General features: G+C 37.3%; 1 protein-coding gene across 2 annotated transcripts; it reads right to left on the bottom strand.

Annotated features, from left to right (window-relative positions):
• Positions 1 to 10,729: 10,729 nt before the first annotated feature.
• Positions 10,730 to 73,151, bottom strand: STOX2 (storkhead box 2). 2 transcript variants are annotated; one of them, XM_072406121.1, is made up of 4 exons: positions 47,110 to 47,216; positions 36,001 to 36,153; positions 25,047 to 27,309; positions 10,730 to 17,475 (listed from the first exon to the last, which is right to left on the bottom strand). In XM_072406121.1, exons 2-4 carry the CDS (start codon positions 36,131 to 36,133, stop codon positions 17,277 to 17,279), a joined length of 2,595 nt encoding a protein of 864 aa, XP_072262222.1. In that variant the 5' UTR covers positions 36,134 to 36,153; positions 47,110 to 47,216; the 3' UTR covers positions 10,730 to 17,276. The 2 variants fall into 2 exon arrangements, with proteins under 2 accessions (XP_072262222.1, XP_072262221.1); XM_072406120.1 differs by lacking the exon at positions 47,110 to 47,216 and adding an exon at positions 71,796 to 73,151 and having other exon boundaries at positions 10,731 to 17,475.
• Positions 73,152 to 132,405: the final 59,254 nt, after the last annotated feature.

The raw sequence follows: 132,405 nt of genomic DNA, 5'->3' as shown, positions 1-132,405 counted from the left end.
CCCCATTTTCATCTCAGCAATGAGCTTCTCCTGACGATCTTCAAACTTTATAATGGGTTGACCTTAGTGATCCAACTAAATAACAAATTCAGCTACAAAAAAAATTCAAGTATTTGAATCTGAATCTCAGAAGACTAATTAATCTATATCTCAGTGGGGGGTTTCATTAGCAGCGATTGTAGGCCTTATAGGACATCGCCAACCACAGGAGTAATCAATAAGTCATATAGTATTTTTTTTTTCTTTCGTAGAACAGAAGGAAGTCATTCTCTGATGTATCCTGATTCTCATAAATTATTCTGGCTGCTCTTCACATTTTTCATACTGCTATTTATTTGTTTTGACATCTCTTCCATGCATGGCGTGCTTGGGTTCTACTACGACACCTCGCCTCTATCACTGGCTGCTTGTCAGAATAAGTAGGTCCTTATAAGAATTTACTTCACATTTATTGCAGAGGCTTTTCAGCGTTTCATCAAAGTTTTATCAAAAGAAATTAGATAAAGACGCCTAAATTAAACATAACCGCTACAGTCAGCTGGAAACACTAGCCACACAAAGTAGAAAGAATTCCAGATTGTCTCATCATAAATGATAAATCTTCTGAAGCTTGTAAACTTTCCATGAACTCCTGGAGCCTTATTACCTGACTTCCCAGTCACTAATTGCTCTGATAAACTCACTCAGCAGAACACATCTAGATTTCAACTCTGTTTCACCTCTCTTCCTGTCAGAAAGCTTTGTAACACATCACAGATCCCTCTGGTTGTCAATATATGTGATACCGCCGAAGCAAATCATCTTAGAAATATATCTCCCAGCCTCAACAACACATTTTATTATGTCAGGGAAATAAAAAAAGAACAACCTACGGCTACAATGGCATAACGACAGCAGATAATTGCTGGAGGTGAAGGCGCCATGTATGTCCTCATTACCAGGGCTTCTATTCTTACACTGACATTTTCCTGTATGTTATTTCATTTAAATAGATACCAGATGTACAGAAGCGCTAAAGTATATCTACTCTGTTTATTTTAAAAAAGTTCCCAGGAAACTTTTAATTTGGAACCAAAATGAGGGATTCTGGAATAAAAAAATGTTGCTTTACATTCTGACCTGCAAGGTTAGTAATGCTGGAATAACATACATCTTGGAATATCTGGGTGAGACATACTGTCTATGCAACTTTACATAGGCCTCAGGGGACAGGTGTCCTCCCTTAAGAGGGGCCTTGGGGTCAGACATTGAGGAGCATTGCTCAAACCAAATCCATCCAAAACCAAAATACACTAACATAGTAATAAATTAAAGAGGAGTCACATATTGGTACAAAAATGAGCTGATTGGGGAGGGCAAGGGAAAGTCAACTGTGTAAATAAAAGTCATCTGCATGGCCTTGTTCTCCTTTAGGCCATAGTCCATATTTATGACAAACCATGAGATAATAATATCAGAGACATAATTATGGCAGCAGACCATGGACAGAATAGATAACACTAGACTTGTAGGAAGAAGATGGAGACAAGCAGATGACCATTATTTCCTTCTCCAACCCCTTTCTGATAAACCAGAAGTTTTCTTTGAAAGATACCTGCATTAAAAGTGTCTCCCGAATTACCTTATACCTGTCTCTGATCTGCCAAATCTCAGCTCCACACACCCTCCTATTAGGATCCTTCAGACTACTAACTCTCCAAAGGAAGCCACACAACCAGTAACTCAGAGGAGTACAGACTGGTGAGTGTGAGACTAGGGAGGAATCAAAAGTTTGGCAGGAAACTTACAATACAATATTATTATTATTATTATTATTATTAATAATAATGATAATAATAATAATATTAAAAACTGTATATATAAGGTGCTGACATATTAGGCAGGGTTGTACAAATAACTAGGGGTTGCAAATGACAAACAGATACAAACAACAAACAAACTGGCCAAAAGAGCTTACAATCCAAGAGGCATCATTGAACATAAAGCGTAGTTACAAATTAGGCTATTTGCAAAGATTCTACTATAAAGCAAATCTGTGGAGAATATAACACATACAGAATGGCATACAGAAAGGAGCGTATGTGGCAGTATGTAGTACACCCATAAAATACGGTGTCACAGTACATGACTCCACACCTCTCTATCATTCCTAAAAAAAGTATTTGTTTTTAATGTAGTTCTATTTAAATGCTTTAAATGTTTTGCTTTTTAAATAATAATATATTGTCTTACTGATATTAGATTCATGTTTAGCAGTCTTTTCTTAATCTTTTTTCATCGTTTCTGTCATAATTTGTAATTCCAGAAATTGTAGTGTTTATTGGATGTGAGGAGGTACCATCTAAGCCTGGTAAAAATGAGGGTACCTCATAAACTCACCCATGCCATCAATGGTCCCAAAATATATAATATAATTCTGTCTCTAACCTTCCACATTTACATTTCTAGTCTCATTATTTTACTTTTACTTATACTTAATCACTGAATATTACTTCATTATTTCTCATGATTGCTGGGTTCCAATTTTGGCATGCTACCGAAATAAACCAAGATCAGAATGTATCATTATTTTAGATGGGCTGGTAATCACTGCTCCGGGCAAAGTCAGAAGTAGATAGAAGTACTTTTTCTTCAAATTTATTACCCAGAAAGTGAACTACAAACTTAAAGTCACTTTTTTAATTCACACATCAGAAGAGACTTTTAATATGTATTTATTTCTTCATTTATTGCAGAATACATGAACACCCTGTACTAGAGGAGCTTACACTCACAGACATACCAGGGACAATTACTGGAGCCAATGAAATTATCTCCCAACTTTCTGAGATGGTATTTTCTGAGATCGAACACCTTTTTAGCACAAGGAATTTAGCAAAGGACATCATATCCTGCTCCTAGATACACAGACCACAATGCATTTATATACCAAAATTATTAAATAAACCATCATTTTTTTCTACTCCTTTTTACTGACTTTTTATAATGTATTTTACATGTAATATACAGGTGATATGTATTTTGCTACAGGTGAATGGATGAGCATAGGCTCCATTGCAAACTTCCTTGGGACTCTGGCAAAACAATTAGACTAGGAAAATACTTCAGCACTGTTTGAAAAAGTGCTTTTCATTGTAAAACTTGTAAGAGGCAACCACCAATGGTATTTCAATTACCAAGGAAAGTAACTGCATCCTGGTGTGTGAAGACTATTTAGAGGTTAGATGAAAGGTTTAGTGGAGTATAACACTTTTGATAAGTAAATAGTACATTTTATCTTGGTCTGAACTTGTGACCAAAATCTGGAAATTCTGAAATAGTTACAGCTAACCCTGCAGATAGAACTGTGCAATTGGAGGAGAGCTCAGTAACACCACTTTGGTCACATACCCATGTTGCCTGGTTCCTGTGGAATCCCAAAGCAAGCACAGCACAATGCACATTAAGCAAACCACTGTGTTTCATAAGTGTTTGGTGTGTGCTTCATGGAAGGCCACATTGCCGTTTCATAAATATGGCCTTTAGACTTTCTATCAGGGTTACAATAAAATAAATGTTTTCATTTTGTACAGTACAATGAAGCTGTGTTCAAACTATGAACAATAACATTTTTGCTCAACAACGAGCTTTAAATTTATCTGATACTCATCTCTTTAGGGGCATGTACTGGGATGTAAAACTTTCTCAATAAAAAGTCAAAGATCAAAGATGTAAGGACAGATTTACCTCGGGAGCAGGTGTTCTCATGTGTTCTTGCATGACCTGGAAGCGTGGCGGTAACACAACAATGGCATCTCAGAGATTGTGGTATGAATGGGCCAATAAAGCCAGTTTCAGTCACTCCTGCTGTGTATATATATTAGAGGGGTTGCACGCAGCCATAGTTTTTTTTTGCCATGAAAATAAATAGGACACAACTAAGATTTTGGCCTCTTTTGTGTATAGTGGGTAAATATACAGAGCTTTTTTACCTCTTGTCCAGAATATGTAAATACTTTAGTGAGTATAGCCTGGGCACAGGTTCATTTTATGTCTGAAATGCCATCTTTTTTTTCTAAAACAACCGAGCTAACAAACCTTTGGCCCCACACTTCCTTTCCCTATATTTTTCAGGAGATTCTTCTGCTATTTTGGGAAAAAACAATCTGTATGGTATTGGGTGAAGTACTTCTCAAAACTCTTCCTTCCATTCTATTGGAAAGGCCAGTATCTGTCTATAGCACGGGGAACAAATGCAATTTCTACTATATGCTCCTCCATACAAGACCATTTTAAGGTAAGTTGGAGCCCTCAACAAGCATCAAAGTAGGGAGCCTCTTGGTTGGAAAACTGTGGGCCCTGTATCAAGACCCACTGCATATGGTAAAGGATACTCATCTTCATTTGGTCTTTACGATTTCTAAAGACAGTGGGAGCAATAAATACCCTAGTGTCAGTGGAATTGAAAAATGAGCATGCCAATGGTCAGAATGGTGCCTGTACCCGTAGGGGAGAAAGTTGGCCTTCTATCAGTAAAAGAAATGATGCCCTTTAATGTACCTTCTAGGATCTTGGTGCCCAACATGCAGCTTTTGGGATCTTTGAACACAGTAGTCTATGTTTTCCTTAGCCAGTTACTTGCCAAAGGCAAAATATTCTTTCAACTGCCTTCCAGTATGGCTTATTTCATTTGCACTACACAGTGCCTGACATCTTTCTGTAACGCTACATTTACTGAATATGATGTTTGGCCATTTGGTGATGTCAGGGTCTACACTTGAGGTTTACAATATCAAGAAAGGTGGCCAACATTGTGTTGCCAGTTCCTTTAGGTGATGGTTATTTGAAGACATTTCATGTGAGTGTGTGCTAGGTTCTCTTGTAGTATTTTTCTTCTGTCCATGTTTTTACAAGACGCCAAAATAGGACAAAACGCCAAAAAAATAATATTAGCAGCCTCACAATGTAATGGTTTTTCTATTATACTTCTGTGTTGTTTTTGTGAGTTTTTGGTCATATATTTCATGTTGGATTTTGTTCCACGTACTTTATCTGGGTCCTCGTTGACTTGAAAACCTTCTCTACCATGAGTCTCTCATCAATAAACTTTAAGGTTTATGTTAGTATCACACATACCTGTGAGGCCCCCACCAATACAAGCCTACTGGTTTGCACAGAGACAACTTTTTCTATGCGGTGTCTGGGTGTTTTGATGTACCTTGTGCCCACTGTGGCATTGAAATACAATGATGCTGATTTATGTTCTTTACCTATGTTGTTAATATGTAACAGTGTTACTTTTATGTGTTTGGAGTGCAGTTTAGTTTTCACCCATCTTCCTTAATCAGCGAATGAATATTAAATGTCTTTGAAAATGGAATTCCCCCACCCTTAGTGATCCTTACTTCTGCACTGAACAGTGCACAAATAATGATGGATCCAGTGCAATACCAGGTCATCACAAGGATGCATCCCTTACAGGTAGTGGGTTAAGTGATGCTGCCCATTCAATCTAGAATACTGGTGACATCTAACGATGGAAAGAATTTACTCTGGGGGAAGCTCCAGGGAATATTTCAACCTTTATATCAGCTTTCTGCAATAAACAAAGTGGAACTCAGACTAGGAATATGTGTGCTTTAGGGAGACAGCACTATAAAGTAACCATGGAGGTGCTCAGTTTATCCAGAATGAAAAGGATTCCGAGTATTAATATTAATATTAATAAACAGGATTTATATAGCGCCAACATATTACGCAGCGCTGTACATTAAATAAAGAAGAAATCAATGTGCTAGGTGCTAGGAGGTGGATATTTTGGAAGTTAGTTTTTACCTAAAAATGCCTTTAAAAAAGAATCTTGGTTTATACTCTGGTCACAGCGGTGAGATGGCGTCCTCATGTAAATGGTGTAACAAATTCTTGGTGTCAGAGATGAAACATGAGTTTGTTACACACTTCACATGAACAAACAGTGCCATCTACTAGTGGCTAACAATAATGCAAAAAAGATCATTTAAGGCAAGAGTACGATCATAACCACACCAAAAACTACAAAATGCTTCAACCTGACAGAGGAAAAAAGATTTACAGGCTAAGCCCATGTGATTTTCATTTGTTCCCCTTTAAATAGATTTTTTAAAAATTACACCATGAATTCACTTAGTCATGTTAATTTTATGTGCTGCTCTTAAGATTGATGCTTGGAATATTTTGCATTTTATTTTCTAGGATTTATACTTGAGTGCAAGCATTTCTTATACATTCAGGTTTATATTTGGATTTGAATATATGCAGCAAATTGTATCTGTACAGTACTTTGCCATTAACAGTACAAGTACAACAGATTTAAATATATACTTAGAACTGCTCTTTAATATTCTCTCACATAGAATAGCTTTCTTCATAAGATTTTCATTTTTTATCCATATGCTGGTTTATATTGCATTTGCAAAAAAATTCATTAAGCTTTCTAAATTGGCATTCACGTGAACTGAACTGAACACGACCACATCTAGCAACAATAAATTTATCAAAGTAATAGATTTTTTTTTTGTGCTTTAGAAACTCAGGTGATATAATTTTGGAAAAATTCCATGGCTGTAAACTAGGTCATACTAAAAAACAACCCGTGTCAGATATTCATAGTGAAATGTTTTATCCACAGGGTCATCCAAAGTTGTATATTAAAAAAGGAAAATGAGTGCTATGGTTAAACAGAATAACAGTGTTAGATTACTTTTTAAAATGTATTTGATGCTGTGAAACCCTGAAAATAAAACAGCTGTCCTGTATTTCACACACCTTTCTGAGATATAGAAATGTCTATTTAAAGCAATTTGTTTGCAAAATGTTCGTCTTGACTGTATGTTTGCAATCAGTGAAGGAATGCAATGTATGGTACAGTAAACTGACATTTGGTTGCTGTGCGTTACTGGACTTTAAACAACAATGTACCTGATTGCAAATGCCTATTCTATTTATGTGTGTGACTTTCCAGAGTTACATAAAGAGAAGTGCAATAATAGGTTAGATTGGGTTTAGTTAGTGGAAAGCAGACCAATACACAGCACAAAAAAATTCAAATAAACTATCTTACCTGTCAAAATATGTTAACCCAGGATTATGATCTAGGTTCCTCTGCCAAACTGCATAACCAGATCCTTTAATTTCATTGCAGTACAGATCGGTCAAGAACACACCTTACCGGATGACCCCTTTAACCCCCTAATGTGCTTGCTAAGCAGTCCATGGATGTGGTGGCAGCAATAGTTTTTTTTTTAAGATTAAGATCATTTTCAGTACATACAAATATACAAAACACTTGATGATGTTGCCAGGAATGCAGTGTCCTTGCCACTTCTTTTTATTTTTTTTTGTGTAAACTACTAAACCTCAATATTCCATACAGCCAGACTATATTATTGAAGAATGAACACACTAATAGTTTTACAGGAACCAGGTGTGGATGATGAATCTTTCTTTGGTCACCCATTGGAGTATAAAATTTTAATGCAGTGGACCTATGGTGGCAGTTAGTGAAATTGTATTTGTGTTGGTGACAGAGAAGGCCATTATCTTCATCCAGCATAGCATTAGATGTCTTAGTTTCAAATCCACGTTGCACAGTGTGTGAATCATATATAGACTTTTGATTAATATGGTTAAATAAAACATAGGTCGACTAGATCTGTAGTCATTCTAATGTAAAATTTCAGCCAAACTACATACTATCCAGACCATATAGAGTACTGTGCCAAAGTTTTGGGCAGGTTTGTAAAAATGCTGTAAATTAAGAATGTTTTCATAAACATAAATTCTAATAGTTTATTCTTATCAGTCTACCTAAATTTCAAAGTGAGCTAACAGAAGAAAATCACAAATCAAATCAATATTTGCTGTGACTATTTTGTCTCCAAAACAGAATTAATTATTTTGGGGACACTTGCAGTTTTTGAAGGAACTTGGCAGACAGGTTGTTCCAAACATTCTGAAGAACCACACATTTTCTGTGGATGTAGGCTACCTCAAATCCTTTGTCTCTTCATCTAATCCCAGACACACTTGATGTTGAAATCAGGGCTCTCACTTTAAAGACCCCTTGTTCTTCTTTACATTGAGGATAGATGTATGATTCAAAAATATCTGGTTGAATTTCTTAGCTTTAAAGACACGATTAATTCTGACCAAATCCCCAACTCCATTTGCAGAAATACAGTCCCAACCTTGAAAGGCACCACTACCATGCTTCACTCTTGCCTTTTTTTGTCATAATTCTTCCATGGAGACCTCCTCTGGCCAGCTTTCTGCAGAAAGTAGATGGGTGTACCTGGGTCCCATGCTTGGTTTATGCTAGTTTTGAGATGATACCTTTTTGCTGGACATATTCCATTTTCGAAGGGAAGTAAGCATGGGGTGTCTATCATCGGCCACCAAGTTTTCTTGGCCGACCATTGCATCTGTGGTCCGCAGTGTTTCCCATTATTTTTGTACTTCTTCGAGCTTAAACAGCACATCTTAATCTTCAGTCAACAATCATTGTCTTGAATTGACCTTGCTAACGTAGTATACCTACATTGTGTCTTCTGTGTTCAGTCTTGCCACAGGGTATGACCTGTGACATTAAACAGTTGTCCACAACCTCACCTTGGTAGTAGTTTGGCTGTTCCTCATATAAAAACGTCAATCATTGGCACTTGTTTGGTATTATTTGTAATTCAACTAAATAGACATGACTATAATTCTACAAAATCCCTAACTTGTGCAAGTGTACCTATAAACATTGATGCAGGTTTAGGGTAAACACCAAGCATTAATTTTTTTTTTAACCTGGAAAAAGTAAAAATGTTTGACTGCTATAAATAATAGGACTGAATAATGACAGCAAGAGAGTGAACTGTAACAATAAGGTACAAATGGGTCGAATTATGTGGTAAGCAGCTGATGACGTGTGAGACCAGAAGCTGAATGGAGGAAAGCCAACAGATGGAAAGAGGAGAGATAACAATTCTTCCTCTAGCCCAGTGACTTTAATATTAGCCAACATGTGAAATACAATGTCATTGAGGGGGGTTGTATGGTAATCTCTGATATAGAAGTACTACATCAGTTAAAATAAAAAAATGTAATGTAAATATCACTTCAGAAGAAAGTGGGAAAATAAAATGTTTTTAGTCATTACTGATCTTGTTCACAAGGAAGGTTGCATTGTAGTCTGGGTTCTGCTTACTGGGCGACAATTTAAACTGTTAATGCCAAGGAGTAGTTACAGATGGGCAATTTCTGGGCTAAAGCAAACACCTAAAATATGCTATAGGGGTAGTTTTCTAGTGTTAGGGCATAAGAAAGCAGAAACCGGTCATTTGTTTGCAATTACAAATATTCATAAACACTTCCAATTGCATTTGAAACCTTTTAAAAACAGCTTTTGAAAGCCTTCCCATGGAAGTCTATAGAATTGGATAAACAACTGCCTGTTAAATGTTACAAACAAGATATCATATTATCCCTTTATTCCTTCCAATTTCCATTTTATTAACACCAATTACAGTAATCCCCCTATATACTGCTGTCCTGGTATATCGCAGATTTTTATTTGGAACATAACTTTTTTTGCGGATTTTCCCCGGTACAGGTACTGTACAACAGGGGTCCACAACACCCAGTCTGCGTCTTTGGCCGGTGCACCCCCCAGCGGGGTCAGGTGAAGAACCCCAACGCGCCAGCCAGAGCCGCAGACCATGTCTCCCGTAGGGGTCGCAGGCTCAGGGCGGGTTGTGTCTCTGAATACAACCCACCCACTAGACCTGCGATGAGAGTGGGTGGGTTCTGGCATTATGATGTCACTCTGGGGGAAGTTTCTTCCACTTTGAGTGACACACGGCTCCCCGTGCATGCCCGGTCCTGAGTCTGTAGATTCAGTGGTCCGTGAGCTGCAAAAGGTTGGGGGCTACTGCTGTACCGTACATACAGTACTCACTATAAATGTGATATTTCTACGAATTTACCCAAAATTCACCTCGCTATATATGTTTACAAATGTTTTCTGCATGTGTTTAAAAGCTTGTAGAGTAATTTACCGTTTAAACAATAAACAAAACGCATTTGGGGGTAGAGTCCTCGTATCACGGATTTTCATTTATCACGGTTGGTTTCCGAACGTAACCCCTGTGATTAACAGGGGGACTACTGTACTATATTTGGTTTGCAAGGGATTGCCAAAGATCCACGTTTTGAAAGTCAATAGTAATATTGTATGGGGTGGAATGGAAACCTTGAAAGGGAAAGTTAGTTGTTTAAATGTAAAGACCTATTCCTGTGTGCTAAAGACACTGTACCATGTAGTGTGTCATGGTAAAATTAGGGTGGATCCTTAATTGCATGGTTAACTGTTACATAGGTTTTCACTTTTTCCAGCATGAATTTCCTTTGTGACTGAAATGATGTGTTACCAGGTTGAAATTGGGACAACTAGTAATTACTGACTGTAGGTCCGAAACGGATTCATGTCTGAATGGTGAAGTATATCCAATCAAGATCAACAGCCCAACATTCTTATTATTAACACGCTCCAGCCTAGTCCACCACTAAATACAGTTATATTACCTATCCTAGGTTTCTTTTTGGTGGCTACTAAATGTGAACTGGATAAAAGGGAACTGATAAAATTACAAAGTAATTACAAAGACCCAGGACGGAATGCGTCTCCAACACGGTCTTCTGTGGCACAAAAAGTCTGTTTGCTTAAAACATATATATATACAAAATGTTATTTAATATTTTAGAAATTAACACAATTTAAAAAAAATTAAAATGGATATTTCACAGAACACTACAGAACATGGGACACAATATTGACATAGAAAGGGACCTTTGAATTTAGTCAGTCCTACAAAAAAAAAAAAAAAAAAAAATTCCTGTTAATGTTTTTTCTTTTAAGGTATAATGCTAAGCATGACAGGCAAAACATCCTTTACAATATGATACACGGACACAATAAAAACCAAGGTACAAATGTGCTGTTAGAATTCAGCAACGTCAGGGAAGACAAAGCATGAACTGCATTTTTCTTCATATGAAATTCTGTACAATATAAACAGAGCATCCATATGTGGATGGGCTTTACAGCAACCAGAGACCGAGAATTAGATTTTTTTTATTATTTTTTTCAGTGCAAACACATTTATACAAGGCAGTCTTGGCTGCAAAATTTTCTTTAAACATACAGTAAAGTCCTCCTTGTATGTATTGACTTTATTCCCCTAATGTAATAGTCACATTCAGTCACTGACTTGAAGAAATAATCATGACTTCTTTCACATGAGTTTTATCTATAAACAAGATGGTCATTGCAGAGTCAACTCAGCTGTAGTATTGAAATATCTGGCTTTGTTCGTCATAAGACAGTCAAGCTGGCAAATTTACGATGAAAGTCACCGGCCCCTGAAGACTTGCAATGGCTCGGTGACGTCAGGAAGAAACCTTCGGCTGTAATGCAAAGAGTTGGTGGGCTTTCCAACTGTTATGAAACTAATAAAGGTTTGTCTGCCCTTAATTCACAATATACATTTCTTATAAAAACCCAAAATTTAGTCTTTGTGAAACAAACCACGGTAATGAAAAATTATGGTTGGTTATACAAAAAATGTTGATGTTCTTAAGAGGATTCCATATGATTCAAATGTTTGTTTTGTACAGAATACTTTAACATTGCTGCCGTTTTAAAAGTCGTGGAGGTAGTTGTATGTAAAAACAAAAAAAAAAAAAAAATAAAGCAAATTAAAACACATTAGTAAAATACAACATGTACTGTAGCAACATTTAGACTCAAGTGTGCAAAAAGCCATTAGATTTGTGTTGATGTTTTGAGGCTGCACAAAATGCATTTGCGTAAACCAAACGGCACAAGCTTTGAAATAAAATGAGATACCAGTAGACAGTACTAGGATTTTGTTTTTTGTAACATTATAACCTGATGAATAATTTCTTTACACTGACAGTCATAAAAAAAAGTTCTGTTCTTAAGTCCCCAATACTGCATAACATTATTTTGGAGTTCAGTTGATGGGTGGTCAACTAAACGTGTCAAAAGAAATTATAAAACACTCTTTATTGCCATTTTGTCTATTTTTTTTTCTTAGTACTGGGTACTTTTAAAATAAACTATTCTGAGATGCTTGAAGAGCAACCTAAAATCTTATCTGTCTTAAAACTTGAAAATATTGATAGACCACTAGGAAACTTGGCCAACCTTAAGTGGCAAATTAGCACCAAATTCATTGTTAAAAACATTATAAAAATCATACATACAAAGCAAAATATAAACATGGGTTAAATTAAATATGGAGCAGCTGAAATGTTGTTATATACTCAGATAAAAGTGTACCCTTCACTCAAAGAGTACAATCACTCCAAACTAATAAACTATTGGTGAAGGTCACCAATGTACTGAAAAACTTGCTGACTTCTGGGGAACACCAGTTGTAAAAGTTCCTCTTAAAAGTTTTTAAGCTCCACCCCACTTAAAAAAGACAGCTCCATTACTAGGATGTCATACCCACTCAATTCACAAATTCAGAAGATTGAGTATGACATTCAATTCTGACTTTAAAACGACCAGTGTAACAGAGGCAGGACTTGAATTAAGTAAAGGTTGTCCTGTTCCAATTTAAAAAACAATTGTATTAGTTTCTAAAAACATAAAACAAATGTTTTACAAAAAAAAAATGCCCATTTTCTGAGCTAAACCAATACTCACATGGTCAAAGCATATACCTCTTGTGAAAAGTTTCCAGAAATATGGTCGCCACTCAATCCACTGGTACATTTTACATCCCAATATTACCAGCAAAAGCTGACCCATTCATTGAATGGAAGCTAATCTGAAGAGATGGTAGTTACTGCTGTTTCTTATAGTTAATTAAATATTCATAAATTTCCATTAAAGTATTTTCTGTTGAAAAAGGGTGCATTTTTTTTTAGGAATCATAACATAGAACAAAGGATGCCCTTTTGTAGATGAAGCTGTAGATCAGCAAAAACACGAGCCTGTTCTTATACTCTGAATACTATTAGAAACAAAAGAAATGCCAAGAAGCTTCAGAACTAGTAAGAGATCAATAAAGAAAAGTCTGCTTTCTATCTGAAATGCAGTATTTCTCTTGAGAATTGAAAACATAAATTGATAAAAAGAAGATGCTGAGACTTCCTTTAAAGAAAAGCATACTATAGTTCTAGAACATTACAACTGCCAACTGATATTCCAAGTTTTTCCAGTACCAGGCTCAAAGTTTCCAGCATCTTGTATTTTGCATTAACACATTCTGTAAATCACACTTGACAAAATGGAAAACAGAAATGCACATTCACATTTACCTTGCAGGCTTGACGATCTCAGATCTTGTTTTATCCTAGTGACTACTTGATTTAAAAAAAAAAAAAAATGACGTGAAAAGAAAGCCTAAAAGTTAAACAATATTTCTACACTGTTCAATTGTTCATCATTACAAATTATGTTGTTTTGAGAAGCCTAATTTAGGCATTACAATAATAGCTACATAAAATAAACTTATATCCTTCCTTTTGAAAGAAATCGTATTACTAGGCTAAACTTGCCTTTCTTTTTTCCTTAGAAACAAAGTTTAAAAAAAATGTAAGTAAATAAAGAAAGAAAATTCCCTATTATTCTCCATCAACTAATTTCCAGAGCTGCACATATGCCTCTAAAAAGTAATCACTCTTTAATTATTTCCTATGGTTACCTAGTTTGTATTATTCTCACTTTACAAGAAGACCGTGCTTCCACAGAGTTACTGTTCAGTCAAGGGATAGCTTAAAGATTTAAACATCATTTGCTAATGAAGTAAAATATCTCTAAATATTTTACCCAACCCCTAATGTCCACTCTCAACATCATGTCATCTAAATATTTTCTGTATTTGCCTCTACAGTTTGATGATAGACAATAAGTGTGTTATGCTTTGAGCAGTCTCTACATCATTTTGTTACTGCATATATCAGGGCTACTTAACACACAGATAAATACTGACAACATCTTCACAGCTTTGTGTTTTTCTGTGCATAAAAAACAAGCAAAGGGCAGCACATCAGCAGTGCTGCTGTATGTGTTGCAATGATGAGCTATGCAAAACGTTGTGGTTTTCCATACCTTGGGCCAGACCTACTTGGATGATTTTTGGTAGTTCAACCAAAAAGCAATAGCTAAGAGTAACTTTGAATCACTTTTGATCACAGAAATAGAATGTAGTAGTGATTAATTACACATGATTCCACAATACTTCCATTGCTTGCATTTGAGCACTGCGTAGCTATTTGTTCTATCTATCTGGGGATCAGTGATTGTTCAGTCCTACTAAACACTACCTGTGTAGCTTAGGCTTTATGTTGAAGAGCACCCTATCATTATACTAGAAATTAATTGCAGAAAAGTGGATTTATAATTAATAGCGTATTCAGCCTCTATTTTTTTTTTTGAATGGTATTATTTAGTGTTTCTCCATCAGAAGCAGTCTGGGAGCATGTGACAACAATACACAAGTATGGAGAGTTACTCCATGTCCCATTTGTTAGTTTGTTCTTGTAGTAAAACAAATGGCTGAAACACTGCGATTCTACGAAAAGTAAAGAGAAAATTATAAAAGTAAAATACTGAAGGAACAAATCCCAATTTTAAAATACTTTGCAGAACAAATCTGACGAAGCCGTAAAATACACACATAAAGCCAAACTGCTCTGTACTAATGCCTTTGGCACTATAGTTTCTCAATGACCCTATTGTTCGGTTATGCTGCTAATTTACTGGTACTGTCAAAAGATCTGTGGCATAGAGGAACAATTTTAAACGGGGCATTTTAAAGCAGCAGCGCTAGGTATACAAAAATGAAAAGCAGTACAAACTATGTTATATGCCTATTCATTATGATTAAAAATGAGGATTGGAAAATACTTTAAAAAAAAAAAAAGACTTACTCAATAAGTTAATGCAATAAGCAGTAACCTATTTTGAACATATTTCACTTTTTTACTACACTGAATGGAATTTGTTTTCTATATATTGGTATAGGTTGTTACTGCACTTTGCTCTACACTCTTAAATAAGCCCAGTTCTCATTTTATTTTGCAGACTACTAATAAAAGCAGCAGCAGAGTTGGGGCCTGTGTCAACAGCCTTTTGTTCACTTTAAATTAGGTTTTGCAATACCAACTTAACTCAAAAACAAACAAGGCAAATTCTATTGGCAGGTAATATACAGATGGAAAGTGGTAATTAGAATACTTATTATTTGGGCCAAATTTGCTTACATACTACTCCAGAACTTATTTTTCATCTGGTAAAAGGGTCAGTCATGTGTCAGCCATGTAATACGCCTGTGTCTGTATAGGTGAACAAAAGCTTTTTAATAGCATCTCAAACTAATGACATGAACATGCCCAAAGCTCAACACCACAGCCCCTAGAATCAATTTCTGATAAAGCTATGAACACATTTGATCCCTCATTATTAATCATGCTTTGCACAACATCTCAGGGGCCTCTTAGCATATTGTAGGGTTATTTAGGTGCAAAAAGCTAATTGCAGTAACATGTTACCAGATTTTACTTTTCATCTACCATAACAATATACCATAACTAATAAAATGTTTATTGTATGCTATAGTATCTGCACATTGCTTCACTCCTTATTAAATAGTCCATTATAAGTGGTTCTTATCTCACTGGTATTAGCACCTCCATGGTTAGAAAAGCTTGCATCTTTTTTCTAGGTATTATAGCCATAAGTAAGGCAATAGGCAGCAATGTTGATTGAGAATGCCAAGTAGCTGGTAGGCACCAAAAGCTGGTTGTTGCAAAGTGAAATCTTTGTGTCAAGTCTGATCTCCTAAACATGCTCCAATGCCACAGATAAGTGAACCAAAGGAGGCACGATTAAGAAGATCAGAGGCAATAATTTCTTCAAGCCAACAGCTCTTCTTAATTGTGACTGTTACTAACCATATGCTGCTATTGCCTTTTAGTGCTGACCCCATACCAAACCTTATCAGATCTTCCTTAACAATAGACTCTCCCTGCAAAATAAAATGATTTGAGCATAAACATTAGTAGATGATTAAAAAATAATAACACTTCTGTGTGATTATGAATGGATGAATTGATGATGTGCAGATTTCTCATTGTACACCGAAAGATGTAACAAAACACATTATGGTTTATATAACCCACCTGGGTAACATGCACTCCATTAGTCTAAATGTAAATTATGGCAGTTTTTTTTTATTATTAGAATTCATTATAACCAAAGATTTACTTCTTGAACTTCATTTAAAAACTCCGAGCACCAATATTCCGAAGTCAGGAACTATTAATTATTAGGAGCAAGGAAATTTGTTTTCTATAGGGTATATTTTTCTAGTAACTTGTGATACTGTTATTTTGTTGTTTGTTTGAATTATGAGAATACTGTGTTATTTATGACTTGAGCGTATTGTTATAGCAAGGAGTAACACAACTGTCATTCTGTATACTGCATGCAGATCCCTGAACAACACATTCAGTACATTTTTATATTCATATGTGAAGCACACTGACTTTTAGTAGAAGGTAAAGAAGCACAGATGTAGCAATCATTATTGCAGAGTGATATGGTGTTGTATTTTGGTTCTTCACATTTGCTTAACATCATGGGCACTAAGTAGGAATATATATGCGTTTAAAATTAGGTCATTTAACATTTTTTTTTTACACTGGTAAAAATAAATAGACTTTCTTTCTCTCTGTCTTTATAACTAAGGAGGACACAGAACAGAGTAAAAACTGGTCCACTAATCTACAAAGTTGTTTTTTTTTTTGTTTTTTTACCGAGCACCGCTGCTTTAAAGGAAGTACTGATCATTGTATGCCGCACAGCATCACAAATATAAATTAGAAAAAAAATATTACAGTGTCTAGACTCCTGAATGTGCTCTGTTACAGTTACATGAAGAAGAATGTGCATATTAACCTCTACTGTAATTCACTTCCTAACGAGCTTTACATGATGGAAAGGAATGAGGGCAAGTAAAATAAAATCTAAATTGAAAATAAAAATAAACAAACAGAAAACAACAAGTTGGTATTTTGTTCTTGTTGTTGCCCCCTGGGCTAATTAGCAGCACAGTTTTAAAAAGACACAAAAGCTGTGGATGTGAGGCTTGCTTGTAAAGAGATGTAAACATCGGTCCCAGTGTAGTAAACTTTGCTGTAGAGGATGAGACAGAACAAGATTTGAGGCTGAGCGGCTATCAAACACTAGTTACAGAAGCTTGCAAACAGTTAGCGGGTTTCTGTAATTTATCAGCATCCGTTGTTGTAGTTTCTGCAGCAGATGTTCGGAAGTTAAAAGCTGGGCCAGCACCAGCATGGGCAGGACTCAGAGCTGGATTCTGCCTTCTGTTACTTTCCACAATACTCGAAGTATTGGAAGCCAGGCTCTCCCGTGTCCTGAAAAGTAAACCAAAAAGAATAAAAAGTGTCATTTTTCTTGTGCTTGACTGGCTGCTCCCCAGTTTTTGTAAATAATGACCCAGCTTTTTAAAAACTCTGGGAAAAAATATATAGCCAACACTGGGAATAGAAAAGGAAGCATGAACACAGGTGAACAATATATAGACAAATGGTTGAACACCAGATGGTAAACTACAGTGCATTAACAGTACATATTTTCAAATACTATTTACCAATAGGCCTCTTTTCCACCCTCATATTTGTGGTGGAAAAACGCATGATTTGCTGCTCCCATGTATAGAGAAAGCTGATGCTATGAGCTCAGGGACAGCAAACCACACACCCAATTCAAATCACAACTCACTTAACACATTTGCATGCATTCACCTTGCTGTGCAGTGCAACCTGTAAGTGTGCAAGTGTGCAACAGTGCAGGTGCTGTGCTTGCAACCGCATGGGCAGAAGCGATCCACTGCAACTGCACAAAATGGTTTCTTAGTGCTCCTATTCAGTTTAATGGGAGTAATTGGGAGTATAGTTGAGTCTGTAGAGAATTGCTCTGGTCAACAGCAAGTCTAAAATGGCCCTTAAAGTTGAGCTCTAGGCAAACAGCTTAATGAACAGATGATGTACAGTAAATACATGGGAAAAAAAAGTACGACCTGTTGATGGGTTTTTGTTTATCCAGTGCTGATATTCACACAGCCCAGCCCTGTTTGGCAGGGTGGAAAACCAGATTTTCCACTGCTGCAGTCGAATAAAATTTACAGGTACAAAATTGTGAGGCACTTCTTTTATTTATTTTTTTACTGTTTTACTGGAGTCTTTTTTTATTTGTATATTCTCACGTTAATGGCCATCTGTGCTGTAGGCAATGTATGCAGTAACACTATAGGACAACTGCTAAGACTTCCATTAAAAGCCATTTGGAGAACTTAATGTTTTACAGACAGAATGATCGATCTGTATCATTATGGTAAACAATCACAGATCTGCACCCTAAAGCAGACATAACCTCATTTGTGGGTGGTAAGCATCTACCATAATCAGCATTATGGCACAGGCTTACATTTCTGCAGCCACCCTGCAGCAATGAGAGGTCCAGGACTGCTGCATTGCTTCATCCTTGGAAGGTGGCATCTTCATGTGCAGGAGTTACATCGACTCCAACAGCTGGCTCTGTGTGCCAAGCACTACACTACACAGTTCATGTGCAATACAGTGACACGAGGCATTGCATTTTCACTTTTGTCAATTAGTACTACCTCCAGTCCACCTGTGTCCTTTGTTTTTTTTTTGGCTCGCTTTAACAAATATGGCTGCCTTTATACACAGAAAGAAAGACACATCTTTAATTTACATTATACATGTACTATTAAACACTAATTGTTTTTAGTTGTGGAAGGAAACATCCATTACAATGGATGCTTTATGATAGTTATAAATTTAGGTTTTTAGATGTTTTATATCCATTAAACTGCAGCTTTAAATTCACTTCAATGACATTAATGAGCCAGTGTGTCTGAATAAGCACAAAGCAAAATGTACCTAAAGCATACCTAATCTCAATAATTTCACTTTACATTAAAGGGTAGACAACCCTGATATGTAAAGCAACATGTTATTAATTTTTTTTTAAGTGCAACACTTTTTTTTTTTTACAGCACTGTCCCTTTCAGTCTTGAGACTGATTTAGTCAAGACTGAATGGGAGTGCAGAGCCTCCCGTGATACCTATGTCACAGGTCTGACTCTGGGTGCTCCTTCTGCCCATGTCCGAGATTAGGGGAATTTTTTTGTATTACGGGAAAGAGATGCTGATCTTACACAAGTGGAGTGAGATTGGCTCTTGTTTTCCTCCTTTACAGAGGGCTACGTCACCTGAGCCTGCACCGTGCGAGATTGGGTGACGTGCCAAGAAGACGACAGAAGAGAAGACAGTAGATGGCGGCACCTGGGGCTTCCTTAGCACGGGACGAAAAGGAATTCCAGGACAACACGGGAAAGACCAGCGCCATTGAGGGATCTGCAGGATTGACGGTAAGTGTAATTTTTTTGTTTTCAGTTTAGTTCTGCTTTAAACTTACTCTTGCTTAGTGGTCTACAAAATTTCACAACAGAAGCTGCAGTAAGGTTCAAGTAATGTTAACACTGGCAGTGAGATAGAGTGGACAGCAGCTCCATACTACCTGCTGTAAAATGTGTAAATGCTGGTAGTGATCTAGCGGCATGTTGCCAGCTGTTAGGAGCTATGTGAGCATGGATGTGCTCCGATCTGAATGTAAAAGAAGTAAAATTTTTACTTTTTTAAAAATAATTTTTACTTTTTTTAGTTTGCAAACTTTTTGTTTGCAACTTTTATAGTTTCACATCAACAGCTTTTTTAGTTTCAAATAACTATGTTGTGCCTTCTACTAAATGTAAATTTAGCGGAACAAATTATTGTTTTATAATATTGGGATAGAATAAAATTTGGAATTTATAATGAAACCTTTTCCTAAAACAAACCCCAATTAAAACAGAAAAAAACATTTTTTCTTCATTTTTAATGTATTTTTTGTCAATAGTTTACACTAAAATGTGTTTTTACAAAATAATTGCCAAAAAGAAAGACCAACTTGTCCGTAAAAACAATGTATGTATTTACCTTTTCTCATTTCTTATATTGACAAAGTATCACTGAATAAACAGGCCCATAGTGGAAATGTGAACATTTCTCCAGGCCTAAGGGGTACACAGGTAGCTGGAATGATGAAAACATAAAAACACAAGCCCTAATTTATTAAAGCTCTTCAAGGCTGGAGAGGATACACTTTTATTAGTGAAGTTGGGTGATCTAGACAACCTGGAATGGATTTCCTAAAAGTAATTTGCCATTTGTTAGCAAATGTTTTGAATCATGGACCAGATCCATTCCAGGTTTGCTGGATCACCCAGGTTCACAGATGAAAGTGATAGGAGAGCTTTAATAAATCAGGCCCATGGTAAAAGCTTCAGGGATCTTTTCTTACAATAAAATAATCTTTCAGTATTTGCCACCAGTTTATTGCATCAAATTCTGGGTAATACTATTCCGAATATTACATACGTATTTCTTCTTAAAGATATCTGAAAATTCTTTGAGCAGCAGAAAGAAAATAAAACCTGTTAACACTGAAGATAATACACAATGCTTTACAAGCATCCTGCTGTTGTACAATGTGATAGCAAACTTTTACTCGATTATTAGTAGGTTGCTTGTGCTGGGAAGCATCATTCATGATGACTGTGGTGTTTTTGTTGATGGCAGCTTACAGGAATTTTGTTGGGAGTGAGCGGACAATAACAGAAGTTTGCATGATAGAACATGGTGATACATAAACTGACTAAACTGAGCTGGCACGCATGTGGAGCTCAGGGAGAATCAGCTGGCAGCTGAGTGTACAAGGGCATCACATCAATGCCCTTGTACACTTTTCCTACAAAAATAGCTCTTTCCTTTTAAAGGTTACATCTATCAGTCACGGCATTCCAGGCAGACTACAAGGGGGGTTCAAGGCAAACCAGGAAACAAACTTATGCAATATTAAACTGATATTAGGGTACACCACTGACATTGAATGGTTGCATTATCAGACATTTTTTTTTTTTTACAATTCTCTCCTACTGATAACACAGGTCAACAAAAAAAAAATATTTCCACTTGCAAAAGGATTTTTTAATATATTTAGTGTATTTCAGGTCTGCTGAATCCAGAAATGACAGCAGTTTCATTGAATTGGCTGTAGTTCTTATGATACAGGAATTGGAATGAACGATTTTACCAACAACCAATGTTAACAGCATAATATTATCAATCTTTATTTACACTGATGTTTTTCATTTTATATATTAAATGTAGCATTATTTTCACAAAACTTTCATTTGCCTTCTTTTTATTCATACATTTTCTTTTCTTACAGAAATATGAGTTCTTCAAGAAGAAGTTGTTTAAATGACCCTATTGTATTTTGCTACATTTGTGGTGAATATTGTCAGCAAAAACAGAAAAACATTACAGTTTGTGAAACAAGCATATCTTGCATATTTTGGTATAAAATTGGGGGACCAAGATAAGTATAGGACTCCCCATATGGTAATAGAATAATGGTTCACCAAGAGAGTAATCGGTCTGTATTATCAGGGAATGTAGGGTGCCTAGTCTGAAGTGTGATTAGAAATAATGGTAGAGAGAGGGATAGAAAAGACAGGCTTTTATAGGCAGAACGTGTATTTAAAATATTTTGCTTCATTAAATTTCTATTTTCCTACACTATACAGAGTCCTACTGCGCTCGACCTAGAGTTACTATGCTAGGATTACATCATCAGTTAAAAACAAGTGTCTTCCAACGCGTTGCTGGTACATGGACTATGGAAACAGAAAGGGGTAACCCTTTGTACTCCCCTTATAACATTTTCTTCTGTTTAGATCATCCAAACTACTCAATGTCACCATCAGGAACTTGGCTCTCTGCCATTAGAGTTTGTGTTTATACAGTCCATGTACCAGCACCAAGTAAGTTATTTTTATGTACCATCTGTCAAAAATACCCTATAGGATAGGATAACCTATATTAGTGCAACCTATGTTTTCACTGATAATATAAATACAAATATGGATACCATTTTTGAATTAAACTGATAAATACTTAATGGTTAGCACTGTTGAGTTAAGCCGATGGGAATATGTATTATTATAATTTGAAAGGTCTCCCAAACCCCTGAGGAAGCCCAGATGGGCGAAATGCCTCGGGAATTGAGACATTGCTGACACCACGAGACACTTATTTTTAACCCATGATGTAATCCTATCATAGTGGAACTGTGTAAGATAAGGTCTAGCGCAGTATGACTCTGTATAGTGAAGAAAATTAGAAAAGTAATGAAACAAAATATTTTAAATACACATTCTGCCTATAAAAGCATGTCTTTTCTATCCCTCTCTCTATCATTATGTCTCTATCCATATGGTATGCAAAACTTGTGTAGAGTGTCTACATGAGTGGAAAAATGGAAAACTGAAAAGTTTGAAATTTGGTGTACCAATGGTATGGCGAGAGTCCAAAAATTATCATAATGATTGTAATTTTTGTGCTGTGAATGTAAAAGGTTTCAATCGTTATAAGAAAAACAAGTGGCAGTACCCTGATTTAGAATCAGCAGGACAACCTGTGCAGCATGGTGCTGATGTTCCCATACCAGTGTTCAGTACACTCCCTGATATTCCTGTATCTGACATGGAGGATATACAGGGTTTGGAGTGTAACCCAGGAGATAGAAGTGGAAGTAAATAGGAAGGAAGTGTTTCATCAAACCAGCAGTTCTCCCTAGAAGAGTTGAATGACTTAATACGTGACCCAAGTCTGTCAAAACAAACATCTGAACTTTTAGCATCCAGGCTAAAAGAAAAGAACTCTCTGAGACCAGAATTTAAAATAACGGTTTATAGGACAAGAGAGGTGACACTCCTACCATATTTCAGTAAAGATGGAGACTTTGTGTACTGTTGTAACATCCCTGGACTAATAGCCCATATGGGAGTACCAGAATACGGAGCAGAAGACTGGCGGCTTTTCATTGACAGTTCCACTCGGAGTTTGAAATCTGCTTTACTGCATAATGGCAACTGCTATGCATCAATTCCAATTGGACACTTAACCAAACTTAAAGAAGAATATGAAAATATCAAAATGGTCTTACTTAAAAGCTTTGCTATCATGAACACCAATGGTCCATATGTGTTGATTTAAAAATGGTGAACTTCCTACTCGGACAGCAAAGTGGATACACAAAGTACTCATGTTTCATCTGCTTGTGGCATAGTAGAGCAAAGCAGGATCACTGGAAAAAAGTGACATGGCCTCCAAGGGAAAACATGTGAAAAGGTGCAGTGAACAGCAATAATGAGCCAATGGTTGACAAAGAAAAAAAAAAATTCTTCACCACCACACATAAAGTTGGAATTAATGAAGCAATTTGTTAGAGCCCTGAACAAGGACGGTGATTGCTTCAAATACATTTGTGGATTCTTCTCTGGATTGAGTACTGAAAAATTAAAAGCAGGAATCTTTGATGTACCCCAGATTCGGAAACTGATAAATATTTTGAATTTCACAAGTTTCATGACTGATACTGAAGCTTCTGTCTTGCACAGCTATGTCATGGTTGTCAAGAACTTCTTGGGTAACCATAAAGCACAAAATTATGAAGAACTGGTACAAAACTTGCCCTTAAACTTTAAAAATTTGGGTGCTACTATGAGCATAAAGGTACACTATCTCTATAGCCATTTGCAAACAATTCCAGAAAACCTTGGCGATTTGAGGAACAAGGAAAAAGGTTCCATCAAGATATAAAGGTGATGGAAGAAAGGTATCAGGGCAGATGGGATAGACACATGATGGCAGACTACTGCTGGAGCCTTCAACGTGATTGTCCTGATCATCAGCATAAAAGGAAATCATACAAATGGACTTCTTTGTGATTAGTTCTGTAAATATACTGAGTATAGAATATACTGACATTAAGTATTTCAAAAATGTAATTTTGTATACGTAGGCATATCTAGTTTAATTTTTGAATTGTAATTTTTGCGAATGCCAGTCTCTGAACACAGAGGACTCTTGTTTTAAAACAGGGAATCTGACATTCCCTTGATGTTGAATGTTTGAAGGAATGACTGTTTTTTTATTTTAAAACAGCTCATAGTTGGTCTAAAATCTGGTATTTTTTGCAAGAATAAGGCCCAAAGCTTTAATAGATAGATTTTCTCACTGGGGATCACTTTCAATGTTATGATCATGGAATCTACTTTTCCTGCTGCAGTATGTACAACATATAATAACTAAAAACATACAGAAGAATGATAGTGCTACATTATTACATGGCAAGGTTAATAGAACTGGGAGCTCAAGGTAAATAAGAATTATACCTCTAACATAAATGTAAAAGTATCTGTTTTTAAATAGACTAGCCTTTTCTCTAGTGTATCTAAAACCAAAATTTATTTTTCTGTATAAAATTATGAAGGCTTCAAACGAGTTTTGTGACCGCTGTTATCAAGACGGAAAGTAAGGGAAAAATTAATTGTCACCAGAACAGGATTAGAAGTGCATTTTTCATAAGTTTGAAGAGATTTCCACTCATTACGTGTTGCAAGTCAGGAAGTCCAGATAATGTTCCCCCCCAAAGGACATAGATGGCAAAAAAAACAAAGCTTTGGATACATGTACAGTATAACAAAATGTGAAAGTGGAATAGGGGTAAATACTGAAACTGAACAAATCAAATACATCAATAAATAAAGGTGCCTTACAAAAAAATAAATCAAAAAGAGAATGTTGCAATGTGTTGTACCATGTAACTAATGATACAAGAAGGAAAGCAGCATGTTAGACAACTTAGGTCTCTACATCAGCCACAAAAATGAACATTTTCCAACATAAAACCTTGGTTTGAAAATATACATTTACCACCTTGATTACTGATCCATGTATCAAAAGAAAAATTCAACAATATATCAGAAATCACAGAGGCTACATCTTCTTACCGTGGGGAATTAAATCCACTGTCTACAGTGATGCTACTACTGTCCATGCTGTCCAAACGAGCCGAATGTGTGGCTCGCTGGCTACCGCTGCTGTCAGTTTCCTTTGGATTTAGAAGTGTGAGGTTTTTCTCGAACTTCCTTTGTAAATCCCTCTCTTTCTCCCGCTGTAGCAACCACTGCATTGTCCCAACATCATCTCTGTTTTTTTCTTCCTCTGCTGTTTTTTGTGTACCTTCCTCTGACTCGTCATCTTCCGAGACGTTGTAGTAATCAAAGGAGGCTTCTTGATTTCCTGCTGGCTCCTGTGGCCTTGGTGAGACGGCAAGGTTTGGGGTAACTGAGGTGGTAATAGGTTGCTCAAAGTTCTCAATGCTTGCTGGCAGTGTTTCAGGAGAAGTCTTTTGGTGTGTTTTCAGCAAATTCACACCTGATTTGTGAAAACTGTTCACAGATAGACTATTGTGCAAAGGTTTGAATAGAGTATCTTTACTGAATATTTCTTTCCTTTTATCAAGGCTGCTCGATTCTGCATTGTGATGTGGCACCAATCGCCCATTTGCAATCACCTCTGGGGTCTGACCAGAAGCAGCAACTGATAGACCACTAACAGTACCTTTTGGTGAGTCTTCCTTGTATTCACCTTGCTCTCTGGCTATGTGTTGCTGTGGCTTCTCAGCAGGAGAAAGTCTTTTCAAGCCTTCTGTGAGACTCGATATATCAATGTCCTCTTTATTTTTACCTAATGGGGATGGAGCAGTAAGAATTGTTTCACTAGATGTGTTACACTGAAAATAGTCATCCGCTGTTTTTTTGGAACAAGAATTAAGTTCACTGTAGGAGGATAAAGTCTCTGGAAGTTTGCCTTGTTCCAACAGGCTACATGATTTAGGGGTATCTGCACCACCACTAGCAAGTTCAGGAACGCATGGGTCTTTGTAGGACAGAGTCCTTTGGTGACTCAAACTACTATGAGATGGTCTTAAAGTGCCATCATCTATAAAAGACTGGCTTGGTGTTTTATCGTCAAGACTCAGGCCTTCACCCAGGTCATCTGGCGTACCTAAAGAAGCACCACTTAAAGGTCCCTTTGAGTTGTCCATTGACCTAGACCTTTCCTTGGCTTTATTTGACCTTTCATTTCTTGACCTTCTATCCTGTGTATGGCTGTGGCTTCGATGGACCTTGGAATGGGAACTCCCCCTTGAGGGTTCAGGAAAAGGCATTTCAGTTCTCCTTTTGGCCAGTTCACCAGATACATCCCATTCTGGTGTAACAGGAAAATGAGATTCGATCATGTTTGGATTGCTGAGCACTACAAAATTTTCTCCTCCCTTACGCTCCATTATGAAACAACCTTCCCTTGGTGAACGATTCCGAGGATGATAGAACTCATACTCTCTTTCCCCAGGTAAGTCTAAGTGGGAGCCTTCAGAAGGGTCACCTTTGGAAGCCCTATTCTTGCTATGTGACCGAGATTTTCCATGAGTTTTTCTGTGAGTCCTGCTTCGCCGGCTTCTACCACTATGGTGAGCTGATGAACCAGCTTTGCTCCTCTGAGATTTTTCTTCTTCAAGTTTTTTCATTAGTGCAGTGTGCCGTACGACATTTTCCACTGTCAAATCTGGGTTAATTCGCCTAATGATCTCCATCTCTACTTCACGGGGTATGGTATTTGGGGTGTCATCATCTCGAAGGGGCCATTCCTCAGGAGGGAACTGGGCAGAAAAGTTGGCCAGCTGTTTTGCCTTGTCCTTTTTAAAACTTAGCCTAAATAATTTTAGACCAAATTTTTTAGATGGCTTATCCCCATCTTTAGGTTTTGAGAGGGTTTCAGTTTTATAGGAATAATTTATAGTACTTTTGCTTTTTTCTGTAGGGGGTATCTGGCACAATGAGGGAGGACAGTAGGAGTCTTTGCAGTCTTTTGCAGATTTCCTTTGTAAGGTAGATGCATGGATGCTATGCATATCTTCTCTGCAGCAATGACAAGAGTCGCAGTGGTTTTTGGAGAGAGTTCTGTCCCTGACGCACCCTGAAGGAGATGGCGTAATATTTCCTGGTTGTGGAGAGGTACACTGAGACCGGTCAGGTATCCTTTCATCCAAGTGGTACCATTTACTGTTAGTTCTTATAAGGGATGGGGTTATGAAATAGGTCTGTGGGGTCACTATAAAGTATCCATCTGGGGTTGGGTAGATTTTCCTCTCTCGTACAAGCATATTAAGTGTATGTCGCAGGATTTCTGGGCTTGGCGTTGGTACACCTGTAAAAAAATATAACGAAAAGAAAATTAGTAAATTAGAAAAAACAAAACAAAAAACATTAAATTTACTACACCATGCACGTCTTGTATAAAAGTGTCAATATATCGTTCCATATACCACAATCAAAAACTTCACATTCTTTCAAAAAAGCAACTCCTAGTGCTGACATCCTAATGGATACATTTAAATGTAGTATACAGTAATCTTTTACAATAGTAAAAAAATAAATAAAATTGTGTGCACTGACAAAAGTGAGCTTCACAATGCCACACTACAGACTTCTAGGTGTGCGACCACGTTGGAAAAAAGAGAAACAGCATTGCAAATAGCATGACAACATCATAACTCTGTGGCATGTAATCGCTATAACAGCAGATCATTTTGTTAAAATATAAATATATATATATATACACACACACTACCCACTAGGTGTGTAATAACCGATCTAGGTTGGATGCACAATGCCAACCAGTCCATGACCTACATTTAAGAGAATGAACATTTAAAAAAAACTGAAAAAAACACACCACAAAGCACTCCACCTTAGTTGTAAAAGTATTGGCAACAAATATTCCTGAGTTAGCATAATAATTGTAATAGTAGCTATAAACTCTGGTCCTAACAAAAAAGACAACAAGGATAAAAGTTTAGAAATATTTGACCAAATGCCCACTGTGATTATAATATAAGCCCAGCATCCTGAAAAAGAAAATGTTCATGGAAACGCCAACTATGCACAACTAATCAGAGTGAATGATATCTAGAAACTTGATACAGTAAAGAAACTACTAAAAACAAGCACATTGGTAAGTTATTTTGTAAAAGAGTTGCTTTGCTTGCAAAGGGATATGGTGGATAGCATGTAAACAATTTCATAAAAACCTTTCCAACATTTTTTTTTATGCTGCATTTTTAAGATTTCTAAATTTTAACACTGGTTGTTTGGAATCCCTAATTTTGCAGATTCCATTCTTCAGAATACTGGGATGACAGGAGCATACTGTTAGTTAAGATTATGTAGTCCTTTAATAATTCAAAAGCTGTCTGGACACTGAATCATCTGAGACATGTACGTTTCCTGCATCTCAAGAGAGTCTGTTGTGCCCTTGCACCGAGCTCATAGGCAGAAGATTAGGTTTTGTTTGTTGCTCACAAGGAATGATGACCCAAGATAATCTTGATTACCAGAAGAAGCATTTACCCCAGGAAAAACCTTAAGATATACCAATGAAAGTTTGATTAACACATGCCACACACGCCAAGGTAAATGCCAGGTTTATTATCATGCCTATATAGAAAAGCAACATGGTAAATAGGATGAAACCCACAACATCCAATGATGGAAACGCACAACTGATGGAAAGATCTTACCGCTTGATAAAGGATACACAAGTGAACAAGTAGATTCCTACCATGTCAAAAAAGCCCTTTCACTGAAGGATTACCAGATGTAAACTGCCATTGCTTTGTTGGTTTTTCATCTACTTTTATTACGTTTTAAATCAATACTAAAAAAAATAATCAACTTGAAATCAAAGTAATAACTATAACATTAAAGTCAGGGAAAGGAAATATTGACTTGAATTATCTCTATAAAGTATATATAATTAACAATATCAAGCTGAACTTTGGCAGGTTCTAGGGCCTAGGTCTGCAGACTTGACAACTATGACAATTTTTACATTGAATCAGCAGACTTGGGTAAAACAAACAATACTCGCCTGTCCTGCACGACCAAAAAACACTAAAAAAGAGATTCTAAAAGATCTTCACTTTCATTATACCTACATTTATGTCAGATAGCCGTTCCTCTGCTGTTCTTTACTTTCTTTCCTTCTGCCTATGTCACTGCTGTAACCTGGCATTCAATTAAAAGCTAGCACTTAACACTCCTATTAAACTCAAATGGAAAAAATCTTTCAGAAAGTCGCTCTTAAATTTATCGATTCATCAGCATGGACAGAGGAAAATATATGGTTTTCTAGATTGTCAGATATCCTCTCAAAAAGGGCAGGTAGGAAGACAGCTGTTATCTTACAGTGTAGGTACACACTGCACAATGAGGCATTTTAACAAGTAGGGATATCCTTGTGAGCAATTAATAGAGTTTCTAATGGTCAGAAGTGCTTTAACAGGCAGGTATAATTAGCCAGATCATTGCTCCAAAAATGTCCTTTTATAATCTATGCAAAATCCCTTAGGGCTTCAGCCTAGTGCACACACACATTTATTTTTTAACTTACAAGGAAATGTAGTTTGAACATGTACTGCTGTGCATTTTTAAATGCATGCTCATTTTTTGATGGCATGGGCATATTCCAAGATGACATGCCAGACATCATTAACTCCATGAAGAAATATTGGAATATGCTACATTTTTTTGCCATTTTCTGACTCTGCTATCATCAATAAAAGCTCCTGGCAAAAAAATAATGAAACTATAGATGGAAATAAATGTTATGACATTGCATGAGCTTATCAAACATGCCATGGCATAGGTGTGCAATATTTAAAGCTAATGGCGGTCCAACAAAATGTTAGTGAGTAACCACTCCAGCCAGTGAAATTTCTTGTGAGTTTTTTTTTTTTTAATTGTGCTCATTCTTAAATTCACCTTTGGTAAAATGATGTGAAATTAAAGTAGCTCTTTGGGCAAAAGTGGAAGACATTGGAAGGAAGATGTGTAGTGTTACACAGTTAAACAGTCAACAAATATATCTTTTTTACTAATGAACTACTATATCCATTAGATGTTAACTATTAAGTTCACACAAATCAGTTTATGCCAGCTGAGTTAGGGCAATTTCCTAATGTTAACTTTTTATGTTTTTGCCTTAATTCATATATGCTTTGTATGCAGAGGTCTGAAATTCACTTGCAACACATCAGCATCATATCATACATGCAAAATTTATATTGCAAGAAAAACTATAGATTACAAAAAACTGAAATCTGTTGAGGATTGGTATTTATCAAACACATTACCTTAAAAAAACTGCAGAAATGTACCATTATTTAATACTTTAATGTTTTTCTTGATGTTCTTTAATTTTCAGAACACAGAATGCCACATTATAACAAATATAAGGGTATGGTGGCTCCATCTTCTGGCTAATTTAAGTACTGCTTTACACCTAATCAAACTAGTTGCAATTTGCTCTCCACACACAGAATTTGGAGTTTTGAATTACCGGTAATGCATTTAAACATGATATTCTTGTTAGGATTTGCAGCCCATATAGTCTGACCCCCGTTTCAACCATACTAGTTTGATTTACAAGAGATTAGAAAGGGATCATACAATATTTATAAATAACTATTACTAAATATTAATGATTAAAAAAAGCCCAAAACAACAACTTTATTCCAGGTTGAGAATCTTTGGCTTACTTGGTTAGGGAAAAACGATGCTTGATTGTGTGCATGGTAGATCATTCATCTCATCACCCAGCAGATGCAGGTATTGCACATCAAGTTTTGATTATTGAGTATTGATATGGGTTGTTAGGAGAAAATTAGGAATACTTTTTGGAAGAAAAAAAAATTTCTCTGAGGTTCCAACTTAAGGAGAACTTTTTCATTCTCCTGTAACCCATGTTCTAGGTACTTGGTGTAAAAATCTACAGTTCTCTAATGTTTACGTATATAGCAAGTAGAAAAATTCCTGACCATACTTCTATGGTGGCGATTGCAGTGTTACTGAAGCCACATATACTTTTACCAACACAGCCCTAAAACTAGAAGATACCAGCCTGCAGTCAACCCAAATTTTTTTTAGCACTGACCTGGGTAGGGGAGGTAGAAAAATGGATTTTCTGCTTCTCTGTTGCCCCTCAAATGTCACTTCATGCAAAAGATGTACCTCCTGAGACCCAGTCTAAATGAGCTGTCTGGTTCGCTGACTTGACAAGATCAACAGGTAGTGTCAACTAGATGAGGACAATGTAGTTTATTGTAACTGAGTATTACAGAGAATGTTTTTGTTAAGGTTAAACAACAGTCTTAGATAACTCCTATATAGGGGTGTCTAAGGCTAGTCCAAAGACTCGTACATACATCAAATTTGGGTCACTGGAAGGATGAGGAAAGGATGAGATGGAGGCACCCTGCTGCATCCTCCCCAAAAAGAAATTTTAGCAGACATAATGAATTCTATTCAGTTTTGAGCATTCTACCAGGACAAATAACGTTAAGTCGAGGGACTGATGTATACATACTGGATGTTCACCCAAGATGATCACAAAATCAATTCAGCTTGAACCCTACCTACAATCTACATTGTCCCCATCAAAGGCATTGCCACACTTGTAAAACTTGCATTGTATGTCATGTTACTAACTGTCCCTCAAAGGGGCTCACAATCTAATGTCCCCACCATAGTCATATGTCAATTTTAGGGGGAAGCCAATAAACCTACCTGCATGCTTTTGGGATGTGGGAGGAAACTGGGGAACCCACAAGAAACCCATGCAAACACAGGGAGAACCTACCAACTCCATGCAGATCGTGTCCTGGCCGAGATTCGAACCTGGGACCTCTGAGCCACCGTGCTGTCCTAAACATTTTTGTGTTTTTTGGATACTGCTACACACTTAATGCACACACAAGAGCAAGAAGAAACTTGAATTTAAAAACAAAATTATTATTCTGCCTGGGTTCTAGGGGAAACACATATAGTTGTTCTTTTAGACTATTTTATAAAATAAATACAATAAGAATGCTGTACTAGCTGGCTGTACTACTTACCTTTCTTTTGTATAAAGTACATATCCTTTCCTTTGTTCTTCCCTTGTATAAAGTACATACCCTCGTACTCTTGGGTACAGGGAGCAGGTAACCATGCTGGTATTTCGCGATTAGCTGTTCACAAACCTAGCAGTGTCACGTGGTGAGAGCATCTTCAGCCCTATGTATTCACAGCCAGCAGATAAATGCAGTGGTGTGAGGAAGAAGGAGATTGTGCAGCTAGGGTGGAAGGTGGTTAGGCAAAGTATAAGTTCACTTTAAGGGGATTACAAAATGGTGGTCACTGACCAGACTTCTCTGTATGATCACTTTTTCTTTGACTGTGAACATATTCTGGCTGTAGGCTTCCTTGTCTATTGGTAGTAAAAAGCAGTCACCTGGGAGAGGAAGGAAGCTGAGAAAGGAGTAAAGGAGAGAGTTGAAAAGGTGAGCTAGCTCGTTTGAAGTAACACGCGAATAAAATAAAAGAGAATTTAAGATTAAGATGGATTCCTGAGCAAGGTTTCTTAGTTTTCGTGCCCAGCTGTTCCTGGGTCTGAATTAGGAAGGAGACTGTGATATCTCTTCAAGTACAAAATTAATATTATTCCTTGACTTTTACAAACTAAGAGTGAGTTTTTTTATGTAGCTTGCTGAAAAATTATTTCTGTGAGTGTTTCTTTCACCAGCTTAACTACCCTGCAGACTCTGTAGGAATTTAGGCTGCGATTCAATCCATGCTAATTAAATGTAATACAAGATCGCTGTACAAAGAAAAAAATAAAAAGGAATGTCACTTCTAGGGCAGCAGAGTGAATTTAGATTTTATTGCTGTGCATATTTCAGCTAGCTGCGATTGGAGGAAAATCTGGGCAGCATATTTATTGCTCCTGAATTCCTTCCTTCCTGTGGTTTACTAGCCCCTGACCATGGTTAACCAAGCTCTAAAATATCACATACCCCTTAGGGACAACTTAATGGTTAGGGCTGTAGAAACACCTGCTTCCCTGGACAACACATGAACAATGCTAAACATACCAAGTCTTCGTTGTGTAAGAAACATGACCCAACTGTTTAAAACCTTGCTGGGCTTAAACCAGAGACATACATGAACACGGCGCAGCTTATAAACGAAGAAGTGAATTCTCCTAATTATGCAATCTATTAATGATTATGCCTGCTCTTTGGTTGCAACAGCTTTTATTGTCTATGAAGGTATCTTTTTTTTCTTTTTTTACAGATAATTGTATTGTATTTGTTAATCTATATATTGCTTTCAGTTTGTAAACTATTCAATGGTATGAATGGTCTATGTTATTTAATACATACATTTTTACCCCTTGGTGAAGGCCCACTGGAAACCCTTTGAGTTTATTTGACACAGTTATTGTTTATGAATTATTTTGTTCACATTAAAAAAAAATCTATTAAAAACATCTAAATTATATTCTATTAAATTTAATGTAATTACATGTTAAATTTTCACATTGCATTTCCCTACACAAATGGTATTATGGAGCAGATATATTTAGAAATCAGAACTTTTTTGATGGTCTCAAGTTTTGTTTTTTGTTTTTTTAAACTAAGATCTGTGCCACAGCTTAATCTGCTCCCACCAGCGAAGAAGGAAGTTCACTCGTACTCAGTCAACAAAACATGATAAAAATTGGACTGTCAGATTGGCATTCTCTAAATACTAAACTGCATTACCAACACACTGTGAGAGGAATGAAGCTCAATATACCAAAACCATAACAGCATGCAAGGTCTGATAGAAATTTGCTATACAGCTATGTGTTTCAAAGCAGTGTGCTATCTGCAATGTTGTGCTCCAGCACATGTGAGTTGTGGTTTACTGGCAGTCCAGTCCGTTCAGCGTGTCTGGGCTGCCTCACACAAGCATGGAAATTTATAAAATGCCAGGGTGAGTCTTTGTGGGACCCAAAATAAAAAATGTATGTTAAAAGGAAATTGGGAAATGAAGAACATAAAATGTTTTTGGTGCAATTAAAATGTCCTGTGTATTTGAACAAAAACTGTTAGAATGCTACTGCAAAAAGATCCTTTTTTACCAGTGGACTGGGCAGAATTGGACTTAAAAATAAATATTTTAATCGCTTTTATAAACTTCATTGGAGAAATTTCCTGCAGTAACCAACATTTCCCCCTTAAATTTAGGTTCCCTAGCCAGCCAGGAAGCGTGATTAGGGATTAAGATGAAAGGAAATCAGTGCTGATGGGAATAAGAGGCTGACATTTTTGTACTTCTCTTGTAATAGTTGCCTGGTCTCAATGCTTTCCAATGAAATCAGAACTCTTAATCAGCACATTTTTAAGACAGTGTCTCCGAAAGTATTAAAGCCATCATACCAGCAAAACAGTCAGCCTGCTGACATTTTCACAAAAGAGGGGTTATCGATGGCAACCACCATATTATCTCACTACAGATTTTCTTAAAAGCTTTTCACTTATAACACAATGTGCATATTAGTAACAGAACTGTTTAGTCTGCTTAGGCAGAAAGTTTAGTGGAAGGAGAAGTGCATTAGAAAAATCTGAGTGGGTGTGGATAATGAAGGTACCACTATGAAAATATGATAATTAAATGGAAACAGACAAATAACACAGTTTAAAGTTTATCAAATGAGCATTAGATATATAGTAACTGCTGATATAAAGGGACACTTACCATAAAATGTATATTCGGTAGTACAGCATATTAACACACTGCTCACAACTGACGCTAAAAAGGGATTGAAGTTGGATCATGCATATCAAACTATGCAGCTATTAGATCCTTAAGAATACTTTCAAACAGTAACAGACCATTGGTTGAAAGAGCATGCCTAGTTTTTTAGTTGCTCAACAGTTGGCTGGGTGTTTTTTCCCCTATCTCAGAGCCTGTGTGCACTGAACACTCCATGAAGCACTAGCCCTGGTTCTCAGCACATCTGGTAAAGAGGAAAAGATATGCTGTCAGGAAAAGCTTTCTGTGCAAAACTTCAGATTTTCAAAGTAAGCAGATGTATGTTGGTGTGAACGGCGTCACTGTCAGCAGTGTATCCTAAACAAAAAGGCATTTAAGCTTCAACACTGGTTTAAAATAGATTAGTACAATTTCCCTGGGTGACCTTTACATAAAAATTTAAAGATAAAAAAAGGAAAAAAAAAAATTAACCATATACACCATATAATACACCAAATAAATACAAATTGCATACAACAAAAGTGCCAGAAAAAGATACTGCCAGGTAAAAATGATAAGTAGTGTTTGATTCATCCACCAAAGTCAAATACTGCTTGTGATGGAACAGAACTTCTGTCTCAATGTCTAAATCTATCTGTATTCTGCAGGTTTGGATTTTAATTTAGGTGAAACTTGTGTTAAAGCAATTTTCTGGTTTTGGGTAGTATGTGGAAGGATTAAGACCTCTGTGAGGTTTTTAGTGCTGTCTGAATCCTTAATGAGGAGATTTTTTCAAGGCAAAATAAAAAAAAAAGTTTACTCCAGAACAGCTGTAAAAGAGGAATCTCTTGATGAGGACACCAGTTCATGAGGGGATTTCCTCCAAAAGTCCTTTATATGGGATAAAAAATGAGCTACTTCTCCCTCCTCTTAGATTGTAAGCTCTTCTGAGCAGGGTCCTCTCCTCCTCTTGTGTCATTGTTTGTATCTGTCTGTAATTTGCAACCTCTATTTAATGTACAGGGCTCCATATTATGTTGGGGCTATATAAATACTGTCTAATAAATAATAATAATAGTAATATATCTTCACAACAGGCACAAAGCAGAAACAGCATTACAACAAAGGTTTAAAGCCTCCCTAGGTCATTCAAAACCTAAATTAAAAAAAAAAAAAAACATTTTGCTGGAGCTCCATTTTAATATTAATCTTGTTTTTGTAGTTCACAAGTTAACCTTGGTGTCACAATAAGGTGCCTAAAAGAAGGGTTTGTGTTTACCTGGAAAACAGGTTGTTAGGTGCTCCATTAGTGCTTCTTGCGTAACAGGTTTTCTTGCAGAGTTCATAGCTGAGATGGCCAAGCAAAGGATCTCCCCGAGAGGGATAAACTGTGACTGGCTGATTGGAGACATACTAATGGGGGATACATCACCTGCAAAAAAAAAAAAAAAAAGGATATTTGTCATGCTTAATTTAAATAAAATGTGTGAAGGCTAGAAAATACACATATATGGAACAAATATCTTGCATACAGTCTAACATTGCAGGCAGGTACTGCACCGACACATTCAACACTAAAAGTTGCAAAGCCAGTGCTCCCTGCTGAACATTAATTTGCTTTCCGCTGCAGTATACAGCAACAAGGCTAGACAGGGAAGTGTGTGATGTGGGCTGTTCTTGGAGGATTATAATCATTTACAGGCACTAGGGGTGGAGAATAAGGAATTCATTTAATGTGCTTTGTAATTATGATCCTAATATTCTGCTGCTTGTAAAGTATCAGTGTAGAGGGTTGGGATAATTTCAAGTTGAGATAGTAAGCACTCTAAAACCATTTCTAATACATTTGCTGATGACAAGTGCCTTTAAAAAAGGAGTTGACACCAATACACGATTTGTTATTTTTTGTGTCATTTTGTTTGGGAGGTGCAAGCCCTGGTGCAGTAATCCTTATTCTTGATAAATCACAGTCCTAGAACTTTTACACATGCATTTTAGGTATACCAAGTATATAAAATGCTTGTAAGGTCAGTAACTCAATAAACTGGTAAGGATCAGCCTGACAGCCCCAGAGCGTGCATATTCCAAAACATATTCCATATTCCAAAACATGGCAGCAATTTATTCATTTATATAGTGTTGACATGACCGTCTCTCAGAGGAGTTCCCAATCTCAAAATGCCAGACCTCACTGGAAGAAAAAGTGATAATTTGTATCAATTCTTGATCCAGACAACATTTTTGTTGAATTATCAAACTGAAAATTTTGCATAGAATATCAATTGTTTAAAGCTGATTTAGGGGGAAGCAGGTGAAGCTCAGTGTACAGAAGATTGTGAACAGGAAAAGGGTTTGTTTTATTGCAGAAAGAATATGATCTGTTCTTTTTTTCAATAAATAAACTGCTTACAATTTTTGTGTTGTGTTTTAAGTTTAGTTTTGAACTTAGGTAAGGGAGGATCATGGAATGCCCAGGTCCGTATATAAGCCGCTTTGTTTACATTCAGCCTCAGTTTGCACATCAGACACAAATACACCACAGACTACACAAAGCAGGTATCCTTTGCATATATTTAGATAAGCTTATTGCATACTCCCACCTTAAGTGATTTCGGATACCCCGAACCACAACTAGAGGAATTTCCAGTCTGGAGACATGCGCTCTATAGCCTAGTTTATGCAGGGATTACTTACTTTGTGCAGGTTTGCAATTTCTATTTATTACTCAAGTACAAAAAAGAAACAACCATTGCCACCGGGTAGTATGACTGAACTGGGTTAATTTAGGAATCCGTTGCATTTATAATTTATTTAATTAAATCTTCACATCTCTAAATGTTCAATTCACAGGAATACGTAATATATATAAAAAAATAAAGAATACCTCACTGGTATGAACTGTGATTTTTCAATATAAAAATATTGGAAGCCTCTACACAAATACAATTTTTCGGCAATGTTTATAGGAATATTCACTCTTGAATTTTTAGCATCCATTTGATTTGACACTATTGCATGTGTCAGTTTCTGCGTCTCCCCCAATGGATACTACATCCCTAAAGTGTCCAAGCAGCTCTGAAGACAGACACTGGTGATAGAATGGGAGATATGGGCACCCAACTCACACAGATGTCTTGCATGCTAAGATTTCCAGAAGCCAGTAACTTCATGAGAGTGAACTATGATTCAATGGAGGCATGATGACAAGTACAATAATTTTGTCAATTCAATGTTTTTACTGACATGACAGTGTTAATGTGGTGTAGGTGGAGCAGAATACTTTCTTGTTGTTCGAACTCCTTGTCTGCAGCTACTGTAAAAAAGAAAGTCGGACAGAATCAACTGATGGGACCATGGAGGCTACAGGTACATGCATACAGGAAAGTGAAGCCTATAGGTTGCTGTATACACCCTCCCTTTCAAACAGAACATACTGCCGTATTCTGTATACAAATCATGATTACCAGATTCATGAAGCTGCAGTCTATGATATTGCATACTTAACGTAATATACTGGGCAAACCTGAAAGCACCCATGGAGCCCAGGCTTTCTTTCTTGTCCTCCAACTTCTCACATAATAATATAATTTACTATTTACTTTTTTGTTTACCAAATATTGTAATAAATCTCTTAATGAAAGCAGGCAGTCACATCTACAAACTGTTTTTTTTTTAAATAAGAAATAAATAACCATTCCAATGTCATCAGCACCATGGACAGCTCATGCCATGGCCAGTACCCCTGCCATCCATCTGTAAGCCAAACTTTCTTTCATTTTTCAGAAATATTTTTGCATATATCAATCTCTAACATTTGCATGGGAATGATATAGCTTTCAAACAATATTACAGTTTTCATTTGAACCACCTTTCACCCTCCATATTTTCATGCTTTATACATTGAAGGCCAAAGTATGATCTATCTAAACAGGACTCATACTTCGCCCATGTTCAGTGATCTGGCAATCCCCAACTATTGATAGTGGATAGGGGGACATTATAGGAGCACACCAGAGAATTGTAATTTCACTATGTCTGTTAGATGGAGTTTTCCCAGCACAAAACTAAATAAAGTAACCGTTCTTTTTTTTTTCAATGGAGACTTAATTTGTCTCACGGCAATCCTAATGTAGACGGCAGTTTTTCATGTAGAGAGTGTATTATAGCTCCTGTGCAAAAATTACATTTGAAATGTTTACCAGCAGCACATTGCCAGTGGCATGTGATGCATCTCCTAATGTATTTCAGGACAGAATGTACTAAGAATGGTTCTCTCCAAGCCAGAAAAGACAGTAAAAATCTTGCGTCGTTCCCATCTTATATAAAGTCCATTAACTTTTGTTGTGGTTTATGGAGGGTTCACATTTTTCTGTTCACAGCCAGAGGGAGAGGAGAGAGCGCAGTAATCCAGCGCTTTTTTGGGGGTCCTGCGGTGTGTGTGAATGAAGCACGTCATATACAGATGAAAATTTCCAGTTCTAATGAACAGCCTAAGTAATGAAGGTTCAAGGCATCTCAAAGGCTAGTACTGTAATACACTGATGTCTGCAGGCTGTCAGTAATAACTACTACATGATATGACATAAAATAGACATGTAAAAAGGAAAGATTTTGTAGCAAAGGAACAGCAAACTGATGTTAGTGGCAGGCCAACAGTCTGTAGAGATGTCAATAGACATAAATACTACCAAACATAATGCCAGCTGCTTACAATGTCCCTGTGTATAAGTGTTCTCTGCTAGGAAACCTGAAATCACACTCTGCTGACAATTTGTGTCTACACATCATTTCCAGTGCAAGGTATAATAATCCTGTGTTTTTAAATTTCCTATCGCATACCTAACCCTATGTATGTCACACAGATTATAGATACAGCTATCCAATTATCAGTGTATATTTCATGTATCCTTATATATTTGTAGCTATAACAAAGCATGTGTAAATCTACACCAATAGCACAAAGATACTCATCACATTATGATACTAGTGACAATGCAGGAAAATCATATGCCTATGTGCTGCTAAAAATCACCCAACACCTATTTAAATCTAATTGTTTTTTAGTTTTGTATAGTAAAAACAGGTCATCTTATCTGGCAGCATTTTTATTTTGGTGACCACCAGAACAGGAACAGAGATGAAATATTTCCATGAAGACATGTCTTATAGACAAGTGCATGCACTTTTCTGAATCTGTGCTAGGTAGAGAAAGCCTCACCCTAAAGGTACTGATAGAAAACAGTTACAATTGGACCAGTCAACAAGCAAGAAGTCGATTAGGGCCAGTTTTGCACAAAATGCAATTACATAGTAAGTCAGGTTGAAAAAAAAGACATCAAGTTTAACCATTGGGAAAATAAACATATCCCAGATATGAAATCCTTTGGACATGGTCCAGAGGAAGGCAAAAACCCCGGTACATTTTGCTTCAACAGGGGGAAAAAAATCCTTCTTCATTACATGAGGCAATTGGATGTTTCCCTGGATCAACAGTCTCACCTATCTTTACTTTAAATGTTTATTACTCAATTATAGTCTGTGCATCTAGAAAATCATCCAGCTTTTTCCTAAAGCAATCTATCCCTTCCTTATCCGGAGCTTAAACATCTTTTCCTTCAGACACAAAGTGTGCCCTCTTGTTCTTTGTAATGACCTCAAAGTGAATAGTAGGGAAGAGAGTTCTCTGTATAGACCGTTTATATATTTATACAGGGTGATCATATTCCCCCTTAAACCTCTCTTCTAAAGGGAGAATAGATTTTGTACTGTAAAATGGATGCGTTCAAAAAAACTGTATAATTCTTAAAAGTGGGATATAACAGGAACATGATCATTTGCAAGAAGGAAAATGGTGGTGTGTTTTTATAGAGGTGAATATTAGTGATAACCCTTTTAGCGTCTATATGAAGTGAACAGAAAACACTAGTATCTGCAGCATAACAAAGATACATCAACCAGAGACATCAGTATATTGTATGAAAATGGGGTTGACAAATGTCAGCAGCTTATGTCCACCATCTTTGGTAGAATGACACCTAAACAAGCAATATTACTCAGTGTAGCAGATGGCTGGAACCCAAAAGCCAAGGGTGAAAGAAAGACATACAATATAGCAGCCTTAAAAGACATACATGGGCACGGAATAGACAAGAGAAGCGTTGTGGCAAAACCTACATTTACCAATGCTATATTGAATGATGTCTGTGTAATAATGGGGTTTGGATATAGTTTGAGCCTACCTATTGTATATTATACGTCAAATCCAAAGTCCTTTTACCTACAAAGAAAATCTTTAATTACTGGGTCACAAATGAGAATGCTAGAAACCTCAAGATTGACTAAACTCTCCCACAAATTTCTGAGCCAACACTTTGTCCAAACCTACCCTAAAAAAGAACTTGATTAAGGCAGTGAGGGACTATTTACTGCCAACATACGTGGAGTATACAACATCGTTCACGTAGTTCAGTATTCAGGAGCATGTAGCATTTGGTATAGTCTACAGAATCATGGGTCAGAAAATGTACAACATAGCACATTAAGCAGTAACTAGGTTGGTTGAAGGAAAACATTTTGCTGCACTAGTTGTCATTAGAAGAAAAACTGTCCAATGTCAATGATAGAACCACTACCCTATAGTTCAGCAGTCCTCAACTGGTGGTGGTCCGCAGCTCTGACCAGTGCGCCCCCCAGTGGGGCCAGGAGAAGGACCCTGCTGGGGGGGAGGGCGAACTGGTCAGAGCCGCGGACCATGTCCCTGTTAGGGATGGCAGGCTCAGATGGGTGGACGGGTTGTGTCCCTGGACAGGCTCAGACCTGCGATGGGGGAGTGGGCGGGTTCTGGCATCATGACGGCACTCCGGGGGAGGTTTCTTCCCCTTTGAGTGATACACGGCTCCCCGCACATGTGCGGTCCGGGGTCTGTAAGTCCGAAAAGGTTGTCGGTCGCTGCTATAGTTGGTGTCAATGAGAGGATTACCAAGTCCCATCATTGGTGTTGGTGGGTGGAAGAAAGTGCCCTACCCCTGGTGAAAGTAGGGGAATGACTATTAGACACCAATAGATATAATCTTCAAGAGAGGAAGCCACTTCATGCTTTGCTGCTCTTCCAGGCAAACATAATAAAATACAGGCACTTCTGGGTGAAGAACAGTGCTGGAACACAGAACTCCTCCTTCCTGATGTCAAGGCTAGATTGGGCCCTAGAAAGGGTGGTGGCCTTGTCCAGTTTCCCATTTGGCCCTTCTTGCCCAGCACAGGGCCTGCTAACAAATACATGCTCACAATTTTTGTTTTAGTAATGATTAGAAATGATTACATAGTAATAGCATGTAAAATATTTAGTTTTATCTTTTTAATTTTTTGAAAGGAAATGTAAAAATACAACAACTAAACAAAAAGGAAGTGAAAAAAAAACAAATGCACAATTTGGAGGGCAGATCGGGTGGTTCCCCTGGGTGAAGTTGATCCAGGCAGACCAAGCTATACTAGAGTAAAAATGAATTAGGAAAGCTAATTATGTATGGACAATCCAGCTATCCTCATCTGAAATCAAGTAAATGAACCTCCCTACTACGACTACTGTCCCTCGCTCTTGTGATTTTAATATACAGCTCATCCCACGAAAAAAAAAAAATAGCTCATAGATAGAGTCGGATTTATATTAAACTAACTGTCCTGCTGCACCAGTCAGCTGCTACTGCTTAACATTGACATCCTAAGCCGTAGTCATCCACATGGACAACAATTCCTTGGGGTCACCACCCTATATTTATGATATTGTTACATCTTCTGCATGTGACAAGTATAAAATTATCTAAAAATCCTCATCTTCCCAACATGACACACATCTGTATGAAAAGTATAGGTGTCAACCATTGGAAATAGATGTATTTTATTTTTTATTTTTTCCACTATAATACACAAATTCTAGCACTGTGTACTGTAACTCATAGGCATAGACAGTCCCAAATATAGCTTTCTATATACTTCTATATACAGGCTGATAAAACAGCAAGGAAGCTCAAATGAGGCCAGCATGATCAATGACAGAATTTCTGTAGGTGTGGTGCAGAGCTGTCCAAATTCTAATCACTATTGGAGGGGAATGATTATTCACATGGCTGCAGTGGTTTTTTTTAACCCACTATATGCCTCAGCATGTTTCTTTGGAAGACAGCCCAGCTACCCTGCAGTGAACAACAACATCATCTCATCGAGTATACAGGCAAAACTAACAAGACACAACCATTAGAAATAAATCATAAAAATACAGTTCTAATGAACACCCAGAACATATACAAAGGGACATTTTACTGCAAAGGGACCCATGCAAAGGGACATTTTACTATTATTGCATGCAACAGATTTGCTTACTAATAATTATTATGGAGTGGTTATTCTCCAGTGTATAAACAGACAGGATATCATTTAGAATTATTCTTTAGCCTTTTATACGCTTACTAAAATGAAATGATCTGATAAAATAGCTTTTGCTTTTATTCTTGCTAACCATATTTTGGGGACATACATTTTGGTTCTTTAAGAATCTAACTGATATGAGCCCAAATTTGGTGTGTATGTATGTGTGTATCAGGCAATTACAATAATAAACAGACATACTTACATTTCAGGCTGTAGTATCATGTGAATGCTTATTTTATGAATAAGGCCTCCAACTTGCAAGAGATCACTATCTCATTGTTCTCATAGTATTCTCATGATTAGGAACCACTCATCCTTCCTGATCTTTAGCACGGCTAACCTGTGCTGTCCAAGACTGACAACTAGCAGCTGCACACAGTACTGACAGCACACTTTAAAAGGAGGACATAGAATAATGTAACCTTGTTAAATAATGTAACCAAATTATTATGCTATCAGACTTTCTGTAAACCACAGTGGTACCTTAAACTTGTTACAGTTATTTTTAAAACTTTAATTCTTCTTTCCACTTACACAGTATGCACAATGCTTAAAGCCCAACTGCAGTAAAAAACACAGCAACCTTTGCAGAATCGGCTGTATGAAAACATAACTGAAAAAGCATAACAACAACAGAACAAAACCCAAGGTCACATTTATTTTAGCTGGGCCAAAAGTTCCCAAGTTTTAACCTATCTGAAAGTTTATGGTAGGAACTTTCAAGTAATACACAGTACACCAGTGCCGATTTAACATCAATACTTTTTTCTGATTTTGTAACCCCGTAATTACCAACTTGCAGCCTTTGATGTAAACTATTTGGTCACATTTTGTCACTTTACAGAGGCTACATGCACACCTTAGAACAGTTCAGGAGCGAGAATGGCAATGCCTATATCTGCTCACAAGAAAAGGGCAATTCCCAATGAAGAAATGTCCGCATCTCCCTTCTGGAGAACCAAAAAGGTAAAATCTTTAGAAGAAGCCAGCAAGGTAAGATTATACTACAGCTAGGATCAGTACATCAATTTTACTCAAAGTTACCCATAGGAAACTATTATGGTGATCCCCCACGTTCACGAGAGAGTTAATCCAGATCGCCTTTTGTACATTTCTTTTCACCAAAGCAAAACAAGGCTACAAATCACTAGAAAGAAAAGGAGTGAATCGGCTAGGAACCCTAAACGCCTAAACGCGTTCGCCTTTACCATTTCACACTGGTGCAGGTCCTTTTAGAAAATTTAAGTAATGGAAGCTTCACGGGACCAAGCGGCTACATGCTCAAGCTGATTTACAACACAACACAATGCAGTCTGCCGCCATTTCTAGACAACTGAAGGAGAAACCCCGAACTTGCTGTGTCTAGTAGAAATAGACATTCGGTTTTAACACAATATTACCTATTGCCTATGCAAAGATGATATCAATCATGTGCAACTGTAATTCGTAATGCATACAAGAAAAAAAGCATTTTCAGAGACATCTGTAACAAAGACACAACCCATCAATCTTGGGTGTATTCAATTAACGAGTTACGCTTTTGGTATATGGACAAGGCTGCACCAATGTCACCGTACATCTCTGAAGAAGGATGAGCTCACTTCTCAATAATTACAGTATGATGCAGGCATGCATTCTAAGGAGAAGGGGCTGAAAAAAAAGCACATGGCGTTAATCACGATCCAGCTGTTTTCACCTCACACGTTCTACAATACAAATAAAAAACAAGGAAGGAGTCCATTCCTATGTATTGTCAGCATGTGGCTGCAAATAACAAAGCTGGCTGACTGGACATCCATTGGTTAATATGATTTAGAGGGACATGTATAGGAAAACATGGAAACATGCTAAATTAAGGATGCGACTCCACATGTCACCTACAAATGTGCTCACCTCCTTCTGCCCTGCCTTCTAACATCTCAATGCCTGCCTGGCTTATCAAACTACTAGAAATGTGCTTGCTTAGGAAACTCAGAAATGTGAACAAAATATGCTACACACTGCAGTCTTTTTTTTTTTTTTTAAAGAGGTTCAAGCTCGTAATCCCAAAAGATTCAAAAGCATTACCTCACTGCAGCCTTGAGACAAACTGAGCATTCACTCTGGGTCTTACCCAGCATGCTTTGCTCTACACAAAGACAACAGAGGTGTGACCAATCACATTGCAGCTTGGAGGCTGCATTTGGACGCTCCCTCTTAGTATTGCCCATTGACAAGCTGGCTGGCAGGCTCCTGAACCTGTTGGCATGGCAACATGTCCCAGTGGCTCCCTATAGGGCTTCTCACAGTACTATGGTGTTGGTTTTTTTTAGGCTTTTTTTTTCCATTATTCACTCTCCACTCATGTAATAAAAAAAAACAAGCTCTGTTATTTGTTTATGTAAGATGCAAATAAAAATGTGCACTTTGAGCTTGACTAGGGGCCTTTCCATGTTTAATGCCAAACTATTTTAACCCTTTATAGTTGCCCAACCATTGTTTTGGAACCAGCACATGCCATTTAAAATGTATTAGGCAGAAGCTGAAACATCTTCTAGGGTGACTTATGGAACTCAACTTGCACACAAAGCTTTTTATAAATAACCCTCCTCCTATTCACAGTAACTTTTATCAACCAATTACCATTCAACTCTCACTCAGAAGGGTGAATCCTAATGAATTGGTATGGGTTACTGCAAAAAGAAATGCTTGGATCAGTTTGCTAGAGCAATCCATACTAACCTCACGTACATTACTAATTTATATGGTGACAACATCCTCTGCTGTACAAAGTACACACTGGGCTTGTAACAACATGACAACAAGCAAAAACACATGAAACAACATCCACAAAAACCCTGTATTTTAGGCGCTTACAAACTTCAAAAAATGAGAAAGGAAAAAAGCTAGGAGCTATGGTAGGAGCTGGGAAAATGTGAATAAACAATGATGCCCGTAGGATGCAAAGTAATGAAAGCTAACCTCTTATAGGTGCTCTTGTCTCATTGTTTATATTGTGTTATATTGTATCTTTGTACACAACACATAGCCTATGGCTACGTACACATGTGCAGTAATTGTCGTTCGAAAATGAACGATTAACGACCGATCAACGATTATTCACGTTTATTTTGAACGATCGTATTGTGCACAATTCTTTACATGCTGTAACAATACAATTGTTCAAATATAACCCACCAATAGTGTACACGCGCTAGATATGATCGTTTGAACCATGCAGGAAGTGACATGTAAAGGAGAAAGTGTACCGCAGAACAATCTACGATCACCGAACAACCGTACACACAATAGATAGTGAACGATCGTCGCCCAATCAGATCCATTGGGGCAGTCGTTAGTTTGCAGCGACATTCCTCGTTCATCAGCATCGTTGTGCACTTTTTTGGTTAATGATTATCGGACGTTTGGTCGTTTACAACAATAATTATTGTACGTGTGTACATAGCCTAAGTAACTGATTGGGACATGATTAGTAGCAATAAGAATTAACCATTCAATGGATTACATAGCAGTCACTGGAATGCTTTTGGGTATAATATTTGGAAGCTCTCATAATGACTCCCCACCCCCACCGCCTAGATTGTAAGCTCTTTGGGGCAAGGTCCTCTCCTCCTCCTGTGTCATTTGCATTCTGTATTTAATGTACAGCGCTGCGTAATATGTTGGTGCTATATAAATACTGTATAATATTAATAATGACATCTGATGATAGAATTTACACACCATTTTGCAGTAAGGTTATTGTACAGCACTATATTGTAATAAGTCTGTAGGGGTGACCATCCTGTGATAATAGACATGGGCTGCTCAGATCTGCAGTGTGCTGTGTCCTGGAACATTCCGAAAACACTTTCCAAGTGACTTCTGATGTCACAGCAGATAGGGAAGGGTGCCAGCCACTGCAGTACAAATACAGCATGTACAGACAAAAATGCAACCTATTGACTTGCTTAGAAATGGTTACCTTTTTCGTCACATGCATCCAATGGGAAGGAGGCAGAAAGCTCAGGTTGCTGGGATGATTAAGTTCAGCTAACACAAAGCAAACCCATGTCTCTGCCACAAACACAGGGAACAGGAAGAGGGATATTGTGCAGCAACCAATCAGTGACCAGACAGACATGTCCATGGATCTTGTCACATGGTATCTAAAGCTCACAGACCCTCCTCTGCACAACAACAAAAGCAGCAAAGAACCCCCTCCCTCCTTTCCCTGGCTGTGCCCTCATGCTGGATTAATAATCTTTCACCCATCTACCATTATAATGCCAGGAATGTTGTATGTTCTGTCTTACCCATGATCCCTGCACATAAACAGAGCAGGCAGAGCACTCAGAGGTGTGTAAAGGGCTCATGCTGATGAGGACTCCAGTGCAGGCAGCAGGAGGTGGGTTGGGGGCGGGATGGGAACACAAGTGAGAATTGCCTGACTGGTGCTGTCATTGGTTGTCTAATTACACACAGGCCCTCTCTTTTATGTGCTCAAACACATGGTCAAGTGACACTTAGAAGGGAACGGAGGGGGGAGGAAGGGTAAATGCACATATGACTGACAAAAACATTACCAAAAATATTCCTGGCTGCAGCTTGGTTTTAATTATTATTATTAAACAGGACTTATAAAGCGCCAACATATTACGAAGCGCTGTACATTACATAGGGGTTGCAAATGACAGACAAATGGACAGTGCCACAGGAGGAGAGGACCCTGTCCCGAAGAGCTTGCAATCTAGGCCTGGTTTTATTATCCTTACAAGTGATGATTTACCAGGACTGTGCAAGGTAAAGGTTTTTAAATGAAAAGATTTTAAGTTAACAATGCATCTGAACCTCTAAAAAATCGTCAGAATCTTCAAAACACAAAAAATGTATATTGTGCATAAAAACATTTTATTTTAAATTTACAGCATCTGATTATTGGCTAAAAGAGAAGCCTCTTGTTTAAATGGACACTAAACAGTGTTTCTTGACCTTTCTGACATTGGGGAACCTATTTATGTCTTCAGGGAACCCCTCCTGTATTTACTATATCCACAGCACACATATATTACATTGGCAATCAGTGTGAAGAAGAAGAATGCCACCTTTAGAGATAGTCAAAAAGATTATTATTGGTGTCACTTAAACCAGCGGTCGCTAACCGGTGGTCCGCTGAACAATTACCTGGCTGGTGCACCCTCCAGCAGGGTCCTTTTCCTAACCCCGCTGATCATGTCCCCCATAGTCACAGCCCTGTGCTACTGTCCCCCCAGAATGTTTAGCAAGCAGGTCTGCGCCTGCGATGGGGGAGTGGGTGGGTTCTGGAATCATCATGTCACTCTGGGGGAAGTATTTTCCCCTTTTTGTGACACACAGCTCTCCGCACATGTGCAGGATTTAAAAATTATGACTGTAGTGGTATGTGAGGTCCGAAAGGTTGGCGACCACTGACCTAAGCTGACCTGGAAGGCACACATTGCGCATTGCTCAAGAGACCCCTGGCAGTCTGGAGGCACCCTGGCAGAAAAACACCGGGTTAGGGTAACACCTAGGTACTGGCCCAGCCCAAACAGAATTTCCTTTAGGGTTACATTAGTGTTAGGCTCACTATAGGGGCTAGATTTAGGTGTATGTCAGGGTACAATGCAATACATACCTAAGAGTTGCTGGGGGCTGACAACAAAACGTGAATTAAGTGTTGTCGACCCTCATTCTCTTGCCAAACTAGTCAAACAACCTTCTGCAGAACATAAAAGCTAATTGTTCTATTATCTCAATATAGGACTGAAATGTTATACCTTAAGACAATGCAAGAAGTTAGCACTAGACACAGGATGTTCCAGACATGACATAACACTATCAATGCTAGATTAAGCAAATCAAACGAGAGCAAATTAGAGTTAAATATTAGGGTAACTATCAAAGTGCTAGTTTGTGGAAGTATTACAGCACATGTAAATCCAAACTGGGTGACATTTACTTTGCTAAGTCACTTTGTAACATAATCTTCTGCCTTTCATTTTAAACAAAATACTGTTTTACATTTTTAAGCTTTTCTTGTATCTAAGTCCTGCTGATTTTCTGCACTATGTTTGCAGCGATTACATTTTTAGGGTGGTATTCTGACAGTGACAACCATAAAACGTTCCTTCATAATTGCCATGGCCACTTGTGGTTGGGAGAAACTGTGACAGGGTAAAGATGGGAAACAGGGACACTTCGATCATCCTGTGCAGTTAATTTTTTGCCATTTAATATTAGAGATTAGAAATATTTACTGCTTTTCTTTAGTAATTGACTTTATAGTGTTTGATGGTCTTTGTAGACAGTTTTCTAAATTGGTTTATAGCTGTTATTGAAAAGTATAGGAGCATTTCTCTAGCATTTTGGTTGTCTTGCATTGGAAATGAAGAGGTTTAGGAAGTGGAATGCATCATTTATTTCCTTTAGTTCTTCCTTAAAACACTTCCAAAATGCCTTTTAGCGTAGGCATTTGAAATGCATAGCTATTCAAGTCTCTATGAAAGTGGTTGATCAAGTTGGTGGTTCAGCATTGTTTCCCAACATTCCCTTTACACCTTCAGTTAGGAGGGAGGGTCAGGTCCATTGTGTGGGTAGAGATAGGCAGATACAGTGCAGTCAAATTCGGCTGATAAGAGGTGCAGCCTAAAGGTGCGTACACACTTCCAATTTTTATCGTTCCAATCGAACGACGAACGATCGATTGGGCAAAAAATCGTTCGTAAAAAAGTAACCAACGACGCCGACGAACGAGGAAAGTCGCTGGAAACGAACGACCGGACCGACGGATCGGATTGGACGACGATCGTTGAGCATCGTTCGTGTGTACGGTCGTTCGTTGATCGTCCATGTTCAGAGCATGCGTGATGAACGAACGTCCGTTCACTTTCCTGTCGTGCACATAGTTCCTCTATCGTTCTAACGATCGTATCTATTGTGTGTACAATATCTACGAACGATCGTGTCGTTAACTCTATGTGCAGGATCGGTGCTATACGATCGTTCATATATATCGTGCATGAACGTTCGTCGTTCGTTTTCCAACGATAATAATTGGAAGTGTGTATGTAGCTTAACATGAATGGTTACAAGGACATGTTTACAAAAACACTTTGCAAACTTGTTAACATCTTTACGGCCAAAGGCATCTATGCAAGCTGCAAATCTGACTCTGAACAACAGTTTTGTAGCAACGTGTCCATTCTGAAATTACAAAATGCCCAAACAGTAAAAATGCCCTATAATAACTACTAGGTGGTAAAAACATTCCTACTCCTTACATGATCACATACTTACACCATTTTAGTGATGTATTGGTAGCAGTTCTACTTTCACAACAGGAAATTAGGGCCATAAAATGGGGTTTCTGAAAGAAACAATGTAGCCTAAGATTGGCCCCAGACATGTTCCACATACAGTATTCATTGCATACGAATGCTAACAACTCACATTAAACTGGGAACATGAACAACTATGCATACTTCCTCCTCATTTTAAACCACTGTACTGAATAATCTATAGATGCATTAGACAGAAGCAGTTTAAATGTCCCTATGGGTGGTATAAATGTTCATAGTATTTGTAAACATGGCTGCTGAATGTTTAACACACAACTGATACAGTTGTCAAGTTGTTTTAGGTATCTCTTAAAGAAAATGAAGGTCATCATCCAAACATTGAAAGTGTGACCACCAACACAAGATCAGCATGATCATGCAAGGTGTTAGTATAACTTACTCCTTATCAAATGTGTAACAGTGTGATTTATTTGTATAAACAGATTCACAAGACATGCTGGCTCAATATCAAGGAATCATTTTTCTGGTCCACCTGAAGGCAAGTCAAAAATGTAAATCTCTAGTCTTTATTTAAGATTAACTGTCCTTTAGGATGCTTGTAGGCAGCATGTGACCACCAAATGGTTAAAGATATGTAAGAACAGACATTTTGGAATTCTTGTGAATATTTTCAGTCCGTTAAGTGAGAGTTGTGCTTTAAATGGAGACCTTGGTTGTGATAACCTTTGCAAAAATTGTCATGCATTATTTAACTTGCTTGTCATAAAATGTGTTCTGCAAGCAAGGAGATAGGAGGACAGATCACAAAGTATTGTGCTAAGCCTGGAGACACCAGGGAGAACCCTGCCACTATTGTAATGTGCTGAGGAAGGCGAGACAGTATGGTGTGGGGAAGGAAAGCCCCTAGCTTCTGGGGATAGGCCAAAAGCAACAAAAAAATCTGGTACACTAACTGATCGACTGTGACAGGCAGCGAACAGGGATCTCATTCATTAAAAAAGCTACCTATTGAGCAAAATTATTGGTTACAGCAAGAGCTTTTTAGGATAGTTGTTTGGATGCATTACCTAGAAATGTTGTGCAAACTATACACAAAATATCAATTTACAGCTATATACAAAATCACTATCTAGGAAATAAAGCATATTCTTTATCAAGAATTTGAATCAAATTTTATACATGGCTACAGTAATGAAACAAAATAACCTATAAACATTCCATACCCCTACCCATTCCATATTGCACAAAAATTAAAAGAAACCAGATAGCCTCTGATCTGAATAAGTAACAGTAGTGTGGATCTCACTCAATGTTAGCAAGATGCCGGTGCTTTAAATGTGTTCTGCTATATGATACCAATAAAACCTAGGCATTAATATGTTAGTCACATCACTGGGGTCTGTAGATGTGATCTGTGGTACTCACATCACTGGGGTCTGTAGATGTGATCCGTGGTACTCACATCACTGGGGTCTGTAGGTGTGATCCGTGGTACTCACATCACTGGGGTCTGTAGGTGTGATCCGTGGTACTCACATGGGTCTGTAGGTGTGATCCGTGGTACTCACATCACTGGGGTCTGTAGGTGTGATCCGTGGTACTCACATCACTGGGGTCTGTAGGTGTGATCCGTTTTACTCACATCACTGGGGTCTGTAGATGCTCATGTATCTTGCATTACTTGTAAGGATCATTCCATTTATGGCAGACAGAGGGTGGGCAGTAAAAGGTGGGCCTTTGTGCTTCTTCTTAAACCTAATTAGCAATTCTTGAAGTGTGGAACTAAAAGATGCCTAAACAGTGCACAGTAGTGCTCAGCAAAGCATTCTCTGCAGTGAGCTAAAATTATTGCAGGAAAGAATTCTGCTAAATGCCTCCCTCATGGTCACTGGGCTATGAGTTGGCAGCACGTGCACTTTAGCGTCCAGCAGTCACATATCAGACTGCAGCTGCAAATTTAGACCACTATACCCAGACTAAAACAAGGCCGGGGCTACATACACGTTAGATGATTTTCATCCAAGACAAACAATCATGCATGTATATAGAAGTCTCCTAACATCAGTACATCCACGGTGTGGGTGCACAGGGACAGATCTCCATCACTGGAGTGCATGGGCACTGGTACCCAAAGCAACACTTTTCTGTTGGGCCCCTTCTTTACGTAAAACTCTAGCAATCACTTGTAAATAGGCTTTAAATAAATGCCTTTATTATTGATTACCACAAGCCAGACATAGATTAAAACAAAAATTTGAGCCCTATGCAAAATAGCAGCCTCTCAGACATAGGTGGGGTAAGGTGACAATTTATAGCAATAGTAAGGGCCTGATTTATTAAAGCAAAACCAAAGCTGAGGTGGATACACTTTCCTCAGTGAAGCTGGGTGAACCAGCAAACCTGGAATGGATGTGGTACATGATTCAGAACATTTGCTAGCAAAAAGCAAATTACTTTAAAGAAATCCATTCTAGGTTTCCTGGATCACCCAGTTTCACTGATGAAAGTGTATTCTCTCCAGCCTTAGAGAGCTTTAATAAATCAGGCCCTTAGTGTTAAACAAGGTATGGTATGTTAATACATTTCTGCAAATCTTGAAAGCCCCTTTTGGTTGTTCTGCATTGTGCCTGTTTTGTTAAAGCTCTCAACGACTTCACATTTGTTAAACATTATTTGCTATTAGTTGGCATTATTTGCTAACCTGGACCAGATACATTTTGGCATTACTCAACCACCCAGGTTTCCCCATGATAGTCTATCTTCCCCAGTCCTAGAAAGCTTTAGGAAATCATGCCAAGTGGAAGTAAGACCCACTTCTAATGGCTGAAGTAGGTAGATGGTGCTAAGAGATCTTCCAACATACTCATGGAGATTTGGTAAATATTAATATTAAAAAAAGAAAGTATCGGTTTTAAGCAGATTGTTCAAACCTCCATTTGGACCACCAGGTTTGTTATGAAAATAGCCAGAACCACAATTTGACAACAGGAGCAACACAAACAAAATCAAACCACAATTAGTTCCACTTTAGTTAATTCACTACACAGTCCACTGTCAGTGATTGGCGGATATCATACTTTCATGAACTGTGACTAATGGAAGAAGCAGATATAGATTAAGTGCAGGTTTATAGAGTACAGACTAAATAAATATTTCCAGACATGTATTGTAATGAAATGATGAAAAGCTGACACAGATGAAATTCACATATAAAACAATGTAATGACAGAGCCAAAAAACAAAAGGAAAAACTGAGTTGTTTATGTGGTTGTCTCGTGTTTCATATTGTCATTGTTAACTTGTGCAAAAGAATGTTTTTAATCAATATACATTGAAGAAAGTTTCTGAGTGTTATTGTCAGCTATTCTCAGAAAGTACTACTAACAACTAAAATAAAGAAGATGGATTCATTTATACAAAAAATAGTTTGAATTGAAAATGTAAAGCAGAAATCCAGGCAAGAATAAAAAATTCATTCAGTCTAATTACTTTTTCAGTACAAAATAGAAAACTAATTCAATAAATGGAAATTTATGAACTGCACAGCAGACATGGAGTAACAATGTTAACATGACTTGAGCAAATCCTAAACTAGTCTGTATTAGTTTCAATGTAATCAGCTTGAAGGTCGAGGACCTGACTATGATATCTGGCAGACTAAAACACGAGACAAGATTAAGAAAATTGTATCTATGATGTAGAACAGTTTAACTGGGTGAAAGATTCAAGCAGCATGTCCATTCAAACCTTGCTGCATGCACATGTACTTATAAAGATCTTTTGACACGAGGAATGAGCATAGCAATGAAATATTGAACCTGAAAGTGGTGTCCACTTTCAGATTTTAATGCTAAACATCATTAGTCAGAAAACAAAAAAATCTCTGATGGAAAGAAACTATCATTCATATCTCAAAAGTTGTGGGTTTTATGCAAAAATGAATTAGAAATACTGCTTGGAGTCTAGCAAAGCTATGGGTAAAAGCCAAGACAATGCATTAAACACATATAAAGACATTCTCTTGTCAGACGAGGCACTAACCAGACATGTTGGTCTGAGCTCAAAATATTATATGCAGAAAAAAGCCAGCAATGCTGGCCAGCCTGACAACACCATCTTCACAATGAAGAATGGTGGTACTAGCATCATGTTACATAGTTACTAGGATGGAAAAAAAACTGTCCATAAAGCTTACCCCCCTACTATTGATTCATAGAATGGCTGAATAAAAATCCTGGGTAACTGTTGCAGAATAAATCCCTAGGTCTAAAATTGTCTATATTCGCTTTAAAATCAACTTTAATTATTTGAAGTTACAAGGAAATCACCCAGTTCCAAGCCTCTCATGCATTATGTGACAAATCATTCAATGGTTTGATTATTCTGATCGGAAGGTTTATTTACAAATTTCATTCCAGCTACTGGATTCACCCCATTCCCTCACAAGCCATTTTGTTAGTGGATTACTATGATGAGTGACCTCACTTACCAATACTGCTGGATGGGATGAACATTCAAATATGTAAATATACTTATGCAGTAAATTACCTCTAAAATGAGTCTTGCTGACCTCTGTAACCACAGCCACTGAGGAGTAATTCATTCCCAAAGATTGCAGCAGAAACTTTTTACAACATTTCTCTTTGTAGCTGAATTCCCCTCAGTCAGCAACAACAATGCACCATACATGTCTTCTAATTTGTATACCTCCAAACTGCTCTACATGTATATTACAGGGAAAGTGCACAGAAACGGGATAGAAGAGAGGCTTGAGATCAATGCTGCTGCTATAAATGTTAAAGATGAATTACTTCCAGTGTCTTTGGTACAGTGACACAGTGGTCAGTAAATGTGTATATTGTAAAGCTTATTTACAGCTCATGATGAATATGTAAACCATTGAATGTCCATAGCTTGGCCACAGCTCTTTCAGATCAGAGGAATTTATATAAACAGTTGTAAGTAGATTTAGGCATCTCCTGTTCATCTTTGCCTGATGTTTCTTAGCAATAAACAGAGATTCACCTTAGTCCAGAAGTTATGTCTTAGCGCTTTCCTGTTGATGCATCCAATAATATATCCATAATAACTTGTATGACTAAAGCATCACACAGTCAGAAGACAGGTAAAATGATTATGTTGTAAACACTTGTATTAATTAAACCCTTCATAATAAACCACAAGCAATTTCGAGGCAAGAATAACAGTGTAATAAAATATTCATTGAAAGGTGGTTATATTTAGAAATTCAACAACACATATACTGACTACTTCTCTGCAAACAGCTGAAGAACCTGATTTAACCAATAAAGGTTGTTGGTCTCAAAACTTGTGTTATTTCTACACAAATAATACCATTTATGTCAACCGTATTTTAAAAAGTGAAATAAGCTGAAAAGAACATTACTTCTCAGCCTAACACTTTTTAAGTGATTACTATATTTAGTACTGAAAGCTGTTGTATTTACCAAGTTGTGATCTGTACTTTATTATTGAGATATCAAAGCGAAGAATGCAATGAGCTACAATGGTGACCAGAGGCTTTGTTTTGAAACACCTAATCACCATGTTTGCTGCCTATTGCCACTTTTGAAAAGTGGGTTTAAGGCTGCTAAGTGTTGTTTGGTACTCCATTCAGGTGAACAAAGTTTTTGATCGCCAATTATGGGGTATTACAATTCCTCTATTCTCCACTTTTTAAAAGCTTGTTTACCAGGAAACAAAACCTGTTCCCATATTAATAAATCTGGCAGCATTGCAGTGACGAACAGGTTTAAAGGTTAAATAGGCCCCATGAAATTTCCATGTTTGCAGCTAAATTTTTACTTTAAAAAGATGCCATGTGCGCCCTGTTGGAAATTATTCTAAGCAAGCCTTTAGTTTTTGCTTTGCACTTTGACAAACTGAACATAAAATGCAATAGTTCATTATGCTGACACTTGATGCTTTCTTCAGGATACTCACAGGTGGCAAGAACTTTAAATGGGAACTCTAGGCAAATTTAGTTTTAAAAAAAATGCTATTTTGGATAGGATATTTGAAAAAATACAGAAAATTATACTATTGGACAACATTTGAACTTCATTTACTTTCATTAAACCCACAGCTGGAGAGGAAAACATTTTATGCTGGGGAATGTTAGCAGATTAAATCGTTCAAGACTATCTGCCTATATTTAGTCAATATTCATTAAACCCACAGCTGGAGAGGAAAACATTTTATGCTGGGGAATGTTAGCAGATTAAATCGTTCAAGACTATCTGCCTATATTTAGTCAATACATAGGCACTCCACCCACAATCTATGTACATTGATAGTCATTTCTCGGTTAGGATAAATCCTAGTCATGTGCGTTTTCTTGTGTATACTAAAATTGTGCAAATACAATAGAAACAGTTACACATCCACCTCATTATTTATATGTTTAGCATGGGTTTGGGAAGCTTTAAGTGTCACTCATTTGTATAGAACTGGGCCACCTCCACACAAACACAGTTTGAATGTTAAATACATGACAGGTTTCTTGCTCCAAATCAGATTACTTTAAAAGTGGTAGTTTTCTATTATAGGATGTAGTGTACCCTTTGCTTTCTATAAGGAGCATCCTGGGAGTTATATTTAGTCAATAAATAGAAACATTTCTTCGGTTTGCGGATCTTGAGTACTTCATACTTGCGCTATAGCCTGCAGATCTATGTTATGCTACAGTCTGTAGATCTCTAATATGCTATATTCTGCAATTCTATGATATGATACATTCTATGGACTCTATAGTCATCTCTGCAGTCTGACTCAAGAGTGCAAACTATGTTGTCACCTCCTGAATTCATCTGAAAAAAAGGAGGACTCCTGCCAGAAGATTACTCACAGATACTCTGCAATTGACACTGCAGCTTGGCACAAGGTACAAATACGCGTTAGCAATTATAAAGTAAAATTATGACTGGACTAAGCACCAGTCTGCGTCTTCAAAGTAGACACATATGAACCAGTGTGTTCCAAAACGTATCTATACTTATTAGTGACATTTGCCTTCCATATTGACCTCTGAACAAAAAGTAGAAAAACTTACCTTCTATTTGAAAAACTGGGACCACCAGCAACCCCCCCCCCATTTCTATTTAGCATATACACACTCTGTCCCACCATTGTGGCTGATAATGCTATTTCTATATATTTCTGACATATTTCTGGGTATGCAAGTTAGAAATTGCCAACTTGTAAGGCCTGTTCCCCACTACTACTAGGAGGTGGTTTATCTGAGGGAATTAATGTATTCATCCTTGCACAGAGATTTCTCTGTAGGCATCATTTCATTCTGGAAATGGGTGTGTAATGGGGTTGTTCTACCCTTGTCATCCCTTTCTCCTGCTCTTTTATCAGTCACTTTTTATTTGTATTACTAAATGCAGCTGTCCATCAATTGGAAGAGAAAAACAGGGCAGAGGAAGAAGAAGCCACAATGTTTTATGCAATGATGAGCTGTGCACCGTATGCAAAGAAATGAACATATTTGTATACTCAGGGCAGATAGGCACAGCCTGTGAACTATGGGCAGTGCAACCAGCAGAGGTTAAATCATCATCCTCTGTTCCGCTGCTTGCCTACATATGAACTGCCTTCACAGCCTTCTGGAAAATCCAGGACATGGGGACTTGCTACTGGTAGTCCCCCTTGCTATCCAAAAGGAAGTAGGACGACTGTCAGGGATCTGCCACCACGAACACTTCGTAGTGTGGATGAATGGTTCCCTGCACCTGGAAACATTGCTGGTGAGGGACATGGACAGGGGATACTCAAGTATATATTCTTCCACAAAGCTCAGAAAAAAATCAATGTGGGAGGGATGGAATAAGATAAAAAAAAGAGAGAGTGGGGAAATTAGATTTGTGCCCAGAGAGGGACTTTAAGTTTGCAGGCCGTAGGAAGCAGTCCCTAAAATAGTTACATATCTTGATGATATTTGTGCATGTATGGCTAGCAAACGTTCAATAACTCAACCAGTCTGCAAGTTTTTTAATATAGGCGCATTTCATTGTGAAAATATAGTAACACTATATTGTATGTCTATATAATGTAAAAGTAAAGCTGCACCATGAGCTTTGACCATTTGGATGAAATCACATTACATGTTTTACATAACCCTTCTTTTGTATGTCTTTCACAATCACCTAAAATGGTAACAAAGGAAACAAGAATCTTGTCTTGGAACTGTCAGTACCTGATAATGTGCAGATATAGTCACTTTACAGTTGTTTGAGAACTATCAGGAGTTGTCTGCATCCAAAACACAGCTTACAGACACATGGGAAACTAGCCGAATGAATACAACACACTGATGCTAACTGGGTTGGCGCTTTTGTTACCAATGAATGTGAATAGGCTACTGAATAGCCTGATAAAATTACCTCAATGACCTGAAAGCAATCTATTATGACTTGTCCTCAAGTTCAGTTGTTCTGCACAATGCAAAGTCACCCTAACTGAAAGAGGAATTAATCACTCTGCTGTAGGCTATGCAAGGAAAAAAAAGTTCCAGCAAACAAAATGTAAGTGATCACTTGTTATTTAATGAGCAGTCAGCAAATGCCCTCCCACTAGGTGGTAAAATAGCTGGAATGTGCTAAAACATGGAGTACATGATTAAAAAAATTGTTATTGCTGCTTGCTGATGATGTGATTACTTCCATAGTCACTGTGCTCACCAATGCTGCACAAAATACTGAAAGCAGCAATGCTGGGTTAGCATGTGGGCAAAAGCTGCTAATCATTGACAGAATACAATTAGTCTTCCTGATTAAGGACTGTAAAAATGTGCAAGTATATGAACATTACTCTTAGTGGAGCTATTGCAATAAAACAGTAGCAACTGAAAAGGAACCTAAAATTTTGCTACTTGCTAAGGATTCCTCTGAGTTGTTGAAACGTCTACAGAGATGCAAGAAATGGCTCTACTGGCCATTGGTGGACCCGCACTTGTGCAAGGGTGGTAAGATATTTACCTTAACAGGCAAAATCTCCACTGTGTGTTGAGGGCACCCATGTTCAAAGGATCCTTGGGTGAACAACAGCATGTTATATATGAGAACCAAATGTGTCAGATAGCATGTTTTGAGGCTCTTTTGTGCTGCATTCATACACCCCTAAATTTCCTAGTCAGTGGGGATCAGAATACTTTTCACACAAACCACTGGTAGCACACAGAAATACCGATGCTAGCTATTCTAAGTGACCTCCTATAACTTTTTTACCATCTGATTGGAGGTCATCCAGCTGCTGTCTAAGTAACCCCAAATACCTCTAAAGGTACCTAGGGTTGCATGAAACTTTGGTTGAGAATGGCTGATCTACATTGTTTATACATATTGTTGGAAAACCAATGCATTGTCATTGACAGGCGAAAAATTCAAGAGTGGTCTAAGGGATGAAACATATAAGAGACTAAAGAAACCTAAGCAAAACTAACTAACCTTAAAATGAAAACATTGTAAGCAGATAGGTTATGGCTCTGTATATTCTGCATGTCATTCCAACCTGGCTAATCAAGATGGCTAAAAATCCCTAACCTAGAAGACGATCGGGTGAAGAATCTGGAATCAGCGAAGAAACAAAAAGAGGGTTTAGTTGAAAAAATGTGGAAAGACAGTTAAGTTTATTTTATTACAGAAGACACATCACCTGTCTCTTCTACAATAAAGTACCTGTCTGCTTTCAATTTTTTAATTATTAGGTTTAGCTTCACCATAATAAGTACATTCTTGAGGAAAGAAGGGAAAGGGGGGACACAAGAAAAACCTCAGATTACATTTGAGGTGTAAATAGGGTTTAAAATCAAGTCTTTTAAATATGAAGCTGTGATCAATCACACAGGGGCATTACATGGCAGGAACAAAGGTAAAAATTAGTAAGTAGGGTCCTTTAATACATTATTTCTTCCAAAATGCTGAAACTCTTTCTGTAGGACCTAGTAAAGTGGGAGCGGTACTGTGGGGTCACTAATATACCCAGACAGTCTGCCTCTCTCTTTTTCCGACCATTCACAAAATGCATTGTCCAGGGTTCACCCCACCCGGATGTTTTCTCCAGCCCTCATTTTTTTCGCCCAAATATTGAAGAGTTGGGTCACAATACAGGGCTACCACCCACCTTTTTTTTCCAACCCAGCTTAAAAAATTCTGGGGAGAACACTGTAGTGAATGGCTGAAAACAGAGGCCGAGATGTGACCACAGCACTGTTGTATTAAACTTGTAGAACTTACTGAAAGTACAACTCGTGTGCTTTGAATGATTTTAGCATTTAGGGAAAGGGATGCATTAAAAGATTCTCATTTTCAGGAAGAGTGTGGTGGAATGAATTAAAAAAGGTAAGTGTTTTTGTGCCTGAATCTCAGCTTTCAGCAACAAAGGGTAATTCTGTGCAGGAGGTTTAAGCTAAAGATAATGCGGAATGTGATTACCAAACCATGGGAAAATGTTGAATTATTGTTGTCAAAATCTATTTTATCCATTAGTGGTTATTTTGGGGGACAGTAGGACAGAATGAATGCTACATAGGCAGAAGCCTCTTTAGTTTCTGCCTGGGAAAGGCAGAAAAGGAAGCCAATCAGGCAGATAGTAAAGCTGGACTACGAAAAGAGCTATTTTACCAAAGTGAAAAATCCTCTTGCATGAGATATTTCACTTACGGTAGCTTAAACAAGATGAAGCTCTGCTGATTTTTACCACCTATGCATGTGTAGGAAAAATACCGTTTTGTTTTTTTTTTTGTTTTTTAAGATTTCCGTGCATGAGATTGGGTGTTCTTTGCAAAGTGAATTTTCACCAAATTCAATAAGCTAAATGAATATTCCATTGCTACCAGTGTGCTGTTGATTCTTCATTGTCCAACCACCTGTGGGGTGGGCTGTGGGGAAAAAAGTTCATGTCCGTGTATTTGAGGCTTATACTTGGAAGTTTGTGCTGAATTCATTGCTAATCACTATACAATTACAACAAACCAGTCCGGATTAGGTTATAAAGAATATAGGTTTACTCTGGTGAAAAATGGAAAAAAAAATTACAATGGCAACCGGATACAAAATGTGCTTTCTTCCTGCAAGTGACAATTATCCAAGAACAAATTAACTGACAAGGTAACAAATTATAGTTACGCAAGTGCCAGAAAGTGATGCTTCCAGGAGGTGAAGTGTGAGAAGTGGGGGAAGGGACTGGAAAACGTGTTATATAAAAGTACATTTTTCTTGGAATAGGGAAGAAATGTACATAACATTGTCAAACACTGCTAAGGAGAACAAAAATGAGATCAGGTATTGTAACCTAAACTATCCCTTTTCAAAGAATAATCTTTTGTGGCTGTTCATGATGTATAGGTCTCCAAGGAGTGCACTAAATATACAAAATATTGGACGTGCATCATGCTGTATATTGTATGTAGGAAATAACATAAATGTTTTATTTTCTAAATCTCCAGCTTTCATTAAAGAATACATGGCAATCTTGCTATGTAGGTCTGTGTCCTGTAATGAGAAAAAAAATGCATCTGTCATTTTGTTACTCTGGTAGAGCTGGCTTTATCCATCCCAGGTTTACATATTCACCCAGGTTTGCACACTACCAGATTCAGCACAAATATTTTACTTTATACAAAATTGGGCTGCTATGTGTTTATGTGTGTATTATTGTGTGCTTATACCTCCTCTTGCAGCACTAGGGTTCTAGGTTTAAATTTTGGCCAGGGCAATGCATGGACCTTGTATGTTCTCCATATGTTTGTGGGGGTTTCCTCCAACATCCTAAAACATACCACTAGTTTACTGGCTTCCTTCCAAAATGAGATTGACAGATTATGAGCTTGGGCAGTTAGTAGAAAGACTATGAACTTTGTAAAGCGAGGTGTAATAAGTTAACATACAAATTCATGAAAAAAATAATAATCACCTCTTCAGTATTATACACTGATATGGGTAAATGCTAACCAGGCATACATTTCCAGGATCCATTGCCCATTTGACAGATATGGTTTAAATAGTGGAAATTGACAGTGTGGTAAATTATGTAAGCATCTTAGAAATGCACATTCCTTTTTAAATATGGTTATTTAATGCCAATAAAAACAGGCATTATCCCTTACTTTTATATCTTATGTCTAGCCATGTAATAATAATAATAGTAATTTCCTTACTGCATTACCTCTCTGGGATTCCAGAACCATAACTGGAAACCCCGACTCATATTTCTCAAGAGCCTGAAATCCTCACATTTCTTCTCCTCCTCTCTACAGATGCAATCTGCACATGGACTTTTATTTCTAAACAGCCTCTAGTGCACACATTTCTTACAAACTAGGAGTCCTTGGACGATGGCTAGATATCTGCCCTTCTGCCTACAGTTAAACACTCATTCTTCATATTGTAGTTTTAATGTATGTTTTATTCAAAGTGTTCTGGAAAAAATGTTTGGTTTTTACTAAGAGAATCTTTTGCAAAGACATAGATACTACCCACAGAGTGCATTTAAGTGTGACTAAGTGGTCCTTTAAGTAAATTATCAAACTGCTAAAAAATTGTTTTTGACCCTGACATATAACACGTACCATTAGGTTCAGACCAGCCTTGGGTTCAAACAATCACGGGTGACTTCGGGCATTGGACACCTCGGCAGTCACTTTTGCGCCACAGCTCTGGTTCTTAGAGAACCAATTTCTGCAGGTGTGCAAATGGCAGGGAGCAGTAGCACTTACTGACACCCCTATTCATTTTTACAGGGCTGCTTGCAGCATCTCCCCAAGTTAGTGGTTCACTATGATGAAAAGCAATACCCCCTTGGAAAATCACCATTTTAAGCATACCTGGTAGCATAACTGTTGTTAAACTATGGTGCTAATATTTTCAAATAGTGCCTGAATGCAACTTTATTATGTACGTGTGTTTGACTGCAGTTCAATGCACTGTACTGCACTAATGTCCTTTGTGTTACCCTGTGAAAAAAATGCAGCAGGTATAGTTTTAGTTTTCTTGTAGTGCGTCAGGCAGCCCATATAAAGAATAAATTGTCCTTATGCAAATTATTTCAAATCATAATGCACATGCATCTAACACTGTATGGAAATGCCCTTTGTGTCACTTTTTCTGGGTCTGCATGAAAAGGAGAGAAAAAATAACCGAAAACAGGAGCAGGTGAAATAAAAAAATACCAAACAGTATTATTACCTGTATGTAATACAATGAGTTCATATTTAATTGCATTCTCTCATAGCCTATCTCAGTAGCTGAGATAAACAATCTCCCATTTCAACAGAAAAAGATGCAGGGGTGGTGGGCCCTGTATTTTGACCCAATTTATCAATAACCACCCAAAAACAGCCGGTGGTACATCCGCCTAAAAGGGTTTGGGGGAACACAGAAACATATTATATATATATATATATATACCCCTGTACAACATCCTCACTACTTGTATGCCATAGCCCTTTCCTCTTCCTGGAATGTTTATTTATTTTCTGTGCTCACCCATCATCTCTGCCATCTTCCTTTAGCTGGCTATTTGGATGTCTACACAAGGTAAATAACATGTAAAAAATATGTCAAAAGTTCTTCTGGGATGATTGCTGTTGAAAAGATGGTCTGGAAACAGGGACTCTTTAAGCAGGGATAAATAAAGAAACAAATTACTTTCTGGGACGTAGAATGACATCCAAACTTTCCACCAGTAAAATATATTGTCTTTCCCTGGAGCCTAGTAAAAAAATACAGCCTTAATAGTATCAGTTCCATTCAAGATGTTTGCTAAAGATAATGCAACAATATCCATATTTACTTTAAGGAAATGAATAAATCTGATGTATACTTTAATTATTCATGTTGGACATTTATAACTTTTGACAACACTCCTGACGAATGTTTGCATTTCTTGTCTCAGATATCTTTCATTCACTCCTGTAAACAGTTGGCTGTTAACCAGGGCCAGATCTGAAGGGGTTATCCTACCCAGCTATTTGTATTTTTTAATAGTTGCTCAGCACAGTGCAAACACACTGGTCCATTGGTTAGAACATGCAATGAAAATGATATCTCTTGCTTCTGACATATTAAAAATACAAGTTTTTCTTCTGGGATTAGTGGCAACAAACATTTAAACAGTGTAAGTGGTAGTGCTGCTCACTTAGCAAACGATTGCTTGGAATATTTTTGGCTTGCGGTTTTACTGCATTGCTGAAAGAAGTGGAGAAGTCAGGAGTCTGTCAGTCCAGAGTAAATGGACCATGCTTTGTAATTAATTGATCAGTTCAATTCCAGCCACATTACACAGGTATGATAAAGGGGACAATATGTACAATGACTTAACACAAAGGTTCTGCAGACCAGCATTTATTTATTTATATATATATATATATATATATATATATATATATATATATATAGTACACACACATATATTATTTATATATATATTCAGTGTGTTATGGTTTGTAAAAAAAGCAGGGCCTGTTCACACCCATGCAATTAATACTCATTACACGTGCTGTGATCATTCATTTAAAAAGGCTGCCTAATGCACCAAAAGAAACGCATACAGCATTTTTGGCTGAGTACTGCAAGTCACTGCATTGTTGCATGTTGCACAGGCCTGTAATGCATCTCCATCAGCAAAGTGTGTATGTTTTCTTTTTAGAATGAGTAGCATAGTGTGTCACTAATTACCCTAATGCAATATTGTGAAAGTGTCCTTAAATAATTCTTCCACAATGCTTGCCTCATTCCAAGTTTCCTTATGGGTTAATGTGGCTGCTCAATAAAGAAGAATTGGAGGTGGTTGTTTTTAAGTTTTTTTCACACAAAAAGTTTAAATTTGTAGATAATTGAAGGTATCTGTATTACTGTAGCTTGCATAACTTTTCTTTTTTTCTGCATAACTACAACTTGAATTTCCCATGCCAATTTCAATGTTCTGTAGGGTAGTGTTATGCTCTTCAAGTTTTGCCCAAAAACTGCAAAACATTGAGTTAAGATGTGCACAGACCAATGTCCCTCTAAATATACAGAAACTGGAGTCCCTGTCATCAGGAAGCAGGCAATGTTAATGAATAGAAGAGTAGGGTTACTGGGAAGGCATAATCGGATGAGAACATGCAGTCCTTTATAATCAATGTACAGACATGATCTAACCAATGTCTATGACCAGCAGCTTTTCAGCAACAAGTTCTTTATACAATATATAGGGAGGTGGCTACAAAGTAATTTTTTTCACCCTCAACTAGATCTTCCATTACATATGTTTTTTTTTTTATAAAAAAGCCCACCAGAATGAAACAGTAACTGGAAAGGTACTAGTTTCTACCACAGAAGCAGTGTTTCTCCATCAGGGTTCTTCCAGAGGTTGCTGGGAGTTCCTTGAGCAATTTGTGACTCTCTGGTCAGTTTAAGTGATATCAATGATCTTTTTGGCTATCTGTAAGGGAGACATTCTTCCCACAAGCCATCAATTTTGAAGACATTCTTCCTACTGACCACCAAGCTAATGCACTGTGATCTGTAGATATAGAAATTAGAAAAGACCTGAAAGTTATCCCCCCCGAGTTAAAAAGGTTGAGAAACACTGCTCTAGAGGTTTCCACCATCACTTTTGCATTCATAGAAACATAGAAATGGCAGCAGGGTGTTATGTCCTATTTTCTTATGCTTGACAAAAAAGTAACAAATATTTAACTCAACCCCATATGGAGAACAACAGATATAATTTGATTTGTTGAACTTATATTTAAAAATAAATACATTTATAGTAATAAATATATTTATAGTAATATTTGTTCAGCTCACAAAAGGTGTTCCTTTGCTATGGCAGAATAATCTAAATGATTGGTCTTGTACTGAACAAGGATTGTAAGGCTATGTACACATGTGCAATAATTGTCGTTGGAAAGGATCTTTCACGATCCTTTCCAACTACTAACAACGGCACAATGTATGAATGAGCGCTGTACATACAGCACAGTTCTGCTCTATGGAGAGGGGAGGGGGAGAATGACAGAGCAACACCCGCTGCGCTCTCTCCCCCTTCACTTCCACTACGATCGTTTATCGGCTATCGTCTGTAGATCTGCCAGGACGGTTGTTCAGACAATAGACGACGAGTGCTGCACACATACCAGATTCTTGTCCGATATCAGCCCCGAGCCGTTTATCAGACGAGAACTATTGCACATGTGTACCCAGCCTAAGGAAGAGTACTGAATACTAGGGACCTCACCAAATTATCATTTAAACAATTTGCCCAAGACTAATTCACTCTTCCTTTAAGCAGATCTTAATGAACTCATTACCTCCTCCAGCTAATTATTGACCATGTGGTAAACCATTAGACTACATTTGCATTACTCCCAATAAATTAACAAATACAAAGGCTGCACCCTAAATGACTTTGTTATGCAATGAATAGATGTGCCACTACAGAGAACTTTAGGAGGCAGGTCAATTAGTTGCTTCTAACTTCTTGAGTAAACACCTGGTGGTGGTTGTCATGGCAAACGCGGGTATTGTACACAAGTTCCTCCATGTCTGAGCAACAATTTTGGTCACATCAGGCGTTACTGATGTTTTTATGGACTGCTGTTTTATATGTGTAACCAAGGACATTTCATGCTCTTTAAATGGAACTCAACTCTAAAACTTAAAACTCAACTCTACTCTGCTATGAACTAATGTCACTATTTTGTATTTTTTGCATCCGGAACATCAGGATTAAAATCTGAATAGACAAATGTAAAGCAATGTACGGCCCTCAGAAACATATATACAGACAACACTCTTGTTTATTAGTACATTAATCTGTTGTTTACTAGTGCATTTTCCAATGAGACCAAAAGATTCTTCAAACACCACAGAGACTATTACATATATATATATATATATATATATATATACACACACACACACACACACACACACACACACACACACACACATATATATTTTACATTAAACATTTTTAAGAGAAGAATGTGTCTAAGGCTGTGTGCAGATAGGAGTCAAAGAAATGCTAAAGCACAATCACTATTTTCTAAGGCTGTGTGCAGATAGGAGTCAAAGAAATGCTAAAGCACAATCACTATTTTCTTCTTGCTCATGCAGGGCAAAGTGACTCTGCAAAGGCATTTGTTTTTTACTTAATCAACCAGTTTTACCAGTACCTGGATTTTTTTGAAGTTTGCTGCCTGGATGCATTAATAAATTTAAACAAAGTTGGCAGGAAAAGGACATTTTTAACATGGGCTTTTGTCTACAGAAACAACAGCAGTATTATCAATAAAAATGTTCCTCTTAATTGGTACTCCACAAGAGGGTCCTGCCAGATGCATCTGTTTGTGCTTTAAGAATGGCCACTGTCATTTGCTTGTTATATTTCAGGCAAAATCCCAGTTAAGATACACAAGTGTGCTAAAATGATTACTGCAAACATCTGATGGGTATGAATAGTACCCAGTTGACATCCAACAGGTCATAATTTGGACTAGGATCATGGTATCTAGCTATCAGGGAGGTTACAGTAACAATGGACTTTGCCAAGTTTGGTGGAGTAGCAAAGATAATATGTGAATTTAAAGTGTAAAGAGAAAAAAAGGCTGTAACTTTTGAGATGGAATCTCTATGAAGTACACAACAAGACCAAATTGGGAAAGCTTGTTTTTGTTAGATGCAGTCACTGTTTCCATGGGCATGGCTTCCCTCATTGAATGCCATTGAATGTCTATTCTGGCAATCAAAAAGATTTTTAATGGACCTTTACTTTCAGTGTGTGTCGTGTTGCCCCTATAACAACCAATTAGAATTCATCTTGTATTGATCTACCTACAACATAAATCTGTAGAGCTTCTTTAGTACTTACCCACCTTTGTGTTCACACAGATACTATATTCTACAATATATTGGGACTAGTCACTATTTTTTCCTGCATACTACCTAAGCTGATTTTATTTACCCAAGACCCAATAAGCCTTTTTCTGTGCCGTGCGCCTCTGTTTAGAAACAGTCATTTGAAGCAGAATTTTTCTACCACATATCAGACCCATCCTTTGATGTATATAGAAGGAATAATGAAGAAGCAGAAAGAGAGGTTGAGAAATAACAGATCAGCATAATGGTTGATGCAGAAGCAGGGAGATGCTAGTACTGTGGATCCTCAGGTACAACTTCCATTACAACAGGTTCTCAAAAAACAGCGAGGCACCCAGAGGAACAATGAGCAGCAGAATGGCAGCATACCCAAATCCCACCTTCAATCCTTGGATTAGACCCTTAGATTATCTCACACTGCAGAATAGCAGTGCATTGGCAAAGTCACATGTAAAAAAAAAAAGAGCACCCCTATCTTTTGGAAGAAATAACCATTGCATCATACTTCAGAGATGCTGGTAGGCCAAGTGTTTAGTAACCTATCAATAGGAATCCAAGGTAGATGTTTTGGGGTATGACTTAACCCCAACTGACCTTTCCATACAGTTTCTTTAAAATATTAGTTCTCATTGTATTTCTAAAACCTTCCTTAGAATGCTAGAGTGTACTATGCAGCTCATTATAACTTGTGTGTAGGGTAAAATCAAACACCTGTCTTTACTCATAAAAGGTATGTATGTAATCTTAGATTGCATTTCACATTGTAGATTGCATAACAGACCAATTAAGAGCAATCATCTGTTAAACTGGTTAATCTTTTTTATATAGCTTACAAAATATACACCATGAGGACATGGGTAGGGGGTTATTTTATTACTAGAAATTGCAACGGCATATCCACTCTACATTTATTGCTGCAGGAAGATGATTTTACACTGCTGGTGTACAAAACCAACATGGCAGCACTGATGAAGATCTCTGGAGACAGGTGGGCTATAGGGATATGATGATATGAGGCTCTGGGTGGCTTAGAATCTGCTGCATACACACAAGTTTTCTATCACTATGCCCTGGACATCCCTTTCCTTAGGTGAATTCATTTAAATGCAAAGGAGTCTCTGGTCCTGCTAGAGTCATCTCCTTTTTTCTTGTCAGAGATACCAGCATGGCATGGCAGTAAAACAGACACAAAAAAAGCATCACATTTCAGTATCAGCACACGACACACACTTTCAAACCAGCTTATTTATACTTATCACACTCAATTTCCACAAGTGAACAGAGCAAACCTACACCATCAGGCAACAGTTTATTGTGTATGCTGTTGTGGTTTCAACATAGGAATGGATTACCAAGCAGAGATGCAGACATATGTAGCAAACCATTAACATTCATAGCAATGAGCACACACATACAAGAACTGAACACTGCAGGCAAGAGAGTCATTTGATTTAATATTACTGAGCCATTCTGAGGATGCTGATTATTTATTTATGTATAGAAGGCCTAAATCTGTATGGTGATTAAAATTGTGGTCTCTTTTCTACAATCCAAAGTGTCAACCTCCACTCTTATCTAATGTCATAGTTATATACCATTCTCAATACAGCTGAGTCAGATTCACTCCAGTGGTCAAGAGAAAGCGACGTCGTTGAAGTTGCTACTCTCCACTGATACACCGGCAGCCATATTTAAATATATTTCACCCTGATGGTAAAAGAGAAAGCTTACAAAAAACATCCTAAGTGCTGAGGCTTGGTTGCAAAAAGAAGTTATATTATAGCAATATAAAAATGGTCAGGATAATAAAATGTATAATTCAAAATAAAAATGATATGGTTGTGGCCCATACACATTATCTACACTAAATAGGGAAACACAATAGTTTTGCAAGCTGGGCAACTGAGATCAATACAAATGGATTGGACATGTTGCAAGACCCCATTGTGGTATCACAGACGAATGACATAAGGCTGTGATGTCAGTAGAGAGGGACCAAATCGAAGCAGGCTACACAGTGGGCCTTATATGTTCCCACATTATTTATACCCATCTGAGACAATGAATGGGCCAGACATGGTGAACATGGCAAATGTCATTTAGCCAGGCTTTGGAATACCCACTTTCATCAAGCCTAATCATCAAGGCCTTGTAAGACTGCATTGGCATGTTGTTTTGGTAAACCATTAAAAGACATAGATTTGTTCTAACTGCTACTGCATGCATAAAATTAATGCATGAATTATTTTTCATAGGTATGAACATTCATACCATATATCATTGTACGGACCACTGATTAACATAGGTGATCCCAAGGGGGTAACGAAGAGATTCATATTGGATTTACAAACAGATGGCAGCTTATTAAAAAAAATTAGACCACTCAGGGTCAGGTTTTGAAGAGATATCAGAAATAAAGTTGCTTTAGAGCCTTCCTTTCAAACAATACTAAATGATACAATCATATTTGCTTCTCTATAGCCGCATTACTGTATGGATAGACAAACAGTCTTCACAATGAAGTCACAGTCATTATCTGGCATAAGTAAAACATACTAATTCATCTAGAGATTGAGTCAAGGCCTTGGGAAACAGGTTTTGATGAATATTGTCAGGTTGATTACAATGTATCCTAGCTGTGGGGAGCAAAAAAAAAAAAAAAAGCCCCATCCCTTTCTGCAGCCCAGGGCTGCTTTGCATTGAGATTACGCAGCAGTCTTTAAATAGATTTTGGTCATTGCTTAAGCATGTCTATTTCCCTCCCCTGTAAATTAAACTGGTATTTATCTGAAGCATCCTGCTGTAATGTTACAATAAAAACAAACTCAGGCAATACATGAAAGAAAAATATCGATTTCCTTTAACTTGTGATTTGTGTGTGTCTGCTCCTTCATTGTAAGACTATTACTGCACCATTCCTGCAGCAGAGGGACAGTCTGTATTCCAGCAAATATCTCTGTAGTGGAAGACTGTCACATATCACACAATGTATATGAAATATGTGCAGCATCCATTCAATATCATCTTGTACTGGATACCCAACTGCAAATACCTGATGTATGAAATGAAAATGACCCTGGAATGGAAAGACTGAGCTGAGGGGTTTGTGTGTGAGACAGAAGGGTGAGATTTTCAGCTGGTTATCTTGAGATCTGGATGTGCTGCATACATTATATGCCATATAACACCATATTGAAAGGCCTAACATAAAATGTTAGCGATGTACAAAATGGTGGATGTAGGCATAGGCACTAAAATATGTACAATTCACACCATCATTAAATCAATGTACCTGTGCACAGCAGGTTGGCAGCAGGTTTAAATTACAACGTATTTAAATAAGATCCATAGACAGATAGAATAAATGAATGGATATTTTTGATTTCTCTACCTTATCAAAAAAATGCCATTCTTACCAGGCAGCAGTGTGAGGATGCAGGAATAAGGTAAGAAATAGTACAAACCTGACATATATCCTCGTGATGCTTGGGAAATAAAAGCTGGTGGAAAATGTTTGTGCAGGCGATAGTCCTTTTCACTACGGGACCTCATGCGGTCTGAGGCCCGGTCAGAGAAATCAGCACTAGGCCAGGCCCGGCGTAAGGTTGTACTCCGAGTCTTCTTCATTCTGAGGCTACCTGAAGCCTAATCGTCCAGCTTCATGAGACAGGCCTCACCGCTGTTCCCTTTTTTTCATCAAAACATTAAGCGCACAGCTTGAGCATGGGCTGCAAACATTTTGCCGCTACCTCTTCTAGGAAGCAAGCTGTGGGTCCGTTCGTTTTCTCCCTCGAATGATCCAATTTTACACACGTCCCACAATGCATTACACTTCATTTGCAATCAATCCAGCTTATAGCTTCCAGATTCATGTGGAGGAAAGGCACATTATGTGGCTTCTCAGCCAAAGAAGGGGAGGGGGAGTGAGCAGAGATTTGTAGCGTGAAAGCTCTGAGATCCCAAACAATAGCTTGATTCAGCATAGGGCTGCTTAGCCAACTGTGAGGCACAACACAAAAGAACCAAGCAAATACTGGGAAAAACACCCACAGAATTTGGTTTCAACCTGAACCCTTGCACCTAAGATCTTGCGAAAAAAGCCACTGTCAATATCCCAGTGGTTGTGGAATTAAAATGAGGAGGCGATGACGACGAACGTAGTTTTTTTTTTTTCTCTCCTTCTCTTCACCTATCAGGATCCGTGAAGCAAATCAATGAGGCAATCTAAATCGGCATTGCAGTAATCAAGGGACAATATTCATTCTTCACAACCACACAGCTGTTTCTTACACACTGGGCGTGCAAAAGCCCCCACATTACATCATATCCCAGACACGACCCTGCACCAATTTTCAAAGTGATATAATAGCAGGAATCCTAAGCTTGCTGGTCACTGTCTCGCCTCTTGGTTTGGTCCTTTTGCTGTCTTTTCCTGGCACTGGTCATATTCCATTATTTATTGCTTTCTTCAGGCCCGCTCTTGCAAGCTTAAGGGTCTACAGTACAATTAGACCCAAACAGCTTGCATTCAGGTATTCCAAGCACTGCAAAGCCTGTTCTGTCCTCTGTTGAATGGCTCTGTGCCTTTGAATGCAGTGAAAAGCTATTGAAGGGCAGGAAGCAAGACAGCCAACCCAGTCTCATGCTAATCAAGAAGCTGTCTTAACCCTTTCACCTTGTAAAGTCAGCCTTGGAGCTTCATATTCTCAGAACATGCCATCAAACGCTTTGTTTTCTGCAGGGCCGTGCTTGTACGTTAACAAACAACGTTACCGTGCTGCATGGGTTCTGTTACCAGCTCCATCCCTGCTGCAAGATCAATACCATTCCACGACAGGGTTAACACAGACACACTGATCCTGTCAGGCATCACATTTTAAATGTAAAACACCCTGAGGCTCTCTCAAACCTTGGCTGTAGTCCCAGCCTATAATCAGCTCTTGTCTATTTACATACAAAGCTGTGTATTTTTAGGATGGTCCAGCCCTCTCCAAGAAGGAATGAAAATGTTTGTTTTGAAAGGTGAGAAGGGGCAAAAGCAGGAAAATAAATAAACAAATGTGTAGTTCAGATTCAGAGATGATCGATAAGCATTCCGGGACAGGGAGCGAATCCAGTGACAGCTGCAAATTCCACTGGAGTACAATCCAAGCGTCATAAAAGTGTTATGAAAGGTTGGCCCCCTTCTAGCTGCTCACTTTCCACTATCAACCTGCTCAGCAGAGCAAAGGGCCGATTACTTGACTCACCATGCTTGGAGCAGCTGTTGTATCACTGACAAATAATGGTCAATAGATGTCACACGGTGACCCCAGGCACTTTAATCTGAATACCATGCACAAACCTTACACACCTCTCTGACAGCTTGTCAACTTTTAATGAGGACGATGCTGTAAAATGACCCACAGGCACACACTTAATTGCTATATAGTTTTACTTGTAGGGGACAATCCCCGACATCTATACTACATACAACTTTATCAAAGTTTACAAAAATTTCCTTGTACTAGTAAGATGTTTGGCAAAATAAAAAATTTTGTTGTGTTTAAAAAATAAAAAATTATATGATTTTAGGAGAGAAGCTGGTTTGGATTGTTGTAATTGGGTGTTTTTGGAATGTTTCATGACAGATATTTAAAGTATATTTCAATCCAAACTGTTTTCAGTTTCGAATAGATCTGGGATAGTTAGAAATTGTAGATTTTTTACTGTATCTACAAACTCACTGACACAGTTTTTGCTGGTGGTTCCATACTTGCATTGAATGTAGAAATATTTAGACTTGAAATCCAATCTGAACCCAGAACACATTGTGCAATCTACCACATCCTCCATCATCAATATTTCTCCAAGTGGATACCCTGAGCAAATGCCCACCACAGGTACAAAGTGGCAACAAGGATCTGCCTACTCCCTCTCTAAACATACAGCAGGAACTCTCATCGCACACTGCTAGGAACACTTGATTTTTTGTTCAAACAACTTTATTAAATAGGTAGCGTTTCTTTTTGTTTATAAACAAACAGAATGCCTTACAGTTCACAGGCTCTCCTAGTTGAAATAAGCACTTAGACAAATAAGTACCCAGGCATTTTTCTCCCTGCACACTCACCCACAGCCCGATAAAACATTTCTTTAACCCACAAATCCAGTAACCTGTGGGTACCCAACCCAATGCAGGTCTCTAACCCATGACAACATGTCAGACACGGGTTCATTTTCATAAAAAATTAAATGTGACATTTACTTCAGTCATTCAATTACTGTAACTGAAAACACATGTACCACAAAGATTCACCCACAGTGAATGGTTGTTAAAAAAATAAATTACATATTCTGTTTTTGCAAAGCAAGTTATAAACAAAAAGTAAACATGGTAAAGAGTCTCCTTATTTAAGCCCCAATATTGAACACTTATAATATAAGCCAGTAATATAATGCTATGAACTAAACAAGTACTTTCAGGAGACTTTGGAATTTCACATTCCCCATGGGCCCTTAGCTCATGTGAGCGCTTGAAGAAAAAGAAACATACAGATACATTTTAAAATGCCCTGGTTGTCATTTATGAATAATTATTGCTAGTGAGACCTTCATTTAACCTTCAGGAAATTGATACTAAAGTGAAACAAATATGCAGTATTCCTGCATTCTATCTTTGCAGAGCCTTTGTAAGGCAGAACTATTGTATATTTACACCAAGAACTCAATTGAGTTATCTATCAACTGCCAAGTTTAGCTTTGGACTTTCCACAATATTGATTTGCTCTTTGTCTTTTATTTAAACATGTTTTAATTTTATATACAACTTTGTAACTTATTCTACTTGTTGATATTTGTATAAAACTTTTATACAAAGCGGCAATAAACACCAAGCAGGGGTTCTAACCCTGTAACGTTACACAATGTATGTATGTAATTGCTTATATCTGAACAGTATACAGTATTATTACAGTATTTATATAGTGCTAACATATTACACAGTGCTGTACATTAAACAGGGGTTACAAATGACAGACAGATACAGACTGTGACACAGGAAGAGGAGAGGACCCTGCCTCAAAAAGCATATACCCATTCAATCCAGACTTAACCTAACTTGAGAAATAAGTTGATCAGCCAAGTCCCGTATAAAGCATATTCCCACCTGAACACCAACATAAGGCCACTGAGCTATATGCTTCACAACACTGGTACTGAAAGGCAGCAGATATAATTTTACCTGCAGCCTGCTTATATTACCCTCCTATAAAAGCTAATGAACAGCTGTGAGCTGAGGCCTTCTCACTGCTATTTATATATATTTTATAATAAATGGCTTGGCTTCCTTACCTACACCTATCCAATACAACCGTACTCTAAAACAGTGCTATAGACAGCCATAACTCCCAGAATCAGAACCTGGTCACAGTTTTTCTTAGGACTACCGATATCAATTCAACAAGTCGCCAAGTAGACCATTCATTATTCAGCAGAACTGTGCCTTATTAATTTTCCCCAAAGAATGCTACTTAATAATTCTCTTATGAAGCTATAACATAGCCTCCAAGTGTCCATAGTAAAAAACTGTTAAAAAATTGTTAAAAATTGTATTTAAATACTAATAATGTTAAAGTTAATAATTTTATATCCAACATTTATTAATCATTATATTTTAGGGTAAATGAGTTATATTAGGCAGGTTTTATCAGCATTTTTTTTTAAATATTGTGGACCCAAATTGGTGTCTGGAAATACACAAAAGTTATTGCCAATATATGGGTATAGTGATTTGTGACTGATTTGTGACAAAGATGCAAAGGATCCTAAATGGTAAAAGTGGTGATACTCACAGCAATGCAGAGACCAGACACCAGAATCTGTTCACTAAGTATTCAAAGACAATTCAATATATGCATTGCAGTAATGTGGGTCAGGTAATATGGTAGTGTGTGGCAGGGTCCTCCCCTCCCTCTGTGCCATTGTTAGTATCTGTTTGTCATTTGCAACCTCTATTTAATGTACAACGCTGTATAATATATCGGTGCTTTATAAATACAGTTTAATATTAAACCAAAGCCAAGCAAGGAAATTTCTCAAAGCAACTGTTCCAATGTAGTCTAATGTATTACCTTTGAAACTGAAATTTACAAATTCAAAAACTAATTTTGCAACTGTGTATTTAACTACAAAGTCAGGACCTCTACTGCCCTTCAGATGCCTTCTAACAAATCGAGGTCCATTGGTTGCTCACCAGCTACTTACTGTAATTACAATATCTGCATCCCTATGTAGACATATTTTCCAATGTAATGCAAGGAAGGTGGGGAATGTAGTCTGGCTTATATTGCTCTTTCTACCTTGGGTGTCATATGGTCACATTTGACTGATCTTCCATCCAACAAAATGCAGCAGAAATACTATGTAATATAGTGTGCAAGCACATTAGATTTGGTTTTTCAAAATTTTGGGGTTTTGTGCATGTACATGTATGTTACCATAAAGCATTGTGTAAATGAGAACTCACTGTCTGTAAGATTTCATTGTGAGTCTATACAGGCTCTGCATATATCTATTGTACCGAATGGGTAAAAATTTATTTTGAATGTTGAAATAGGAATCTATGTTTTGATATCTCTATAATGCTTCCATAAGCACAACATTTTTTTACCTACAACTATTTTTATTTTATTAAAATAAAAGCGGCAAATGTGTCTCAGGAGTCTGTTTAAGATTGTTGTATAATTAGGTTTATGGAGGACCTCACTTCTGCGATCCAGGGGACTGGAAAAAAGTTCCTCAATACCTGGTTCTACTGGAACCAATTTATGTCCTCTTCAGAATATGGACAGCCTGGACCTTTCTTAGTTACATTAGTGTTAAGGAATTGGGTTTTAGGAAATGCTGTTCTTCCGATAGTTGTCCGGGGTTTAAACATGGGCTTGCCCCCTTCCCCTTCTTCTTCTTTCTTTCCCTTTTAACTTCTTGCTTTTCTCTGTTTTTCTATAACCCAACCAGGCTGGTTTTCTCAGTTCAAACATGCAATATATCAGGATTAAAGCAATTGCCTATTCATAATTTAGCATTTTTTATACAATAAGTTTGATTTATTTGTGCCATTTGTGTTATTCCTATTCTCCTGTATAGAATTTCTGCCACAGCCGCCGCAGTATATATGCTGCATTTGTATATATGTTTTTTTAGTATCGGACTTTTGGTGTTTATGTCTGGTTTGTTATATTTTGTTTTGCTACCCTTTTCAATCATAATTAAGGAATGCTTTAAAAAAAAAAAGTCAGTCATTATGATGTTTTGATGAGGGAAGGCCTGCAGATGCTTTGTGAAATTGTATAGTACTAAGTTAACTTTAGCTGCTAAACCATTGCAAGGAAACCAGGTAAACATATCAATATGGCATATTTAGGGATTTCATTAGTGCCACATTTATTAAAAAAAACACATATTTAATCTGTCTGAAAATCTGGTAATGTTCTTTATATATTGTCACGAAACACAGGGAGTAGAGTAATGTTATTAATCATATCCATCTTCTTCCTGTTAGCAGAATGTGGACACCATTGAAATATATTTTCTTGCTGCCACTGTTTGCAATTATTCAGGAAACACAGATCCTATCCGATGATGCCATTTCTTAAATGCAGAAAGAGACTGAAATGATGAAGTGAATGCAAGCTGAAGAGAAGGCAATGTTTCCTAAAAACAGAATATTCACCACTAGAGCCAGAATCTGCACCAACATGCATCTTGCTGGCATTAATCTTTGTATTGTAATGCTTGAGGAAGATCAACACACCCAGAAAATCAAATATGCATATCTATGGGTATCACATTAGATCAGGTTCTAGGACAAGAGCACTGCCTGCCCAAAATGTTTGTTTTTATCTTGTAAATCCCACACCTGGAAGCTAACTTTGACATAGTGAAACATTTATTGTTTTTTTTATATTGATTGATTCAATTACCTAACCCAGTTATGTGCATCTGTGCTTTCTGCACCTCTCCTCCTGTTTTTAACAACCCCACCAGTCACCAGGGGGCTCATTTCTGACATAAAGAGGCAAAGCCCCGCTCCTTTGCCAAGGTGGCAGCCTTCACAAAGAGATATAGGGCCTGATTTATCACAGTTCCCCAATACGAGAGAAGATAGACTAATATGGGAGGACTAAAACTAATTTTCTATTAGATGGTAAAGGTTTTTAATAGTTGACCAAATCCATTGCAAGTTTGCCAGATCACCCATGTAATCTATCTTCGGCAGTCTTGGGGAGCTTTAATAAATCAGACTCATGGGGCCTAATTTATTAAAGCTGGATCACCCAGCTTCACTGATAAAAGTGTAACCTCTCCAGCCTTGGAGGGCTTTCATAAATCAGCCCCATAGTGTTAAACAAGGTATTGCAGGATTTAACATCTCTCGGTGGGGAACTCAGATATCTGGTGTCTTGGACAATTTTCAAAAACTCCACATGGTTAAATAATCTAGAATTTGCTAGTCCTGATGAGTGTACCTGTAATTTCCAAATAATTATGTGTAACTAATTTTGCCACTATAAAAGTTGAAAACATTATAACCCCACATTTTTATATCAATGCTCATTACATTGAGGGTGTTTTAACTTGGTATATTGGCATATGTTCTGGTAGTTTACAGTGATATACTTGGCATCCAATATTTCCTCTGTTCTAAAAATGGTCCATGGTGTGTATTAAAAATTGCCTATTTTCACTTGGTTATGTCATGCACAGTTAAAATCGCCGGAGTGAAAACTCACTCTTTAACCAGAGCCCAGGGAACAATGTAATACTACTTCACTCTAGACAAATATAACACAGGGACAGACCAGAAAGCAGGCAGCTAAATATCTATACAATATAAATATATTAAGGTGTGTGTGTGTATCAGACTGAGTGGTAAATCCTAGCCTTCCGTATTACTGGTACATTTTCTTTCAGCAGGACTGTACAAGATTTACAAGGATCATTCATTGCATTTTAAATGTAGTGAATGCTGGCACTTATCATAACCCACAAGTACAGAAAAATCAAAATCAAAGTGTTGCAACAAAATCTTATTATTGGATAGAATGCAAGAGTGTTTAAACCCCTGTCAGACTTGTATTTTACATATCCATAAATATCTTAAATATGCATTGAAGTGAAACTATAGTTGACTCTTATTGCAGAAAGAGCAGGTATTCACAATTATCTTTACGTAGTACACTGAGCTGCACCAGGGCTGCTGGGACTGACTGAACTCCTAAACTCATATATGGGAGTTACGTCATCCTGGTCTAGCCACTCATTACGGCCAACGTTCGAACTCCCAGAAGAGGAGCAGAAGAAGATGACAGCACTTATGACAGAACATGGATGACAGAATTTATGACAGAACAAGGTTTAATCTTGGTTAAATATTGCAATCAGACAGGTAAGGAGGTAAGCCTGTCCCTTCTGAAATAAAGGACTTGCCTGGTTGCCATTTTTGGTTTTGATGGTGTAGTTTTGCTTTAAGGCAGGCATGTCATTCTCAGGGGATTTTTAGAGGACTAAACCAGTGGGCCACGTCATATCTACTGTGTGTACACTATGAGAGCTCCTTAGCATATACTAAGAGCTTCACCTACTTGATTTCAGAAAAACATTCAGATACAAAACGTATAGCTGATCTCTAGGATACATTTTTGACCAATGCCTTTAACATTATGCTCACCATTCAAGCTTGCCATATTTATTCAAAGAAAAGGGACCATTCAAATGTTACTGGATTAATTAGCTGAAAATGACATTAGGAATGGTAACTTACTGAGTGGAAGACAGCTGGGGGCAAATTTAGTCTTTTATCAATAAAACAGAGGACTATATAAAAGAGGTCAGAGGGTTGCAGCTAATAAAACAATAGTTTGACATGCTTGCTTTAAAGGGTTATACACCCAAAACTAGCATTTCAGTTTTAGGATGATGCTGGAGACCTAAATTACCCATCAATTTCTTATATATTTTGGGGACTTGACTATTGGTTGAACATTTGCCTGATGCAGGATTTATACTATGGACAATGAAAAAAAATGGTGCCAATATATGATAAATAGTAACAACGACACCGAGAGCCACACACAGAGCTGGGAATTAAGTAAAGTAGATTTTGCTGTTGGAGTATCAAAACCAAAAAGAAACCAAGACTCAAGCTACAAATAAACGATACATTTTGGATGGACTGACCATTTACATTTATCACAAGCAATTGAAAAATTAAATAAAAAAAAATTAATGAAAATGAAAATGTTGTTTAAAGTGTTTAAATTTCTTGAAAACATTTATACAAAATCACCTGATAAAATAACAAGCATTTTAACCAAAATTTTACAAGCAAGCTATAAGTAGTTTAATCTTTTTTATTGAAAAGTATTAAATAAATATATAAGAACTTTCAGAAAATATATTATAGCCTGACATGTTAAACATTTAGCTATGTAAACATTAGCTTTTTTATAATATCTTGTAATATAAAGCAGTGAGTTTTACATTCACCAAACAGGTGAATCTTTCTGGTACATGTGTTTAGGATTGCCCTTTTTGATCTATCTGTAGTAAATATGTGGTGAAAATCTGATTCACTGCTACATAAATATACGCCTTTCACTTGCATCACTTTAGAACAGAACTACCATTTAAGCCCACAGAACCCACCAACACACTAGAAACCATAGGAAAATTCCTACGTTTAAAATTTTATATTAAAGGATTTGACGTAACTGTATTATACAGGGTGAATGTGATTTTATAGTGCTCTTTGTAATTCAAGAATTCTGAGGTCACTGAGCAAGGAGAGAACATTAGACTGTAATTAGTAACCCTGCCATAAGTGGCCACATTTTTTAAACAAACATTCAAAACCACTTTTGGCTTTACTAACATATAATTCCTCCATATTACTATGGTGCTAAATCTAGTGTTTAGATTCAAGAATAATATCCAATTGAAATAACAGTGCTCCAACTCTGGTAAAATAGGACATTTGGCTGTAGGAGAAGCTTATAAATGTGAAGGAGTATCAGAGTGAGAGAAGGAGGGGTAAGTAAGGCTGAATCCAGGGATGCAATGATTGATACGTGATAAGTGATACAAAAAGACATGTGGTAAAACTTTTAGTTTATTTATATAATAAAATGTGATTTATTTTTTTATTCTGTTAGAAACTACAGCTTTAGCTAACTGCATTACATTGTTGCATTGCGATGAATTTTGGATTAAAAAAAGACTGTCATGGAAAGTTAGCAAAAGTTTGTTTGTGGGTGAAGTTGGCAGACACATCGTTTACTGCATTTAACAACTGTATGTCATTATATGATAAAAAGCAAGGAGTGCTTTTCAGCGTATTGTATGTGAGAACTGGATTCAGCTATATAACTCCTATCTATGTTGAACCCAAATACCCTCATTATGCAGCCTCACTGTCATCATGACATAACATTCACCATTTGGGAAAACCGTCTTACACCCTAGGGCCTTTCTACGATGAACCCTTAAAACAACTTTCAGGTCTTATGGAACCCCTTCTATAATTACTATAATCACAGCTTACAGTACATTAGTATGGGGATCACTGAGAAGAATGCCTCTAACAGAGCTGACCAGTGAGAAAAATGTCACTGGTACAGAAAGCCAAAAACGATCATTGATGTCACTTAAACTGATCTAAGAGGCACAGATTGCTAATTGCTTAAGGAATGCTTAGCAACCTCTGGAGGAACCAAAGGGTTCCACAGCACCTTGGTTGAGAAGCAGTACTGCACGGATGGGTGCCAAAATGACATGTGTACTAGCCAATGGGTATGGAATTGCAGCTTGATAATAGTCGTATCAGCTAAAATAATCTATGCCAGATTTGAATTTCCCATAAGCTTTATCCAAAATTAAGAAGAACAACACAAAGCAAATATGCAATATTTTTTTTTCCAAATTGCCAAAGTGTAAGTACAATCCAACTTTTGGCTTAAAACACTGTTTTTAGTGGTCTTTTTCTGAATCTATCTTTCCATGTTTCTTTCCAGGGCAGACCCCCTCCTAGCATGCTCTTAACTTTTTACATATTTGCATTTAAAGCAGAATTACCCTGTATTCCCTGTAACTACTCTGTATTTACTACTCTCACAACACCATGACTGTAATTATTCTACTTCTAATATATTGCTTTACATTTTGTATATTTTATTATACCCCAACAAATCAAACAGTATTGTATGTGGTCTGTCTGAATATTTCCTTTGAATATTTTTGCCACTTCCATGTAGCTTCACATTTCTTGTAAGGTCATATATAAAAGGAATGAAGAGAAGCTGAGAACATATTGCAAATTATTCAGGGTGAAAGAAAATAAACGGTAACACTTTAACATACTGAGTGGGAAATGATAATAGCAGGTGGGTGGAGATACCTATATTTTCCTGAAGAAACTTTCTTCACACAGCTAGCAATCTTTACTGAATGCAGTGTATAAAGTATTGTTTCATATGTTTAATAAAGTGATTCAAATATCATCCACAGAGCAATTATCCAATCATAAATTTGCTTTTAGAATTTTATAATCAATTGTTAGGCAGTCTATTCTACAACCACAAAATAAAATCTCCCACTCCCATGCCAGAACTTTAAAATATATGTTTACCCAGTATACATTTTGATAAAGACCCTAATTCTATTGAGGAAAACAGTTTTTTTTTTTATCAACTCCGACTATAGACATGAGATCCCTCTAGCTGCATTTTCAAGTCATACTAAATGCTTCTGCCATATTTAAGGAACCACAATTTTTTGCTGTTTTTTAGTTTATATTTTAGAGAAAAAGTTGGGGCAAAGCTGAAAATCCATTTTTAGAGATATTCTTGATCCCTGAAAGGCAAAATAGGGTGGCAGTTCTACATGGTCAATGTATAGGTGTGCTTTAAGATTTTAGTGGAGGATTACACCAGTGTGCACCTACAAATAGGTGCAGTAATGTGACTTTTTTTTAGAAATTGTTACATACAATCTGTTATCATATGGTTCATGCTATAGGCCTGATTTATTAAAGCTCTCCAAGGCTGGAGAGAATACACTTCCATCGGTGAAGCTGGGTGATCAAGCAAACCTGGAATGGATCTGGTCCAGGATTGAAAACATTTGCTAACAAATAGCAGATGGCTTTTAGGAGTGATTACATGTTTGCTGGATCACCCAGGTTTACTGATAGATATGCACCCTCTCCAGTCTTGGAGAGCTTTAATAAATCAGGCCCTATGAGTCCAGATTGTCTATAGATTCCCACTAGGGTTCCATATCAAAGCTGACCAAGACATGGCTTTTGAGAAGAACATATAGTATACATAAGTATTGAATGATGTAATCTGTTTAAAACAATGTTGTTGTTTTTTTTAATAAGCTTGTGTATGCTCAGTAAAACAGAAAAGAAAGGCTCATACTCGATGCCAATGACCTGCACTCCAATACACAGCAAACAGAATAACAAATTATCCTTCTATATCCTTAAACAGAAGTCAAATCCTCACTAACTGACCTTGAATAACATAACTATAGTATATGTGGAAAAAATGTCAATATACTTTAAAGTGATATAAATATTTATTCAAGGTTCTGTTATTCACAGCTACCAAAATTCCAGTATGGGTAACGGGCAATGGTTAGGACCTTTGTTAGGTTCTTAATACTTGTTGTTTTCCTGTCCCAGTGACAACTGTTCCGTCATCTCCCATTTTAGCTGTCAAGTGATATAAATTCTCCCCAATATGCTCACAACTAGCACTGCAGGCTTCCACAAAGAAAAGACCCAGAGCACACTGGCATAATGAAGATTGTTGCCAATATAAATTAATTAAGACACAATAAACTTTTCACAAATATGGATGAAAAAAAAAAGATTGAAGTTGTTAGCCAGATTTTGGGTACTGCATTGTCCCAACTTGAAGGAGGAATAACCAATATCTAATTTATATATTGGTATTACTGTTTTTTGTGGTATTTGTAGAAAAAAAACTTGACAAAACTATTTCTTCTTCTTAACTCTATCCAAAACTGAAAAAAATGGTCTGGATTTATTTGGACTTTAAAAGTTTTAGATGTGCTAACAAACAAGTTTTTCTGGACATGATCACAAATTCTCTAGAATGAAAAACATCCTGACAGACAAGCAATAAACCATAAATCCTTTTATGTAGACCAAAATCAGCTATCGCTCAAAGCTTATATATGAAATCCCAAATAAACATATACCTTTGTGTATCAACTTGTTGATTTCTGACAGACTGTTTTTATAAGACATTGTATAATCCATTAGTAAAACCAACGTAGAGAGACAAAAATGTCCCCAGGACCATCTCATACTCTTTAAAAATAAAAATTCCCAAGGATTATGAGACACCTGCAAATTCTAATAACCGACGATGACAACATGTAAAATCCTTGGCTTTTTCTAAAACCACAGCCTGTATATAGTTTCTTGTAAAAACAACCATAGAAGTTGGCTATAAAGTCAGACGTGCTCATAAAGAAAAACGAAAACATAGAAGGAAGTGGAGATTTCAAAATATACATGGTCTATGGCTCCGTTCCCATTCTGGCTACTTCGTGTGATTAATTTACAGAGAATTCTTTAGTGAAAACCAGGCATCCTACTAAGGACACTCGTTAAAGAAATCTTCCTCCTAACCTATCTTTGATGTAATGTAAATGCAACATCTTAATGTATTCACTGAAAATCAATTGGGTTTAAAATGTGATGTTACAAAGATGTCACAACATGTTGCTCACGAATTGCAATGGTTTTTAGGTGGTGACCAGGCTATAGATTAAAACTAGAATTACAGACGCTTATTTTTAGTGGCTCGTTTAGGTTGAAAAGTCCAGCTTATGTCATCATAATGTTTGCAAAACAATAGCCTGATTACTTAATTGTAAAAAGTTTTAATAATAAAGATAAGTAATATGACATGCCTAGGATCTTTGACATTCTGGGCAGACCATTTTGCACATTTTAGTAACAATCTAATATATATATATATATATATATATATATTTACACTCACACGCAGACATTAATTGTTACAGGAAAACACAAGATCAATTCACTATTGCTCACTGCTCAAGGAACCCTGGTTAGGAAAGGCTGCACTAAGCAATATGTCCTGCTTATGCAACAATTAGTGCATGAAGGAAAAACAAATGCTAATTTTTATGTGATGGTGGAAAATGCGGCAAATTCTTGTTTCTGTGAAGATTTAGCCTCTGTATTACAGATTTAAATGGAACCCAGCACATACATATTTGTTATCAGGAAAGAATTTGTATTTCTGCTTTTATTGCAGTCTATGGCCCGTTACCCCCTGTCCAACAGGCACAGGGACAGCAGTAAAAATATGAAATATGAAAAATGACTCGGTAGGGACTACAATTAGAGATATTACCTTTTTCCTTTTCACAAATGTCTAGTGGAACATACGGGGCATGTAAAATAAATTATAAAACAAAATATCTGTGATGAAGTCCAGGTGAGTGAGACATTGAAGAATGACATAGCAGCTGTGATCTGGTACTGGCCTACTGAATGTTGGATGCATTATGTCACGTGAGTGCTTATTTACTACCCCTGCAATGGCCTAGTGGCCATAAAAGTTTGCCGACCCCTGATGTACACTATATAGTAACACATTAATGCAAGGTAAAATAATTATCACTGAATTCAATGCACAGTAAGTACAGAAGGACAAAACATATAATTGTTAGCCATCATTGTACACAAGTATGAATTGTACACAAGTAATGAAAAAAATCCCTTTAAACATATTTTAAACAGTTCAAACCCCAAATGTTGTTTTGGTTAGCCTGAGGAGAAGTTGGAACATCTGTTGGATTGCTGATGGAGAGTTGGTCTGTATTGGAGAAAGTTTCACCTTTTTTTGTCCATGTCAGCAAAAAAAATCCCCAGTGGGGTTACAGAATAACCAGTATATAATAAGTGTATCATTGAATTCTTATCAAAGCAAGAAGGTAAGGAGGAATCAATAAATGTATTGTGTATTTATACCTGTAATACAAGCCAGCAAAAGATGGAGTTCTCTAGTTCCATGATGTTTGCTAAAACACAGGTGTGTTGTATCTCCAAGGAGGAAATTCAAACAAGAACTTTATTCAAATGAACCTTACAAAAGCACAAAGGAACACAAACGAGGTGTGCCTCTTACACTAATCCTCATGTTTATTTTACCACATAACACACTGTGCTAATAAGATTCTGATTCACTTACAACTCACAATAAAAAAGCTACAACTTATACCTCCTTATAGTATAGAATAGGGGCATAGGGGGGCCACAGAATGTAATCACAGAGCGCAACAGGAGCTAGGTCTCCAATACATCAGATGATTTGTATTTATGGTGGCAGAAGAATTGAGCATTAACTTTATTCTTTGCTTTGGCCGATTACTAAACATTTTTTACTCTAGTGAAAGTGTTCTGACTTTTTTGAAGTTTGGACACTTTGAAGACGCTAAGGTGCTTACAATGAGACTATCATCACAGCGAGCCCTCTTCGGGCACACTTTCTGGTGTGTAAAATACCAGATAAATGTATAATAGGGAAACACTGGAAATGTGGATTACCTGCAACAGCCAGGCAACAAAAAATCATAAATGAGCCACCAAAATGATAACCATAGATATTTTTCCTTTATAGGGTTTGCTTGATTTTCAAGTAAAGCCATAGTGACAGGGCCATACAGACACTTAGCATGTACAGGCTAGGTTCTTTTTGACAATTAGCTTACTTTTTCAAATGAAAGTGGTATACATACTCTTCAATTGTTTTTGTCCTATTATTGTTGTTTTGAGTACAACAATAAATTTGAATACACACTTCTGCTTTTGCTATTTTGTAACACATTTCTAATAAGCTCTAATAAGAATTCACAATTGGTGGGATACAAATATATAAGGAAATGAAAAACACAACAAATGAATCTACAATATGATAAAGTATGCACCTGGCCCTCCCTGTCCAAATAAACTTGACATGGTGCACATTATGGACGTACACTGTGCGCCTCTCTGGTTTTCAGAAATTAAAATCCACATGGGCCTCCTCAGTCACTGATTTAGGATCTCTGCCCTAGATTTTAGATATTTTGTTCATCATTCCACATCACTGGTGTACTGGGATTAATTCAGTAAGAGATTCATTTTTTTCCATCTAGAAAGGTGCATATATCACACATGCTGTAGTGCTTGCTAGATATTAATTAACATATCACAAGCACAACTAATTCTACTTACAAGTACAAAGTATATCTAAAAACATCATGGCTGCTTCACACATTCATCAAATGTGTGGGAATAGAAATCTACTGCTATTTATTAACCCATCAAACATGAACCAATCAACAATTACTAAGTTTGACCTTAGTTAACCCTCAGTGAGCATCCGGAAAAACTTAACTTAGTTTTCATTTCTAGCAGTATGTTATTCCATTTACCAAAAGGCTACATAAAGTAATGAGTAACTAGACTGAGCAAACTTCCTTGCACAGCTGCTTGTCTTTTGTATTATGTTAGGGCAGCTTTGAATGTGCAGGTTGCATTAGTATACTTTTTAAAGTCTTTTTCACTTTATTTGAACCTGTAACACACTTTATGTCTTATGGTGACAATGCTCAATCAATGTACTGTATTTAGGGAGGAGTAGTGTTCTCACCCAGGGCCAAGTAGTGCATTGGGGGATTACATAACAGACACCCTCTCCCTCTTTTTATAACATAGGAGGAAAGATGATCTGTAGTCCACCACGAGAACAGGTTACATTGATAACAATAAGCAGAGGAAGAGTACATAAAACCGTTAGTTAACCTAACTTTTGGCAGAGTCAAATGGCTTACTTATGGAACAGACAAACACTAACAAGAGTATATATTGAACAGGTCATAATAGAGTAAACAATGGAAGTTCATTGTTAAGGGTTTACATATGCTGTCAGATACAAGCTACTAATATGAATGGGCTGCTGAATGCACCACAATGCAAAGCAAAGTCATACATGCTCCACCTATGAAAATGCAGTGCATGGAAGTCCATTGTGCTACACTATGCTGAAAGTGGTGTTTGGGGTGCCATTGAGGATAAATGAAAATGCATGTGATGTGGTTGTTGCTTGTGCTTTGGGCTTGCTGGGAATCTGCTCTCATAATAAAAATCAGAGCTTAGGCTGTGTTGTGTACCATGACAATTCATGTCTTTTTAATGCTTTTAGGGACAGGGATAAATGAAGGTTTATTTTAACATGCTTTTATTCAAAATATGTAAATGCATAATCCAGAAACAGGTATATATATATACAGTACATATATATATATATATATAAACACTCACACTACCAAAGTCTCACTTTACTGAACACTACAAAACAGAGACTGGTAAAAAGACGGAGGTGTTAAAGAAGTGTCATGGGGTGAGAAACTTCTCAAGTGACATTCACACAGCCAGTTTATGTAAATGAACAATGTTTATAAAAAAAATAGACATGTATCTTCTGAGGACACACCATAAAGCTCATTATTCATAAAGCATAAAAAAACCCACAAGAACAGACATGTCTGAATTCAACTGTAAAGTGTCTTAGAGACAATGTTTAACGCTGACGTGCTAACTAATAGTCTGCCAACTCAATAAAAGAAATGTGATGGTAAATCTAACTTAATTTGTTTTGTAACATAATAAAAAAATACAGTTATGGCTAGATGCTAAACCCTAAACTCCCCAAACAGGTTATTGAATAAGGCCATGCAATACATAGAATAAAGCGACCCATAGCAAGCAAATCATTGGCCTGATTACAGTAAGTTATATGGTCAGTATGAGTTACTGTACATTGCACATTATCAATGTCCATCACAATGCTTTAGCAATCAAGCCATGTTTTTTCATATGAATACTATGCCTGCATTTATTGATTACACCAGCTTAAAATATAGGAAGACCTTAATAGATTGTTACTGAATAGAATATTATCAATAATTTATAAAGTAAATAATTTCCTGTAGTGCTTTACCAAGGAAAGAAACAGATCCAAATCCAATAGAAGCAGTAAAATGACAACCACTTATAATTATTTAAATATGGGCAGCAAATCTGTATACATTTGTGACAAATGTGTACAGTTTGGGTTAATGTGTATGCTGTATGTGATAAAATAACCCTATGCTGTAGGCTCATTTCAAGGTAGACATCCTTGATTCTTCACTCCACATGAAAAAAGACCTCCATTTGACCTGCAGTAAGGCAAAATTCCATCCAATGATGGGCAAGTTTGCTGAAGTCAGCATTTTTAAGGCACAAAGAGCTTAAAGTGTATTTTTTTAGGTGACCAAATGCCTTCTCTTGGAGCTCCATCAATCAACTGTTCAAACAGTGCAATCAAGTGAGCAGAACCTTCTAAATGAAACGTAAAGACCTTGTTAAAGTGAACCTGAAAACAACAGTCTCTCTTTATGGGCAGGTCTGTCGGCTGTGTATACTTAAATTTCATCTTCTTTATTAATCCCTTTGTTCAGCCACAGAGGAAACCCTGTGTAACTGGCCACTTTGTGCTTTCACAAGGCTGAAGACTCATTACTATTGTGTCATATACTCATTTGGCACAATACTGGGCCCTGAGCTGTAGATAACCAAGAACTAAATTAAAAATAAAGTAGTGTGGGCCATATGATCCTCAAACTCAGAAGTACTGGATACCTTACTATGCTCTTGGTAACCGATATGGGCGGTGTGTAAACCAAAGAGAAGGTACGCAGCTGCTGGGACACCTAAACACGAAAACCTTTCTCTTTGCCCATGATTTGAAACTGTTTTATGAGTCACATTCATATACAGTTTTAAAATAATTAGTTGAATGTGCCAGTATGCTTCTTGACCCCTGTAATACCCACTACTAACCTACATACACATGGAAGGAATATAAAAACATGAAGCAGCCAATGTTCCTGCTCAGGAAAAAATTTAGGGAACAGTAAGTATACGGGTCTCAACGTTCTGCCCACATCACCAGTTTCTTTTTTACTGATGAAGCTGTGGAGTAATAAAAGACTGTTGTAAGTGACGGATCCAAAAGAATCTCTTAAATAGATCCCCTTTGCTTTCTATTTAGCAAATAAATAATAGTATATGAAATTTTTTTCATGCCAAAGGTTTATTTAAAATGCTGACAAGGTTTAATGGTAAATCATATTACCATTTCAAAGACTTCTGTTTTAAGTACACCCTTAAGTTAGATTTCCCAACCACTCTTTACTCTTTGGCTTTAGATAAATAGAAAATCATTTCTATAATTAATCATTTGTCTCGCATATCTCACGCACATACAGAACCATTGTTTTTGACAGTTTATATTATTTATCTATATTAAATCAAATGGCATGCAAAGGATGACCCCAGAATTGTAATAAATGAAGAAAAGAACTGGATTACTAATAGAGATAATATGGAGCAGTTTAATAGCCAGGCATTGCAGACACAGAATTTTGCTTCAAAAGGCTCAGCTTAGGTCAGATTTAAAAATGAAGGCTACAGAATTAATAGAAGTGTAAATCTAGTCTCTCTAGTTTCTACACAAAAAAAAGGTAAACAATATTTGAAACAGCAATTTTTTGAGCATAGAAATCAGTTTTAATACTAAGATATACATATTTCCTTCTAATTGAATATTGTGTTTTAGGTGCCATTAATAATATTTATATATTGTAATTGAGGTAAACCTCAAGTATGTGAAGACCTTCATTTTATGTCATGTTTCATGTCTATGTTAGAAAACAGGGGGGTCAAAAACTCTGGCTCGCAAGGTCCTTTTTTTTCCCCCCCCCCCCCCCCAAAAAAAAAAATGAATTACACCTGGCCTGCCGGCCGGTTGCCCACTGCTACGCTTTGCACCTACAATTCCCGGAATCACCAGCGGCCTATGCATGGCCCCTCATTGTTGTTTTGTTCTATTGACTGTTCTATAGACACAAGTAATGCTGGGAATTGTAGTCTCGACATCAATCGCGTCTTTGAAACAGGAGGTAAGATATCTCTGCTCGCCCCCCTCTAACACATCACAGGCACCTACAGTAATACAATGAAACTGTAGTTCTGCATGCAAATGATAGAAGCGGCACAGCGGTTAATTTAAATCTTCTATATCAGGCAGTTCGAGCAGCAGGAAAAAAATGAGTTAAATTGTCCCAACTGTATTTCTATGATTTTAGTACATAGCTGGGAGGGCTTTGCAGCCAGTATTAGGCTGAGGATCTATTATAGTGTGATGGAACATGCACAGAGACTCTCCATTCATTTTCCTAAACATGGCAGGATCCACATGAATCTCTATGTTATTACCTCACATCATCATTTTCAATACATGCAATACATAGACATTATTCCTGTACATCCATCATGTGACACAAAGCCTAGACAATGATCACATGGTGCCTGACTACCAGGGGCATTGTGTTTGTTTCAATCCATTAGAGACTGCTTAGTGTAATATTTCGTGTCAGACAAGCTTGTGATGTGGGAAGATGAACAACACGCAGGCTGCATAAATAGATAGAAATTAGTCTTTTCAACCTTAAAGTGTGTGTAGAGGGGTTTGTTTTTGTTAGTTATGGATGAAGCAGTAAACTTCCTCAATTTTTTCAATAAATTTCAATTAAATTTCGATTTTGTCTAAGTTTTTAATTTTGGCCCTCTGTGTATTTGAGTTTGACACCCGTTATAAATAGTATAGAACTCACCTAGTTTTGTGGAGAAGATCTGGCCCCCCGTGTTGGCAGGTGCAAGGACACAGACATATACATAATACAACTGAAAATGCTCTGTTGAGTGAAAACCCAAACCAGCCAGTCAAAAGTCAGGGACTAGCTGCTGTAAGTTGATTTATGAATAGTTGATGGCCGGAGTTCTCTTTGCCCTGGACCTTTTAAATAAAGTTTTAATGAAGATACAACTTTAATAAACAAAAAGCTACTCTCCCTTCCTATTGTTCTTTACTTCCCCCACCTCCTAGATTGTAAGTTCTTCGAGGCAGGGTCTTCTCCTCCTCCTGTGTCACTGTCTGTATCTGTCTGTCATTTGCAGCTCCTATTTAATGTACAGCGCTGCGTAATATGTTGGTGCTACATAAATCCTGTTTATTAAAAAATAATAATAAAAAATTAATGGCAAATGTGAAAAGTGTAATAAAAATTACATTTACTGTGAAAGTGCCAAAGTTTTCTTTTTACTCAACTATATAAATTCCATGTACAAGTCCATCCCCTAACTTCAGAATTACAAAACGTTAAATATATATATAAACATTGCACTACACCAATGAATACCTAAAATGTAGGGATTTTTAGTAAGGAACAAGCACCTTCCGATCAGCAGGAGTCATTACAGGTAAAAATGGAGATCACAGAAGTGAGTGACTACAGCTAGCCAGGACCTGAAAAAACCTTTATCTTTAGAAATTACCTTCCTCATTTACAGTTCTATCAGCAGCTACCTTGCTCTGTTTTCTCATTACAAATCTATAGGTTTTATTTGATTGTTTACAATGCTTACCTCTAGGTTAGCGGTTATTAGGCACGCAATTGAAGACGTTCTCAGTGTGTCTATCATCAGTGATTCTATAGTCTATTGGTCTCAGATTGAAGTATTGATATCTGGGTAAGCACTGACAATTGGCCAGGGCCAGTAGGTCTCCACCTTAACTGACTAGAAAGATACATGTTTGTAAATTCCTCTTCCATTGTATGTATTCTTTCAAATTTGCTGTTACTGCTCTTTACACATTTGTTTGTGTTAGTTCATTCTTTTGTTCCACTACTTGTTTACATTCATCATGCCAATTTTCATTTCATTGATCTCTTCTTGTATCCTATTGTTTTTTGTCACATGTACTAATGCATGTTTAATATTTCAGCAACTCTAGTCTACAATTATGGAATTTAGTCATACAAACAGTTCCTATCCAAACAGTTATCTATATGTTTCTTTATTGTCTAGTGATTTTCACAGTTCCACTGTGGATCCATTCCTTCGTAGTTGCTATGTGTCACCACTCTTCTAACTTAGTGACGATCTTAAGAATCAACTCCTCCTGGCCATGTCATCAACACATGGCCGATTTGGCTGCAAACATTTCTAACATAAGTAGCATGTGCTACTCATATATAACCCTCTGGATTTAATAAAGTGCAGATTCTTTTACAACTTCTACTAGTTTATTCATGTCACCTAAATCTGGCTGCTACATTCTTATACTGCTTTTTCTCTTTCTACTTTATCAGAACAAACTGCATTCCTGCTGTCATATAATAAAAACAGAAATAAAATGTAATTTTAAAACTGTAGTTACAAATCTGTGTGCCTTAATATATGTATGTTTCCGTGCAACACAGATTCTCATAAACTGGTGCCATGGTAAACATTTGTAGACTTCCTTTTATCCAGACTTGTACGGTAGCATTTTGAGGTATGAGAGGCCAAATGTAGAAAGTATTTGGCAGCATCTTCCTCTGTTTTCTGTGGGGACAATATATATTCTGTGGGGATAATATTGTATTGGATGCAATGGGTGGGACAAACACTCCATTTCTCTTGCAGACCATGAATTGATAGTGGCCTGAGGAGAGGCCTGAGTGCTCAGATGTGATCATTTGCAGAATTTGAAGAAAACTTAGGAAACAGGATAAACCCTCTGTCATTTTTTTTTATTCTTCTTGCAACTTCTGTCTCACAGGTAGGAACAGGGATAGACAAAATAGTCAAAACTTCTACTGTCAAAAGCTTTAACGTCAATCCAAGACTAAAGAACAAATAAATACTGTACATCTGGTGTAAGTTAGGCTTCATTCAGTTTAGGCCTGCTCTGTTGCAGAATACAAAAACCCTGCAAAATATTTTATTGTCTGTTCACCAGGGCAAAATTACTTGATGTAATATCCGCCATAGGTTTGCTTGGCTATGAACTTGTAGATAGAAAATTTGATCATATGTTACTACGTGTTGCATTTAACGTTTTATTGTGGCAACGTGGAACAGCTTGGGAATTACTAGCCTACAACTTGTAACATCTGTACCATATTAATACTAAGAATCACAATAATATGAACAACAAAAGGTTGCAGTCACCAGTGTACTGACACCTGGGAATCAAGAAGTTTACAACAGATTCTGTAATGTAACACTCTAAGAGCTATATGAAACCCACAATGGTAAATCAAAAGAACTCTGCAATGAATTATCATAAGAGACAGGGAGACTACACTGAAAAATACAACAGATGACAGGATACTACAGATCAGGAGAATATGTTACCAAGGGATCAAAATCTGTAATGTAAATACCCAAGATGGGAGCAGTATCTTATGGACAAAACATGGGTTACCTTTGAAAACTAGTTTATGGACTGCATTATATGACACCTAATTTATTGCTCTAAATTATATAACTAATCTATATCTGACTATCAGGATATTTAGTGTAATCTACAGGTATCAACCTTAAAATCGAAATGAATGACAGTATTGTAATGCACCAAATTAAACAATAGGGGGCAATTGTGCCCTATATTTTACCAAACTGAGCTTCTCAAGAAATGACAACTGTACTTCTGCTGACCTCTAGTGTTCACGTTTGATAACACCATAAATACTAAGCTACATGAATGTAAAGCAGAATTCACTGCATGATATTTTCAGTATCTTTATAATTATCACCAGCCAAAAGTATGAGGACAAATTTTACAATCTCTGGAATCAGTCAAACTCTGGAATCATAAATGTATTAAGAATAATACATACTATTTCTGCAATTGTATATATTTAAAAGAGGATACCCTCTTGATTTTGTAAGTCTGAATGTACTTTTAAAATTGTTTCTGACTGCTATTTACACTAAAAGAAAATGATCTGGTACTTCTTAGAAATAGTTGCACATTTTTTTTAAGATAAATAAGGTTTTTGAGGGGGTAAAACTGTGTACAAAAGTTATTTAAAATTATATTATTTTAAAGACAAAAATAAAAAGTTATATATATATGTATATGTCTGTACACAGGGGGGCATCGGAAGCCTGTGCTGACAGACTTTACACTTACAATGTCATGTATGAGTGGAAGTACCGTGTTTCCCCGATGATAAGGCAGGGCCATCAAATAAGACAGCCCCCCCTTTTCATGTTAAAATGAAAAATAAGCCCCCCCCCCGCAAATAAGCCACCCAAGTAGCAGCTGCACTCAGTCAGCCATGCGTTAACATACATACCTTCCTCTCAGCACTCGTTTGCCATGCTCTCAGCACCTAGGTGTCCGACAGGTTCACCCTGGTAATTCACCTCATTTAAATGCCTGTTGGCTATAGATTCAAACTCACCAGGATTGAGTGTGGATCAGAAGAGCAGAGTGGCCAGGTCTACCCACAATATCTGCAGGCTAATTTTGATGTACTACCTTTCATAGAGACCAGAGTACCTTCTCTGGCAATGTTTTCACCAGGTTTTCTCTAGAATCTTTATTCTTATATTGTTGTTAGCATCTACTTCATAAAGACTCTACCATGTGAATTTGGTTGCCTGTGCAAATCATGGCTGCATTTAGAAACATCCAACATGATTCAGAATAATGCCTACTCACAGAGTGTGCGTGTTACCGCAATGTAAGCAAATGAACATGGGGATGGTGTTATTATGACACATTTCTGTTGCAGGAAAATGCAACATGTGGTTTCACTGGGATGCACTATGATGCTGAGAATATAGCAGGTCTGTTTTGTGGTGTGTTTGGAAGCTCATGAATGAATAGATGACCTTAATGTAATGCGAATTCACGCATCACACATGTATGTCAATGCACTGCACTGCAATGGGCAGAACCTGACATACTATGTAGTAGTTTATGTGCACTCATGGATCTGTCTAACAGCACAATAAAAAAAGAAAAAAAAAAAGGTGAAACTTTGTTAAATAATTACCCAAAGCTTTGCAAGACAAGTCTGATTCTACTAGGACAGACCAGACCCCCTCACCAAGACTAGCACAGCACACGTCATCACTAGATCACATGAAATTAGGTCATCCATGAATTCCGTCTGCAAATGTGCATTAATGAGTGAAAGCAATACAAAAATGACCCCATAAATCTTTCCTCACTTTTATTTTCTAACCATACATCTCAGCAATAATTACTAATATAACTATGAAATTTTTGGATGCCTCTTATAACGTCTGCTATGAAGACGATGCTGAATCAATACTTGAAGGTAAAAAAAACTTCTCAAATATTTACATTACTATGTGTAAGATCTGACTGTCTGCCAGGTAGTAACCCTATCATGGGCCTTCCATCTGCACTTTCCAGACTGAAGTATGTTAAACGTATTGACCGCTTTTATTAACTGAGCACAAGTGTTCCATTCTGACCAATATATTTCAGAAAGTAAGTTGAAATTTCCTATTCTATGAACAGCAGTGGCCCCAAGTAACCAATCAAATCAGATTTAAGTTTACTGAAGCTTAGTTCGAGAACAGCTCATTCACAATAGTTGCTGTACTTTTCATATAGCTATTTTAGATTTATTGAATAAGCTGGACTTTATTTTCATTGCTATTTCTTCAGGTCATTAGTTACATTTTTTTAAAGTATCCAATAATGATTACAACTGGAATGGTGAAATTGTGTTTCTATTCTGACAAATCCTTTTTCCACTGGCAGGGTTAACAGATATAGCATATTAAGCAGAACACAGGGGAGGCAATTACAGATGTTTATTGTTGGATGTACAATAAATATATATAATACATCAACGTCTTTTTCATTGTTATTTTTTATCTTGGGAGTTTTTGATATTTGCTATGTTCAGCCTCTTACTCTATAGGAGATACCCAAGACCAAGAAAAGAATGTAACTCTCTCCAATTCCACTTTTAGGTTTAAATAGAATTCAACTCTTTCTCTACTTCATAGCATACACAATCAAACAGAAGTAGAGAAAATTCTTAGTGAAGTGTAAGCTCCGATCTCAGCAGCTTGACGTTTATGCACGGCTTGTTTTCTTTACTTTCATGGATAAACAGAAGTAGAGAGGCAAAAAAAGAAAGGTTAAGTAAAGGCTAAGAATTATCTGAACCTGTGGTTTGTACTGCAATCTGAAGAAAACTGACAGACATTTGTAGTGAGCCATGAAAATGTAAAATTATAGAAAATTTTACACTGCCATTCACACATCACAATGAGATGATAGATAACTGGTTGCTGAGATTCAACTGAAGAAAAATGCAGGCAAACTAAATGCTCTGCAAACACACCAGCTATGGAGTTCTGGGGCTGGAACAGGCCCTTTTATTAGGAACGTATAATAAATTGTAACTTCCCGGTAAAATAGAAAGGTTTTTATTCCTTTTAAAGCCAATACAACAGCATGCTGGGGCTAAACTAGAGAATATATATAACATTATAGTAAAGGCACAAGCAAATCTAATATTTAGGAATTCTGCACCAAATAAAAAAGTGCTCAGCTTATATTTCCTCTGTCTACTATCATAATTATCTAAGTAATATTTAACCTTTATGCACTCCTGGATTGGTTATGTCTCGGTGTGCAAGATAGACATTTTGCTTCAACACCTTTACATATTTTAAATGGTCCCAATACAGGTACCCAAAGCTTATTTTCAGTTTCTACATTCATGCTATTGGTTTTTGTATGGGCATGCAAAATCTTTCACACATGCTATGATACCCTAACCAGGCAAAATCCATTGGTTGGCTGGGGACTACCTTGTTATGACTTTTATTACCAAGCAAACTACTTACTAACCTTTTCAATAGGTAATATCAAGAGACATAGCAGCTTTGGGTTTACACTTCTTGTATTCTGGATCTCTCTCTCCATATGATCTCTGCAACAACACCCAGGAGGTTTATGCCTACCATTTTATCCACACTCTTTACGTTAGGCATCCAAACCTTTACTGTTTTTGAGCATGCCCTTGTTATAAAATCTACGAAACCATCTGAATACCTAAAAGCGATGTCACTATAAAATAGCGCATATGTGATCATGATACAATTATTTCCCTTCCAAGTGGTATGTATTACTCCTGCAGCCTCTACCAATAGACTACTTAGTCAGATTTTATATTTTCTCTCTCAGAGTAGTAATTCCAAGGCACTGGATGTTAGATTCAGTTCCCTCTAACAAAACAAATTAACAAAGCTGTATTACCTAATGGAAATGGAACACCTTAAAGAATACATTCAAGACAAAATAATTCAATTCAGTCATATGTGATCTCAGAACAGGTTTGTGGAGTCAAAATAATTTAGTATGAGTTACTATCTTGAACTGATGGTCATTGTTTGGTCAAGAGTCTTTGACATACTGCATTGCATTATGATGATATCTTGGTTTATAAATATATACATTTACTTATTTATATATACACAATGTATAAATATTGTGTGATAATAATAATATCTTGGTGAGCTTGTTTAACTAGCCTAGCATACACAGTTGCCCCCTGACCCTTTGCCCTAAACTTTATGCCCCTCAAAAGTCCCCCCTTTCTTACCCCTTTTTTCTCCTCTCTGACTCCCACTTTTTCTTTCTCCTCTCCTACTCCATATCTCCTTTTCTGCTTTACATTCCCTCTCTCCTAGCTATGTATGCCCAAATCCTTTTTTTAAAGCAGGCACTTTCTATTTTGGAATGTTCAGAAAAAAATATTTCAACTAGACTATCATTCCAAACTCTATACCAACCTGTGCACACTGGGCACTTCTGTTATTATAATGATATTATCACCATGTGCCAATCTGTAACCATATGAGTACCTCATTTACTGCAATACATTAAACTTGTGTTATTTAAATGTTTAATGTTTTAATGCACATGCTTTACTTTTCATCTCCAGTAGGAGTATGACACACAGTTGTCCTACTATGAAAGGTATTCTCCTTTCAACTGCCATTTTCATCAGCTGGAGTATAGGAAATGTGAGTAATGTTACTCATCAACTGTCACCCGTCTAAAAATGAAAAACATTTCTCTAACAGGACTAAGAGTTGTAATCCATCTGGTTCACATTTACTTGTTTTTTTTTATAGCAGAACTGGGAACAGTTGTATACTCAAAGAATTTGTTTTATTTTCAAAAATATTTGAGACCCGAGTCACAGGTTGTTACACCTGTTATAGCAGTTGATGGTCTAGCCATACCAATACTGTACACCAGAGGGAGCTGTTACATCCTTTTTATTCTTTTATTAGTCTGTGGAAATAAATCTCAAACACTTTAAAAAGTAAAGATCTTCAAGGAGAAATACAAATGCTGTTCATTTTAATTTTGCTGACAAAGACTGCCATTGTTGATCTCCCATTCTACAAATGCAAGTTGTCTGGCTGTTTATGGTCCTAGTAGTAAAAGTTGCAGGGCAAATACAGAGCTGTAGTCCAACTAAAAGCTTCTTATACTTTTATCATAAATAGATACTGCAATCACAAAATACAACCACTTACACTTATGTTGGAAATGGAAATCCATCACTTAGGATCTGCCTGAAAAACCTGTAAATACGCTTAACTTACAAAATGGCAAATTGAGAGCAAACTGGAATGCAGCATGCAATATGCAGATTTTTAAAATTATATACATATTCTTAAACTGTAGAATAGCCGCATGACACACTATCCCTAATCACTTTACTGTAGATGCTTTATTGAAGTTATCTTCCCAGCAAAGACTTAAAATTTGGATTTCAGTTGATTTCTAACAGCCTTTGCTTAGTACACATTTTAATTTACTGTTGCCCAAACTTTTATCAGGTATTACTTTAGGGACGATTGCTGTACACTGCTCAGCTATTTGCTTTTGTTTTATGGAGAGTTGGGTAGGGAGAAGGAGATGGAGGCACACTGCTGCTGGGGGTCAATGGAATTAGGAAAAGCATCAGTCATCCCTCATTGGAATACTAACAATATCTTCAGTGATGTCAGGGGACAACTGCACTCATGGTACATTTTTGTCAGGGACAGTGAGGAACAATCGTATGTATTCATAGGCTGATATATTTTCATGGCTTTGAACAATTATTCAGAAGAGTTTAAAGAGATTTTAAAACTTACCTTCTACTAAATGATCTGTTCAACTGCACAGAGTTTTAGTTATTGCTTGGTAAAAGTAATATATGATGTGAGTAAAAAACAACAACTGTATTGATTGCACTTTAGATTATGACTGGTATCTTCCCACAGCCATCTACCATCTCAAATAGGCGGTGTAAGAAGCAAAGCAAAGTGCAAAAACCCATACCACAAGATTGTGTTACTGAATTTTAATTTAGTACTTACCTAAATGAAGCATATGGGTCAGAAAGGGTAGAAAGTATAATATGCAAACTTGTTCCCAGTCAGTTACTCAAAAATGACTAAAGCCCATGGTTTACCATGATGGCCAGGGAACTAGTTTATTCAGAGCAAGAAGTCAGCATACAAATATAAACATCATTGGCACAGGTTTATTATAATGTTGAACAGATATTACTCTTCCTTTCATGTACTGCAAATGGCATTTCTAAATGAATTTGCACTTTAGGCTGGCTGTTTACAGGCAAAATCCTCAAACCAACAACTGAGCTGATGAAACTCATCCTGTAGTCCATGCAAATTTGTTAGTATCAAGCAACTTCCCAGACCCCTAAACAAGATGCCACAATAAAAAGTCAGATGGCTACAATAAGCAAACCACAGCCTATAATAAGAGATCTTATTAAAGATGGCAAACTGGTTGGTTTTACTGGGCCCTCTTTGGCAAACAAGCCCCACATAGCAGCAGGTGTACTCACTATGGTATCCTGGGAGTGGGTAAAGGCTTGTTCGGTCATTGTTGAATCCAGTTATTGCTGAAAACCCAGATCTTACCAGGATTGTATTGAAACGTACTGCATGTCCATTGCATATGCCTGCCTTTGAAGATTATATGATTGGCTTCAGGTTAGTAGACTTCTCAACTGATCTAATCACAAAACATCTAGTAATACTGGTTTAGTGTCATGTAAAGAGAATAGGAGGAGTTTGTCACACAAAACAAGGAGGTTTAAAAGAATATCTGCTCATCTTTGGTTTGTATTCTTATGAAGTCAGGTTGCATAAAAAGTGGGAGAGTGTGGGAGAGCAGCAGTTTGTATCTTGAAGATACACTTTCATTGGTGAAGCTGGGTGATCCAGCAAACCTGGAATGGAATGGAAAGTCATTTGATATTTGTTAGCAAATGTTTTTAGTTCTTGATCAGATTCATTCCTGGTGTGCTGTATCAACCAGGTTCACTGGCAAAAGTGTATCCTCTCTAGCCTTAGAGAACTTTAATAAATCAGGCCCCAACAAATTCTTAGGGCCAATTGACCTAAGTGCCCCACACTCTGTATCAAGGGTGCGAATTATCATTGTGACAAAATCAAGTCAAAAAAATAATAATATGCACTGACAGTCTGTTAGAACCATGGAGTTATAAACTGTAGTCTGTGCATGTCTTTTCAATAATTACAGATGTCTTTGTTTAGGTTTTGATGGTACACAGGATGTAAAGACCTTTATTATAGCTTATAGCTACATTATACTAAAGTCATGTAGGCTGCTCTCAGGTAAGTTTACCCAGCAAAGATGAAAAAAAATTAAAGGATGACAGAAAAAAATATGGTAAACAAAAATATGACATACCTGAAAGAAGCCAAATTAACAGGAGTGACCATGATGTGTTTAATAACTTTACATGAAAATTAATATGCCTGGCTCCTCTTAGAGCCTTTCCACATGGTACGGACCTCCTTCATTCCTGTGTGAAATCAAGCGTGATTTCCACAAGAATCACATTCCAATGAGCAACATGACACCGGGGGATTTATTGCATAGCAGATACATTTACAAGAGAAGAATAACTGCAGGCAACTAGTCATTAAAAACAGTAAAGTATTACTATGGTGAATATTCAATGACTAGTAAAACGGCCTTAGTAATATCCATGATGGAACCCAAGATAACCTTAACTGAACAGGGGAACAGTTTTTACCTGCACTCCCAGCATCATATTGTTTTAAATGCTAACACAAACATACCTTGACCTTCAAAGTTTACATTTACTGCCTAACAGCCAATAATCATTTGGGACCATCGTTTGGATTTTATAACTGGAAATGGTTTTTTTTGTTATTACTGCCTTGCTTTTCTGGTTAAACCCACACCCCCTTTATCCATATGAGTGTCACATGTATGTTGACATTTTACTCATCGCCAACTCCATTATCAAAAATAATAAGGACTAATTCCCACTGACAGTGAGGTTGTGGTGTGTTTCTTGCTTCCTCTCACCAGGAACTCCTGCCATTTGGGAGACGCTACATCTGTATGCTACATCTAGTAGGTATTACTTTCATCAGATGTCAAATATGCAGACGTTGGTTCTTTTTGAACCAGCGCTGCCGGGTGAGTGCTTAAGAGGCTGGCATGGTGCAAGGCTATCATGGTGTGAAATTACACGCAACACACTGTAAAAAAATAATTTAAATGCATTGAAAAGGGAGTTTGTTCCCGGCCCATTTATCTGCAATCAGCCTGTAAAGTCTCCCAAGTAATTGTATGTTTAGTTTGCCTGCTCTGGCAGCGCTGAAGGATTTATAGAGCAAATAGTAAGCCTGGTAACAACAAAACACAGCACTCCAATATGGAATTGTATAGGTGGCTAAGAACATAGCCTTTGACCCATCAGCTGACATATGTACATTTTTAATGAATAAATGTTTTTAGCTGTAACTGACAACCACACTTAAAAGTGTTTGACATCCGGATTAATGCATGGTGGGGAGAAAACGGCATGCTTTGTTTCTCTCTCCAAGAAGACTGGAAGGTAGGATAATCCATATAAGAGAATAAAGCCACCTCATGCTATTCTCACTCATCACTTTATGAGGAGTGCTGTAGCATGGCCATTGTGTCTGCGGGGATATTGTACTCACAAGTGATTCAATGTAAAATCCTAAACTCCAATAACAGCAGAACAATAGTTTATAGCTGTGTGAATGGGTTGGCTTTTGGGTGGAGAAAAAAAAGCTTAAATGCCATTATACTGCTATGGCATGCAAAGGAAGAAACTTCAACCCTTGATGGTCCAATGTGTGATTGTCTTTACACAAATTTTGATAAATGTATGATATATACGTGTGTTTGTGTGTGTGTGTGTGTGTGTGTGCGCGGGTGTGCAGGGAAATTAAAGTGTTAATCAAAACTATACACACCCACACTATGTGGGTATCTGCATTTTCAGGTCCAAATTTGGTTTAGGTCAGTGAAAGTAAACGCGTAAGCAAACTAGATAGGAAACTAACTTTAAAGAAATAAGGCTAGCAGTGCCAGCCCTGCAGTTTCTTTCTGAAAGGTTTATTTTAACAAGGTGGTAGTAAGACAATACAGCCAGTGTTTGGCTAGCATACCTGTGTACTGACCCTAAACAAACATGACGGTTATAATCTCTGGGAAGCTGTCAAGGGGTAAATGGCATTCTTTGTCTCATTGTGTAGTGATTTCTTACTGAACTTTGCTAATCTGAAAATGGAATATGGCCAGATAGCCCCCCACACTCCACATTACCACAGCTTAGACTAATATATAGACTCACTACTAGTGTTAAGTTCAAATATTGTTAGTTGTGGTGAAGACAGAAATTCAGACAGCATTAGTAGATAATATAAGGAATACTTGATAATTCCATGTTTTTAACAAGAACTCCAGAAATCCATGGACTGAACATTTAACAAACTGTGAGACAACACTGCAAAATTTTGACATTATTTAAAAATGGTGAAATCAAACACTTCATGCAAATGTGTCTCCCTATTTTTTTTCTCCAGTTTTGTTTCTTCCTAACTTCATGTTGTACACCTTCTCTTTACTAACCTCATCCCTTCCCGATTCCTAACTATGCATAATATTATTGTAGGAATATACAAGTTTTTTTTCCTACTAATGTGGTATTTTCAGAAATCTATAGAAACAACATTTCCACATAACATTACTTCTATTTAAAATTACTATATTATAGTATACTGTATTCTGGTATAAAAGAGCTCTGTGTTTATTTTAACAAATTTGTATCCTTGATTCTGACCTCTGCCCAATCAGCTCCTTATCTCTGGCACTTTCCTATATTGTTTGAAGTAGGCATAAGAAACTGCCAATTTTTTACAAGCAGTTCTACCTAACAGCAGCATTTAAAGATGCTTGCAATAATCTTTGGGGAGTTACTAGGGTCTTCACTTTAGGTCTAATTCCTGCCAGCTGTGACTTTCTTTTGCAATAAGAAAACTAAAAGCGAAACTTTAAAGTTCCACTTATGGAAATCTTGGCAGGGCATAAATGCAGAAAGGGACAGGCAATGTGTCTTCTGCAATGAGCACTATTACCTGCCTGATCACTCCAGTAAACTGTCAAAAACCAGTTTCATTTGCACTTTCCAGGACCAAATTAAATTCTGTGTTGGGAGTCTTCTCAGCTCGGTCAATCAACATAGCTGAAGTTTGCATCTAGAAAGGAAAAAAGGAAGAAGACGGCGGCACCCTTTGTCAGAACAGGGACAGGTGAATACAGTGGGTTTTAGTTCCACTTTAAATACAACTAGGGCTTGTTCCCAGCCAATTTAATAAAGCTCTCCATGGCTGGAGAGGATACACGTTCATCAGTGAAGCTGGGTGATCCTGCAAACCTAGAATTTCTTCAAAGTCATTTGCTATTTGCTAGCAAATGTTTTAAATGTTCCTGGACCAGATCCATTCCAGGTTTGCTGGATCACTCAGCTTCACTGATGAAAGTGAATTCTCTCCAACCTTGAAGAGCTTTGATAAATAAGGCCCTTGGTGCATGAATGGTGAAGTGTAGCCGCAAATCATGTCTTCTGTACTGATCGCAGGCTCAGGGCAGTGGGTGGGTTGTGCAGGCCCACACCTGGGATGGAGGAGTGGGCAAGTTCTGGCATCATGACATCACTCTGGGGGGAAGTTTCTTCCCCTTTGAGTGACACACGGCTCTCCGCACATGCGCAGTTCGGAACCCGTGCACTTAGTGGTTCAAAAGGTTGGGGACCACTGCCTTACATGTTTTGTCTGATGTTCTCCTTACATGTGTTGACGTACAGTGCACTGCTATATGCATTTCTGTCTATTTGTGTAAACTCATCCATTCAATGTAATGAAAGTTCAAAGTCACAATGGACAGTTTGGCTGTGTCTTCCAAGGCACAGCAAGCATATCTTGTATACTGTGAACATAGCTTCAACCTGGAAACTATCTTTTCAGGAAGTATAGTTTTTATTATTATTGTATTTAAAACAGGTAATTTAATATATTAAATGCCAAAAAATATAATTTATTGGTTAAAAAGCTCCTAGGTAATCTAATACACAGCTCAAATATTCCTCGACATGTTTCACAGACAAAAGCTACTTCGTCAGGATATATTAAATATATTGTGTATTTTTGTACTAGCCTTATAAGTCCCCATTGGATTTTTTTGGTTTGGTGTTGGCTTAATATGGAATGTGGCAGTTCTCTCTAAAGAGGGTGTACACATGCTGGGCATTCAATTTTTGTTTTAATTGTTATTCTTAATATTACACAGCTTTTATATAGCACCGACAGATTATGTAGCGTTGTATAAAGTCCATAGTCATGTCACTAGCTGTCCCTCAAAGAGGTTTTACAATCTAATTTCCTATCCATAGTCATATGTCTTCAATACAGTCTAAGGTCAATTTTGAGGGGAAGCCAATTAACCTAAGTGCATGTTTTTGGTTTTTGGGAGGAAACAGGAGTACCCAGAGGAAACCCACACAAACACAGGGAGAACCTGCAAACTCTATGCAGATAGTGCCCTGGCAAAGATTGGAACCTGGGACATAGCGCTGCAAAGGCCAGAGTTACAATTTACAGATAACACAGGCTAAGCAACCTAACTTTAAAACCCACCAGAAAAAAAGCATAACCCACTAAAAAAAATCCTCACATTTCCATAACAAAACATTTTAGTTTTAATTACATGAAACCTATCACCGTATTGGGGGTAAAGGTTACAAAGCACACTGCCTGCTTCCAGCGTGTTGGTTTTGACACTGGAAAACTGTTGGACAACAATGCTAATTTTTATGAGATATTTCATTTCACATTCCACCATTAGGTCCTATTCTTTAACATGAATGTGTAAATACAATTAATCACTTGTCACTAGTGGCTGCTATGAAAAGGAGGTGGTGTGCCAGCAGAATAGCAAAGAGTTGGAGGGGAGGGGGGTGTCCTTACGTGAAATATTTTAAGATCAATACGTACATTTTATAGACACACTGTGCATTGTTCTTTCATTTTAAAGTACCTAATGTAACTATAATGGTGTTTGGTCATCTTTTTTTTAACATTCTTTATTTTATTTTGACAATGATCGTTAACATACCAAATACAGTGACAAAACTGGAAAAATAAGGGTGGGTATAACAAGCTAGAATCTGTCTGGGCCTGGGGCTTTCCCCAATTTAGTCTGTTTAAAAGCCATCTGCAATTCAGTAACTGATATCGGGGCTTCCAATATCAAACGTGCCGATTGGGATAAGCAGGTCGGGTAAGCCCCCCAAATATTGCTGTATATGTTGTAGATGGGAGTTGCGTGTAGCCTCTAACAGGTTAGGTGGTTTCAGGTTGTATAAGGGGGCGTAGTAACTCCTGTAAACGTTTGAGAGTGTAAGAAATCTCCTCCTGCCTTTCCTTCTTCATTCTGGCACCATGCTTTAAAGGGAGTCCCCTAATCACCGTCTTGTGCTCCTCCCACACAACAGTTGGGGAGCACTCCGCAGTGACATTTAATTCAAAATAATGTTTGATTTAGGCCGATAACTCCGCAATTAACACAGGATCAGACAAAAGTGAATAATTCCATTTCCAGTGCCAGGACTTAGGGGAAGCATAGGCCAGGTGAAGCCTGAGAAGTACTGGTGCATGGTCTGAGAGCGGTGTTTGGTTATCTTAATTAAAAATAAACAGATGTTTTATTTTTTAATAATTTGAAAATAATTTGTGTTTCACAAATTAACCTTTACTACAAGTAGTGTCATGGCACAAAGCATGCTGGGTTTACTAATAAGAAAAATTCAACATTGTCCCCATCTATTTCATCCTCAGCTGCCCTTATTGCGTGATTGTCCAAACAAAGATAAGTAATAATGACGCAGTTACATTTGTTCAGAAATTCACGCAAGAGGGCAGCTAAGGACAATTGTCCCAAGTAGCCCCAGTTGAACGCAATGATGTGCCCATGTGAGGTGGACCTGACGCATTTAGTCAATCTGGAAAGAGAACTTAAGGACTGGAGAGCATAGGCTGGATTTGCTACAATGAAGCATGGGAAAACACCTGATGCTGAAAATCATGGGATGTCCTATTTAGACTTGGAGCTGCAAAGATAAGTATCAGTAAAATAAAAATTAATAAAGATGTTTATTCTATTATGTTTTACAAAGAAATGTTGACATAAATCTGTTTAGGTAATCTTCAAAGTGCAACCCTGATCACAGTCGCAAAGCCTTATCAAGTAAAATGGGGGAAGCAGGTGGGCTGTACCTGTGTAGGGTGGAGGAATGTAAGTATTTTGCCAAGCAGATTGGTGGTAGGGAGTTTAAAGAACTAAATGTACAGCTGTTTTTTTAAATATAAATATATATATATATATATATATATATATTTATTTATTTATTTTTTTAACATACTAAATTTAAAAAAGTCTAAAAAGAAACTATATCACTTTCAGACTTTTTCAGAATTTTTACAAGCTATGCAATGATGTTCGTTTACCTTAAAGCAAAACCTAACATTATTTTTAGTTGTTGATTTCTTGCAGGTAGTTAATTATTATTACGTGCTAACAAGCTAAAGTAATACATAAAACAAGGTAATTTCTAATAACAAATAGGTTTAAAAATTATTACAAACAGAAGCAAAGTGATGAATTAATACCTGTGTTATGAGTTAAATGTGCTTGAATATAGCCAGTGGATGGGCCAGTTGTGTGCAACCATGTGACACCCAAAGCAGCTGGATTCCAGACTACATTTCCCAGCATCCCTGCATTACAGTAAAAGCTTGCTATATACTATGCAATATTTTAAGTCAATTACATCATCAAGTAAACCAAATTTTTTTTACAACAATTGGAATTTTGTAGAGATTTTTTGGGAAAAATATTGAACATTGATTCAACATTTAAAGTTGATCAGACAAGGTGTTATGTTGAAAGTTTAACTTTTATATCGAAATGAAGACCACTTTCTGTGTAACAGTTGATATTTTAATTAAATATAATGGTGTAATCAATTGTAAGTCAAATTACATTTCAAGCAAATGAATTGTGTTTTGAATACTTTGTAGTTGTTCCCAAGAATCAAATTAAAGCAGAACTAAATCTGTGTTTCATTGCAGGGCGCCGCCATTTTACTTCTTCCTCCCAGATATGATCTTCAGGCATCCTGATTGGCTGTGCCCGGTTGACACTCCCACACAGTTGCACTGGGTATCCATTCATCCTCAACACACACAAGGGAAGCCAGGATTACTGGGTTTCCCCACTAACCAAAGCTAACCCTGTGTATGCGCATCTTAGCATTGTTGCCAGATACCAAGAATGATCAGGCAGGTAAGACAGATTATAGAAGGGACATCGCATGTCCCTTTCTGCAATAATGACTTGCCAGATCAAGCATTTGTGAAAGTGGAATTTCGTTTATAAAAAATATTTGAGAGGAAATAGCATAGTGCCCAGCATTGGTAGTAGAAGGTATTTACAAAAAGTAGGTGGTGAGCAATTATCTGGCCACAATTTGGTTACTAAAAGTCTGGAAAGGTCAGACAGCTACACAGAAAAAGAGATTTTTGAATTTGTAAAATTCCATTTTAAAGGTAATACTTGCAAATTACCCCAATCAGCATACCTGCTTTCTAAATTTGCCATGTTTAGTGTTCAGACTTTAGCTTAAGTATCAAACATATGGCCGTTTTACTTGTATATTATGGTAAACTGTTTTTATTCACAGCAGCTGGCAAAAAAATTATTAAAGGATAAATAAACCAAGAACAAATGATAAAACGATTATGAACAGCAAAAACTGGTATCTTTGCCTGTATGATTCATATGTACTGTATGTCTACTCTATATAGAACACAAGAAAACGTGGAGTTTATTGGATAATTAATTTTCTCAAAATAATGATGTTATCAGATAAAGAAAATAAAGGTAAGTATCTCATTAATTCAAATAAAAAAAAACCAAACAGAAAAATTCTTGTATGTCTGATTAACATACTAAATATGAAGATGACAAAACCCTAAATTGCTTTTATTGTTACAAAGACTATCATTTAAACAGTTTACTACACACATCCCCAATAAAATATTAAAAAAAAAGCAATATTGTCCTAAAGTAAAAGGAGAAGGTTTATGGAAAAGAATGTTAAAACTTCTCATTAATGAAACAAAAAGGGGATGACATTAGTACTGCACAATAGTTTGACAACTTATTTACAACCCATAAAAGAAGTGATTACAGCAGCAATTTTACTTCAATTTTCTGGAGGAATAACAATGTACAGCAGCATGCTTAAAGTGATTCTACTATTGTAATGTGAACACACTCACAGAAAGGTAACTTTACTAGTACATTCTAAAAGCTTTATTTGTATCTTTAAATGACTTAATAAGATGCTCAGCCAACTTGTAGATACGGATTTGGGCATGTGACCTAAAGCTGAATTACAGCTTTATGTGCAGTCTTGCACAGTTGTACAGACCCCTCACCTGTACAGCAATAGTTTAATCAGAAATAACCCACCTCATCTGCTCCTTCCATCACCACCCTTCCTGTCCCTGATCCACCCCTTTCAATCATGGAGGTTTTGTATCACATAATGGCTTTATGGCTTTATATATAATGGTCAGCTTGCACATACACCTGGGAATAATGTCCAGCATCTTCTCCCACGTGACAATCTACTGTTTGAATCTGGGCAGAGGGTTCCTTAAGAGGAGTACTGAGGTAAGTCGCTCTGATGTTTTCAGGAAGCTATGCATAACACCCTGTTGTTCCCTTTCACAAGCCATGATCTGCTGCATCTATATATATATGCACATATCATTGAAGACAGAATTAAAACAGAAAGGTTTTCTTCATTAGCAGACAGGGAAGGCAAAATATAAACAGATTAAACTTCAGCTTTAAAGTAAACTTGTCATAAATTTGGGCAAACCAAACGGATCCAGTGATAAACAGTGACACAGACAGACCTCTTTACATGGCTACTCATTTCTAAGCTTCCCCATTGTTTCCTATTAGTGGTCTCACTGATCAACAGGAATGCTTAGGAGAACTAATACAAAGTTTTACAATACATGTCAATATTTGCCTGTTACTAGCTGTCTGTCTCTGAATCTAATTAATACATATTTGCTTGGTTGCAGTATTTACTCAGTATTAACATTTATTCTATTATATGCTGTTAGTTCTATATTTGTAATTAGTGTACTTTAAGATAACAATTGGTATTATTATACAACATATTATACCAAGATAGACTTACAGGCACATGTCTGAGCCAAACCTTCTGCAATCATCAGTAAGCATGATGACTCAACATTTATATTTCTACCTTTATAAACTGAAGGATGAATTATAAGGCTGGCTTGCCTCCAGAGGACCAGTGGCAATTAGACATGTTTTTTTTGTGAGCTGTCCCACCACAGAAATGTTCAAAAAACGAAAAAAAAATAGCCACAAGCCAGTTCACAGTCATGACAGCAATATGCATATAGGCTTCCCATAACTGCTGAAGATGATGTACATACATCAATAATGGTTCAACTAAAAGATGATGATCATGCTGTACAAGTTGCTTACAGAACTCACTAGCTCAAGGTGAAAATCACATTCACTAGACAACTCATTCTAAATAAGACAAATATTCTGTTTACATCAGACAAATAAAGAAAAAAAAGACAAAGAGAATACACATAGAGAACAAAAAATAATGATAAAAGTACAATAGTTATAAGTTAATAAGTACATGAGAGCACTTTTACTTGTCCATCCAGTCCCGCCACAGTACAGATATGCCTGGCACGGAAGTAGGCCTGATCATCTTGTACCACAGTTTCAAATTCACTTACAGACCCCCCCTTTCCTAATCTGTAACTAATGAAATGAAAAGCAACACTCTGATGAGAGATATCTCTGTCACTCTGATCTTCTCCTATCAGCATGCTCTCTACAGTATATGATTGACTTCTTATGCTGCTATTCCTTTTTATGCTCTAATATAGATTAATGAATGAGTTATATTATTGTCTTTAGGACTCAGGTAGGATTTTTCTCTGCTAAAACAAATTAGACAACACTTCATAGCTTTTTATTTGTTTTCCTCTTTTTAACCAACCTTTTTTTTTTCAGAACTTGATGGACAAGTATTGTTTAGAACTTTTTTACTTTGCTTCATGACTCTTTAGGGTAGCAGTTAAGCAGATAATTGAAGGATAAGTGGAATATTGGAATACTGGAAAATGTATGTTAAAATGGAATTTGTAGTCTCCATTAGCAACCTGGATGACAACATGACCTTCATGGCAGGACCACTAGGTAATATTAATAGCTGTTAAGTTAAAAAAATTCTAAAAAGTAACTTTTGAATGAAAATAAACATTTAACATATATGCGATTTTAGTGATTAACATACACAAGGCAGTGTTTCTCAACCAGGGTTCCTCCAGAGGTTGCTAGGGGTTTCTTGAGCAATGAGCAATTTGTACCTATACTTTACCCCACTCAGGTTGTCTTACATGTCCACCCAATATACAAAAGTATGTTGGAGAAACTGTGGAAATGTGGGTACACTGCATCATTTATTATGATATTGCAGATCTGTCCGTTCCTTTTGGAATGCAGTGTTTAGGTTGATGTCTGAAATTGTGGGTACACCTGTTTTACCAAGGCCAGAAATGGCATTGCTACATGTCTGTTTTTTTTTTCCATTGAAACAAGGACTGTGTTAGTACATAAGTACTTATTCTTCTGAGTGCTAAGTTTGCACTCACGAGAAAATGGAATGGAGGTAATTCACTATCTGAATGTACAATGCTTGATAGAAAAAAACCTTTGCTTTGGTGCATAACCAATATGATAGATTTGCTAAGAGGTGGGCGGTGTGGTTGCAACAAATGAAATGTGTATTTTTGAATACCTGAAATTAGCCAGATACCTACTGTTTCTATGTTTGTTATTTCTTTTGTATTCTTTTTCTGTTTTTTTATTCTTTTAATCTGTTAGTTTCTAGTTTGTATATAAATGTAAAATTACATCAAACTGCTAAATATTATATATTGCAGACTGTTCGTGTCATTGCTGAATATTTGTTGGTTCCTTAATAAAAATGTATTGAAATCTAAAAGCAATCCCCACCCTTTGTGCTAGCTGAAGTATTGAGTCTGACAATTTCTGAATTATTACATTTACACACCTGCCTCTCCCGGCAGATCTGAAGATCAGTCCATTATACTTTCTATTGTTCCTGCTCTTTCAAACAGTATTTCTGGGAGTGGATTTTATAGCTGTTAAGCTGGGATGTCCAACTCCACTCCTGAAGGGGCACATACTGCCCAGAAGTCTGGGAAAACCTACTATAGATTTATTTAAAAAAAATGTTTCTTATAAAGCAGTGAATATGACATTTGATGATTCATTCTCTGGTGGAGGATCTTCAAGTCCTTGTCTTTAATGGCAGTAATAGATTCCACCTGAAAATGTTTCAGTGAATGTCAGATTCACAGCTTTATAAACAGACCCCTAAGCAGTCTATTCAAAAATGTGTAAATATTCTTCTCCCCATAAAATGGGTTATACACAAATACAGCAAAAGGTATATGAAAAGATCACCACTTTTTGAAGATAGTTTTACATTTGAAAGATGGTGGCCAGCATAATATTATTAGTGGTAATCTGCCTCATCACTACTTTATATCACTACTATTACTACTTATATTACTACTGCACTTTGAGGTCAAGAATGTTACAGACCACAATGTAGATCAGAAGTGTTTGTCTTAAACGACCCAATCGCCCATATTACTTCTTTTCAACAGTGAGGATCACAGCCACAGTGAAAGTCTATGGTTGATAAACACCACTTAATATAATATATTCCATTTAGATGGATAATGGATAATGGGAATGGATATTATTCCATTTAAATGAAAAGCTTCTTATCATCAATTTAGGGTAATTGTGGATAAAAAAATCCTCTTTTATAGATATGTGAATTTGAAAAGGTGAACAAAGTGACAATCTATTATCTGATTGCCACTTTTTTATCAATAGGCCCCCAGGGCTCAATGCCCATTTATTTAGTACACCACCATATGCTCACTTCATCCACTGCTATCTGGTGATAAGAAAAATCCTTTTCTTGGCCCTCTGGCCTGGAGCTGGATACCCATCCTGAAGTGGTCCCGAACTGCCCAGAGAGATACGGATAAGAACAACGTCAAGGCTAGGTGCCAAAAAAATGTAGATATCCTGGGTATAAGGCTATGTACACACGTGCAATAATTGTCGTTGGAAAGGATCTTTCACAACACTTTCCAACGACTAACGACTGCACGATGCATGAACGAGTGCTGTACATACCCCTTCACTTCCATTACGATTGTTCGTCGTCCGTGGATCCCCCAGGACGATTGTTCGGAAGATGGACGACGAGCACTGTACACACGCAGGATTCTCATCCGTTATCAGCCCTGAGACGATTATCGGACGAGAACCATTGCACATGTGTATGTAGCCTTATGTATCATTAAGTTTGGTAAAGTTTGGCAGTTTGCACGATATAATAATACCTAAATACCACATGGTATGAAAAGAAATTCTGCTTCAGCACTGGGATCATTCAATAACTATGTAAGAATGATGGTAGATTATTACACTGACATACTGTAAGTAAAATGAACATCCAAAGGTTCAGAACACATTTATCTCAGTAACTGCACTGAAAAAGCAGCTTCAGATAAAAATCATCAAGCAAGAGCTTTTCTCTTTTATCACGGTATGTTATCTCAGGTATTCATATTGCTTCAAAATAAAATAATTTGCATTTTAGATTATATAAAGTTTCAAAACACTAAAATAGGAATCAAGCAATGACAAAATGAGTTATAGGAAAGAAAAGAATATATATATATTACATCTTTGCAATGTATGCACATTTTCTATATCATCCCTTTAAAGAGGAAACAACATGATCTGCATCTAAATCCCTTTGTGGCATTTTTTCCACAGCCCAGATGTCTTTAGCTCAACTACTCAATCTCACCCACTTATACAATGATTTTGTAGTTGTGGGGTAAAAGCTAAGAGGGCTGATTGTAATGACAATGCACACAGGACAGCTCGGAGTTTCTGACATGACTGACAAGTATTTTCTACACAAATATACCAAAACACTGTATACTGTATTTAGCATGCCGCCGGTAGCAAATAAGAGAAGTTAATTATAAGGATTTATAGACATTTGAAGCATTTAGCCATTGAAAACAGCAGACAATGCATTACCCTGCGTTCACACAAACATGTAAAACAAGATGGAAGCAATGTAAATGTAAAAACTAACAGAACTAATTGCAAATTACAGCTGTCCCCGGGGAACAATAAAGTCACCTGTCACAGTAAAGTAGATAAAACTTGCCTGGTACACCACATAGGAATGGCATGCATGGCCAGTATGATCACATTTCACTGCTTGGAAATGACAGCTTGATTTAACAAGATTTAGAAGCACTGATCGGGTGATATATGGATGGCTGGGATCATTATTTACAACTAAGGTAAGTCACCATAACTGGAACAGGCCACTTACACTGTAAATGATTTATTACCTGCTAAGGACCCCCAAGGCTAATGAATCCAAGAAAAGGAGACACCTGGGGGTCTATGGAAAGCTATTTGTACTTTACAAAAGAGTACACTGATTGGTAATAACAGGACAAACATATTATTCATATGTAATGAGATATAACAAACATTCAGTACTGTCCTATTACACATAGACACAGCAATACAACAGATTGCAGCAATATTACAATGCAGGCTTTATGTTACACGCAATATATAAACACAGCACAGTCTGAACAGAGCGCTCTCCAATGAAAACAATTGGCCTGATTTACTAAAACTCTCCAAGACTGGCGAAGATACACCGTCACAGGTCTGATATAATAAAGCTCTCCAAGACTGGCGAAGATACACCGTCACAGGTCTGATATAATAAAGCTCTCCAAGACTGGCGAAGATACACTGTCACAGGTCTGATATAATAAAGCTCTCCAAGACTGGCGAAGATACACAGTCACAGGTCTGATATAATAAAGCTCTCCAAGACTGGCGAAGATACACAGTCACAGGTCTGATATAATAAAGCTCTCCAAGACTGGCGAAGATACACTGTCACAGGTCTGATATAATAAAGCTCTCTAAGACTGGAGAGGATACACTTTCACCAGTGAAACTGGGTGATCCAGAAAACTTGGAATGAATCTGGTCAAGGATTCAAAACATTTGCATCATAGAGCAAATAATGTTTAAGAAACCTATTCCAGGTTTTTGGAATCCTCCAGCTTCACTGATAAAATCCTCCATCTTTGGATCCTCCATCTTCTCCAGATGGTTCACCCATGATCCTCTATCTTCTTCATTCTTAAAGAACTTTTATAAATCAGGCCCACTGCATACTGGAAGAAACAAATCCAATGACTTGAGCTGTGCTCATGTGATCATTATGATGCCCTCCCTGTACAATACAATCGTCTGCAGTCATCCCATTAAAGTGAAACTCCAGTCAAAACTGTTTATGAAGTAGAACATTCACCACATTTTACTGCTGTTTGATGTCTTGTAACAATGAGACTGTACCCCTTGTAGTCACCGAGATAGAATGTGAATAGAAATCAAAAATACTGTAGCGGAATATTCAATTGCATGTGATTTCCTCTTGTTTTGTGAGGGTTTTCTCTGACTTTCTGTTGTAGCTCCCGGACAGGAGTCAGTGAGCCAGACCCTTTTAGCTGGGCGCACCACCAGCCACTTTTCAGTAACCACCTGGCTGTTTTTGGGTGGTTACTGAAGAGTTGGGTCACAATACAGGCGCTGCCACCAGCCTACAACTTTTTCCCACCTGGCTTAAAAAATCGCCTGGGTTCAACACTGGGAGTCATAGCTCGACAGAAATCTCCCCGCTGTGACAACAGCGAAATCCTGACAGCTGGGTTTTCCTCATTCAATGCATGGGGTCCTAGGGTAAAGTGTAACTAAACATAAAAAGGGTATTTATTGCAGGAGGACAGGTGAGGTCCCTTCTATCTTCAATAAAAGAGACTTACCTGCCTGATTGCTATGTTTTCTTTATTGTACCCTGAGCTGCATGTACAGATAAATATATGGTGCCGGTATCCCCGAATCCCCCGGGCTGCTGGGAATGAATGAACTGCTGAGCCCATGTACAGGTATTGTGTCATTCCCGCCTGCTTGATCCTGAACACAGGGGAGGACCAGGTAAGGATGGAGGCACCCACAATGGAGCAAATACAGGTGAAGACCTAAAATTGTGTCCAGGCAGGTAAGTTTATTGTATTACACCTGTCCCTTCTGCAATAAACAGCCTGCCCTCTCATCATTTTTTTTCCTTTAGTTCCCCTTTAAACCACAATATATACATGACTTTTTCACGGGGCCACAGAAAGTGTAAAAACTTTACCAGGTTCTCACCTTTTCCTCCAGGTATAAAGCAACAAGAAAGTTCAGTCAGGTGTGGGGCTCTAGGAAGTTTGGGGTAAATCTGCTGAACAATACATGAAAGGCCTGGGGCAACAATACATGAAAGAACTGAAGCCCCAATACATGAGAGCTGGGGCCACAATACACCACAGAACTAAGGCCACAATACATGAGAGCTGGGGCCACAATGCATAAACAAACCTGGAACAAAATTCACAACATAACTGGGGCCACAATACATGACAGAACTGGGGTGACACCAAATACTAGAATTTGGATCACAATATATGGCAGAACTGGGGCCACAATATAAAAAGGAAATTGGGGGCCACAATACACCACAGAACAGCAAATACCAGTATTTGGACCACAATATTTGACAGAACTGGGGTCATAATGCATACCATATCTGGGGCCCCAATGCACCAAGGGGCCCCCCGCACAGAGAATGGCGCGTGTACCGTGCCGGGTCTCCCATGGCAACTCCCATCCCCCCTCACCTAGGTATTTGATGTTGAATCCCGGCGGAGGTTTGAGGGAGCGGCGCACCCAGCCCTCTCTCAGCACCCCCAGGTGTTCCTCCTTGCCCTGGATGAGGAGGACATGTTCATCTATCCATCCCAGGAAGAAAGTCTCCGCGATGGCCGCCGTCACCTTCTTGTTCCAGAAATGCTGCATGTTCTCCGCTTTAAAGTCGGCAAAGATCTCATAACCCACATGGTGCCTGGGGAGCTTGTCCCGGGACAGCAGCAATTCCTCCGCGGTGTGACTGAGGACTACAGCCAGGGAGTGCGGGGCGATCTGCAGCCCCGGATCCATGTGTTGGCTATGGCCCCGTGCACTTCTCTCTATGGGACAGCTCCCGGCACAGGACCATGCTATGTGTACACTAGGAGCGAGGATTGCCTCCTGACATGACCCTACTCGCCTGGGTGCTGCCCATTGCCCGGCTCTCAGCTCTGTGTCTGCCCGGAGAGCTGCTCAGATGTCCCGGGAGGAATTTACAGGTGCTAATAAAAGTCTGATTTATGTACATAGGGCCCTCCCCCAGCACTGACAGCCCGCACTGCACAGTGGCGCCCCCTGCTGGCTGCATGCACACACAGCACCCCCGACCCCAGCGATCCCCTTTTATGTTGTATTATTATTATTATCATAAAATATGTTCATTAAATAGGGGATTATCCTGCAGAAATGAGGAAATGGGACTTCCTTTCCCTGTCACTGGAGGGATCTACACAACAATGAACAAACACATCACAAAAATATCATAATCCTTTATAAAAATACATTGAAGAACATGTGACCACTCAATAAATATAACTTTTTTCAATGTTGAGTATTCAGATAAATAGAATAAAATAAACAAATAAGTATACAAAGCAATCAACGTACAACAAAATTAAATGATTGACAATCATTGTTATAAATGATGCTGGTAAGTGATTATTATATAATATTATTATGTACTTTTCTGCATATTACAGTGAAAATATTTAATATTTAGAAACCAGATAGGCAGCTTTAAATTGTTTCTCATTGTCAGTCATTTTAAAGAAGAACTAACGGTGAATATTTAAAAGAAAATTGTCCCATACATCTGATGACAATTGTGGCGCCATTTTCACCCGGTCTTATTCCAGGTTCTGGATATTTGGCCCCTTGATTGGCCGGCTGGGATAATAAAACTTGAGGGAGTTCATGCATTGCTGGTGGCCCCAGGGGATGTGGGGCCACTCATGGTTTTTAGTGAACATGCAGGTAAGTATGTATTTAATGCATAAGGAACATCAGGACCTGCCTGATCTCAATATTTTGTAAGCAGAACCTAATGAACATTATGTATAGAGAACTTTGGTTATCTTAATGCCCAGCTCCAGGATTGGGGTGAAACTCCCCCCCACCACATTAATTTTTGGACATTTTGTTAACATACATACCTTTCTTCCAGGTATGCTATCTCAGTTCTTTCATCACTTCTTTTATCTGAAGTCATGGAGCCTTTCCTAATTTTTTCCTCCAGCTGCAGTCTGTTCTTTCCTCTTCACAACACATTGATCACATGCAGCACATATCAGTGCGTTACAGTGTCATGGGCTAAGGCTGGCATGTTGTAGCACTTCCAGAGGATGGGTCCATGAAGGCATGGGGTGGCGGGAAGTGAATAAAATGATGTTGGGCTTTATTCGGTGCAGAAGAGCTGCGAAAGAATGTAACAGAGGACAAAACCAGAATGGAGGGGAGTAATAGAGCAAATGACTTTTTTATATTTTCCAAATGATTGTCAGCGTTAAACTTTTTTCTTTACACACAAAATTTTAAATTATTATTTTTTTTTTTATTGAGTAGGCAACATATAACAAAAAATAAACAAATACACATAAAAATGTATCTTCCATTTCATAGATAACACTACAAGGGAATACACAGTGAAATTATAGGGAAGGGAATACACAGTGAAATTATAGTGCAATATTTGCTGGACCAATGTTTTATACTAAGTATTTTCTAATAATACATCCACACTGACCATGTTTCCAGGAAACTATCAGCAGTTTTCAGCAGTTATGTTAATAATTTAGGATGGGACTGTTCCTTTTGTCCTTTTGTATCGCCTTTAAACATGAGATGCTAAAACATTTTCATGTCCTAATTTTTCTTTTTTCAAAGAGAACATTGTATACACTTCTGCTTTTATTAAAAGTAAAATAGGTATTCAGGTTACATTAGAACCAAAGTTTTGGCTTGGTAATGGTACTTTTTACCTGTCTGTATAGAATATTCAGAGAATAAACTGGATGACCTGCACAGTAATTAGGTGTAGGAAACTCATTATGGAGCTTGGTTGGGTCAAAACAATCAATCACTTTGTTTTATCCTTTGTAGAGTAGCCTTGAGCAATCCTAAGGTCATGGAAGGTGAGACTGGCCAGCTTTGTCTATGCATGATCCAAAAATATAGAACACTTAGTGTAACAATTATTCAGTCCTGTGTCTATTTCCAGGATTTAAAAAAAGTATTTTTTATAGTCTTTACCCCTTAATTTTTAGCGTGATTGTAATGTTTTACTCATAAAGTGCAAAGGGACAGGTTCACAGGCTCATCCACACTACCTGGTATTTCACATAACTTTGTCAGGTGACCACAGAAGCACAGAAGAGGGAAGCCTATCCTACCAACCAAAGAACATAACTTTTTGCATATAACTGAACAGAAGCATATATATATATATATATATATATATATATATATATATATATATACATTTAATTATGCACACGCTGCAAGGAAAAGATCCAAGTCAAGACTTAACCCAAAACCCTCCTTTGTGGTGCTGGAAAGTGAACACTGCATCAGACTGTCTTTGCAGCATTGAACTGACACTAGATTAACTAATGCTAGTGTTTTTGATACTTGGCAACTTGGTTAATGTCAGGATCTCTTGAGCATTTAAAAACTCTGCACAATCTAATATTTGTTGATGTAAAATCAAAACTATTAGCAATAGATGGAGAAATCACTTAGACATGGGACAGCCATAGTTTAGCTGAAAATCCAATCTCAGCCTAATGTAGATCGGTATGGACTGGACCTGGGATTGAACTCTGTTGCATTCTATCTAAATGATCATGCTTGCTTGTTAGAGCTTGTTTGTAAACCTTTCATAAACGATTTGCATTGCTTATGGCAATCAATCAATATCTGTCAATACTTACATTAAAAAACAATGAGGAGGAGGCATCAGTTAAAAAGTAAACATTTTTCTGATGATTTTTGTTTGGTATTTTAAATTTGTGGTTGTACGTTGTCCTCTCTTTGTTTTCACAAAGTCACAATCTGATTAGGAAAATACAACTGATTCATACAATAAACTGCAATGGCTTGTCTAAATCATGATAATAAAAACTGATGTGGGCAGACACAAGTATAATTAGTTTTAGAGGTGGTTTGGAAAAGACATATGAGAATACATTGACTGTATAATAAAATTCCTACAAGTCCATACCTGCTCTGCACATCAAAATGGAAACTTCACATAAAGATTCTCCTTTTTTAAGCTTTTGCTAGTTTTTTTCACACAGGGTGTTGTACTTATGGTTACTTTTATCCTCTAGTCCAACCATTCTTAAACAGGATTTCATGGAACCCTGGGATTCATCCAGATGTTGATAGGGGTTCCTTGAGCTACAGTGGATTGGTCTTTCATTTGATGGTGCCTGCATAGTCACCAGGCCAACACTGCTTTGCAGAGCCAGTGGTATGACACCTAAGACATTTCTAGGTGTCTGTAAAGGTGCCATTCTGACAACAAATGTAAGGGGAATGTTTCTGCATCCACCCTGATAAATTACATTTAGCAATAATAATGAGATATGATATTTAGGTCAAGGGTTTTTCTGGGGTTAAAAGGTTGAGAAAGGCTGCTCTAGTTCATAGGCTACCAGTGGTTCATGGGAGATGCTGGTCCAAAGTCAAAGATCTAAATAATGTATTGCTACATGATACAAGCTAACTGCTTTTTATGTTTATTTTCCAATGTGTTTACCAAACTCTGGAGTTACCCCACCAACCAATCAATTAGAGTCTTGTATGTTGAACTTACCCATCTTAGATCTGTGGTGACAATGGCAAATGGATAGATCCTAAAGTGGTTGGTAGTGATGTTTAAAAATGATTTTACCATCAAATCCTATTATAGAGGGGAAGAAGATTCTAAAAACTATCCTAAATTTCAAAACAGTTTTTAACTGTCAACACCCCCATTCCATAGAGCAACTTTAAATAACAGATGACAGCATTTTGTAAAAAAAAGTGAAACTAGGAGAATGTGAAATCTGATGATAGAAAAACAGAAAAAATAAACTGTATCTAAAGGCAAACCATTTTTAAATATTAGATAGCATAGGAAGAGTTAAAAATCACTGGAAGTTTTTGTGTGTGTCTGTGTCCTAATAGGGAGATTTTCCTTCACTTCCTGTCCTGTAGACTCAATAGAAAGTAAGAAAATATCTTTTAATATAAGGGGAAGAAAGTCAGGAAAAATGGCCGCATTGGAAGAGTTTGCCTCTATTTCTATTGTGACGGCAACTCGAAATTTATCTTTATTTTCATTCCCAGTGACATTGGGTGACTTTGGTGATAACACATAACACAGAAAAGGAACAATAATTCAAACAATAGTTACCTTGGAATTATGAGAATGGTCCCATAAAAGTTTATATTTATTTCTCAAGTGTTATTTGTGTAAATTTATTGTAGAAGGCATTTAGGACATAATAATTTAGGACTTGAAAAGTTTGTGAAGCAACTCTTCATGTTGGTATGTAATGCAGATAAATAAACACAGTGTAAAGCCTGTACATGTAGCAAGTTAATGGTTCTGGTATAACTAACACAGCTTTGAAGTAACACTTCAGGGCAGACAAGGTTTCACTTATGACCCTTAATATTCTCTTGCCCTCAGGTGGCTGTCCTTTTACTGATATCAATTAGTATTCTAATTACTAAAAATGAAAAATGTAGTAATGTGTGTAAGAACATTATTACGGGTCTGTGTCAAAATAATCAAATTTGTCTCATGTTGTTTGGAGCCTGGGGTCTTCTGTATTAAAATGTGATACCCAATGGGTGTTTTCTGTTTTATAATGTAAAGCAAAAGTAATGTGTAATAGGTCTATAGACTTTTAAAATCAAACACCTTTAGTACATTCTAAAACACGAAGCGCTCTGCTTATAAAACAGGGTAATATTACGTTCCCCAAATCATTCCCTCATGGGAATCTTCCAGGTCCATGTTTTTCAATGACAGGGTAAGATGGCACACGGTTCTGAGACAACATAGATGTCCTTGGCATACATAAAACAGCCTTTGTTTTCAGTTTGTTAAATGCCACTAGTAAAAAGTGAACTTGTCACAGACAAAAGAAATTCAAACCACGCAAATAATAAAAAATACAAAAATGTTTTTTTTTCCAGGAACACTGCACGTGAAACAATATAAATCGGGAGATCTGGAGATAAAGACATCGTAATGTTTGACTTTGACTTCTTCTGTAAAGAATGAAGATGACCCTATCTTGAACTTCAAAGGCTTCTTTTTTGTTGGTGTGGATATACATTATATTAATGGACCATTAGATGGACAATTAGAATGACGTGAATGGGGTTAAGGCCAAGCCTGCCTTAGTACAAAAAAGGAAATATTTTGTATATGGTTTCTGCTTCATGTATCATGTGGTCTACTATTCACCACCAAATGCAGTTTTCACTGAAGCAAAATTCTGTGTATACGTTGGTAAATTATATGGTGTGTTTGCATTGCCTGGTTTGTTACTGGTTCTCTTATCTTCAGGCATGGAGACAAAACTGTCATAAGTCATTGGCTTTACTAAAGACATAAAGTCAATATATTTTTTAATTCAAATATGTAAAATGTGCATTGCACACACCCTAATGTGATCAATTTTCTGCTGTTATCCTTCTTTAGCTTACATTCCCATTCCCAGAGTTTGCAGAACTGCATATTTCATATATGTATACTTCTGATCACTGCTAGAGCCTGTGTTGATGGGCTTTGGGCTTGTGTCAAAGACAAGAGTGTAAAATTCTACTGAAATAATTTAGAATTCACTTACAGGCACATCTGACCTACTGCTGACCTCCTTTTGCATTTCCATGGACTCGTATGAGAATGCAAAACCAGCCAAACAAAAGCCTGTGGTCACAAATTTAGGTGTGCATACATGTACATTTTATACATGGCATATTATATATGTAAATTTGTGATGCACATGTGTCATAACTCTAGCACTCATCAGTTATCTGTGTAGGTATTGTTCAACCATGATAAAAGCACATCTGCACATTTGCTGCTCCTTAATGTTCAGATTCATTGCTCACACTTGCATAGAGACCATTATTATGAATGGAACACAGACTACCTAGAAATTCGCAGGTATCAAATCTGTGCATGTATAGGCAGCATTACACAAACCAACTTACATTTTTGTGTCATGATTATCTTTATTTTTGTTTCATAACCAAAGACCTGTATCCTCGTAATCTGTATTATTTGATGAGTCAAGACTGAAGCTCAACTACGGATATATAAATACAGCTGTTTCCTGACAGTGTGTGGATGCCTGAAGGTATTATGTGATTTGGCACTTATAAAAACACCCAGGTTAGGTGGGGCTGCTCCAATTATATGTTGTCACCTAACCCTACAGGCGGCAGTTTATTGCTTTAAAGGACCACTAAACCTGTACTGCCACTTGGTTTATACAGAGGAGCTATTATAGCACAAACAAATAAATGTGCCATTTTATAAGCTTATCCAATTACTGAGATACAGTTTTTATCTTAGGGCAAGTATACAATTCATTTTTAAGGACATCACTATCAATTTCTGTTTAACCCTAAATAAATAATAACCTGGATTAACCTAACTACATTCTAACAGATCCAGTTATTAGAAATTTCAAAGTGAACTTTAGTTGACATACATCCTTTTATAATTAGTCACTGCATGCAATGTCCTCTGTTCCATTGTCTTTTTTATTGTAAATTCTGGTAATCTTTTTGTCATCTCTTGGAGTTTTTAACCTTAGTTACTTTTGATACATTACCATTACATGACTCTGTACAGACGTGCCTGTACTGTGTGGACTTCCCTTCAACATACACATTGCTAGAAGCTCAAAGCTGAACTTCAGCCAAGCAGCATTATACACCGACATGTATTCTTTAACCACCAAAGAATTTTTCATTTTTTGGAGTCTTGACCTACGGGCACCCCTACTATATAGTAAAGCAAATACTGGGATCTTCGGTACAGCAGCAAAACAGCGTGGTCAAGAAAACACCTCCAGCCCACTAATGGATTATTAGGGAACCAAAAGCACACTAAAAAAAGATCACCCCTTTGCTCACTTTGTTCTCTTCTCCTATTATTATTATTATTATTATTATTAATAATATTACCCAGTAGTAAAAATAATAAAGAGAACAAAGTAAACAAAGGGGGGATCTTTTTTAGCGTGCTTCTGGTTCCCTAATAATCCATCAGTAGGCTGGAGGTGTGTTCTTGGCCAAGCTGTTCTCCTATTAGCAAATGTGAAGCAGAAATGTTTCAGGTCCAGGCTGGGTGCTAACTATGAATCCCTACATAGTTAATATTGAAAAGCAAGTGTCGCTAAAAAAAGAAGGGAGTGCAGTATTTTCAGAATTCCTGTGTGAAAAAAATAAGTAAAAAGCATTTAGAATACAAATGAGTTAGTCTCTAGTCATCTGCAGTGTATTACATTTTGTACAACATTGTTTTTAGATTTAGAAATGCTTTAATGTTTGTGGTTGTTGCCACAAACAGTGTATAATATTAATAACAGGTGACCATGCCAACATCACATAGTTACATAGTAAGTCAGTTTGACAAAAGACATAAGTCCATCAAGTTCAACCACTAGGGAAATAAACATATTGTAGATATAAAACCATATAAAACATAGTTGATCCAGAGGAAGCAAAAACCCCTGGTACAATTTGCTTCATCAGCGGAAAAAAATCCTTCCTGATTCCATGAGGTAATCAGATGTTCCCTGGATCAACAGTCACTGTTATTTTTACTTTAAAGCCTTAATACCCTGTTATATTCTGTGCTTCTAGAAAATCATCCAGCTTTTTCCTAAAGCAATCTATAGTAGTTGCTAAAACTACTTCCTGAGGGAGCGGATTCCACATTTTCACAGACCTTACAGTGAAGAATCCCTTCCTTATCCGGAGCTTAAACTTCTTTTCCTCCAGGCACAAAGAGTGCCCTCTTGTTCTTTGTAATGATCTTAAGGTGAATAATTAGGAAGAGAGTTCTCTATATGGACTGTTTATATATTTATACAGGGTGATCATATCCTCCCTTAAACATCTCTTCTCAAGGCAGAATAGATTCAGTTCAGCTAATCTCTCCTCATAGCTGAGCTCCTCCATTCCTTTTATTAGTTTAGTTGCCCTTCTCTGCACTATCTCCAATTCCACAATGTCCTTTTTGTGAACTGGTGCCCAAAACTGGACTGCATATTCCAGATGTGGTCTGACCAATGCTTTGTACAGGGGCAGGATTATGTCTCCATCTCTGCAGTCTATTCCTCGTTAATACAAGAAAGTACTTTACTAGCTTTAGATATTACAGCTTGGCATTGGTTGTTACCTTGTGGAAAGGAGCAGTTACCAGAAGCTGAGGGGCCTAAAAGTCATTTTGTACATTGCATATGCAGTCGCATATTCACTTAACTGCCATTGCTGTGTATAATTACTTTCCTTTTTTCTACCCTGCTGCTCCCATAAACTGCTGAGAGTGGTAAAATGAAGTAATGGTTATTTCCAAATGGAGTTGTGGGGAAAGGGGGGTATTTAAATTAATGTTGGTTTGCTCAGCAGAGACATCCAATTTTCACGGTAAATGCAAATTGTTCTGTCTGAAAATATGACATAATGGCAACGCCACCTATGCAGTGTTACAATATGTCCTATTGCCCAGAGGATTCCTGCTACCATGTCTCTACAGATATTCTGTTGCAGTGTTTAGTGGTATCTAAGAGACTAGGGATCAAGGCAGCAAACGATACTCAACTTAAGCAGTTACATGTTGACATTAGCATTTGGTAGTTTGTTTAATTCATGTGAATGTGATCAGGCTGATGTAAATAATCTTATCAGTGGGTTTAATGTTCTAAAACCCTTGATTTTGTTTGCAGTTTGTAATCTGTGCCAGGACAAGGTTATTTAGCACCATGGTGAAGATGCCAGGGTGTTCCCTCCCTTCATCATTTGTATATTTTTAATGAAAAAGACAGAAGGCGGACGGGACGTGGTTAAGGGTGCATGTGTTTACCAGCATTCTGCAGGTGCATTGTGCGTTCAAAGTTAAAGCACATAACTCTATAACATGTTACTGCAACCTGAATGTGTGAGTCTGGCCTAAAGGACTGTTACTGTTTATGCACAAATAATGTGTACGTAAGTTTTTTCTGTGTGCGTGCACTTTCTGTATAATCTTTGTTATATGACAATTTACTTGCTAATCCTTCAGATGTGTGTATGAGATTTAGGACCTCATAATGAGACAGCAAAAGAGCTAGAACCACTGAGCTTTCATTTATGCCCTTTCTGTGGGTCGGTATCTGGGTGCCCACCACAAATCTCACATCTGAGGAGAGGTGATATTTTCACATATCTTACCCCCTCCCTGTGGGTAGGCCCAGACACCAATGATGCTCTTCATATATTTTACACCCTTCGGGGGGCAGGCCCAAGTAGTGGTGCTTTAATTCCCAAATCCCTATCCCTTCCTGTTCAATCTGAACACTGGCGCTGTAATTTAAATCTGTGCATAGCTGGCAGACAGGGAATGAGGAAAGCAGGGTCTGACTATGGGCTGGCCCAGTTTATAATCTTATGTAGTTGGAAAATATTTTATATGCTCGTTAAATACACTATACAAATTGTGCTTAATAAAACCACTGTTTTATAACTGGATTTTTTCATTATAAATTCAATCTGACTGATTGGAAATGGTGAACATTATGGATCAGTTACCTCTTTAAAGTGGAACTCATGGCAAAAGAATAATCATTGAGTAAAAATACTGTTTATCATCATATCTGCCAAATGATTTATATTCTTCTGTGTGATTCACACAGATCTAGGAAGATCATTCTGATACCTCCTGTTTCAGCTTTACTCCTCCTGGATCACCTCCTGCTAAATGGACAAATGTACCGTAATAATTGTAAGTTACAATCCTATACCAAGTGTAAATGTGCCATCTTCCTGGCTGTGTTTAAATCACACAACTAACAATTGTACAGAATGAGTCATCCTTTGGCAGGTATAGCAGTATAAATACTATAGAAATGGGTATTGTAAAATTGAAATCCATGCAAACAGCTAAATACAAAAATGAAATAAACATTTAGAAGATGTTACCTGCCAAAAGATTTCCATTTTTGTCCATGCAATCTGAAGTTTACACAGCCCTTCACACGGCGGTGTCTTTTCTCTACCAGCATCCTTCTGATTGGATAGTGAAACAGCAGCAGTCAACTAATGAAGTTATTCTTTTCTTCCTAGCAGACGTTCCTTGCCAACATATTTGTATGGAGGACATCTGATTGACTTACAGCATTGCCTCTCACAGTCAAGTGCTACCATATTGGGCATTGCAAAAAATATCAGATCAAATTCAGGAATGCTAATTGCACTTGGAAAAATGCATGTGATCATTTACTAATGAATACAGAGCTGCAATAATTTGTTTCTTTTTTATGTATAGGGAGTTTAGCTTTAACATTATATTTAACTGTCCCAGTTGGTAGAGGCCATCACATTTTTTGATATATAGAAAAGAAAATACATTAAAAGCTTGCATGACAAACATAGTAGTTAGAACACTGGAACAGCAAGCAAGTAAAAATGTAAATGGATGATCCTTCTGGAATTAAAGCAGTTTATATATTTATATAATATAATATTCATTGTCCAGCACCTGCCCTGTAAGGTCATCTGGACTGTGTTTATCATGCTTTTACTTTATGTATGGATTATTCAAAAGAGAAAGGTAAGTGAAATATTGTCGGGTAAATATTACAATAATACCTCAATATGTCCCACTGAAAGTGCACTACTGTTTCCCTAGGTTTTTTAATCTTTACCCCTTTTAATCTTTTAGTCTTCAAACTAAAATCTGCAAATTTGTTTCCGCAATTGAAAAATACATGTTTACTTAAGACACATATTCTTTTGCAGAATGAGTGTTTCTGGATCAGGCTTCTATAGTAAAAGTTATTACTGCCTGCAAGTCACATTCACTTTTCTTCTGGTCTCTGGTAAAATATTTTATCCTGACATTGAACTCTTCTTCAAATAAACCTGTCAGGAGAATAACAGCCCCATTGCTGACCTTTTTTTTTAAAGATCTTAGTTGCCTGGGTGGTACACTGAACCATCAACTTATTGCTTTGTTTACATGGAACACGTACACAGGTCAGGGAAGTCAGACGTACCTATCTGCATAACTCACAGGTCAGTGACTCAAGTATTGAAGTCAGGGGCTTGGCTTGACATACAACAATTAGCACATAATGCATAGGTCCATAGCAGCCGATGATGTGTTCCTCCACTCCCCAGCACCAGAATATCGGTCATCCTGTACAAGAAGCATTAAATTCATTTTCAGCCGGTGGGAAGGGACATTGTTACATATTTTTTTATGCTGAAATTTAGGCTTTAAAGATGAACTCAGGACACAAATACTTTATTTATGTTTTCCAACAGCCGCAAAGGAAATAAATAAATTTTGTTTGCAACAAATGCCGTTGCACACTCAGATATTACCTTGAAAAAGAAGCAGCAACATCATCAATGTGATCCACATAGCCTATGCAGAGAGAATAGTTGGGAGGGATCCACCAGGTCCCATCCAATACAAGATACATGCAAAAAACTACAGGAGGAGGTGGATACAAGATCAGTCACCCTACACAAGGAAAAATAGAAACAGCAACTAGTCCTAAATACAAGACGCTCCTGCACAAAATGAAAAGAATCATGCTGGATGGCTGCACAGATCTGAAAGAAACACACAAAACACACTAAGATTTAGGTAAGAATATATGTATTATATTTAGGCACCATTTTTTATACTACAGTTCAGGAAATGTTTTAGCATCAATGTGTAGTAAGTAAAAGAAAAAAATAATTTAAAGGCTCTAAATATGAGGGTAGGCCAAGGCTTTAGTAAGTATGCATTTAGGGCAGAGGGTAGGAATGGGATGTTAGTTTAGATGGAGGAAGTAACCAAAGAGTTAGTGCATTTATCCCCTTTAGGTCATTATGTTACAGAATACCAGGTCTTAATTCATAGCAACGTTTCTTAGTATTTAAAAAGTGCTATTTGCACTAATTGTGCATCTAAAATACTGCTCCTTAAAAATGACCATATATATATATATATTTTAATTCATCATATGCTGGCATATTAGTAATGCAAAGTGCAATGATGGTATAGGAAGTAGAGTAGCAAATATCACATTTAAAAAGAACCGTGCAGGGTATGGCGGATTTTGATTGCTGACTGTGTCTCAAACAGGAATATTTTAAAATGTGGGTCTTTACTTTTCCATAGCACAGTTCATGCTTACTAGAATAGATATTGGCAATAAGTACAGATTGCATGTTTTATCCGTAGAAACTCTTCATAATATTTGCCTGGCTGCGGCTCCCAGGTATGCACTAGTAAATACCAGGATGGGATATCCTTAATTGTAGCTTAGAAAAATGTCAGCTAGAATAGTTTTGTGAATGTTATGGAAACACTGATTGATATTTCTATAAATAACATCATTCTTTATTGCTCAATATTTGCCCCATTCCCATGCAGACTGGGCTGTGCAGCACCTTCTTTCCTTTTCTTAGGTAGTTTGCCTAAGGCACTGCTCATCTCAATCCTGTGGTCACCTATAAAGAATACAGGCATGTTTTTCATGTCCTGTTTGCTCTCAAAGCCAATCTTATCTCGCTTCCTCTGAGAATGCTATGGGAACAACATTCCAAATTCTTTAGATGCAGGATAACCTTATATGACCCAATAATGTTTTGTCATAAATCACTGCTAACGCTTTGTATTCTCAATGCAAGACTTCATGTTGTCGTAAAAAGCAAAGGTAAACCCAGTATTGCTTTGTAATGATTCTGGTATACACATACTGTAAATATTTTCTAATTACATTATAGCATTGTATTTATTTTATTTAAAATTTCCCCAAAAGTATAGTTTTAGCTCATTGTCAATTGTTTGACAAATTTTGTGTTTATGAGACACTTTAACTATATAGTTTATGGTAAGAAGTGACTAAAAGAAAAACAACTCCCATGGAATCAGCATGTAGCACTAGAAAACAGTTTTAGAATAAAAGTTATTCATGTGTCTTATTCCATCACATATCCTTAAAAATATTTCATCATGTTTGGACATTGGGCAGATTTATATTTTTTATCGAGCCATATTTTTTTTGAGTCTGTGTGGCAAGAAACGAAACCCCAATGAACATAAAAATGTAAAACTGCATGCACGTCAACACAAGAAATTTGCAGAGGAGGGTAGTTGCTTCAAGAAAGGGTGTTGAACTCTTCGAATCCCCCAGGCTGCAATGCTCCCTGCAGGGCACAAGGCACTTTAGTCCACTTTGCTTAATCCAGGCAGGTCTCCTATCTTCTGGGACCAGCTAGAGCAGTGGTCCCCAACCTTTTGGACCTCATGGACCTCTGATTTCACGCACATGCATGGGGAGCTGTATGTCACTTAAAGGGCAACACACTTCCCCCAGAGTGTCGTCATGATGTCAGAACGCGCCTACTCCCCCATCGCAGGCTCAGACACAACTCACCCACTGCCCTGAGCTTGAAATCTGTATGGGGACATGGTCCACGGCTCTCGCCAGTGTGCCCCCCCATCAGGGTCCTTCTCCTGACCTTGCTGGGGGGCGCACCGGCCAGAGCCGCAGACCACCAATATTTTCGCTGTTGGCAAACACTGAGTCAGTCCACTGAGTACTAGGCTTGAAGCTGTCTCAAATAGAGACTCCCACTTGGAGAGAGGAACAAGCCAAAAGGCCAATGATCCTCTCCGCCAACATAAGGGAAGACCCTGAACAACCTGCATTATCTGTCTTCAGTTAAGTAAAAAGTGGTCATGCAAAAAAAGTTCAATGAATAAATCAATGCAAAGTGCATAACACACAGAAAAAAATGCCCTTTAAGCTAGCCAAAAGACCTACCCAAAAGAGATGTTATACTAAAGATCACCGCGGGGTCCCAAACCTATTGTGATTATGCAGTGCCCAAGGGTGCCACCCAATAGAGGCACGGACACTGCTGGCTCTCAGTATTCCCAGCCTCTGGCTAGACTCAGTGGACCCATCTTATCAGAAGCCACTGGTACCATCAGGATTTTTTTTTATAGAGAAACTTCTAGGCTTGAATAGGGTGTAAACCTAGGCTTGACACCTTTCAGAATGATACTTCCAGTCTCCCATCATATCATGTAGAGTACTCTACAACCAGCACACCTAATGGATACAAGGAC

This window comes from Pyxicephalus adspersus, chromosome 3 (assembly GCF_032062135.1).
Source record: "Pyxicephalus adspersus chromosome 3, UCB_Pads_2.0, whole genome shotgun sequence".
Lineage (NCBI taxonomy): Eukaryota > Metazoa > Chordata > Amphibia > Anura > Pyxicephalidae > Pyxicephalus > Pyxicephalus adspersus.
This window is presented reverse-complemented; position numbering and strand designations above follow the sequence as displayed.

Coding starts and splice junctions, on each gene's coding strand:
- STOX2 (XM_072406120.1), bottom strand. CDS start 71,958: ATGAAGAAGACTCGGAGTACAACCTTACGCCGGGCCTGGCCTAGTGCT. Junction 36,154..71,795: donor ATCACGAGGATATATGTCAG/GTTTGTACTATT, acceptor TTTTTTTTGCAG/GTGATGTATCCCCCATTAGT. Junction 17,476..25,046: donor AGTGGATTTAATTCCCCACG/GTAAGAAGATGT, acceptor TTTACTTTTCAG/GACACGGGAGAGCCTGGCTT.